This window comes from Kogia breviceps, chromosome 11, assembly GCF_026419965.1.
Source record: "Kogia breviceps isolate mKogBre1 chromosome 11, mKogBre1 haplotype 1, whole genome shotgun sequence".
Taxonomy (NCBI): Eukaryota; Metazoa; Chordata; class Mammalia; order Artiodactyla; family Physeteridae; genus Kogia; species Kogia breviceps.
Window position 1 is genome coordinate 89,399,868 of NC_081320.1, and position 143,547 is coordinate 89,543,414.

Below are 143,547 nucleotides of genomic sequence, written 5' to 3' on the forward strand. Positions count from 1 at the left end.
CTAGGTCTATCAGACTCAGGTCTGGGTTCTTCCCTACACTCCTTTGCTTCCCAGTAGGGATCTAAACACTTTACCTAGATAGTCCAACAACCATGAAATTATAGAAAAAATTTATACAAAAAATATGGTAGACAGAATGATGGCCCCCAAAGATATCCACATTCTAATTCCCAGAACCTGTGAATATGTTTCCTTACATGGCAAAAGGAACTTTGCAGGTGTAACTAAATTAAGGATCTTGATATGAGAAGATTATGCTGGATTATCTGGGTGGACCCAATGTAATCACCAGGGTCTTTATAACAGGGAAGCAAAAGCTTCAAAGTCAGGAATAGGAAATGTAAACACAAAACCAACGGCTGGAGTGATGGCTTTGAAGACAGAGGAAGGGGCCATGTGCCGAGGAATATAGGTGGCCTCTAGGATCTGAAAAAGGGAAAGAAGTGGGTTCTCTCCTGAAACCTTCAGCAGGAATGCAGTCCTATGGACACCTTGATCTTAGCCCAGTGAGACCCATGTTGAACTTTCTAATCTGTATATAGAATACAGGAATGAATGTGTGTGGCTGTAGACCTCTAAATTGATGGTAGTTACACCAGCAATAGGAAGCCAATACAGGAAACTTCACTGATGTTAAAAGGTCAAAGAGTTCCATAGAACAAAGTCCAGGCTAAGTTTATGCTAATGACATTTTAGTACTGATGCATTGAGAAGAATACTCTTGGACTTCATATCCTCTAAGAAGCAGGTCAGATAGTATACAATCAAAGATCATAGCTTACCATCACCACATGTGCCTTCCTCTGGGTTGTAGAGATTGATGTGACCAGGATAAATAAATGACTACTGAGCCAGTCCTGTGCCCTAACCTGGAACTCTAGTTCAATCAACTCTTTCCCCACATGGACTCAGTGATGATAATTACCAACTCATGAAGTAATGGCGATAGTGTAGGTATAGGATAGATCTCAGCACACTGTGTTCTGAGATGCTTTGTTATCTAAAGAATTCAGTAAATTTCACATGTATAAATAATAACCAGCTACAAGATATAATGAAGGAGAAAACCCATCTATAATAACAGCAAAAAATATGAAATACTTAGAAATAGATTTGGGAAGAAGTGTTCAAATCATGTATTTTAAAATCTGTAATAGCTCCTGAAAGATACAAAAGTAGTCAAGTAAATGGAAAGATATTGCTTGTTTTTGCTTGGAACATCTTGACGCCATCAAGATTTTAGTTCTTTCTAAATTAATTTATAAAATGGATGTAATCCCAATCAGCCTTGTCTAGAACTAGGCAAGTTGATACCAAAATTTGTGTGAAAAAACACACATGCAAAATAACTAGGAAAGCAGTGAAAAGGAAGAGTTATGAGAGGGGACTAGCCCTACAGATAGCTAAACATATTACAAAACCTTGATAATTAAAACAGTATGGTAATTGTACATGAATAGACATAAAAATCAATGGCAAGAATAGAAAGTCCAGAAATAAATGGAACTACGTATTGTAATCTAGAATATGATAATGGTGGTTCCTGGGATCACTGGGGCAAAGATTAACTTTTTATATCATGTTGTTTGGGAAATTGGAGAGTCATTTATAAAACATAAAACCAGATCCATTTTCACCATATACACGAGTAGTTTCAAATGAATCAGAAACCTAAATGTAAAAAAATGAAACTATACAAATGTAGTCAAAAACATGGGAGAATTCCTTTATAATTTGGGTGTAGTGTTTCTATACTGTGCTTTTGTTTATCCTTTTACTTTTAATATTTCTGTAATCTGTTTTAGAGGCTTCTTTTGTATGCAGTATATGTTTGGATTTAATTTTTGTGACCCAATCTATAAAACTTGAATAGATTGTTTTATTTACATGTATTAGTATAATATAAATATAATATACATACACACATATATTTGTTTTAATTCTGTTATCTTATGTTTCTAGTTTTTAATGCTTCCGTGAAATCCATTACCTCAGTTGGCTATGGCATAGATTCAGTTGTTCTGTATTTGTTTTTCTTCACAGATAATGTGACTTCCAGTCCATAGACTCAATATTTCCTCAATCCTTTGAATTTTTTATGTATTAGGACTTCAGTATATTGCTTTATTTATGGGATTCTTCACTTCAGAGACTCCAGTCATCTTTAGGTCAGACCATACCACTCCACTACTAATTGCTTTAGTATCTTAATCCTTTTTCCCCTCCATATTCATTAAGATTATTTCAATCCTTTCCTATGTGCCAGCAATTCAGTTTTAAGTAGTCAACTCTGTTACAATCTGTTTCTAATTAATTATATTTTCTGTGATATAGAATATATAATTAATTAGTGTTAAGTGATGTTTTGGTCCTTGGTTTGTTTTAGCTCTAAAAACTCCCTTTTCATCTCATTCTGTTGTTTGAACATCTCATCTCTGAGATCATCTTGACTGTATCTTTTGTCTTTCTTTTGCGTGTGGTGTCCCTTTTTTCTCTCATCTATTATCATCAACTTATCCTCATCTATTTCTACAGTGTATTTGCAAGCTTCTTCCAACCTTTCTCAGGCTTAAAGTAGGCATCTCCTTCTAGCCCTTTTTTTTCCTTTGTATTGATGCAATGTGGGTAAACTCCCTTCAAGTCCCTTTCCATCTTGGCTGAGAATTCTCTTTGCCCTTGAAGGTACAGTCCAGATGGGGTTTTCTGTATCCCAAAGACCAGAGGAGGGAGAAAGGGGGTCAGCCGTTTGAGAAAAGCCTCCGCCAGGACTATCTGTAGCCTTGGTTTGCAGTTGATGCTATTCTTTCATCTTGGATTTTGTTAAACTATCCACCAAATTCCACAGATAATTTTATATAGGAATATCCTCCCAGTGTTGTTTTAGCCATTAAGCATTTCAATGCTCCTTGTAAAAGGTTAAAGCATGAAATTATTATTTGTATCCAAAGGACAAATCAAAAACTGAAAGATCAAAGGTAATGGTTTGTTAATGGACGTCTGGAAAATGTCACACGATGCCAAATGTTTTCATCGTTAAATTTGATATTAGTAAAAATAATCCTTGAAAGGAATTGTATGTTCAATTTTCTTATTTTGTAAGAATTCCTGAGCTTGTGTGATGCTTGTGAATTAATCATTATAATTTTTAAATGTAATAAACTACCTGAAACAAAAATAGTTTTAAAAGGAAAATTATGAAGGAATTTCCAAAAAATGTATGGGCAACATTTATATTTAATAGGGCGTGTGGGTGAATTTTAATACATTTGTTATACTGAAGTGGAGATTCCAAAAATAAGAGTGTCTAGGAACTGTAGGCATCATAAATGACCCAGTATTCTTGGGCCGCAGATGTTTTCTCACTTCCAAGGGCCCTGGCTCCCCTGCTTCAGAGAGTTGCCTGGCATCATTCTCTTACCCAACTTCACCTTTCTGGTGCCAGCAGTCATTTCAACATCTTCCCAAGCAAAGCAGGGAAAAGAGGTGGTCAATGTGGTTGTGGTGGATCCATGTCATATTTATGGTGGCCCTGAATCTTTAGAAAGTCTCTCTCGTAGTTTGGTATTTTTCCCACATTATGGGTCCTGCCTCCCCAAGGTAGGAGCTAGAATCGAATTTTTCTAGTCTTTGTGCAGCCAGGGCACAGGAATGGGACCCCAGTTGCTGTCGATTGTACTCACCACCCAGGCTGCAAGAATTAGAGATGGACTTGTTCTTGAAATCTGTTTTTGCCCCATCGTTTGCATGCTGATGAAGAGGAAGTCCAGTGTGGAATCTTCTCCTGGACTGGGAGGCTAGTAGAGCCCAGTGGAGACACAAGGCTTTCAGATGCAGTGATGGCAGAGGTCCTAGCAACAGCATCCCTGGTGCAGGGTCTGTGGGGTGCCCCACAGCACCTGGACACAGAGGTGATGAGATTCCCGTTGCAAGCTGTTCTGTGATGTGCTTGGGTGTCATTCTATGCTACAAAGCAGCTGGTCTGATTCTCTGGCTCTCCTAGAGTTGCTGTGAGTTTCCTTTAGGAAAGAGTGTTTGTCCTTAAACTAGCCAGAGTGACTGGATGCACTTGGCTTTGGTGCCTATGATAAGAGACCCAATGTGGTGAGGAGAAGCACCTCCAGGTTCTCCATGTGCTGCTTTCCCTATCTGCTGCCGCGAATCTACTTTCCCTTTGTATTCTCTTTGGTTAAAATTACTCTTCATTGCTCTAGGCAATTGGATCTGGACAAGGGCTGTCAGATGTAGAAAATAAAAATACAGGATGCACCGTGGATTATATGATTCAGTTATATGAAATGTCCAGAGACAAAACATAGATCAATGGTACAAAATGTAGATGAGTGTTTGCCTCGGGCTGGGTGCACGGATGTCACGAACTGCTAATAGGTACTCGTTTCCTTTGGGAGCGATGACAGTGGTCTAAACAGGGGCTATGGTAACAATCGTATAACTCTGTGAATATACTAAAACCCCTTAAATTTTATACTTTAATTGGGTGAATTTCATGTCATATGAATTATGACTCAATAAAAAATAAAAACATTTAAGGCACCTAGTTAAATTTGAATTTCAGGTCAACAAAAGATATTTTTAGTATGTTCTATATAAGATTTCGGGGCTTCCCTGGTGGCGCAGTGGTTGATAATCTGCCTGCCAATGCAGGGGACACGGGTTCGAGCCCTGATCTGGGAAGATCCCACATGCCGCGGAGCAACTAGGCCCGTGAGCCACAACTACTGAGCCTGCGCGTCTGGAGCCTGTGCTCCGCAGCGAGAGAGGCCGCCGTAGTGAGAGGCCCGCGCACAATGATGAAGAGTGGCCCCCGCTTGCTGCAACTAGAGAAAGCGCTCGCACGGAAACGAAGACCCAACACGGCCAATAATAAATAAATAAATAAATATTTTTTTAAAATTTGGAATACACTAAAAACATTTCTTGTTTATCTGAAATTCCCGTTTAACTGGTGTCCTGTATTTTCTGCAGCAAACCTATTGTAGATGTTGATGATATCCTTGCTTTCCTCTCCACTTCAGGTAAGGATCACCAGAATGGCAAACCCCAGAAAATGTTTTATTTAGTTTTTATGTTTTTTTTTTTTTTAATGTCAGGCTCTTAGCTGCATCAAACAAAACCATGTAGACGCTTGGAAACTTAACGCCGTAATCTTTCAGTGGCCTCTAGTCTTCCTTTCTATGATTGTTGTAATTCTCTGAAAATATCTGGTTTAAGCATACTCATCTTTTTTTTTGCATCTCCATCTTCCTCAGTGTTACTGTATGTAGGGCTAAAAAAAATTATGTTAGAGAAGATGTGCAGTTAACTTACAAAAAAGTGACTAGTTACTATCAATCAGAATATTTTCTTAAGAAAACTTCCTTTCTATAAAATTAGCAATCATTTTTTTTAAATTTATTTATTTATTTATTTATGGCTGCGTTGGGTTTTCATTGCTGTGCACGGGCTTTCTCTAGTTGTGGAGAGTGGGGGCTACTCTTTGTTGCGGTGTGCTGGCTTCAGTAGTTGTGGCACGTGGGCTCAGTAGTTGTGGCCCACAGGCTCTAGGGCGCAGGCTCAGTAATTGTGGCTCACGGGCCTAGTTGCTCCGCGGCATGTGGGATCCTTTCAAACCAGGGATAGAACCCATGTCCCTTGCATTGGCAGGCAGATTCTTAACCACTGTGCCACCAGGGAAGTCCCCAAGTTAGCAATCTTTATGTATGAAGTAGGGAACAATTGCAGTGATACTTCAATTACAGAATGAAAATCCTTCAGTGGAGGTCCATGAGTCAGTTGCAAAGGTCCATCCAAGTTCAAGGTGAGGGGACACAGGCTCCACTTCTTGATGGAGAAGTGACAAGGTCCTATTGTACAAAAGAGCATGTGGGATGGGAGATATTTTTGTGGCCATCTTTGGAAAACACAAGCTGACACAATATATTTAGTCATCAGTCTTTTAACAGAAGGCCAAATCTTTTTAGTTAAAATATGGGTTCACTAATTGGAATTCCTGTTGTTTCACTTAGATAAACTATGCCAACGCATGGCCTAACATTTCAACTTAGACAAAAGAGTTAACTGTGTTAGGTGATGGATGTGTCAATTAGCTTGACTGTGGAAATCATTTCACAATGTATGTGTATATCACATCATCTTGTTATACACTTTATACAATTTTATTTGTCAATTATTCCTCAAGAAACCTGGAAAAATGAGAGTCACTAAACTTTTTTTCTAGAACTAGATGAGTTGATAATAAAATTCATTTGGGGGAATAAATAAGGAAGAATGTAAGGAAACCCCTAAAAAAAAGAAGCAATGTAGGAAGTTAGCCTACTAAATATTTGAAACATATTATGCAGTATAACACTGGTGCATGAATAGGCAGACCAGTGGAAAGACATTATAACTCCAGAAATTTTTTTTTTAATTAGTATATGATAGAGGTGGCTTCTCAAATTGGGGAGGGGAAGGATGGACTCTTTAATAAGTGGTGGTGAGATAACTGGATAGCGACATGGTTAGAGATAAAATTGGATATATTCCTAACCCCATATGCTAGGATAAATTATCAGGATAATATTTAAAATGACCAGGTATTTAAAATGTAAAAATTTTAAAAATGAAACCATGATAAGCACTAAAAGGAGAGAGGGTAAATTCCTCATACTATGTCCATGGGGAAAACTTTGCTAGTGATAACTCAAAATCCAACAGCAATAAGGAAAAAGATTAGTTCGATTACTTAACATTTAAAAAAATAATTTGCTTGACAATAATAAGAAAAGTAAAAAAGACAGTAAACAAATATTGGCCACATATTACACAAGGATAATATACCTAATGCTTGGGTTCAACAATGCAAAACTCTTCACTTGTCAATGTTCAAAAATGGCAATTTTATATTGATTAACAATCTAGAAAGAACAGCTGAAAGAGAAAATAAAAATTTTAACAACCCTATAGGAAAATCGTCTAGAAGTATGAGCACACAGTTCACAGAAAAGAAATACAAACGGTTCGTAACCCATACGGAAAAATGTTTAACCTCACTCACTGTAAGAAAATGCATACTCAAGCTACAGAGAGATACGCCACTTCTCACCTATTACATTGGCAAAAATCCCAATTACTGACAACATACGCAGTTGTTGAAGTGGGGAGATTGGCAGTCTCATGTTGTTGTTGATGGGGATGTAAATTAGCCCCACGGAGACGAGGAATTGGTGATGTCCAGCATGATTACATGTGCATGAAACCTTTGATTCAGCAATCCTACTTCTAGGGACACTTGGGAGTTCATTATACTTTTCAGCTTGCTTTTGAATGCGTTTAACATTTTCCGTAATTAAAGGTTGGTGACAATTACAAATGAAAACAGGAAATGAAGGGTGTTCATTAAACTGGTCTATTGGTGAAAAGGACGTCAGTTAAGAGACCTTCCACTCCATTGTACTTCAGAGCCATCTGGATTTGCAGCTTCATGACAAATATGCTTTGCCAGGGTTCTTAACAAGCTAAGAGTAAAGAGGGAGGCCAATATGTACTTTTGATTACTGGAATAGAAACTAGGGTGGTGGATATCAGTGTCTGCAGTTGAAGGAGGGGCAGGCCAGTTTGGTGGGTAGAAGAGATCCTGCAGGCTCTGTCACCAAAACCATCTAGGCAATGTCCAAATGCAAGCCTTTTGCATCCACACTGGCTTTAAAAATTTTTTTATTTATTTTTGGCTGCGTTGGGTCTTCGTTACTGCTCACGGGCTTTTCTCTAGTTGCGGCGAGCGGGGGCTACTCTTCGTTGCAGTGCGCGGACTTATCGCAGTGGCTTCTCTTGTTGCGAAGCACAGGCTCTAGGCACGCGGGCTTCAGTAGTTGTGGCTCGCGGGCTCTAGAGCTCTCAGGCTCAGTAGTTGTGGTGCACAGGCTTAGTTGCTCCGCAGCACGTGGGATCTTCCCGGACCAGGATGTGAACCTGTGTCCCCTGCATTGGCAGGCGGATTCTTAACCACTGCGCCACCAGGAAAGTCCCCGCATTTGCTTTTTTAATGCAAATTCAGTTATAAGGAAAACAAAAGAGAATTCACCAAAACAGAGAAAATGGGTAAGAGCATATTTATGTGCCTCTGCTACAAGTAGACAAGCAGACCTCTGTGATTGAGAACAAATGACAGCTGTGGATCTCCATTTTATCTCCTATAAAGCAAGGGGTTTGGTTAACATGGCGTCTAAGGGTCCTTTCAACTGTAACATCTGCAAATTCCATGCAGCTGCATCTCTAGAGGCTTGGCCTCCAGTGCATTAGCACTTGGCAGCTACAGCAAAGAGGGACTCGGGATACCTACTGTTGAGACAATATTGGGTGACATGCTGTCCCTACCTAGACCCTCAGTCATTTCTCTGACCAGCTTTGATAGTCTGCCCCAACTTAGAAGTTGCCCCACTCTTGAGCTCTGCTCAGCATTTCTTTTTATGAAGACCATTTGAATGTTTCTGTTATACATCTTGGTTGCCATGCAAACTTGGCTCGCAGAAGGCTGAAACAAACCCCAAACACCTCCTTACATACTTGCTTTATGACATTTTATTTGAATGCCAATATAACAAGTTTATAGTAAATGGAGGATATGGCAGGAGACTAAAATAACACTGTAGTCTTTGAACACTCTAATCTGAGCTTAATAATTTTAAGATTTTTAGACATTTGTAACTCAACCTATGGGCATAATCTAGTAGTAATGGTACTTGGGTAAAGATGTTATGCTCAAAAAGATTGTACTGGATCAAGTAACACAGTGGTTCCAAAGGAAACTAAATCTTTTTAAAACCCTCAAACATCAGTTTAAACTGTTAACTTTAATTTTATTTTAAATTCATGTTAAAGTAATTGCATCAAGCTGGGATTAGGTACCGTCTCTAACTCTCCTTCTACAGAGTTAACTGTTTCATGTATTAGAAATACAAATATAGTTATTTAAAAGGAGGACGAGGTGAAAAATAAGCTAGAGCTTTCTGCCTACTGTGGTTTTGCATAAGCAATACTTGCAGATGCTTCGCCCCCAGCCTGGACATCAGTCATCCATCTCTCCATCTGTTGCAAGGCAGAGCATTCCTCTGAGCAAATTACCTAGTGGAGAGACCACAGAACAGTTCTCAAGTCCTTGAGCAAAGGGACATTTTGGCCAGTACCTTGCTCATTAAGAATGTGAATGTTCAAAGTTGGTTTGATGATGCTTTTAAGGCAACAACTCTTTGAAGGTGCAGCCTTTGGAGTGGAGGGAACTTCCACTGGGCAGGGAGTCACCCAAACCAGGATTCCAGGGCCAGCTCAGCCAGTCGCTAGCTTTCCAACTTTAGAAAATTTCTCTCTCTTGGTTTCAGTATTCTAAATTATAAACTTAGAGAGTTAATAAAATCTCAAGAGTCCCATCAAAGCCTAATGTTCTGGGATTTTTCATTTAGCAAAGCTCTTTGGATGTGAGCAGCAAGAGGGAACCAACCACAGGGAGTGCTGTAGAGTGTTATTTCATTGCTTTTTGTTTTCCTGTGACCACAAACTCAGCCACATCAAGAAGGGGCTGGCCGGGAAATGCCCAAGTGCACTGATGTGGGCAATCTCAGGCTGCTGTGGGGCAGTATCCTTGTCATTATGTGGGGAAAATAGGGAAGCAAGGAAGGCCTTCAATTCAGCTTTTTTCTTGACAAAACAGTACTCCAAATTCCCATCCATAGTGGGGCACTGCACTGTCCTGGAGGGCTAGGACCCTCCAGCAGAGGACCGCTGCTGAGGTCATCAGAGCCTCCTAAGAGCAGACCGTCAGCAAGAAGAGTGTATGCAGGCCAGCTTCAGGATGGACTCACTGAGGTCAGCTCTGCGTGGACAGAGGGCGGCCAATAGAGAGTGAGGTCGGGACTGTAGGAGACCAGTCAGGGCTGATGGTCAAGGGACAGCCTGAGTCAGAATAGAGGGACACTTTCTAACATCGGCCAATTGGGATCAGAGTCCCATTCTTCCCCATGCATGTCGTCCAATTGCCCAGTGATACAGTGTAGACATGCTCCTGCTCCCAGAAGGGGGTCAGAACGTGATGTTTATACCCCATCGTTCCAAGTTCTTAGTAGTGTCTACCTGCGCTGGACAAAGATCACTCCTCAGAAACCAAGTGTCTATGACTCCATTCAGAAGAATTCCCACATGACTTCCTTTTAAGCTCTTAAAATTTAAGTGCCCAGATGTGATTTTGGCGGCACTGAGTTACTCTGAGACTTACGCTTCACACAGAACCCAAAGTCTTTGATTTTCTTTTTTGAACATGAACATAAAGATTTCAATTGGTAACTTCCCGAGCTGAGGGCCCTCAACTTCATTTTTCCAAATAATTTGTCTTCTGCTAAATACAGAGCAGAGTCACCTGTAGAGTAGCTTCAATACTTAATTTTTTGAATGTATAATATCTAAAAGGCATGGAATAGAAGTCTCATCTCAATGTCCTTGTTTTGATTTGGGATTTAAAAATACAGCCCTGTCAAAAATAAGATGAAAATATTAAAGGTATATGGTCATTGATAATTTTTAAATGGCATACATGCCATGCATCTACACATTTTTCCTTACTTCAGCAGGAAAAATGTAAAATTAGGGTTTGTTTAGATTCATATTCAATATAATCAAATGCAATCATGTATTTTGGTTAAACTCTTCTTCCTTTGCTAAAATAGGTAATACTTATCTCACAGATTATGTATTTGAATTGCTTATGAGCTTGTTTGAATTTCTGCCCCTGGTGTAGCGATCCAGGTTTAGACACTATTCTGTATGAATCACTGTGATGAGATGTGAGGCCTCATTTAAGGAAGGATTGCTTTTGCGATGCGTTTGTGGATTTGTTTAATTTTATTCCTTATTGTAGAAATTAGCTGTTTTAGGGTCTTTAAATATTTTATACACCTCTATAGAATAGAGTTCTAGACTATTCTAAAAGAAGGAAACTATTCTTCCTTAAAGAGCACAACAGATGTTTCAGGTAACAATGCTCCTGAGACCTAGGGGCATCATTGTCTGTGAATTATTCAGCGTTTAGTCAGCTCAGCCTTGGGTGGATGGGGTGTGTGTGTTGTGGGGAGTTGGGGGGGGAGGTATGGTTGGGGGGGCCGTTCTTGCCCTAAGAGAACTTTAAGTCCAATTGAGAAAATAAGAATCAATCAAGAAATAGTAAAAATTAGAAGAATTACTTGTGTTTGGGATACAAAACATCCCCAGAAGTAACCCCTGCTCCTACCCAGTCTTCACTATACCTACACTGATGGATATCATTCTTGTTAAAGGGTGAGACAGCGTATTCTCTGTTTCTCCAGGCCCTAAAAGACCAGTTTTACATTTTCCCTCATTTTCTTCTATCTGTTAACACTTTCCAGGAGATAAAACAAACAGGGGATGGAGTTGTGATAGTTAATTTTATGTGTGAACGTGACTGGGCTACAGGATGCCCAGACATTCGATCAAACAATATTCTGGTGTATCTGTGAGGCTGTTTCTGGATGAGATTAACGTTTGAATCCTTAGGCTGAGTAAAGCAGAGTGCCCTCCCCAATGTGGGTAGGCCTCATCCGGTTATGTGAATACTTGACTAGGAGAGAAGGGCTGAGTAAGAGGGAACTCCTCCTGCTTTGACTATTTGAGTTGGGACATCGGTCTTTTCCTGCCTTCAAACTTGAACTGAAACGTTGACTCTTCTTGGGTCTCCAGCCTACCAGCTTTCAGACTGGCACTTATGCCATGTGTGCTCTGGTTCTCAGACCTTTGGACTGAAACTATGCATCAGGTGTCTTGAGTCTTCAGCTTGCCAACTGCAGTTCTTGGGACTTCTCAGCCTCCATAATCCTGTGAGTCAATTTCTTATAATAAACCTCTTTTCAGATAAATAGATGATAAAGATGATGATGAAGATGATAGGTAGCTAGGTAGATAGATACATACATACATAGATACATAGAGATAGATACATAGGTACATTGAGATAGATAGAGAGTCTGGAGAACCCTAAACACAGGGGTCTTACCCTTTAGTTTATTAATGTCCAAAGCTCATTTTAGGTATTTGCCCAAAAAGAACAAAATTCGAGCGACAGAAGAGTATCTTTCTTTGCAAACAGCCAGCCAATCCCAGTGTGAACTGAGCTTTACCGGCTCTGTCTCCCTCATTCTTTCCTGAGCTATTGCTACCCTGGGTCTCCAACTCTAATCTCCTAGAGAATGTGACTTTTCCTCCCTCTGTGAGCCCACAGGCTGGTGTCAGGTGTTGTCCTCAGCCTCTCCAAGTGCTGCTCAGACCCCATTTCTCTGCCATCTGGGAGTGGTCTGAAGTTCTTCAAAGGCATCCTCTGCCTGATTTTGACAAGCATTTGCTCTTCTCCCACCCTTTGAGGTCCCATACTGTCCCCATTCTATCCTAGTTCCCTCTATGTTCTCCACTTCACTTGAGACACTTTGCCCAAACGGTTCTCCTGGCCACACCAGCTGGCACCCCAACCAGCCTTTTGGTATCTTCACCAACAAACCCCTCCCAGTACATAACATCCTTCCTGGGGACCCTCGGCTCCTCAGGCCTTTGAGGATTTCCCTCAGAGCTCAGTTCATGGGTTCAGGAAGCCAGGGGCTCTCAGCCAATGGGGTACAGCCTCCAGAAGAGATGAGAGCCTCGGGCACTGGTTTTGCACAATGATCAAGAAGTAAAACCACTTATGGAGAAACTGTCAGCTACAGCAGAGATGAGTCCCATCAGTTCCAAGAATATACCTGGTCGACCAGGGTGGATCTAGGTTTGGAAAAGCCTGAAGCTTATGGGATTTGGGTTGCCCTCCTTAAAAGGAAGAATTCAAAATTACCAAAACTAAATTAGGTATGAAAGTGAATATCTATTTAGAAAGAGAAAAGAAATCACAAAAAAATCATATATTTTAAAGAACTGACAAATATCATGTACATCACCAAATCCTAAATCATAACTTAATATTTTTAATAATTAACTGCCTAATATACCTCTGTAATCGATTGTCCCTACATTTTTGGCTATACTCTCTCTGATGACCATTTCATGTAAAAATAAAATTTGGTATAGAGAGAATTAGAAGATAACTTAGTCTTTCCTCCAGTATGATTGATCAAAATTTATTTTTTACCATTTTTAGTTTTGGAAACTTTATTTCAGTTTTATAATTTGTTAGTGGTAATGTAAATTTTTTAAGATTTAGGAAAACCTCTATCAGGTGTCTCATATAAGAGTGAGTAAAGTTGAAAGAATTTCCCATAGACTAAATGCTAGCTCCATCCATGTTTTTTTTTCCCCCCTCTACTCACATACTTCTGGTGGGGGCACCTCGGAACGCACGCATATCCCTACATCACCTCCGATCTTCACCTTCAAGGTCATTTTGCAAGGTGAGTGTAGGAGTCTTCCTGGAAGCCATGCTTACATGAAGGAAAGGATGACTGAAGGAAAGTCAGAGTAGAAAGAAATGGCAGTCTTAAGTAATCTAAGTTAATATCTTACTTTTTCAAAATGTACAAAAATCACATAACAGTATTGTGCATTGTTAGAGGCCAGGATCTTGGAAAGGACCCGGACAAGTGAGGGGACCTGAAGCTTAGCTTTGTCAGTTTCACAGCAAACCCCTCCCTGGACAGTCCAGTGAAGTAAGGCCTCAGGTCCTTGCTCTCAGGCTTCTTATTATTTATTCCTTATTTGCCATCTGCATCCCTGAGTCTGATGTCACCTCCTTGAACTCCCAAGACCAAGCCTGGTGCACCCACTGTGTCCTCCAATAGCACCCTGTACTCCCCCTTTTTATAATACCTACCACTCTGCATTTCCATGCCTGTCCACTAGTCTGTCTTCCCCAGTAGATTGGAGACTCCAGTGAGGACAAGGACTGTGCCTTCTCCACCACTGCCTCTCTGGTGCCTTTCACAGTATATGGTACTCAGTGATGCTTGTTAAGTCAACTGTATTGGAATCAGCAGTTGCTGTGCTTGTTCCTAGGGTTTGGCCACCGTATGGATGATCCGTCCTTTGGTTTCAGGCCCCCTTAATGAATGCTTTGCCGGTGACTACTCATTCAATTCAAAGTTGGCCTCCATCTCTGGAATTCATTCGTCCCGAATTTGTTTGGCCGTTTGCAACCGGACTTTGCCTCCTGCTGCCACCTTCCTCCCGAAGGCAGCCAGGGTCTATGAAATAAAAGCATCTACATCCCTTCCTTTCCAATCACCCCCCTTAGCTCTTATACACTCTGCAGTCTCCACCATGTTTTCACATACATGTCAAGAGATCCTCCCCATAAAACTGGAGACACGACATGACAGGGGTTATTTTGTCCCATCTCCTAGGAGAGGAGGAAGCAGGAGGAGGAAAAGAATAAAGGGGGGAAGGAAAAGGATGAGGGAAAGAAAATATAGAAGGGGGAGAAAGAAGAAGGAGAAGGAGGGGGAGGAGGTTAGGGGAGAAAAACTCAGAAATGTGAAGTGATTTAGCCAACACCACAGAGGGACCTGGAACCAGTATGTGAGCTTTATAAACCCCAGTCCAGGGCTCTTTACACTAAACTCTTTTTTAAGACAATGCCATGAAGCACTACACTGGAAGCCATTCATCTTTGGAGCTTTGAGAGAGAGTCCTAGAAGCCAAAATGGTTGATGAAGCTTTTTAGAGGAGGTGGGAATTAAATTGAGCCTTAAAGTTTGGAGAGGGTCTGCAAAGGACACATTCCTGGGGAAGCAGGGACAGCGAACACTTGGGAACCGTGTCGCCTGCACCCAGGGCTCACAATCATATCAGCAGAGCAAACTAGCCAGTGTGCAAAGTGCACTTTGGAGTAACAGGTTGTCTGAACTGTGTGTGACTTGTCTTTGCACAGAAACAGTGAGTAATAGTGCAGGGCGTGCTAGTCGGGAAGTGGGGCTATGACGAGCAATGAATATTCAGGTTGCTCGTTGCCCTTGACCCTTGCTTTCCTTTCCATGTCAGTCCACAGCAGTCGCCTGCCTGCATATTTTAAAGGAAGATGGAGAAACACAATCTGCAAGGACAGTTGAGGCCCCCACGGGAGCGTAGAATTGCCTCGAAGTACAAGGGCTCATGAACATTTTACATCCCCTTTGGAAATCCTCCTAAACTCTCTGCCTCACTGGTTTCCTGGTACAAGATCTAATAAATCTGTACACTCAGCTTAAACTTAGTGCCAGGCCTCATAATGGAATGATTACATGTGTTTTGTGTGTCAGAGACCTGACAGAAAGATTATACAGCACAGTGAAGCAATCGTTGGGGTTTTGGCAGGGGAAGAAGGAGATAAACATGTGTCCAGGGGAGAAAAATGGCAGCTCACGGATTTGCCGCATCGATGTCATTCAATCATTCAGCAAAAATGTATTAAGTGTAGGTCAACACACATTTATCAAGTCCCTCCTATGTGACAGGCATTATGTTACGTCCTGTGAGTACAGAGCTGCACAAGACACATCATTTATCCTTGGAGCTTATAGAGAAGTCCATCCGAAGAGACAGGCATCTAAGAAGTGATTTCAGTATAATGTGGTAAGTGCAGCGGTAGGGGCTGTGACAGAGTACGATGGTAGTAGAGAAGGAGGGGACTTAGCTCAGCCTGCAGTATTAGAGGAAGCTTCTGCAGGGGGAGTCTGGAGGGATAAGTTGGGTGAAGGGGGCAAGATCTCCAAGCAGAGGAAAACGTGAACAGAAATATCCGGTGACATGTCTGAGTTTGGAAGATGCGAGGGATGGATGTAAAGGGACTAGGTAGAAGAAGTTTCATGTTACCAGAGTGGAAACAAAAAGACTGATCTGTGCTGGGAGGGATTCAAAGATGAAGTATAGGCAGTTCTACCAAGGAACTTAGCATTTGATCAAATTGACATGTTAAGGATGCATTTAAAGTTATAGCAATATAAGATCCCATTGTAAGAGATACCAAGCCCAATACGAAGTGATAAAGTGCCAAAAGTGAGTCAGAGAATTACATGGAATGGGTTTGTAAGAGAGCAAAGACACTCACTGTGGGGGAAGGGTTCAAGGAGGTGGTGATACTTGAGCAGAAGAGAGGATAATCCATGAGGAGTTTGAAAAGAAGGAGAATGTTATTCCAAGCAAAGAGAATACCTTCATCAAAGACTCAGAAACAGCGCTGATTCCAGTCATTTTAGGATTGCATAGGAAATGAGACCACGGTGTGAAAAAAATTTCAAAATAAAGTCTTTGTGTATAAAGCCTTTTAAGTGGGACAGGTCACTTCCCTAGATTGGGCTGGGAAGGGATCATAGAGTTAGCCACTCATGCGCCAATTTGTAGAATTACAAGATAGTGGTAGCATGAGCTATGCTTTTGTAGCTCCAATACTAAGCTGTGTTCCAGAAGCCCCCCTTTTTAAACAGTCAATGGGAATGCTCTGTTCCAAAGCAGAGATGACACATATGGCTCTAGATCAAAGAGAAACAATAGAAATCTGCAACAAGAAGCCTAATATATGCATGTGCTTTAAGCCCTTGCCATGTGGCCTGTTAAAGGGGACGACTGTATCTCCAGTGATCTCATGGAAACCAAGACAGTTGTGTTTGAGACAAATGCTAAACAAGACAAGATGGCAGGAAAACTAGTATAAATCAGGATAGTCTAGGCAAACTGGGACATGAGGTCCCTGTATCGATCAGTCTTTCAGGGAAAACAGAAATCACGTGAGGCTTTTCAACAGAGAGAATTTAATAGAGAAAATGGGTTCAGTGGGCAGGGGTGTCTAAGAAAGCACAGTGGGAGCAGCGCAGGAACGCCAAGGGAATAGGGGGGAGGAAACCAAGGCAAGGGTTTGGGGTTCTCAGGACCTACAGTCGGAGGATGGACCCTGTAGAGCTGGGGCTCAGCCCTCTGGGGAAGGAGCACTTCCCTTCTGCTTCTGGAAGGCTCAGGAGCTCAGAAGAGGAAGTCCATGGGGCAGGGGCTCAGCTATCTGAGGGGAGGGCACTTCCCGGGGCCTGATGAGGCCGGTGCTGGGAGCGCTGGACGAAGCTGGAAACTGGAACCACCCGTGATGCTGAGTGAGGTGCGGCACTAGAGCAACACTGAAAGCAATGAGCGAACTGCCTTCCAGTCCCGCCCTCGCCCCGCCCCTACCTATTCACAGCATCTAACATCTGGGAGAGGGAAGGTGTAGTTCACAGGGTCCCAGCCCCAGCTTCACAGAGCAGAGGGTGGGAAGGTGGGCTGGAACTGAGCGCAGGTGGCGTAATAACTGGCACAGGCTTGGAAACAGTCCCGATTTTTGAGGTGGGAGTTCTCCTGAAAGACATCTCCGCTCAAGAAGTGATGAAATCAGAATCTGGTCCCAGCAGAAGAAGGAGATAACATTTGTTATTCCCTGTGTGCCAGGAGCTTGACAAATATTGGTGCATTAATCACAACAGTCCCATAGAACAGGTGTTCATCCTGTTTTTACAGATGAAGTGTCAAGCGATTAAGCAGCTTTGCCCAGAGCGGATAACTAGTAAGAGGCAAGGTCAGGACTAGAAATCAGTTCTATGTGATCCCAAAGCCCAGTTCTTTCTCTGGTGGGAGCTGTTCCTTCACAGGGCTGAGGCCCAGGATCCTGGCTGGGGGGCCAGTGGCTGGACCACTCCTGGAGACTGTGGACCAAATGAGCTCTGCCACCACCGACCTCCTGAAAGCTCAGGCCCAGGAGGTCGTCCATCCTTTGAGTTCACATCTCGCCGGATTCTAGCAACACCAACACGATTTCCTCTTGCCCAGAGCTGGCCTCACTCCCATCTGGAGGAGCCAGAACTTTGAATGAGCTCGCCACCTCTTGGAGGAAGCCTCACGCTGCAGCCACCCGTAGCTCCCTTGTGCGATGCCCAGAGAGTGTCTGTGAGCCTGTCCACGTATGTGCCTGTCATATAAATTCAACTCTACCCAACAGGATGACATTCTTGGATAATAGGCTATTCAGCTCGAGAGCCAAAAATTGCAAAGGCAAGCGTTATTTTTTTGGCTGAGTGAAGTCCCCAGTCTTTGCTCAAGATGGAAGCAAATTGGGCCTGTATTTTCTGGAAACGCTGATGCTGAGATGGGACCTTGTTGAGGAATTCACCAAGGCCCAAGGGAACTGAGAAGATAAATGCTACCAGGCGGCTGCAACTTGAGCGAAATTCAAAAACAATAGCACGTCAACTTCAGATCATAGAAGGCTATGGCGAGGGTGACAGAGAGCAGGGGAAACGACTTGGTCCTGAGACAAACGAGGACGTGGATAATGGGTGATGGCACTACAAACGCTGCTTTGAAAGGAAGCCGGAAGGGAAGGAGGCAGAGTCAGCTCTCCCCACCCAGGGATTCCAGCTCATCCCCGAGGAGGAGGGAAGTGCGGCGGCGGTCTGGCATCCTGCCTGCCCAAACGCTCCGGTGCCAGCCTCCACGGTGCTTTCCTGAGCGGCTCAGGAGGGCCAGGTATGGGTTTCTCCTGTCACGCCAGTGTTTTTGCAGAGAGGGCTTTGGGGTCTTTTGGAAAGTGACTTAGCTGGAGCCACACGTCTGCCAGCGTGGCAGCTGTTACCACTTATACCAGGAACATCTGGCCTGAAGATTGCAGTAAAAGTGACACTTGTCTACAGAGAGAAAATGTTGAAGTATACATTTTGGACATGAAGAAATAAGTAATGACATTTAATGTTTTCATAAAGCTGCTGCGTCGTGAGGAGCAATCATCCAAACCCCAGGCCCAGGCATCCGTGGGGGCATCTTTATACCGCAGTGTGCCCGTGGGGTTTGTAGAGAGCCTCTTACCCAGAACATCATTCCCTCGTGCGGGCTTTGTCCTCTGAAGACACAGGACAAAGGGAGACCCTCGTAAGACCCCCTCCTTTCAAGACTGAACTCACAGGAAGGGGGGAACAGGGAGCAAAGTGTAAGGAGCCCCTCGCCAGATGTCAGGAAATCTAGCTCCGGGTTGCAGTTGTGTCACTGGGTAAATCGTATTTGGAGGTTCAAATTTCTCGCCTGTGAAATGGAGGTGTCAAAGATGATATGTTTAAGGTTCCTCCAAGAGTTTATACTCTGTGCTTTTTGGAATAGAGGCAATTCTACCATTTCTATGCCAATCGCGTAGGTTAAACTTGATTCTTTCCAGACCCTGCTCTTAAAATGCACAGTTCCCTTGATGTGGTGATTCTTGCAACCCCTCCAATCTCAGAAGAAGAGAGAAAGTCAAACAGGGCCAGCGTGAAAGCCCTGGGCTCCTGGAGAAGAAGACAACACGTGGAGTGGGAGACCGGACCGCCAGCACGGCCCGACGTCCGTCCGCATGTGGCCCTGCGGATGCTCCCAGCACAGCTGGCCCCCGGGCCACTGTGCCTCGACTCCGGCATCCTCTGTGTTGGATTTCAAAGAGGGGAGTTGAAGAGAAGATGAAGCCCACTTGCTGAGACCGGGTTCCTTTTTGTTGGCAGAGGGTTGTTGATGAGGATGGTACCGTAACTCCACCGAGTTTGGCAGAGCTTGGGATGATCAAACAAGAAGGCATATTTAAGAACTTGGTGGATTTGTGAGCGGTCAGCCCTTTGCGTGATTTTAACACGCAGTCACTTATGACGGATGCCTCTTGAATTCAAAAATGTTACCTGTGCCAAACTGACCCAACAGCAACGCACTATCAATGTACAAATATCCTGATTAATATGTACGTCACTGTGTAAGCTTGTGCCCCACCAGAGAAGATCCCAGGAGCCCCTTCTTATTTTCTCTCCTACTAGGAGGAGGGAGGCAGGTACTACGGCTCCCCAAACACGGTTAGGCTCTTCTACATCCCTCATGCCCCATCTCCTAAAGCAGACTCTGACGCCTCCCCTCTCTTAGGGAGAGGCTGTGCCCTGCTTACTATTCTCAGTGGATTCTCTGCTCAGTCAGTCCAACCTCTGGAGCCAGGAGAGGAGAAGAAAGGAAAGGCCAGGGTCAGGTCGCTGGCCAGTCCGCACTGCTCACTCCTGGGCCAAAGCAGAGTTTGTGGGTCCCTGGGGGCACATTACAGTTGGGTGATGCAGTTTTTCTACGCTTTCGTCTGCGGGCCTTTGATTTTGTACACGTAGCAGCTTCCAGGTGTCTATTCTAGAAGCTGAGATTAAATCCTGTGTTTAGAGCTAAGACCCTGAGCAGGGCTAAAGCCTGGGCCTGAGGATCAGAGTGGGGTCTGCAGCTTCCAAGTCGGTAGGTCTGAGGCCGGGCCTGAGCTCCTGCATTTCTAACAAGTTCCAGGTGAGGCCGAAGCCACCAGCAGACACACTTTGAGTACTGCCGAGGGAGGCTGCCTTCATCGTGAACTTGGGCTTTGGAATCAAATGCATGTGGGGTTAAGTCGTGGCTCCAGACTTACCTAGCTACGTGACTTTGGGACAAGTAATGGGATATTTCGAAGCCAAATCTGCTCAGACAGAAAGTGAGAATAATCATCTTGCTGACCTCTTGGGTCTGGTGTGAGGATTCAGGCCGATCACACAGGAGCGCAGGGCCCGCGCGCTCAGGAGAGGAGAGGACCCTGGGAAGAACCGTGTGTGGCTCTGCCCTCGGAGGTTCCAGCCCATTTCCACTTCCAGGACTGCACTCGTGAGCCTCGGCCCAGCCACCGGGAGGCCCCTGACCTCACGTCTCTGTTAGTAAAACAGGGGGGACGGGAGTAATGCGGCTCTGCTGGAGGCGTCACGCAACAGCTCCTTAAATCACTCCGAGGGTGTTAGTGATAGAAATCACTGTCCTTTCCATCAAGCCAGGGGCCCTGGGTGCACCTGACACAAGGAAATCAGTATAGACACTTTCAAAGAGATGTTTACGTTACCTCATCTACACACCATCGGTGACTAAAATTGATCGTACTCATCTGGAACCCTTTACACCGCTTTTAAAATTAATAAGAGATGTAAAGTGGCATGTTTGTTAAGAGGCGTGTAAATAGACATGTTTTTACCAAAACAAAATTGGAAAGTGCTGTCAGAATAAAAACATAAAAAACTCCCCATTGGCCGGCACCAAATGTCATGACCCCAGTAACACAGGAGAATAATCAGCCATCCTAGGGTTTCCGTTCAGCTGTCTACACTGCTTCTGTGTGAATAACCACCCGTCAAACCTGTTACAAGATACGGAATGTGCAGGGTGTGTGGGCAAACCCAATCTCACCATGTAGCCCATTTAGCACCTTCCTCCTTCTCGAAGCTTCCAGTAACACTCATATAATGAACTATGGATTGAAAAATGAGAGAGGCCCACCAGGTGATGTTAGAGGCCTCTATTCCCTCCCTTTACCTCAAATGTGATCAGCTTCCCAACACAGAAGCTAATTCCCATGTGCCTGAACCTACACATCCCTGTGGCCTCTGTTTGACCTAACTTCCGAGGGCAGCTTTGCCGGCTGGTTCCCTCCGGGGCCTCTGTATTCCCAAAGGAGTTCTGCAGAAATGACTTTTTTCCTCTGCCGGCTGAGGGGGGGTATTTTTCTCAAGAACCAGGATGACTCTCTCAGTTGGATAAACTCTACATGTTGGGAGCCTCCTCCATGATGTGGGTGGAGGGAAACCCAAGCCCCGCCCCCATTTCACTCATCATCCCAAAGGCACAAAGTGGATCCTACAGTTTTGGAGCTGAGAGGCTTTTGATGATTATCCAGTCCAGACCTCTTCTCTTACAGAAAAAGAAAAGATAAAGAAGAAACACCTACTCAAAGTGTATAAACTGCTTTAATGAAGAGCCTCTTCTCTGACTCCGGATAACTTTTCAATCCTCAGAATCCTCCTTAGCAAAACCCAGATACCACGGGGCAGAATCATTCTTTACCACCAGTTCTCACTGTGCATGGGCTCCAAAGACCACCGGCATCTGAATCATCTGTGGAGCTTTTGAAACAAGCAGACTCTCGGGGGCCCCTGCCAGCTTCCTAAATCAGAAACTCTGAGGACAGGGCCTGGGAGTCTGCATTGTGAAAAAACCTCTCGGGGTGTTGCTGTGGCCGTGAACTTGGAAAGCACTTTCTTAAACCATTAACCTGCTGTCAGTTACCACTCCAGCAAGATCTAGCTGAGGACCAGCTCTTAAGCTGAGCTGAGGGGTGTTTGTGGGTCCTCCCTTTCCTCAGTGGGTGGCTTTTGCACCCAGTGGCTTGAGATGGAAATGCCCTGAGGTTCTCCATGCTCCCCTGCACTTTGCTGCTCATGCAGCAAAGCCTGGGCGTTGAGAACCCGGCTTTTTCCATTCATATGGGCCCCGTGGCCTTCTGCAGCACCCCCTGGCTGTCTTCTCAGAATATTAAGAAAGCACAAGCCCCTCTACCCTACATGGCTTATCCTTTTTAAGATAAATCTCCTGAAATGTTTGTGACAGACAGAATTTTTGGCAAACCAAGCCATGATTCCAGAAATTCTTTATCTGGAAGACATTGATAATTATGCTCTGGTTTTAAGTTTTCTCTCCATTCCCTCATCATTGACATGTGATAGGCAAACGAATACCCAAATATACCGAAAGGAACCCAACCATTAGTCATTTTGAAGTGCAAACTCACGTGCTAATATATGCCCCTTTTTTGTATTTTGGATTTGCTCAGAGTGTTTCAGCAAATGCTTTTCTCTTCAGAGGAAAGGTTCTCATGTAGGGGGATTGGAGACGTGACCAGCAAATGTTTGCCTGGAGTCACCTGGGAATAAGGGAGCTATGGTGAGAGCTGGCATTTTAAGTGCCCGCTGAGAGCAGGGAGGAAGGGCACCTGGCCCTTGATGGTGGCTGACATAGGGAGTGTGGTTTCCTGCTCTGTGCAGATGTTCAGCTATACTATGACACGGCTCAGATCCACGAATACCACTCCTCCTCCCGAGCCGAACTTCGCAGACATCAGAGGAACGAAGGTTCTTCTAGCAGAGGGGTTGGTCCTCTCCTAGCTTGCTGGTCACTCTGGATTTTCCCAAGGGGCAAAGATTATGGAGCGTCCTCAATTCCAATCTCTCAGCCCGCCTCACACCTCCTCAATGCCAGTGCTTGGGTCGCAGTCACACCTGCTGGATGGACACCACCCTTGGAGCTGTATCTGGATGCCTTCCAAGTTCCACGGGTGGTTGCTTCTCTCCCAGTTGGGCCACCACTTTGGGGACCCAGGACTTCTTCAGTGTGACAGTCTGAATGCAGGAAGACCCCAGTCATAAACACTAAAGAGGCAGAAGCCCCTATCCCCTTCCATCCAGTCGGTATCGTTATTCATGCATGCGGGAGGCACCCCAGGGCTTCACATCACATAGGGAGCTTTGGTGGCCCTAGTAGTTCTTTGGAACGTCTAAGTCAGGTCCCTTCCCTTTCCACTCCTCATTGCAAGCGCAGGATAAGGAACTGGGAAACCCTACCTCTTACTGGAGCAGACAGTGACGGGTGGCAGGAAACAGAGCCCTCCTCCGACAGCCTGGAGCACGGGCAGGGAGCCTGTCTTTCCCTGGGCCCTAGCTTGTTTTCTCTGCACATGATCTCAAGCCTTTGCTGCAAAGAGTGCTGTAAGAGTCTTGGAATAATTGGTCTTGGAAAGCAATTTCAGCCTCTGTTTTCTTCCTTATTAGAAATTGTGCAATTTCAGCTCTAAACTTCCCAGGGTGCCTGCAAGGAGTTTTGTAAGGAAGTTGGATAGGGGCCTGTGAGAGCAGCACAGCCAAAGCCCCCAAGGATCTCCTACACCCTGTTTTCTTCTGCATGCAAAAGACAGACCAAAGAGCACGTTAACAGGTATATTTTTAGGACGTCTCCCTTCCGGTCTCTATCCCGAAAGCCAGAGCTTTGATAACAAGGAACAGAGAGCATCAAAGACTCAGCTTTGCTGAACTTGTAAAACGGAAAGTAGAATGGTGTTTTCCAGGGGCTGGGCGCTGGGGACTGGGGGAATGGGGGAGATGGTGAGGGTACAAACTTGCACCTAGTAGGTAAGTTCTGGATGTACAACATAGTGATTATAGCCAACGATACTGTAGTGTAAACTTCAGAGTTGCTAAGAAACTAGGTGATAATTGTTCTCACCACAAAAAAAGAAATTATAATCATGTGAAGTGATAGAGGTGTGAGCTAGCTAGCGCTATGGCGGTAGTACTCATATTGCAATATATAAATGTAGCAAACCCACTGGTTGTACACCTTAAACTTACACAATGTTATATGTCAGTTACATCCCAATAAAATTTAAAACAACTTTTTTTTTTCTTTTTTAAGTTGCAGCTTTGATGCCAAGGAGTAGAGAGGGTCCAGCTAAAATACCCTGTAGGGAATTCCGGGAAGGAAAGGGAGCAGCAAAGGACCTGGAATCCAGTGGCCTGCCAGGGAGGAAGGTGAGGGTAGGAGGAGGCATGGCGTGTTTCAGGGAATCCGATTCGAAGAAGCAGGCTCTCCCTCTCCATTCCTTTGGTTCTTCAGAAAGCCCGACTGGGAATCCTGGGAGGGGCCCGGGTCCAGATGCTCCTCCAAGCTGGGGAGGGAGGGAGGAAGTGGACGCAAGAGCCAGAGCGTCCTCATCTCCAAGGAGCTACCTAGGAGGTAGCGCTAACCCAGCTCGGAGGGTGCAGAAAACTTTCACAGTAGATCCTGGTTCACCGTTTTTCCCAGGACCAGAAACTGATGGTGGTAGAAAGTCGCCAAGGATTTCGGATTCTTCAAAACAAAACAAAACCAAAACCACCCTCACAAATCTGGAGCAGGGAAAACAGAATCCGTGTTTGTTCTTTGGAAGGGCAGTGTGTAGTTTTACATGAGTAAAGGCGAATTTCGTGACTCAGAAAAGAACATTTAAAGGAAAAAAACAAAAACAAACTAAAAAAAAACCCTCCCCGGAGACAACTGGATGTGAGACTTTTCGGGGAAGGGGCACCGGGAGATGTCACTTACTCACCAGCAGGTGGCGCGTTTTCTTTAGGATTGCGTCCCCAAGTCTGTAGATAAAACATCGCAGCCAGACTTGCTCCGAGTTCCCTCGCCGGAAATCGCTATGCAGATAATAACCCTCCAGTGTCTGGAAATTAATTACCTCCAACGCTCATTCCTCCAGCGCCGACCGCCGCCTGTGTAGCCCGTCAACGACGTAGCGCCGCGGGTGTAGTAAGGTAATTCAGTCCGCAGGGCTTCCCCCTGACTATACGCGATTCAGTTAAAATAACTTCTTTTTTCATCATCCACAGTTTGATTAGACACTGCGTCGTTTCTAATACATTTATTTCCACCTTTGAATAAAAGGAAAATTCAGTAATCTTAGAACGTAGATCCGTCGAAAATAATTTTGACAACTCACAGTTGTACAAAAAGTAAAAACTCCCCACAATTTCTGCGCACATTTTACATTTTATCTTCACAATTTAAGACTTGATTTTCGTTCCGTTTTACCGGTGCTAGTATGCCCAGAGTTTATGTAATTCCACATGATATTCGTGCTTCATACATCTCAAAAACCAAGGATAGATATATGCATGCATGAATTGTTTTATTTATTAAAGTGACAAATAGTTACAAGATACTTATGTGCTCATAAAGCACTTAGGAAACGGGAACTGCCTGGAAAAACAGTTCAGTTTCCCTTTCAGTTTTGATACTGTAACTTGCCTGTCGCTGTCACAATAAACACCGGCTCTTGGGTTCACCTGTGGTCTCTTCTCCTAAGACCCTGGCGTTGCTTGTACCTTATCAGAGCCTGTTATCTCCGCAAGTGTGTGTGGATGTCATGTTGCCTACCTCCCGTGCTTAAAAACTTTTCCTCAAAGCTGGATTTTGACCTGATTGATCGTAATGGTTCCAGAGGAACTATTGAGCCATTACAATCCATCATCTAAATGATTACAGAGGGATACCTAAATCTCCCGGTTATTTGAAAGCTCTGTACATGCTTAAAGGGGGGTCAAATGAGCAGACCCCCTAATTGTCCACAAAGTAGTTACAGGAAAGCTTGCGTTGGAAGCAAAAGCTCACCTAGCACTAAGTAAATTTCATTTTCTGAAAAAATGAGGTCACTTTTGTGTGGTTGGGAGGTGAGGAGAGGTGGGGTTCATTTTTCATCCAAAACCCCCCAAAGCAAAGTAAGCCACGTTCTAGTTAATTTTCTGGAAGCTGCTCAATTTTCACTCCGAAGGCAGGCTGGGGCACTGTTCCTTCCGAGTGAGCAGGGGTCCGGAGAGGGTCTGGGGATGGGATGGGGACACCAGCAGAGGCTGTCACCACCCCATCGAGCCCAGGAGAGGCGGCGGCGGGCGGGGGCTCTCTGCGGGACTGGGCTCAGGGCGGCCCACGACCCGGCGCCACGGGCTAGCTTGGGTATCTCTTCCTGCTGGACCCCATCGGCACTGGCGGGGAGTAACCCGGACCTGGAGGCCTGGTCGCTACTGTGGGACCATTTCCCCGAGACTGCTCCGTCCCAGACTCGGGCGCCCGGGGTTGCGCCGGGCGGGCGGACGGTGGATGGGCGAACCTGAAGGAGCAGCGGCGTAGTTTGCGCGGGGTCTGGTCCCTGGCTGGTGCCCGCGGGCTCTACGCGAGGAGCAAAGCTTGCAGACACGGGGGCGGAGTGTGCGGGACGCCCAGGAATGGCATGGGCGTCCAGACAGGAGTTTCTCCACCTTCACTGAGCTCTGGGGCCATAGGGTGGTTGGGTCCCCTATAGCGAGGCCGTTGACCATATTTGAACCATGATGTCCTTGCAAGTTTTAAACGAATTTGCCTTCGCTGTAAAGTAACTTGGTAGCCCTTACGTGTCCTGAATCCTGCTCTGCTCAATCTATCCAAGCTGCAGTCCAGGCGCAGCGTGGTGACCTAGACCTAGTTTGGTCCGATCAATTTCTCTTAAATGGGGGGGAGGAGCCCCCCTTTGTTCCCGTTGCATAGAGAAGCCGAGGCGTTCTTAGCTTCCCGGGTTTCTTCCTGCGGTGGGTCCAGAGGGAACTAGGATCTGGTTGGTCTCCACTGGAGATCGAGGCCAGGGTTTGGGGGTCATCCCCTTGGGTGCTCAGATTGAGTTGGAGGACTCTCTAGGGCAGCTAGCAAATCTTGAATTTCATTATCCCAGCTTTCTGGGGGGTGTTTATTGTCCAAGACCTAGAAAGAATGGCATTGAAGCCAGGTGTCTGAAACAGATCCGACGCTGGGCAATGCCAGTGTCCTGCACCTCTCTCTTGCCTTGTCCTGTCCTACCTTGCAGACCAGCTCCAGAGCAAGCAGCTGGAGAAGCAAAGCCTGAGATGCTGGGCCAGGAGGGACCAGCTCCAGCCTTGCAGCCCCATCTTGCCCCACACCAGCTAAGTTACAGGATTTGACCTGAGTGGGGGTCAGTTTTCCAGATAACCTGGCAAAAGCAGCATTAAACAACCGGGTTGCATGGCCCTTTCTTTAGGATCCCTAAAAACTTTCTCCAGGAGCTCTTTAGGGATCCTACTACCTGGAGATTTTCTAGAAGTCTTTGAGGCAGGTTGGCCAGGCGCCCTGATTCAGGAGAAAAAGGCAAGGGAAAGATGGAGGAAGCACAGTTGCGCTGGGTGGCGTTCTGAGCAAGAGATGTACACCCCCGAAGGCTCCATCCTTCCTGAATGTCCTCTTCCTAGGGGACGTTTCCTAAGTGGTCTGGCCAGCCAGATGGCCTACTGTGGAGGCCTCTATGGATTCTTTCACTGCTGGTAATAAAAGGTGCCAAGCTTGGTCTCCTAGGAGAGCCCGAGCCTTGTGCACACAGATTCCCTGGCCCAAGGTGGAAGCCGGTACAAGTCCAGGAATGCCCTGCTGGACTTGCCCTCCCAGCCTTCCTTGCTCTTGGGACTTGCTGCCTTGGAATCTCAGCGGAGGGAGTGATCTCAGCTCCTTCTGTTCCCAAGGGGCCTCCCAGGGGGCCTCCCAAGGGCCAGAATGTAGCTCTATGCTGGAAGTTGCTAGGATTCCAGCTGCGTGGACAAACTTACACGGGTCCCTTACTCTAGCACTAACCTGCAGGGGGTGAATGCAGTCCCCTGGGGCAAGGACTGCACCCTTTTTCCTCCTCCCTGCCCAAGACAAAGTTACCTAGGGGCTGGAGGCCAGGTTCTGTTCTAAAGGCCTGGGGGTAAGACCGGGGTGTCCTCCAATTATTACTTTTAGGGGGGCATTTCCACTACCGTTTTCCTAGGTCAGGGAACCAAGAGTCTTAAAAAAAAAAAAAAAAAAAAAAAAAAAACCAGTCAGCTCAGACTTGCAGACTGAATCTGGACAAAGTGGCAGCTTCTTCCAGAGACACAATACCAATATACTAGAGACCCACTGAGGCTAGGATCCAGTCTCCAGACCTCAGAGGGGTCATTCAGCAGCAGTCTTGGGGCAAACCCCAGGAGTGCAGTGGTGTGAATCTGGACTCAGGCAAGCCCCAGAAACCAGCCCCTCCTCCGGACCCAGGGCTGGCTGTTCCAGAGAGATGGCGGGGAGGGATCTGGGCTGGGGTCAGCTGGAGGTCAGCTTTTAGAGCCAGGCAGTGAAGATGGTACAAGTACTCTCCTTTTTAAAGCATAAGCAGTGAAGACAGAATTTCTTGCAGCCAAAACCCTGACCCTCACTTAGATCACAAACTCCACCTGAACCAATCCCTTGGACTCAAAGGTCCTGGAGCTGAAGAACTTTTCAGCTTGAATCGCCTGTGCAGCTCATCCTCCAAACTCTCATCCATCCTCCTAAAATAAATAAATGAATACATGATTAGAGGGCTTGAATCCCAGAAGGTTTTGGGTCCTAGGGAAATAACTTTCTTGACTTCTTGCCCCATCCTCCGCCTCTAATCTTTCTAGCGAACTCCTAACGCAGGGTTTGGGGTCACCCACAGGCATTAGGGTCTGGGTTAGCGCCCTGGCAACTGAGCACTCTCGGACGTCCAGGAGATGCTCCACGCCAGAAGGGATTCCGGGAGAAGAGGCTAGTCAGCAGGGGCCAAGGTGCGCTGGAGCCCAAACTAAGGCGCCAGGATCCCGACGCACCCTCCCCGCCTGCCCCGACCTTGCACAGGCTGTGTCCTAGGCTCCAAGGCAGGGGACTGCGAAATGCGCGGTTTCAGCCCGGTTTCATCTGCTAGACGTTGTTTTTCCTCTAGCGCGCCTTGGGGGGACCTCGTGGGCCTAACAACGCAGAAAGGGTCGCACAGGACTGAAGAACGGGGGACGCAGCTCGCGGGAGGCCGGGGCCAAGCGAGCGCCGCTGCCACAGTCGGCTGGCCGGGTCAGCAAAACTTTCTCTCTCAGTGCGCATGCGCAGGGCAGGATGGTTGGGGGGGCAGGGGAGGGAGGGAGGAATCCTGAGGCGAGGGGAGGGGGGAGGGGGGAGGGGGAGAGGGGAGGAGGAGGGGGGAGGGAGGGAGGGAGGAGGGAGGGTGGTGGATTAAAATAAGTAGGCGGCTCGGTGCTAAGGGGTGAGTGAGTCGGAGCTCGGTCTCTTCCCCAGTACGTTCTCAGCCGCACCGGGTTCAGACCCAACGTAGGAGCCCCGAGAGAAGTTCACCATCCCCGGGCGGACAGGACTCCGGGGCCGCTGAGCGCTCCCGCGTGTCGGGCGCTCGGAGTGGCCAGGACGCTGTGGAATCTAGCGCCTCTGGCTTCCCGGGTCCCCCGCAGCGGGAGCCCCAGAGACGCGCGCAGCGCCGGGACCGCAGCGGAATAAGGTAACTGCAGCCCTGGGCGCCCGGGCTCGGCGAGGGGAATGCGGGCAGGACTCCCGGGTCCCCTGTCACCGATCGGCGGGTGTCTCCTCTCTCTCTCTCTATGTCCCAGAAAGAAGCTCCTCTCGCGAAACGAAGGCTGCAGGACCATTGTGAAAGCGAGAGCAGCTGCAGTCCTGGGCGGTTGTGGGTGCTGGCTCAGGGGCTTCGCGTGAGGGGTCCTCGGCCTCTGACCCCGGGGGAATGAGGGGGCGGGTCCCCACTACTGCCCCCAGCGCGGCCGGCTTCGCGGAATCCCAGGCGAGGTGCCCGCGGACTTCAGAAGTCAGCCTGTGGCCCCCCCTTCTAAGAAACCGAAGCAACTTCAGCGGGCACAGACTTTCCCGAGACGCGCGCCTAGCCCAACCTGACCTGCCTTAGCTGACGAAGAAGGAAGAGGGAGTGGATGGATGGCTACAGCCGCAGGCGCCCGCGCCAGGGACAGGTGCATGCCCCCGCCGGGTCGCGCTTTCGTGAGCGTTTGTCTTTGGCCGAGTTGCGCTCAGGTACGAGGCCGGCCCGACCCGGGAGCGCAGGGCCGCGTGCCTGACGCCGCCTCGCACTTGCGCTCTGCCTTCGGGGTGTTCTCTATCCGATGGTTGCTCTGTGTGGTGAAGGCCTGGAGCGTAACCCGCGACTGTCCCGGTGCAGGGGAGCACGCAGGGGGCGCGAACACGACTTCCCAATCAGAGACCCGCACGCCGCAGTAGCGGAAACACTGTGGAGCCGCGGGTGTCCTCAGTTTCGGGCTTGGAAGGGAAGGATTCGTTTGCTCGCGTGCCTGTCTCCCTTCAGGAGGGAAGGTGGGAGCCGGAGAAGAGAGGGAAAGATGTGACGGACTGCCTGCTGAACTAATTTCTCCCCACCAAATTTCTCTGATGAGAAGAATGAAAACCCACATCCAGTCGTTTTTCAGCAGCTCGGCCAGTAGCGGGGTAGGCTCGTGGAGTATAGTGTAGCTGCGAGGGTTTCTTTGTTGCCACAATTTGGTAAATTTCACCCGGGTTAAGAGCTGCGCGCTGGCTCTTGGGAACAGAAACCACGTGCAAGGCTAGTTAATCTCTCAGGTTCATGGCCTCCTAGAGAAGAGAGGGGCTGGCAAGGACGCGGGGGGCGGGGGGAACGGATGGAGGGCGACCCGTGGGTAGATGTTCTATCCGAGGCTCCAAGAAGGAATTGCGATTTCAATAAGACTGGGGGGCAGATCGCTGAGGACGCAGCAGGCGTTTAAATGCAGGGGTGATGGCCGCGTAGCCGAAGGGTTCCTTCGAGCTCGTTCGTTGGGAGAATTAAACAGAAGTGTCCCGTGCTGGTCAGTCCTTTCGCCAGGGGTCCGGAGGCCGGTCACCACACGTGATGGGGATTCTGTGTCAAGGATGATTTTCTGGGGCTGATGCTAGACTCCTCCAGGCGCAAGCTCATGGAGCTCGCTCTGTCCTCATTAATGCAAACAGTTAACTCGCTCACGCTCAATTAGCCCCGAATAAACTACTTTAATAGACTCTGCACACTTCATTAATGCCCAGCATAGGGTTGGCTGCAGACCCCGGACTGGCGCTCTACCGCACGAGGGAAACAGTGTCTGCACAGCGCGGGGAGCCGGGCGGGGAAGCGCGAATGGCGTTTGCTGCGCGTGGTCAGCACCGTTACCCGCACCTCCCAGGTCCCGAGGTCCTAGCTCCTTGCCGAGTGGATGCCGGGCCTGGGGCCTGGGGAGAGGTGTTTCCTCTCGCTTTTAAAGATCTAAAGCCTTCACGCTGGGGTTCCGGTGTCAGGGCAACGGGAGCCAGCGGGGCCGGGCGTTTGCTCATCCTCTCTGGCGGGACAGGCGGGTGTGAGGCTGTGTTTTTCTCTTAGCTGACTGCCTGGAACCGGATAGTGAATTCGGCCCATTCTTGGGACTGCTAGTGTAGAGAGCCACGTTTCGAACGAATTTCGTCCCCGGGAAAATCGTTGACGAGGGCCTGGGGAACCCTGCCCTCGGAATGTGGCAGAAAATAAACTGGCTGCGCCACTGAGAAAAAGAAATTGAGTGTTGGGGGAAACAAGATTTTGGGCAGATAGCCCGTTACGGTTGGCTCCCAAGAGCAGTGTCGGCTGCAGGCGCCCCCTCCCCTTACCGAGCCCAAGGTCTCTGCTCCTGGGGGGCGGGCGAGGAGAGGCCAGGTTAGTACCCGAGGCATTGGTGGGATCCCCGACCCCGCACGGAGCCGGTCCGGGCTCGGGTGCTGCCCAGCGCTCCGTCGCCATCGCCGGGGATAGGCCGAGCACTAGGGGGGCGAGTGGAGGCCCGGGCGGCGCCCTGCGGGCCCCGGGGAGCCAGAGATAAGGATCTGATTTCCAGAGCAGGGAGGGGAAGGAGAGGTGACAGCAAATCAAAGAGCGCTCACCTCGCCTAACTCTGGGCAGACCTTTGAAGTCGGCGAGTCGTCTCCTCTTTCTCCCCCCTCCCCCTTCCCAACCCAAACAGGCTCTAGCTTTCTCTCTGGCCCAATTCGTATTTTGCTTCGCCGTGTCTCAACGCTGTAGGAGGGTCTCGGGTTGTCCCTGGCCCGACCCGTGATCGACGCAACGGAGAACACTGCTGCAGAGGCCACGGCTCCGCCACCGGCGTCCTTGCTCCGCGCTCCCACCCAGATCTGTACCTCCCTGAGCCCCAGGCCGAATTAACTGCTGCGGTCCGACTCGGTTTTCATTCGATTTAACCTGCACGAGGACATCTCTGCCGGCTCTCGGTGTTTTGCTCCCTCCACCCCCAGCAGAGCCTCTTTCCTTAGGGCCCACCCCACTGAGAGTGACCTTCCCCAACAGCTTCCAGGGGGAAGGGCTTCTAGGTCAGCCTTGTCCTCAATCCTCCGGGGAACAGCAGGGCACTGCCCACACATTAAGAGCTTCCCTGTAGTGAAAGGCAGCCGGAGCCTGAGGGGCCTGGGCTGGGGGTAAGCTAGGCTTCAGCAGCTGCCTGGGTGGTGTCAGCGTGTGCTGTGAAGGAGGGAACAGAGCAGGGGCCTGGGAAGCCCAGGGATGGGGACCTGCTGCAGGTTGGAAGAAAGATCTGAGGAAGAGGAGAGGGGAAATAAGGAGTAAAGGGAGAAGTGGGAGGCAGGGGGTTGAGACAGGCAAGGAGAAGTGAGTCCCAAGCACCCTGCTCCCCGGTGACTTATTGAGACGGAGTTCGGCACTTGAGTCTCCCAGGGTCTTCTGTGTGATTTCACCTTTCTTTCTCCCTGTTTTTGCCTCCACTGGACAGACCCGAGTTAGGAATGTCTGGGAGGCACAGACATAAAAGGTCTGTCTGCCGAGTTCTAGACCTGTCCACGGAGGCTAGGGACCCTGACCTAGAGTCAAGAAGGCCAGGAGACTGCTTGTCACATCAGCCTGACTCCCCTCTGGCTTTGCTCAAGCTCCCTGGCCTTGCGTTTGGAGGGTGCATAGCCCACAGCAGCTGAGGCCCAGCCTCAACGCTCTTACTCATAGGCAAACCCACCTGCCGGGGGAGGGGGTGTTCAACACACGCACAAACATCCTGAGAGCCCCAAGACCCTGCCCCCCTTTCCGATGGGATAGGGAGGGCACTGACACCCCCTTGTACATGACGGCAGACTTTTGAGTGAGTAAATAAATGTGGCTGTTAGCGTCCTTGCTGAAACAAAGGTGATCCCCCAAGGGCTATGGAAGGGAGTCAGTCCGCAAGGAGCTGCAGAGAGGGTGGTGTCAAAAGGACTCGTTAATAGTGATACAGAAAAGCAAATTTGAGGTCAGTGTTGAGAGTTGTAAGGAGAAAGGTGACATGGCTTCTAGAAGCCAAATTGATGATCCGCTAGTAGAGGTTAATGCACAGGACCTCGGAGATGTGCAGATTTGTGGGCGTTTGACGTGTGCTGTCTGTCTGTGGAGCTCTTTGCAGGTGCGGTGTGATCCCATGTATGTGCGCCAGCGCTCCCCCCTGCATTTTGTTTAGTAGCACAATACCGCTTGTCTTGTCGCAGTTTATCTTTGCACCTTGTTGTCAACTCGGCTTCAGAATGTGTGAGTCTGTGTTTATCTGTCAGCGTGCACTTCTGTATTTGTTTATCTGCACATGAATGTGTGAGTGTGCTTCCAAGTTTCTGTTATCTTTACAGGAGAGTGTAATTCTCTGTTGACTCAGGCTTGCCTGGATGTAAGTCTTTACACGACAGTGTCCCTGTGCTTATGCCCTTCTCAGTGTCATGTACACTGTAGACTCATTTTAAGTCGGTCGCCTGGCATAGGATTTAGTTTGGTTTCTGTATCAAGTTGTGTCTCTCTGCTGGAGGCCAGTGGGAAGGAGTCCTGCAATTCTGAGGGTTCCTGTCTTCTCGGTGAGGGCAGTGAGCTCCATGGGTGGGGTCTTAGGTTCCCCAGCTCTGGCTCTGGGGGACAGAGAAGGTGTGGCTGGGCTGGAACTCAGAAGGAGGGCACTTACCCTGAACTTGTCTGTTCCTCTCCCCTCCCCTCTTCTTTTCCTTGCAGATCGAGATTGAGAACATACTGCAACTACGGCCATGGGCAGCAAAACCTTGCCAGCGCCGGTGCCCATCCATCCATCTCTGCAGCTCACCAACTACTCCTTTCTTCAGGCAGTGAACGGCCTGCCCACGGTGCCCTCGGACCACCTGCCCAATCTGTATGGTTTCAGCGCGCTGCATGCCGTGCACCTGCACCAGTGGACGCTGGGCTACCCCGCGATGCACTTGCCGCGGTCCTCTTTCTCCAAAGTGCCCGGCGCCGTGTCCAGCCTGGTGGACGCACGCTTCCAGCTGCCTGCCTTCCCCTGGTTCCCTCACGTCATCCAGCCCAAGCCCGAGATCACCGCTGGAGGCAGCGGCCCCGCGGCGCTCAAGACCAAGCCGCGCTTTGATTTTGCCAACCTGGCCTTGGCGGCCACGCAAGAAGATCCGTCCAAGCTGGGCCGGGGAGAGGGTCCCGGGTCCCCCGCCGGTGGGCTGGGCGCCCTTCTGGATGTGACCAAGCTGTCCCCAGAAAAGAAGCCCACGAGGGGACGCCTGCCTTCCAAAACCAAGAAGGAGTTCGTCTGCAAATTCTGTGGCCGCCACTTCACTAAGTCCTACAACCTCCTCATCCACGAGCGGACACACACAGACGAGCGGCCCTACACCTGCGACATCTGCCACAAAGCCTTCCGGAGGCAAGACCACCTACGAGACCACAGGTGCAGTACTGCGGGTGGCCCAGAAGAGAGCGGGCTGTCTGCTTCTGTCCTCACCAGCCTCCTCCCTAACGCCGAGTTTCAGGAGACCCACCCCCTACCAAGTCCCAAGCCTTCTAAGTTTCTGGGATTCCCCCAAGTCGGGAAGGAAACCAACAAAGCTCAGGGGTGGGTTCCTGGAGCATGGGTGGAGAGAACATGTGAGGAATATAGGCCCCAAGCTCCAGACAGGCGCGCACAGACAGCTTCCCCCGTCTGCACGGCTGTGCAATAGAAGCTTCTGGGATGATGAAAAGTGATACGTGGCACAAATGACAGTCAAGCACTTGAAATGGGCAACTAGTGTAGCTGAGAAACTAACTTTGCGGCTTTACCTAATTTGAATATTAATAACCACACGTGGCTGGGGATTACCGTTTGGGACCACACAGCTCCAGCCAATGGTCCCACCCAGGTCCCCTCACTCACCTTCGGTGTCGACTCAGGCCTTAGAAGGAGGCCATTCTGGCCCCTGGTCAGGAAGGCAGGGGTCGGCCCAGCTGGACCTGTGCACGGCTCAGACCGAGGTGTCTCCTTCACCTCCCTGCTCCATCCCCAAACTTGGCACTGCCCTGCTCCACACGAGGTACCCCCAAACCTCCTTTCTTCTGAGGACAAGCTCCTCGTTGCAGTGGGAGGGGATCTTGGATAACTACCTCTAACATTTATAACATTGCGTCATTTTGCAAGGATTAATTCTCGGTCTGTTTTTGCCCTCAGATATATTCACTCCAAAGAGAAGCCTTTCAAGTGTCAAGAGTGCGGAAAAGGCTTCTGCCAATCCAGGACTCTCGCTGTCCACAAGACGCTACACTCACAGGTGAAGGAGCTCAAAACCTCCAAGATCAAATGCTAAATAGAGCCTCCGGGGCACCCGGACCCTGGGTCACGCCGCCCCCCTCTTCCAGAGGGACCAGAAGCCGAAGGCGACTCTGGCGGACAGCGGGAGGGCCTCCCGGGACCTTCCCCCATCCCAACGCGTCCCCCGGGGCCCGGGCGCACGCGGAACTCCAGAGCCCCGCCCCGGGCCGTGACCCCGGCCGCCCGGGCGGCTCCCCCAGGACGCGGCTAAACTCTTGGCCAAAAGGAGGTACTCACGTGGCGGAAGGGAAACTGCATTAAAAAAAAAAAAGAACGAAAGCTTCGCGGAGCCGCAGCGGCGCCTCTCCCAGAAGTATTACTTTTTCTATTGTTATTTTATACGTTTTCTTTATTCTTTTTTTTTTTTTTTCCTTTGACCATATAAGCTTGTAACTCTGACTGCGGAGAGAGAGGGGAGAGGAAAAGAAGTTCTGTGCTCTCTCGCAGCCTCCAACCCCTCCTCCCGCCTCCAACCCCACCCCTGGGAGCCTGCAAAAGTGTAATCCCTGTATCTGCTTCAGCCGCCGGGCCCCAGGATCGCGGGGCCGGGGAGCGCCCCCTCCCAGCTCCTGCCGCGCAGCGGGCGGTGGGCCCCCGGACTCCGACGGCGGGGCGAGGGCCTCGGGCCCCGGGGCTGGAGGGCGCCCGGCCCCCGGCTCCCCTGCTCCGCGGCCGCATCACCGCGAGCGAGCAGAAGCCTAGGAGCAGGACGGTGTACTGCGATTGGCACTTTATGCTGACGATCGGTAACGGACATTTATCACTGGAGTTTTTAAAAATATTAAATAAACGGTTATTTTACAGGCATTGCAGGATGGGTAATTTCCCTCCCAAATGCAGGACGGCTCCTTTCTTTGAGAGGAGCGGGGTTTCGCTGCCCAAGCCGACCTGTCCCACTAAAGCAACTTTCCCCTAATGAGCGTCAGCGGTTTGGGATGGGTGGAGCAGCCCTCCTCTCTCCCGGTGTTGGTCAACCTCGGACCCCGCCCATATTTATTTTCTTACTTTTCTCCTGCACTTTGGTCTTAGGGTCTCAGTCTCCCCAGTCCTCATCTCCGAAGGGCTCCGAGTTTACAAAGAAGCCGAGCCCGCGGCCAATACATCGGCCGTGAGAAATCCCAACATCTCCGGGTGTCGGGATCGCTTAGGGTCCACCAAGGGAAGAGCACGTAACCCACCTCCCCAACGAAAAGCCTCCCTCCTGGTCTCTTGCTGCTGCTGCACTGGGGGGGGGGGGGGAAGGAAGCGCCCCCACGGACTGCCTCAGACCAGTACCGTCCCCCGGGCCCCAATACGCGGCTACAAGTACATAATCACTGCTGCCTCCCCAAGCCCCAAAACGACATCCCTCCCTCCGTTAGGAGCCCCTTGACACAATTCTCTGGCTGGGGCCTGTCCCCTGCCCGGATCCCGGCTCCAAGTCCGCAAAGATTCCTGCCGTTTTAAAGCCTTGTCAGGAATGGCGGGGGCGGGCGCCCTGGGAGGCCCGGGGAGTTTCGGAGGAGAAATCTGAGTCCGCCCTCCACAAGTTGAACCTTCCCTGGGGCGCCTAGTTTTCCCACAATTAGAGGCCAGGCTGCAGGGGGCTCTCCAGCTTGGGGCGGGGCGGGGCTCCCCGGGCTCCCCCAGCTCCAGCACCGTGACCGCGCGGCGGCTCAGGCGGTGGCGCCCGCGGCCCTTCCCGAGCCGAGCGCAGCCTCTCGGGCTTCTGTGCCCGGCGCTCAGCGACCGCGGAGACAGCTGCGCCGAGCTTACCTGCAACAGGGACCACCAATCCTCGGTCTGAAAACGTGTGCCGGGGCTGCAGGAGTTAAAACGCTCTAGCCTTTCGCTGCGCCATCCTCACCTCCTCTGGGAATGCCTCCCCGCCCTCGGCGGGCTTGAACTCGGCGGTGCGGGAACCCAACTTCTCTCTGTGACCTTGGCCGGGACGGCGTGGACGAGTCCTGCCCTCAGCATTCGGAGCCACGCTGCCCCCTGCTGGACAGGCCTGGAGGGGCGGCCCAGGAATCGGGGCACCTCGCTGTGTCCTGCCCGCAACCCCGAGTAACTTCCGCCGTAGGTCCTGTCTGCATTTGGTCTTGCCCTCCAAACCTCCTTGACTGGTCCCAGGACCCACTGAGAACGAGGGGCGGGGCGCTGCCGGTTCTGGACCGGCCTATGGGATCTCCGCTAGTCAAGCAAGAGCCCAAGCCTTCTTACCCCTCGGGTCCAAAAGGACTCGTTCCAGGAGAGAGCGGAGCCCGTATCCCAGAGAACTGTGACCTCTGGGCATCTGGAGGGAGGGTTAGTCAGTGGGTTTTGGGCTTCGACAGCTTGGGCCCAGGCAGCGCAGGCTGTGGTATGGGTCACACTTGGCCGCGACTTGTGTTAGCGCCCCGGGGGAAAATCCACATCTGTTCCTTTACTCGCCCGTTTAAGTGATTGTTCCAAGATGAGGACAGGGCGTGGGTACACACACACACACACACACACACACACACACACACACACACACACACACACACACACACACACACACACACACACACACACACACACACACACACACTCTACTACCCAGAGGTTTGATCAACTCTGAGGACCTGAGAGAGTGCCTCACTTGGTTCCTTTACTCTTTTGGGGAGTCCATTTTTCTCAGGGATTGACTGCTGCTGCCCCGTGTCCCTCACATTGCACCACCTCCCACCTCCCCAGGACACAAAGAACCTCTGCCCCAACTCAAGGACTTAGTAAGGACTGTGACACAGGGAGGTTTGCCAGGAGGCTTTCCTTTCTGGCCCACCCACCTCTGATACCATGAATCCCCGCCCCTCCATCCCCAGGCCCTGTCACGGAGAGACTTTCAGTACCGAGTGTACGTCCTTGGAAGAATGAATTCCCAAGCGCAGAGGTTTGGGGGACGGGGTGGGAGTGGGACAGGGTGCTGCCCAGAGACCTCCAGCCTGTTCTCAATGCCTCTGCCATCTTGGTGGACGCAGGAGCCACTTATAGGCGTCGTAGCTGGCTGCAGTCTATCCTCATGGCAGTGATTTCAGAGACTGCAGTAACAGCGACTGCAAATGGAAGGGCACAGGCTACAACTGCCTGATCCTACTCTGTGGGTCGCATGAAAAGGCAACGAGACGGTCAGAAATGCTGGGTGGGTTTTATTGCCTGTCCACTCTATAGGTGGCCAATTTTTTCCTGCTACACCTCTGGAAGATTCTGAACCACCCCCCCACCCCCCGTTTTCAGACATGAAGTTTCCTTTGGCCTCACATGCCCAGCGTGGCTCAGGCCGGTTTTCGAGAGGAAAGGAGAGTTCGGCTGGGGCCCTTCCCAAAGTTGCTAGGCCTGCGATTCATCTCTAGCGCAGGAGGTGGGGCAGCTACCCGGCTGGACTTCTCTGCTGGGCGGGTAGAAGGCGCGAGAGATCCTCGGCGCAGCCTGGAGCTTCCTAGCGCTCGCTCTGGGAAAACAGGAGAGCCCTGGGGGAAAGAACAGCCCGCGGGGGCTTCTTCCTAGAGGAAGAGTTCAGGTTCTCCCCCCTCCTTCCGGAATGTAGCTAGGGGTTTGGGGCGCACGAAGGGGATTTTTCCCGCTTACCTCCTTGTCTCGGGATTCAGGGCTAGTATAGGGTCCTGGGGGGAGGGAGAAACGCAGTTAGATGGTCTAGGGCTCCTGGATGGCACCTCATCTGCAAGAACGTGGGACCTGTGATATCATCCCCACCCCCTCCCCTGGAACCTTGGCGTCCGTAGAACCGGCTCAAAGGCGTCCCATCCCACCTCCCAGCACATTATGGCACTGTGACGTCAGGGCATCCTCCCGGTGACACAGTGATGTCACACAGGCCCTGGCAAGAGCGCAAGGGATCCGCGACGTCTACATCGGTATCTCATTTACGTACTCCATGACGTCACAGATGGGCCACACCTGGAGCAGTGACATTATTGCTACCACATTTCCCGGTCCCGCCCCTCAAGTCCTGCCCACAGGTGCGCCAAGAATTGGTTCGTCCCCACCGACAGAATCCGCAGAACCGAAGCTTTGGCATGTGCCCTCAGTGAAGGAGGGTGCCCAGCAGCTTCCGCCTCCGGGATCTGGTGGTTTCGAACAGTCTCTCTGCCCTAGGGTTTCAAAGCACCAGCTGCCTTGGGGTACTCGCCCCGCCCACCTGGCCCCACCCGTCCGCCTCCCCGCCCATTGCGCAGGCCCGGCGCGCAGGCGCAGCCGGAGCTCACCATCCCGAGCAGTTGGCGCGGGGGCGCGGTGTCTCCAGGCGGTCGCGGGCCCTCGCTTCCGACTTCTGTGTCCCGCCTTCAGGGATCACAAACTCGGGGTAACACCGGCCTGGCGGGCACATCCAGCTGTTGGCGTATGTGAGCGCCAGAGATGCCGACGAGAAGAGAGCAGCTCCGGGTTTAATGCGGGCTGGAGACCCTTGGAGTTCCTTTGGCGTCTCTAATCCAGCGCAGCTGTGGTCCGACGGAGATCCCTGGGATTCGAACCAGCAGGGATGGTGCGGCCGGACCCTGCCCTAGATCAGAAAGTCCCGTGCGTCCCCAGCCTTTTCGGGCAGGGTTTCTGAGGCAGAGGTCTCGAGCCTCCGGCGGGGCGGAGCTCTTAGAGGCGCAGGCTTGGTCACCCACCCTACGCGTCCAGCCCGGCTTTGGGGGCCACCTCTAGGGCCACACTGATGGTGGGGCCCAGTTTGCGTGTTTCAGATGAAAAATTCACAAGGGACATGAGGTTAATATCTCATGGGGATCAAACCTCATGTCAGTGGCACAGGAGGAATTAGAAGCTGTGTTTCCTTTGAGGCCTGAACATCCAGTTCTAGGTTTTCCTGCGCTCACAAGCTTTGGGCGAAGTACCTACACTTCTCTGAGCCTCATAATGGTGATAATACTCTTCCCACTTACCTCATTCAGTTAATGTAGAGGTCAAAGTCATACATGTTTTCTCAGTCATTTATTAACTGCTTGAACCAAAAACTGGACCCTAATGTGTTGCAGAACAACTTGGACATTTTTGAAGCACCGTGTAAAAGTATTATTAGAAAAGCTTCGCTCAGCCTCCTGAAGTAGCCTGCCTCCCAAGCTGCCTTATTCCTAGGAGAATCTTCATCTTCCCTTTATCATAGCCCAGGGATCCAGAAGTGGGATGGAAGAAGGGTATCTGACCTGGACTGGTGGTCTTGAAACCTTCTGGAAAACTGGAAAGAAGACTTTTTTTTTTTTTAACTCCATGGAGACAAATGGATTAATCAGTTCACAGATTATCATTATGTTTGGTTGAGAGAGGAAGTCTGGTGACAAAATGTAAGTGCCCCATTCACACCACTCCTTTGAGGCATATGCTTAGGGAGAAAAAACATCACCCCGGGGGCACACTGAGGTGTGGGGCAGGGCAGGGGCCTATGTATGTGGCAGGTGTCACTGAATAAGTAGCAGGGGGTCTTTCACTCTGCACACACCTCCCTCTGTCGTCTCCTTTGGAAATGTGCTTCCTCTGACTTGTGCTAGAGTGTCCTAGCCCACAGAAAAGCTGGTCACACAATACTGTCACATGGACATATTTGCAGGAATGTTTCTGTCACCCTCCAGCCGCCTAAGCCCTGGCGTCTGCTGCCATTTTTTTTTTTTTTACATTTAAAAAAATTGAACTATAGTTGATTTACAATGTTGTGTTAATTTCTGCTGTACAGCAAAGTGATTCAGTTATACATATGTATACATTTTAAAAAAGATTCTTTTCCACTATGGTTTGTCATAGGCTATTGAATATAGTTAGTTCCCTGTGCTATACAGTAGGACCCTGTTGTTTATCCATCCTGTATATAATAGCTTACATCTGCTACCCGCAACCTCCCACTCCATCCCTCCCCCAACCCCCTCCCCCTTGGCAACCACAAGTCTGTTCTCTATATACGTGAGTCTGTTTCTGTTTCGTAGATAGGTTCGTTTTGTGTCATATTTTAGATTCCACGTATGCTTGATAGCATATGGTATTTGCCTTTCTCTTTCTGACTTACATAGTATGATAATCTCTAGTTACATCCATGTTGCTGCAAAATGGCATTTTTTCTTTCTTTTTTTTTAATGGCTGAGTAGTAATTCCGTCGTATATATGTGCCACATCTTCATCCATTCATCTGTTCTTCCATTCTTGGCCATTTTTCCTGGCCAGCGCTGGTTCCAGCTCCAGCAATAAGAATATAGAAGGACTAACCCAGAAAAGTGGGATGGTTTGAGATGGATGTAAGATGGGATGAATCGGCTGAGAGTTTTGTTTTTCCTTTCCAAACACTTAGCTGGCTCATTTAGCTCAGCAATCTCTGGGGAGGTATAAAGCATAATTAATTTGTTTTTAATGATTGGTTTGATTGAACTCTTTTGCTGGGGAGATAAGATAAGGAGTTTTGTCATGACAGGTGCAGGGATGGATTGCTTTTTGTCATTCACAGCAGTGGGTACCACTTGGAGCCTGTAGGCAGGTGGTGGCAGGAGATGAGAAATTTTACAGGGGACATGGAAGAAAACTAGAGGAAATGGGGCAGGAATGGCTAGATTCTTTGCCACTCCAAGGACCAGAGAGGGAGAATGAGCTTCAAGAGAATACGGGCCTTGCCTTAAATAATGAGATTTACTTGGAAGATTGGTTCATTTTCTATTGACCTGGGTCAGAAGCTGAGTGTCTTTGTGCAGTCAGAGTTCAGAACATCTTCAGTATCTCACAGCATACGTAGCTCCTCCTGTAGGTCTGCAGTAGGCCAAGAACCAGAGCAGGTGTGATGCTGTTGCTATCAGGAACGGTCTCCATGGTCTTGTCATTGGAGAGATCAGCTGACACTGAAATTTTTTTTAATACATTTTTATTGGGGTATTTACAATGTTGTGTTAGTTTCAGCTGACACTGAAATACTTGAGCAGTTACTCTAAGGCAGGTGGGACGGCTTGAAGAGTTCTTGTCAACTGTTATAGCGATCTGTGTATCATAAAATCCATCTTTTTTAATGATAAGGTTTATATCTTCTATATTCTTTTTAATTTTTCCATTTCTTTGTCTATTAACTCTTAACTCTGGTACTTAATGTGTTATAAACTCCCACCATGATGGGAGTTGTTTTCTTATTGTAGTTCTAATATATATATTTCGCCTAAAAGTAAATATAATCCCAATATAAGTATATTTTCAACGTACATATATAATCCAAAATTCGTTTGGCTCTTCACCACCGCCAACATGCTTCTGACTACTCCTAGGCCTCAGCTGCTCACATAAGGGGCATTAACTCCGTTAAAATTTGGGTACCTTCTGGGAAACCGGAGTATCTATAAGCCCAGCCTGGTCTTGTCCAGGCTTGTCTCTCCTTGACAATCAGCAGTACTCAGAGGATACTTCTCAGTTTGATGGTGTGGACAATGGCACTGCCTGGGACTTTCCCACTATGGGAAAAGAGTAAGGCACTGGTAGGGTTTCTCCAGCCAGGAAGCCAGGCAAGCTTTTTCCCATGACAAATGATAAGTTTTATTTTAATTATGATAAGTATGTATTTAACTGGGCCAGGGAGGATCGGGCGTGCTGGGGGCGGGCATTGGGTTTTGATATGTTCCCTCAGCTTCCCCCTCCCAGTATTTTAATTTAAACATTTCCAGGCATACAGAAAAATTGAAATAAATTTATAATGAACACCCAGTTATTCATCACCTAAATTTCACGATTAACATTTTACTATACTTGCTCTTTCACATATCTATCCATCAGTCCACCCCTCCAACTTTAAAAAAATGAAAATCTACAAACATACCAAATAACTGAAAGAATAGTACAAGGAGAACGCTCAAACCTTCCTCATACAGTCAACGATTGACAATGTTTTATTTGTTTCTCACTGTCTTTCTCCTTGAACCATTTGAAAGTTAGTTTGATTATATTTCATCCCTAAATACTTCAGCACACATCTTTTAGGAATAAAGGCATTATTCTGTATAACCACAACATTACTATCACACTGAAGAAAACTAACAATAATTTTATCTAAAATCATCAAATATCCCATCTGTATTAAAATTTCCCCAAACTTTCCAACCTTTTGAATTTAAAAAAATCATAATCCAATCAAAGTAGATTTTTGTTGCATATATGTCTGTAGCACCTTTTAATCTAGAACCATTTCCTTTTAGGAACACCTCCTTTTAGGCTCCCTGTTTAGGTCATAATAGTCTTAAATATTTACTCTATATACATTGAGATGCAGGTCAAACAATGCTATGCTTTTTGCTTCGACCATCAAGCATAATTTAGACAACTCGAGAGGAGAGGGAAGGTCTATTCTATGTAGCCACGTTTTTGCTTTTGCCATTGTTCTTTCTTTCTTCCTGATGTTCCAAGTTTCCTTTTTTAAAAATCATTTCCATTCTGTTTTGAGAACGTTTTAAAGCCGTTATTTTAGAGTAGGTCTGGTGGTGGAAAGTCCTCTTTCTTTTCCTGTGTCTGGGAATTTTTTTATTTCTCCTTCATTCCTGAAAAATAATTTTGCAAGGTACAGAATTCTGGGTTAACAGTTCTTTCTTTTCAGCACTTGAAAAAGGTTGTGCTAGAACCATGCAGCTTCCACGGTTCTGATGAAAATCTGCTGTCAATTGAATTATTTCTGCCTTGTATATAATGTTTCATTTCTCTCTTGCTGATTTCAAGATATTTTCTTGGTCTTTAATTCTTTAATTGTCTGAAGTTTGATTATGATGGTTCATGGTATGGATTTCTTTGGGTTTATCCATTCAGAGTTTTGCCCAGATTTTTAAATCTGTAGGTTTACATCTTTTTCCATATTTGAAAGAATTTCAGTTATTCTTTCTTTTCCCTATTTGAAAAATATTCAGCCATTTCTCCAAATACTTTTTTCAACATCGTTCTCTTTCTCCTCTATTTCTTAGACTCCAATGACACAAATATGACATCTTTTGTTATCATCTCACAGCTTTTTGTGGTTCTGTTCACTTTTTTTCAGCCATTTTCTCTCTGTTGTTCAGTTCCGGTAGTTCCTATTTGTCTCTTCCACTTCACTGATTCTTTCCTGTGTCCCCTCTGTTCTGCTGGTTTTTAAAAGTTCAATGATTATATTTTTTTAAATTATAAAATTTCCATGTGGGTTTTCTTCATATATTCTGTTACTTTACTGAGACTTTCAGTTGTTTCAGGGGTTCATAATTGCCCACTGAAGTATTTTTATGATGGCTGCTTTAAAATTCTTGCCTAATTCCAACATCTGTGTCACCTTGAGGTTGATGTCTGTCGATTATCTTTTCTCTTTCAAGTGAAGATTTTCCTGGTTCTTGGTCTGACATGTAATTTCCAATTGTACCCTTGAAATTTCTGGTTATTATGTCATGAGACTGGATCTTATCAAAATCTATTTCAGCAAGTCTCCTCTGACTTGCTGCGCTGGTTCAGGGAGAGGGAGGTTATGCTTTGCTACCATCACGTGGGGGTGAAGGTCCAGGCTCCCCATTTGGGCTCCCTTGGCACCCTGGGAGGACAGGGATGATTCCTTACTACTTGGTGGAGGTGGGATTTCAGGCTCCCTGCTAGGCCTCCACTGACGCCTCCTAGGCTGGGAGGAGGGAGGTCCAAGTCCCTTCTTGCTGCTTCTGCTGGGGATGGGTAGAAGGCCTTGTTACCTCTGGGTAGTGGTGTACGTTTGGCTTCCCTCTCAGCCTTCTCTGATACACCCGGGTTGGGCAGGGAGGAGCACCTTTTTACAGCCAGGCAAAGACGGAAGTCCAGGCTCCCCACTCAGTCTTTGCTGCCTGGTAATTGGTGGCTTTTTGGATATCTTGTTGCTTAAGTGAACCAATATTGGCCTTACAGAAGTATACACTAAGTGACAGATTTCTCCACAAATTTCCACTTCCTGGTGTTGCTTCTCCATTTATTGTTCTAAGATGATCCTGGGTTGCCACTCTAATATATCGTGGTGTTTTACACTTCTTAATGCAAAATTATCACCCTATGTTTTGACATAAAATGCTTTGGAGTGGTACTTTATTATAAAATTACAAAACTTTTGCTTGATCTCAAATGTTGGTATGTAGGGTCTCTGTGGATAAAAAGAACAATTGATATTTTTAGATTAGCTGTAACCTCTTGAGTTTTGATCCAGTAAGACTGAGTGTTTTATTACATTGTTTATGAAAAGAAAAAAATCTAACGTATATGGTGGCTGAGAGCATGGATTTATTTTTTGCGCTACTCCCTTGTCTGGATTTCAGATCATAATTTTAAATATACATCTGTCCATAGAATTTTAAGCCTCATTTAATTTTTGCCAATAGAATTTCAGGAATCTATCCAAATTTTTCTAAAATATTGGGTTAGTTTTCTTCACTGTCAAAGTATTTCCTAAAGGGATAGGATTTTTTTTTTCTCTTCCAAAATTGTGCCTTATAGATTTCTTATTGTTGCCTTGGTGGGGAAGAGAAATATAAAGCAAAAACTTCTCTTCAGTTAATATTATTTACTGATTAAAGTCTATGACTTGCACTAGAGAATAGGCTAAGTGTGGACATTATACAAAATGAGATCAACAGTCTGTGCTTTTTCCAGATATATGTGTTACAGCCTGATGTTCACTTCAGTAAGTCTGGCAGATAACCCACATAAAAGGAACTGGGAAGCAGGAGACCTTAGTCTCAGCACAAGTTTATTGCTCAACTTTGCTGCGTCACCTTAGTCAAATCACATAGCATCCCATGGTCTCAATTTCCTTACCTGTCAATGAGAATAAAAATACTTATCGCTTTTAACTGCTACAGTTTTTGTCAGAGAAAATTTAAATTTGTGCCATAAATATAGATAATATTGCTAAAGATTATCTACCTCTTTTTATTTTTTCCTAAAAAAAAGCATCTGCAAATGCACCTAGCTTTTCAGCTACTTCTGGCCTCGAAAACGTCTTAGAGCAAAGGGAATCAGAAAACTGCTATAGGATAGATTAAAAAAAATTCAGACTTCATCTACAGGGTTGACTATGTCCATTTTTGCTAGGAGTGAGAACCAAATTTATTTCTCTCTCCTGGATACTCTGATTCTTTAGCTGTTGGGCATCTAGTTATGTCACCCACGCGGATTAAGGCAGAAGCCTCGCACATGGTTTGTAGAACTGTGTAGCAGACGTACGTGGGTTGAAATAGTTTTAATTAGAAAATCAATCTCACCTTTAGGAAATATGCTGAAGCATGTGGATATTCTGACTTGTCCCAGAAGCACAATAAAAGTAAACCAAATGCTCTCCAAGTAAGAACAATTACAAAAATACAAAATTTGAAATAATGAACACGAGGGTTTGAATCATAAATATTTATTTCTAGAGAAACAGTAAAGGCAAACTCATTTTCTGTTTCAGAGGAAGAGGGCTCAGCGGTAGTTGGACCATACCAACAGTACTGCTGTGTCGAAATGGGATTTTCCGCATGAGGCCATTTGTAGGGGGCAGGAAGCCCTGTGGCCACCCTCATGGTGGCTAGGATCTCCCTCCCTGCATCTCTGGACTGGTTCTTAGATGGGACAAGGAACTCAGGAAACGACCTTGCAGGTTTCATCTTCTGTTCATAACTTGAGAGTCTGCAATTAGGGAGTGAGCCAAAGCTAGGTATTACATGGACTTTAGCTGTGGATGTTAAGGTCATTTCACAATTGGCTGCAAAGCACATTTTTGACTGGTAGAAAAAATGCAAAGCAATGTTTAGAGTTTTCTTTACGTGTCTAATAGTGGTTTACTCCCCTGCCATGTATGTCACTCTGAGGAGTGCAGTAGGCACGGGCCGGGAGGCCATGGGGAGGGAGGATCGGTGAGGCTCTGCTGGTGTAGCCGCTGAGGAAGCCAGGTGAGACCGTTCTGCTCTTCCCAGCTTGTAGGTTTCATTGTTTTACACAATGGGGTGGCCAGTCAGCCTGCTTGGCCAACACCAGGCTCTTTGAGGTGCCCAGAAAACCCCCATGTAAATGCACGGCTAGACGGCTGGGTGTACAGCTGACTTTGTGCCTCGTGCAGCCCTTGGGGGGGCACGCTCCCCTCTGGCCCAGGCGGCTTGCCTCTAGAGGTTGTGCAAAGACACTGCCTTACTTGAAAGCATTCCCGTGGGCAGGGTGATTTCAGAGACACCTGTGAGAGGCTCCCTCCCTGTGAAGACAAACAGACCCCCTCACCTGCTTCCCTTCCCTTCTCCCCAGGGACCTAGAATCCCTCACTTTCTCATGAAAAGCCTTCATTCCTTAGAGCTCATGTTTAGAATGCAGGCCCAGGGGGAGGAACTGCGATTGCTTGAGGCCTTACCATATGGAAAACCCTGTGCCGGGAGATTGGCATCCAGACATGTTATTCTTATTTTTTTTAGATGAAGAAACACAGGCGCAGAAGTATACCTCTGCGCAAGGTGACAACGTATGTCATAGAACCAGCCTTCAAACCCAGATTCTTCAGACCCCAAAGTCCCTGCACTCTCTGGGCCCTCTCCTGTCTCCCTGGAACTGAGATTTACTGAAGTTCCCAGATTCCGATTCACCTTGCCTACAAGGACACAGAGTGCTGGGCCTTAACCCTTCCTGGAGAGGGAGAGAGCAGCTAAGATTTGTGGGCTGAGAAAGCTTTGGGCCCCCCAAGGTGTGCTGAATCCAGGCCCAGAAATGTTGAAGGCTGGGGTCCTAGCTTTGACCTCCAGGCACAAGGCAGAGACCCTCCTCCTGCTTCACTCAGGCTGTCTCATTCAGGCTGGAGCCCCTTGTGGGAGAAGGGGGAGAGGGTACGAGCAGCTGACTCCTGCCTGCACCAGGGCTCTCATGTCCCTATTCCATCAGGAGGGCTGCAGCTTTCTTGAGAGGGCATAAAAGGTTCCTGTGTGTTTCTGTTCATTTCACCAGGTTCCTGTGTGTTTCTGTTCATTTCACCAGGTTCCTGTGTGTTTCTGTTCATTTCACTAGGTTCCTGTGTGTTTCTGTTCATTTCACCAGGTTCCTGTGCGTTTCTGTTCATTTCACTAGGTTCCTGTGCGTTTCTGTCCATTTCACTAGGTTCCTGTGCGTTTCTGTTCATTTCACTAGCTAGGATATAAGCTGTGAGCCTGAGTCATGGTGGAGCACCGAAGCTGGGCTTGGCAAGGGCTGATGGCAGAGTGGAGTATGAGGCCCCAGAGACATGCCTGCAGCTTTCCACTGCCCTTCAGGGGTTCGTCTTGTACTTGAGGCACTAATGATCAGTGTGGCTGACACACACACAGTTGGAGAAGGCAGTCAAGTAACTTAGGTCACTCAGACTAGACCCCTTACCTTCACTGTCTGGTCCGGGGATCTCTCCCATGTGCTGCTGTAGAAACCTCAACCTTCTAAGACTGTATTATGATTATCTGTTTACTTATTGATGGCAGGTTCCTTGAAGACAGAGGCCAGTTGTGCTGGTCTCAGCGCGCCCCGTGTCTTTTGTGACACCCGAACAACGTGAGGAGACGTTCCCAGCTCAGCAGGAACCGGACGACAGCTCTGGCCCAATCACAGGAATGATGATTTCATGGGGAAGAGAAGGTAAGTGGTTAGCTGTGTTTCTGGAAGTCTCCTGCTCAGTGGGGCTGCGAATGAGAGCCGTGAGTGTGACCTGGAGTAGGAGGCACTGACTGCGGCTGCCTGGACCCTGGCTCCAGCCAGGGAGATGGGGCTAGCTGGAGGGACTTTCCAGAAAGGGAACAGCAGCCTCGCTCTGGGACAAATCCTATGGTGCTTTTTCAGGTAAGTGTAATCTGCTAGCATGAAGGCTATACCTATTATTTCCATTTTACCTGGTATTTAAAAAGAAACCCTTGAAAATTCAGAAGGCAAATAAAGCCATCCTGCCAGTATAATGAAGATGAAGCTGTAAGAGTGCCAACCACTCGCTAAGGAACCCGGCAGCCAGAGGGAAGGAGGGGCGGGGGTGTGCTGGGACTCATCGCACGAGGCCAGGACTTTTTCTAGTTTTCTTTTAGCATGTAGGGTCTCTGTAGGGCGTGTGGGGAGCTCTGCTGTGAAGGAAGCATCCAGAAACCTCAGCCCTGTGAATTTTCCCTTCCACATGCCTTGTTTTCTCTCTCCACCATGAGATGGGAGGAGTGACATGGCTGTGAGAAAGCCCTCACCCCTCTGGGTCGGGGAATGTCTCCGACCCTCTGGTACCTCTGAGCCAAGGGGTCCGTACTGAAGACAAGCCTCTGTCCGGTGCCCTCTGAGGCATGCAGCCAGTCTACAGAGCCAGTCAGAATGCAGGGGAAGGAGGCCTGTCTGTCCTCTCAGTAATCCCCTTGTCACCGCACCTCCAGAGGCTGCTCAGCCTGACAGAGGGGATGTGATGGTCAGCAGGACTAGCGGTGAAGGCGGATATTTCAGCCTTTCCAAAGTTCATTCACAGCCTCCGAGACTGGCCTGCTCGGCGTTTCTGTATTTTCACTCCACAACAGAGTTTAATTTATAATATTAGTACAGAATGCTATCTGAGATTTCTTTTCCTTCTTACCGATAAGCCAGCTGAAATACTTTAGCAGCCCCGCAAAACCAGATGCTTTGTTCTTGGCAGGGACTGAAGTACGACTGATTTTATTTTTGCTTGTTAAAGTAATATACCCTCATCGTGGAAAAACTGGATCAGAAAAGTATAAGGGAGAAATTTAAAATATTCAGTCCATTCACCAGATATTACCTCTGATGCCATCTTGTGTCTTCATGCAGTTTTTCATCTATGCATAGATATTAAACAAAATTGCAATTATATTGTATATTGGATTTGGTTTCCGTTTTTATTTTATTTTTTAAATTTTTTATATTTTTGCGGTACGCGGGCCTCTCACTGTTGTGGCCTCTGCCGTTGACGGAGCACAGGCTCTGGACGCTCAGGCTCAGTGGCCATGGCTCACGGGCCCAGCCGCTCCGCGGCACGTGGGATCTTCCCGGACCGGGGCGCGAACCCATGTCCCCTGCATCAGCAGGCGAACTCTCAACCACTGCGCCACCAGGGAAGCCCTGGTTTCCTTTTTTAAAAAAACAAATATTATATCATCAACTTTTGCCAGTTTTCTTGCACTTTTAATGAAAACACCTTTGAAATATGTTATGTGAATATATTTGCAGTTCTCTATTCATGTGTAACAAATTACCACAAACTCAGCAACTTAAAGTCATACCCGTTTATTAGCACACGGTTCTGTAGATCAGAAGTTGGGGTCTCTGCACAGGTCTCAGAAGGTCAAAATCAAAGTGTCAGCTGGGCTAAGTTCTCCTCGGGAGGCTCTGGGGAGAATCACTTACAAGCTCATTCTTGTCACCAGGTTTCAGTTCCTCGAGATGGTACGGCTGAAGTCCTCATGTCCTTGCTGGTTGTTAGCTGGGGACTGCTCTTAGCTGGAGGCCACCTGCCTTCCTTTGACATGTGGCTCCCTTGATCTGCAAGCCAGCAGTGGTGCATTGACTCCTTATGGTGTTTTGAATCTCTGGCTTCTTCTCTGATCAACTGAGAAAACGCTTTGCTTTTAAAGGACCCATCTGATTAGGTCAGGCCCACCGGAATACTCTGTCTCAAGGTTGACTGTGTCTTATCACAAGACCTAATCAGGGGAGTCAACTTCATCATATTGATAATCGCCAGGATTATGCAGGGCATGTATCTCTACTTACCACAATAGTATAATTTACTTAATAGTCTCCCTGTTTTAAAAAACGGAGTCATATGGCCACAATTTCATAGTTAAGTCTGCCAAAGCACTGCTTCCTGGATAAATGAGATACATTGCCTCTTTGGAGCTTTGTTTGGGAATCCTGCTTTTGGTGAATCAGGTGTGAGAGAGGGGCTGTTGCAGTCTTTTGCTGCATTGTAGTATAGTAGTTGGTGTATTAGTTTTCTAGGATCGTCGTAACAAAATATCATGAACTGAGTGGCTTAAAACAATAGGAGTTTATTGTTTCACAGTTCTGGAGGCTAGAAGCCTGAAGTCAAGGTGTCGGTAGAGCTATAGTCTCTCTGAAATCTGCAGAAGAATTCCTTCTTGCCTCTTCTTGGTCCCTGGTAGTTAGCCGGCAGTCCTTGGGTTTCCTTGCTTTGTAGCTGCGTAACTGCAGTGTCTGCCTTCCCCATCAGTGCCATTGCTTCTGTGTGTCTGGGTCTCCACGTGGACATCCTCATATAGGGACACCAGTCACATTGGATTAGGGACCCACCCTACCCCAGTATAATCTCATTTTAACTTAACTAATTACATCTGTAACAATCCTATTTTAAGATAAGCTCACATTCTGAGGCTTTGGGTATTAGGACTTTAGTATATTTTTTGGGGGGGGGGTGGATACAATTCAACATTTAACAAGTGGTATAGAATGTTAGGTGGCTAGCTTAGTGGAAACTGAATGGACACCTAGAATGGTAGGTCTTGAATCAGAAGCAGATGCCACAGGTGTAGTTATTTCAGCAAAGGTTGGATAAGCTGGCTGGGCTGTGGGGTAGCATGCTAGCAGGTGGTGCTGGGCCAGGTTTGACTGCGAATTCCTGTAGATGGGAATATAGTGATATCAATATCCTGGGGTTAAGGCTATGCCTGAAATTTCCTGTTGTAAAAATCCTTTGCCCAAGCTTTGATTAGTGGCCCTGAGGTTCAGTGAGCTGAGTGCTGTAGACAAAGGGCAGATACAGCTAAGGCTTCTCTGAGAAGTGGTCCTGGAAGCAGTGACTGTGTATAATGTTGGAAAATGTATTTCCACCTCTCTCTTGCTTTTGCTGTTGTCTTCAGTTTGCACAGATCTTTTTAGTTTGGAAAGTGATTTCAGAGTTTATTATCTTTTGTAATTTTCACATCCACCCTGTGAAGTTGAAATGGCTATTTCCTTTTAGGTATAGTGAAATTAAGTAGAATTATACAATAACTGCCAACACAATGAAAAGTAGATATTACTGTATAATTTTACAGATGAGAAGCTAAGAAACCTTAAGGGACTTGTCTCACGGCACTTGTAAGCTGTGGGACCGGGACCGGGACTCATGTCTGTGTCCTTCCTCGTCTTGTGCATTGTCCCCACACTGTGCTAGCAAGCTGACCGCTAACTTGGACCTGCCTAGAGAATGTCAGCACCAGCACAGCACAGGGATGCCAGAAGTCCCACTTTCAAAAGTATTCTCTAGACTCAACACTATGTGGCCTTGGAAACTTAGGTTAATTTTCCTTGGCTTCATTCATTCACTCAACAATTTTTTCTTACAGTTTTTTTTCCAGATTTATTGAGATAAAATTGACATATAACATTTTGTAAGTTTAAGGTATGCAGTGTGATTATTAAGCACATGTATATGTTGTGAAAATGATTACTACGGAAAGATTGGTTAGCACCTCCATCAACTGACATAATTAGCTTTTGTGTGTGTGTGGTGAGAAGATTTAACTTACTCTTTTTTTTTTTTTTTTTAAATTTGCGTTACACGGGCCTCTCACTGCTGTGGCCTCTCCCATCGCGGAGCACAGGCTCCAGACGCGCAGGCTCAGCGGCCATGGCTCACGGGCCCAGCCGCTCCGCGGCATGTGGGATCTTCCCGGACCAGGGCACGAACCCGTGTCCCCTGCATCAGCAGGCGGACTCTCAACCACTGCGCCACCAGGGAAGCCCTAACTTGCTCTTTTAGCACCTTTCAAATATACAATACAGTATTGTTAACTATAGCCACCATGCTGTGCATTAGATCCCCAGAACTTATTTATCATAGAACTAAAGTTTGTACCTTTGACCAACATCTCCCCACTTCCCCCACCCCCAGCTCCTGGCAACAACCAGTCTACTCTGCTTCTACGAGTTCAGCTTCTTTAGATTCCACAAATAAGTGAGATCATACAGTATTCTTTTCGTTGTATAATTTCTTTGCTTATTTCACTTAGCGTAATGCTCTCAAGTTCCATCTATGTTTTTACAAATGGCAAGATTTCCTTTTTTATTTTTAATTTATAAATTTGATTATTTATTTATTTTTGGCTGCGTTGGGTCTTGGTTGCTGCACGTGGGCTTTCTCCAGTTACGGCGACTGGAGGCTACACTTCGTAGCAGTGTGCAGGCTTCTCATTTTGGTGGCCTCTCTTGCTGTGGAGCACGGGCTCTAGGTGCACGGGCCTCAGCAGCCATGGCACGTGGGCTCAGTAGTTGTGGCTCACAGGCTACAGAGCGCAGGCTCAGCAGTTGTGGCACACAGGCTTAGTTGCTCCGCGGCATGCGGGATCTTCCCAGACCAGGGCTTGAATCTGTGTCCCCTGCATTGGTAGGCGGATTCCCAACCACTGCGCCACCAGGGAAGTCCCAAGATTTCCTTTTTATAATGGCTAAATAATAGTCATATATTTACATTTTTATCTATCTATCGAATGTTTGTATATATAAAATGGCATTTTATTTATCCATTCATCCATTGATGATGACTTTGGTTGTTTCCATATTTGATTATTGTGCATAATGTTGCAGTGAACATGGAAGTGTAGGTATCTCTTCCAGATAGTAATTTCATTTCTTTCAGATACATATCCAGAAGTGGGATTGCTGGATCATGTGGTAGTTCTATTTTTAATTTTTCAAGGAAACTCCTACTGTTTTCTGTAGAGGTTGTACCAATTTACATTTACACTAACAGTGCACAAGGGTTCCCTTTTCTCCACATCCTAACCTACAATTGTTATCTCTTGTCTTTTTGATAATAGCTGTTGTAACAGGTGTGAGGTGATATCTCATTGTGGTTTTGATTTGCATTTTCCTCATGATTAGTGATGTTGAGTGCCTTTTCATGAACTTGTTGGCAATTTGTATGTCTTCTTTGGAAAAATGTCTATTCAGGTCCTCTGCCCATATTTTAAATCAGACTGTTTGTTTTGCTGCTATTGAGTTGTATGAGTTACTCCCCTTCATCCCTGACATTTTTTGTTTTTGATGTCACAGTTTATGTCTTTTTATACTGTGTGTCCATTAACAAATTATTTTAGCAGTTGTCTTACTGTCTCCTGATGTGCAAAGTTTCTGCTGAGAAATCTTCTGATTAGCCTTATGGGGGTTCCCTTGTATGTGAAGAATTTTTTCTCTTGCTTCTTTTAAAATTCTTTCTTTGTCTTTGATTTTAGACAGCTTCATTATAATGTGTCTTAGAGAAGGTCTTCGGGCTTGAAATTATTTGGAGATGTGCAAACTTCATGAACTTGGATGTCCAAATCTCTCCCCAGTGTTGGGAAGTTTCAGCCATTATTTCTTTTTTTTTTTTTCCGGTAAGCGGGCCTCTCACTGTTGTGGCCTCTCTCATTGCGGAGCACAGGCTCCGGAAGCGCAGGCTCAGTGGCCAATGCTCACGGGCCCAGCCGCTCTGCGGCAAGTGGGATCTTCCCGGACCAGGGCATGAACCCGTGTCTCCTGCATCGGCAGGCGGATTCTCAACCACTGCGCCACCAGGGAAGCCCCAGCCATTATTTCTTTAAATAAGCTTTTGCCCCTTTCTCCCTCTCTTCTACTTCTGGGACTCCAATAATACATGATTTTTTATTTTATAGTTCATATAGGCTTTCTTCAATCTTTTCATTCTGTTTTCTTTGTTTTCCACTTACTGGATAATGTAAAAAGATCTGTCTTCTACCTCACAGATTCTTTCTTCTACTTGATCCAGTCTGATGTTGATGCTGTCTATTACATTTTTTCATTTCATTCATTGTATTCTTCAACTCCAGAATTTCTGTGTTGTTGTTTTTGATAATGATTTCTGTCTCTCTGATAAACTTCTCATTTTTTAATTGTTTTCCTGATTTCATTGAATTGTCTGTGTTTTTTTGTAGTCACTGAGCTCTCTTAAAATGACTATTTCATATTTTTTATTGGGCAGATCTCAGATCTTCATTTCTTTGAGGTTGGTTACTGGAAAATTATTGTGTTTCTTTGGTGGTGTCATGTTTCCTTAATTTTAAATTTTCCTTGAGGTTTTATATTGCTATATTTGAAGAAGCAGTCACCTCCTCCAGTCTTTACTAACTGACTTTCAGAGAGAAATACCTTCCGTTTCTCTAAATATCATCCATGTTAGGAATTCTGAGCTTTTCTCAGATCTTTTCTGTTGATACTCTTGTTCCATAGTTCTTGTTCCCTCTTGGTGGGGGAATTCTGGAGATTGTACACCTCCTGTCAATCCTGAAAAGCCACACTTGATGTTAGCATCTTCCATTTTGCTTTCCGTAGGACCCTACTGAATGCTCACGTTTGTGTGTTTTCTCACAGTTCTGCAGATTTGGGCTGGCTTTCTGCATGTGTTCACTAGCTTTCTGCAAGGGCTTGCTCTTGCTGCCATAGCAGGCATGCTCAGGGAGCTGACCACAGGGTGGGGCGAGGCTGTGGAGCATTGGGGGCGTCGGTACCAGTTGGGGGGGATCTGTGGGTGAACGACACAGTTAGTAGGATCCATGTTCTTCTGATGCTGCCCAAGACCCCTAGCTGCTGCTCTCCAAGCCCACTCCCCAGTCATGCAGCACACCTCAGTATTCTGGGTGGGGTGGGAAAGACCTGGGTGTCTTTGGTGGTGCCCCACGTAGCTGGGGAAGCTGGATGCTCACTCACATGCTCACATTTTCCCTCATCAGAAAAATCACAGGCTGAGGAGGTCTCTCTCGGCACTGAGCTCTGCTGTCTTGGGGAGGGGTGGTGTAGGTAAAATGAAACGGATCCTCTTACCCTCTTGACGGCATCCAATCTTGGAATATTTTTTCCTCCAGCCATGTGGTGGAACTTCTCTACTAGACTTCTGGACTTCCACAAAGGCACCCTCATCTGTAGGTGATTATTTAAATAGTATTCTTTGAGAGGAAGATGGTAGGAAACTCTTAGTCCACTGTGCTGATGCTGTCACTCTTCTGAACATTTATTTCTTGAGCACTTATATGCCAGGCTCTAGTCTAGGCCCTGGAATTATAGCAACATAAGGTAAAACGCTTGAGTTTGTCTTCTAGAATTGCATCAGTTTCATTATTTGGAAAGTGGGGGTAAAAACAATTATATGCCTAATAAAGTTGTGAAGAAAATCATTCATGTAATGAGTTTAGCCCAGTGCCAGGCACATCATAATTCTCAACAAGTGTCAGCTATTTATATAGAGATCACACACAGTGGGAGGTGGGTCTAAGTCTTGACTCTTTGGGAACTTCAGTGCACATGGGGTGGGCACACTGAATAATCTGGGGGAAGGTGGAAGTTTGGATCCTTGGAAAGCACACCTTTTCCAGATCTAGGATTGAAACACAAAGCTGGAATACAATGTTGTCTTGAGGGCAGTGGCAGGGCCTCCCAAAGAGCAAGGTTTGGAGGACATGCACCAAGTTCATCTACTCATTCAACATATGCTTCTCCACCCCAGTTGCCCAGAGCTGTGGCCAGAGGTGAAGGATTCCACACCGCAGAGGAAGAATCAGTGAGGACCAGAAGCGATGCAACACCAGTCACATTGTGTGGAGTGCATTGCTGGGTTTACATTTCGTTTTGCCTAAGTGGCCCACTGTATTAGATGCCTGTCTTAAGTTCCTACACCTCAGTATGTGGTATTAACTCCAGTAGAAAACATGCAACCCGCCCAAAGCTAACATAGTTTACGAAATGTAATATCTTATATGCATCACGTTTTAAAAAGCTGTTTTTTGTTGAGGGATGGGGTAACCACTACTGGACATTTTACTTTGCCTTGGGGATACAACTCTGAGAGTTGGAGTTTATACTATAATTTAGCTAATCTGCTCAGATTCAGCATCTGTATTCCTTTAAGTAGCATTTAATATTACAGCAGGAAATCTTTACTGTATTTCTATGATAAAGAAACATTACTAGACTATACTGTATTACGTGCCCAAACCGGCTTGCCATCTCTAGTGAACTGTAGCCGAAGTGGAAGCAGATAGTGAGTGGAGAGGAGATGCTTGCATGATCATCCCACAGGGGTTGCATCCCACAAGGGTTATAGGTTTGCAGCATGCATGTTGGGCCCACAGAGCAGGGCTCAGGTCTTTCTAGGGCCCCCTGAGAGGGAGAAAGGGCTGTCTGTCTCTCAGGTTGGTTGTGATGCTTATATGAGATAGTATGTACAATAAACCCCATCCACTGTGGGCATTCAGCAAAAACAGTTTACTCTCCTTTTTTTTAAAATCTTCTGCTTTATGAATTCAGTTTTCTTCTGTATTTTTTCAAAGCAGTTATAAATTAAACCACATTAATTTCTTATTCCTAGCTGAAGGATCTGGCACACAGAAGGGATCAGTGGGAGTTTGTGGGGTGAGTTGTTTGTGGTATTTGGTATAAAGGTGTTTCCTGTCCAGGTCCCTTGTTGGCAGCAGTAGGGGGGAGGGTTTGGAGATTTGGTACTGTCTCCCAGCTCTTGGGCAGCCCACACAGACAGGTTAGACTTAGCTGGTTAGGCTCTTTCCAGGTAAAGCTCGTGGGAGAGTTATTCCTGTCTCCATATTTGCGCTATGTAATACATATGCCCTGCCTTTAAATCTGCCTTCCAAATACCTGGTCACCTTCTACGTGCCTGGAACAGTACCAGAGTTTGAAAATTCAGGGAAGAACTAGATATCCCCTACCCTTAGGAAGTCAATGATTAAGTAGCAGAGGAAGTACTGTACAGACAGACAGATACACACATAGGCACACATTCATGCATACATATACATATGTGCTTGTGTGTTTGTGTGTGTGTGAGTATTTTGGGAGGTAGTGTTCTAAAGTAAGGGGGAACACTCACTGTGAGAGATTCAAAGTTGTGAGTGTGGGACCATGTTTTCTATGTCACAATTAGGATCCATCATCTGATAAGAACATAGGTCCATAGAAAGTCAAAGGAATAAGGCTTAAAAGTTGAAGTAGTCCCAGAATAAGGCTGCCTCCTTAAGAGGTAGTTCTTGTTCTCAATAAACACACAGTCTAGTTAGAGAGACAGCCACGTGCACACCCATGGATAAAAGGGAGTGCAGCTCGGTGAGATGTGTCATAGAGGCGAGAGGAGGACCTAGAGGGACCCATGGCTCCTCAGAGCTATGGGAGATGAGGAAGGAGAGGGAGAGAGTTGCGTGTCAGTGAGCGTCAAAGGGCTCTGGGAGAAGAGGGAGTGCTAGGTCTGGAGGGATCCTGTAAAAAGGCTTGGCTGAAGTCTTGTCTCAGCAGGGAGATCAAAGAGCCTTTACTAGATTTAAGACAATGAGGCACACATCCTTGAGGAGCCGGGGGCTTCTGTGGCCAAGGACTTCGCAGCTTGTCTGGCTGGCTCTCAGTAACATGGCTGAGAAGAGACATGCAGGACTGATTAGAAAACTGCTATGCTCGGGGAAGAAAATGTAGACATCAGAGACATGAAAATGAAAACATACAAGCAGTTGTAAATGGAATGTGCCTATCTTTGTGGTTTACATGCCCAAAGACCTTGTGAGCAACCTGTAGATACGGCTGGGGAAAACATGTCTTTGGAGGCCCCTTCTTTCTCCCTTGTACACTGATGGCTCTCCTTGGATGGCACCTGAATGTCTATCATAGTTTCTTTTCTGAGGTAGGACCTTCCTCTCACTGATTGCTGCCAGGAAGTGAACTGATAACCCACTAAACTCAGGCTTCATCAGACTCTCAGGAGGAAGTGTGTGTGTGCGTGTGTGTGTGTGTGTGTGTGTGTGTGTAAAACAAAGGGACGAAGGACCCACTCTGGAGACCTATTGTTGACATCTGGAAAGTTACCTAAGCTTTCTGAATCTTAGATTCTTCCTCAGTAAATGGAAATAATAATACCTATCTTGCCGAGTTCTTGAGAGGACTAAATATAGTAACACATCAAATAGGTTAGTACCATGAGTGGCACATATTAGGTACTCAGTAAATCTCATCCGTTGCTGTTGCTATTTTGGGGGTACAAGGTGCTATAATATGGGTATATTCTGGGTATCCTTAGAGCAGACTTAACAGTCGTTTTGGTGGGGGTGTGGGCACAGGCAAACACATTGCTGTCCATAGTGCTGAACCATCCTTGCCTAGGGCATGGCTGTGGCTCCCAACCCCAGGCCACAGTGGATGCTGCTTAGTCTGTCCCAGGAATCCTGAGCCAGGAACGCTGAATGAAGAGACCCAGATGGGAGAGAAGCAGACTAGCGGTGGCTTTTGGACAAGTCACTGAGAAATTTCTATGGAGAGAAAAAGAGACATTGTAATCCCTTTTAGATACTTACATGACCAAAAGAGAAGAAAAACCCATCACCCTAAACTGTGATATAGCTGAAAATGCTGATACTAGTAAGACATGCGTACTATGTGATGGAAAGCTGTGCACGTGTTAATGTGAATATGGTGAGTTTGGGTAGTTAGCAGAATCCGAGAGGGTTGGAGACTGTTTAAGTGAGGCACTGTTAACAACTGGGTTAAAACAACATTTTAATAGATGTTTAAAAATTTTGGCTCAATAAAATATTTTTAGTTTTCACAATGTCACAGAACAAATAAAACCAATATTTTATAAGGTACCTTGTCAATTTCATGTAATGTTGAAAATTTAAGCACACTTCTGGGTGTAGTACATTTTTTTGGAGAGTGGGAAGTTCTGAAGGGCAGGTGTCTCCCTCCCATTCCTTTCCTGGGGTACTCTGGTGATGATTCTGGGTGTATTGTTTTCTCTGGGGCCTCTTTCTCCATTTCCCTCTGCTTCTCACAACAGTCCAAGCTGCTGGAGCAGCTTGGTTAACCTGCCTCCTAATGTCTACCCGCTGGTCAATTCATCCTCTCATTCATCCATCCGCTGCCAGATAGTCAAACATGCAACTATTGAACATCTACCGCATATCACATATGCTGGTGCTTTGTTGCGTATTCTGCACTGAGAAAGTAGCTCAACTAATCCGTTTGTTATCATGACAAACCCTGACCTTGGACCCAGCCCCTCCAGAATCCACTGGTACTGTATTTATTCTTTCATTCAACAACACTCACTAAGCACTTATTATTAGCTAGCTACTGTTCTAGGTAGTGGGGATACAGCAAAACATAGTGCGATCCAGGAACTGGATTACTGAAATAGGCTTTTGATTGATTCCGTTTTTGCCATCGACCTCCTGCATTCAGTACAGCCAGAGGTCCTTTTTTTTTTTTTTTTTTTTCCACAGTACGTGGGCCTCTCACTGTTGTGGCCTCTCCCGTTGCGGAGCACAGACTCCTGATGCGCAGGCTCAGCGGCCATGGCTCACGGGCCCAACCGCTCCGCGGCATGTGGGATCTTCCCGGACCGGGGCATGAACCCATGTCCCCTGCATCGGCAGGCGGACTCTCACCCACTGCGCCACCAGGGAAGCCCCAGAGGTCCTTTTAAACCTAACTTTTGTCATCATTTCTCTGCTCAGAGTCTCCCAATAGCTTCTCATCTCGTTTAGTTGGGCGGTAGTGGTAGAGGTGATGAGAAGAATTTGTATTCTCTTTCTCTGTTTTGAAGGCAGAGCCTGTAGGATTCACTGACAGATCAGAAATTGGGTATGAGCCGAAGAGTGAAGTTAAGAACATCTCCATCCTTAGCAAATGGGAAGATAGAGCTACCCATTACCGAGCTAGAGAAGACTGACAGGGCAGATTTGGAAGTGAAAATTCCAAATCATGTTTTGGACACGGGAAGTTTGATGTACCTATTAGACGTTTAAATGGAGAATGATGCAGTGGGATATAGAAGTCTGGATGGAGTTCAAGCTGGAGATACATATTCTGGAGTCATTGGCATGCAAAGGGCATTTAAAGGCCCAAGTCTACATGAGACTCACAGTATAGAGAAAAGTTCACAGGACTGAGTTCTGGAGCACTCATCATTTAGAAGGTGGGCAAATGAGGAGAGACAGGATGGAGACTGAGTAGGGAAAGGTGAAGAATTTGGAAGGAAACTCAATTTGGAAGTGAGTTGTATCAAGGGAAAATATACTTCAATAAGGAGGGTGGGGTGAGGGCTAAAAATTGACTTCTGGAAATCACAGGAGGTCTTGATAAGAGCTGTTTTGCTGGAATAGTGCAGTAAAAAGCCTGACTAAATTGTGTTCACAAGAGAATAAGAAGAGAGGACATGAGAAAAAGTAATGACAGCTCTTTTAAAATAACTTGAAATATGTCACGGTATCTCATGATTTTCAAAGGGCTAAACATGAATAAACCTTGAGTGGCTTTGTCGTTTCCAGATACTGCATTGGACTAAAGTGAGGAGGCATCAAGGTGTGAGTAGCTCTGAAAAATAGCTGGGAAAGTGCTGAGTCAGCAAAAGGCCGCACCACCTATAGCTTCTCTACAAGTCACTCAAGGCTTGTCATACAGTCACTTAAAACAATAACAACAGCACCAGCAGTAATAGCACCAACTTGTAATAGTACATTAGAGTTCGTACTCTGTGCTAAGCATTATACTAAGTATGTGTCATGGATTCTCTTGTTTAATGCTCAACAACCCAATGAGGTCGGTCGGTATTGCTGTTATTTCTCTCTCACAGACTGAGTGGCTTATAGGCAGAGCTGTAGTCCTTTGGAACATTTAGTAAGACCCTGATTTTTATTACTTTCCAAAATATAGGCATTATTTCAAGACTTTGCCAAAGAGCAGTGATGTGAAGTGGTTTTTTTCAGAAGCGATGTAGGGAATAAGTAAAGACTGTATTCCTCAAACTACTATGTGGGCTCCTACTTCATTTATTACTCACATCTTTTGGAAATAAAGGTGCCTTTTTTAATGGATGCTGCCCGGCCATTAATAGACAAAGCGTGCCGTCTTCAGGGGCCTTGTGTGACTGTGAAGGCGGCCTGTCCTTCTTGCTCTGGTCCATCTCCTCTCTGATCCCCCCTCTCTGATGCTTGTGCCTCTCCTCGCCCCATGAAGAGTGAGGGATTTGCTTAGCTCAGAAGGAAGCAGAGTGCAAAGTGAGGTCGCTGGTGCCTACTAACTCCTAAGACCTTAACTTTCAGAAACATTTCAGAAATGTTTCCTAAACATTTACAAGAAACAAGAGGTATTTTGATAGGCTTATAAACTTTATTTAGTTTTCACAAACACTGAAGTTACTGGTTTACTATACCGATAGGAATTAAATGTTGTGCTATAAAATTAAAGGCCCAAATAGTTCAGATAGCTACGGCTCTAATTAAGATTTCAGGGCATGGTGGAGCATGGGGAAAGAAACTGCACAATCTATGGTCTATTTTTTAAAAAAACAGTGTAGCTACTCAAGTTCCATTTATTTAAAAGAGCCTTTTATGAAAAACTTAGAGAACATTAGATTCATTAACAGCACTTGTAGGTTTCCATGTACAAATATGAATTGACCATGACCTCCTGAAATTAGGAGTCTGTTTGGAACCTATTAGTGTAACAGAGTTTTGTACAGTAGCTTAAATATTTTTCTCCTTGGATAGAATTAAGTACTCAGTTTTTCCTTTTCCTTTTTTACTACCTCTTTCTCCTTAGTTTATTTGCACACACAATTACATAATTTCATATTGTATTCCCAAAGTATAATTTTCTCTTTACTCATATTTCAATGTATGTTTTTGTTTGCATGCTTTTGTCCTGCAATAATAATAATATATTTATATTATATTTATGTATTATAATTATATATAGATATATTATTCATATATAATGTTACATATTTATATTATATTATTATTAATGGAAATGCATTTGTAGATATTGTGCATTTTTCCCCAGCTTTACTGAGGTATAACTGACAAAATGTATATATTTAAAGTGTACAGTGTGATGATTTGATATACATATACATTGTGAAGTGATTATCACATTCCAGCTAATTAACACATCTATTACCTCACTTAGTTACGTTTTTGTTTTTTTCCTGTAAGAACACTTAAGATCTATTCTTTTAGTAGATTTCAAGTATGCAATAACTATAGTCATGCTGTACATTAGATCTCCAGGATTTATTCATCTTATAACTGAAAATTTGTACCCTTTGACTAACATCTCCCCATTTACCTACCCCCCAGCCTCTGGTAACCACCATTCTACCCTCTGCTTCTATGAGTTGGACTTTTTTCGATTCCACATATAAGTGAGATCGGACAGTGTTTGTCTTTCTGTGTCTGGCTTATTTCAGTATAATGTATTACAGTTTCATCCATGTTTGTTGCAAATGGTAGGATTTCCTTCTTTTTATGGCTGAATAATATTCCATTGTATGTGTGCGTAGTGTGTATATATATATGTGTATTGTGTGTATATATGTGTATGTTGTCACACATATCACATTTCACACACACCACATTCTTTATCCATTCATCTGTTTATGGAAACTTTGACTGTTTGCATATCTTGGCTATTGTGAATAATGAATGCTATTGTGTGTTAATACTCCTCCAAATCATCTTCTCAGACTTCACAACCCTTACTAACCCCATAGGAACAAATTGGAAGTTAAGTAAGATATTTAAGGAGGATTTTCTTTACTTTCTTTCACTTTGACGTTTTTGGAGATTAAAACAATGAAAAGCATCAAGGAAATAAACAAGCTCTGTGTGATTCTGGTTCCCCATTATGTAATCCTTAAGGGATTTTCAGGGGTTGTTAGGTGTTTGTTATGAAAATTATGAAACACATTTTATTTTAGCACCATTATTTTCTACTCCTCATTCGTTTCTCCTCTTCTTTTCCTTTTCCTCTTCTTTCTCCTCCTCTTCATCATCAGCATCATCATTATTATTTAATTAACTTATTTTAGATACAGCTATCCCACTTTTTAGGATTTATTTAGCAGGCCCCTGACTTCAAAGGGTCTTGGGTGAAAGTCTCTCCAGAGTTGTGAATGTCTTTGCTCTTTCAGCATGTTAGTGTCAGAAGTCTTTTTTGGCCCTTGATATTGATCAAACACATTTTCCACTGCATTTCACAAATATCTGAAGCCCCTTCAAGTAAGGCTTACTATTCTGTGTGTGTGTGTGTGTGTGTGTGTGTGTGTGTGTATGTATGTGTGTGTGTCTCCCTGCCCAATTCCCATTAGGAACGTGGATTTGAATCTCTTCTCTGCTACTTATTAGGTATTTGAACTTGGGTAAATCATTTAATCTTTCTGAGCATCTATTTCCTTATCTATAAAATGGGGATAATAATATCTACCTCACATATTGGTGCTGATTAAATGGAATAAATTTGACAGGAGAAAAGCTCATTGTAAACTGTGAAGTTCTATTTAATATTAATATATAAATTAGTAATAGTAATAATTTAATTGGAAAAAATTAGGGATTAGAGTTGAAGACTAGAGTTTCCTTTTTACCATGACACAGACTATTTTAAGTGGTATGGTATCGTTAGACCACAATTTACATAACCATCGTCTAAATTGGGCAATTAAATTGTTTCATACTATTTGGGCCTATAAAGAACTAGTGTTCTTTATAGGCCCAAATAGTATGAAACAGTTTAATTTGCCATGCTTATGCACAAATTATTTATCTCCACTTTTGAATATTGCTTTGGAGTTTGGCTCCAGAAGGCTAGTCACTTTCTCGCAGGGCCGCCATTGCTCTGGTCTTCTGTCTTGTCAACATTGCTGTTCTGCTCTTTGGAGAGTTCCCTTTCCCTTGTGTTCTCTCTGGATCCTAGGAGTGACTCCAGAAAGTCCTGGACAAGAGTGGGGTTGCAAAAGGATGGGCTTTGTGGTTGTTTTTTGGATGCCGAGGCTGGACTAATGATGCCCCTTTATGCTGGGGGATCTTGGTGCTGGGAAAGAGGAGGCTGTGCCTGGAGACACGGTGGGCACAGCAGAGAACAAGGAGAGTGAGGGCATATCAGGTCAGGCCCTGGGTGCATGTTCCTGCCTAGAGCCCCTATTGGGTCCCCAAAGCTCTCCCAGCTGGGCTTTATAGGATTACAACGGAATTCACAGCTCAGTCTCCGCCAGAGAGAGCAGTTCTGTCTGCAGCAGCCCCTCACCCTCACAATGTGATATCCAAAGTGAGGGGCGTGGGGAAAAGCCTCCAGGCTGCTAGCAGCTCTGCCTTTGAGTGAATGGCTTGTGAAATGTTAGAGAAGACCTGAAACCCTCCTCCCTGGGTGGATATCACCTTCTTCCTTCGGATTTTGTGAAGAACCTGATCCTCTTTGCCTGGATGGAGCCAAATAAACGGGAGTCTCCGAGGAGATTGATGGCTCAGCCAAAGAAGTCCCCCAGCGACGTCTGGTTTTGATGTGTTGCTGATGGATACGATCATGCTCAGAAAAGGAGATCGCTTGTGCCAGTTTGAGAGAAAGGTCATGTTTTTAATTTAACTTAATTTCCTACACCAAAGAGAATTTTCAATAGGATATTCGACTTTTGCACCTTTAATGAGACCAGATGCTCTGGGGCCTGCAGCCATGAAGAGAAAACACACTTTCTAGTTTACACTTCCACTCTGAGCCTTTTCTAAATTGGGCATGTGCAGTTCCCTTAAGGGTGCCCCTTCTCACTGGGCTTTCTTTTTTCTTTTCTTTTTCTTTTTCTTTCTTTTCTTTTCTTTTCTTTTCTTTTCTCTTTTCCTTTTCCTTTTCTTTCCTTTCCTTTCCTTTCCTTTCCTTTCCTTTCCTTTCCTTTCCTTTCCTTTCCTTTCCTTTCCTTTTCTTTTTTCTTTTCTCTTTTCTTTTCTTTTCTTTTCTTTTCTTTTCTTTTCTTTTCTTTTCTTTTCTTCTTTTCTTTTCTTTTGTTTTCTCCCTTCTGCTCTGTCTCCTCCTTCTTAGACTTATCTTTGATTGAACACTTAGCGCGGGCTAAGCAATATGCTTAGAGCTTTACAAATATATATTCAATTTCTATTTTACAGATGAAGAATCTGAGACTCAGCAACGTTAAGTAAGGAGTCTGGAATATATGGTGTAGGAGGATGATAGGCTGAATAACATAGTCATTACAAGCTCGGATTCTGAAATTAGATCCTCTGGGTTCAAGTCCAGGCTTGGCTGTTTATTTGTAGTTACTTGGGAAAATTACTTAACCTTTTAACTACCAGTTTATGTTGGTTGTCTTAAAGTTACAGGTTTAATTTTATTTTTAATGATGACAGTTAAACATACAAAAGGGCATATGTATAGTTGATAGGCTAATAAAACAAATACCTGGATACCTTTCACCTAGATTAAGAAATAGAGCATCATCCACGCTTTTGAAGTCTTACATGTGTTCCTCCCCTATGCAACCCGCATCCTCACTTAACCTCCATAGCTAACTATGATCTTGGATTTTACTTGTGTTTTTCTCTACAGGTACTATACACACACACACACACATGCCCCAATCAATAAACAATATATTGATTAGTGTTGCTTGTTTTTGTACTTCATTAAACTGAGAAATACTGTAATATATTTTTCTTTGACTGGCTTTTTACACTTTTAACTGTATTTATGAGATTTAATCATGTAGTTATAGTTCATTTATTTTCAGTCCTAAGTGGAAAGCTGTTATACAACTTCATCTCTATTTAGTCATTCTCTTCTCAGTGGGTATTTGGGTTGTTGCAGCTTTTCGGTATTACAGACAATTCTGTTATGCACATTATTAGACTTTTTTTCTGGGGCACATCTGCTGAAGTCTCTTTAGGGTGTAAACCTAAGAACGGGATGACCAAGGTTATGTATGTTCAACGTTATGCTCAACTGCTTTCTACATTTGTTCTAAAGCCATTTACTGACTCACTGAGTAGAGATTTTCCATCTCTCTACTTCTTCACCAGCTCTTGGTATTGTCAGATTTTAAATCTTTTGCCAATATATATGGTGAGTGCAAAATATATCTTAATGTTGTTTTAACTAGCAACTTTCATTTCCAATGAAATGGAGCAACTTTACATATATATTTGCATTTTCTCTTAGGTGAAGTGCCTGTTTATGTTTGCTTGTTTATTTGTTTGTGTTTTTTGCCCATTTCTCCTTTTAGTCTCATCTTCCCCTTTTATTTAATGGGAGGACTATTCTGGAAGCTCTTTAAGAGCCCTAACAGTTCTCTGCTGTGATTCAAAGACTGATATTTTGTTGCTGCTAACTCTCTGTTTTCACATGTTGCACTCTCCTCTTTGAAACATGCTTGCATTGTATGTCTTAGGGATTGATGCCAGCCTGTGCCCCGCAACGGGAGAGGCCACAACAGTGAGAGGCCCCCGTACCGCAAAAAAAAAAGAAGGAAAAAGTAAAAAAGTTTCCATTTAAAAATGCCAACTTCTCTGCTTTTCTGTCTTTCTAGGTGATATCAAGAAAACAATTTGGAGCAAACTTTATTCTTTTCAGAAAAAACAACACAATAAAAAATAACATTTGAGTGACGACTTTACATAAATGTAAGGCCAACCTTGTGGTTTCACCAAGTCAGTCTCTCCCAGAAGTGGTGGATAAGGCTAGGAGCTCCTTCCCTTAACCAGCCCCTTCTGTCCAGGGAACAATAGCTGAGCATGTGTGGGGAAAGCAAAGACCTTGGGAAGTCAAGCTGGGGACATCCTTGGCCAAACCCAACTCTTGCGTACGTTATGTGGGGTTGTTTCTCTGGAAGAAAACGCAACTGTTAGCATAGGGATCTGGACCAGGAAGTGTGTTATCACTGCGGTGTACCCAAATATATCTATTTCTGACAGAAATCGATGTGGCAAAGACCTGGGGTTTTAGTTTTGGATAAACCTGATTCTCTACTTCTCACTTTACTTGGAGTTTGAAAGTTAGACTTAGCCCCTTTGGTTGAATAAACTTTGGACTCATAGGCAATTCTAGGCCAAGGAAGAGACACTGGATATCCTGATAATTTGGATAGAGATTTAAATGGTTAATTTGAATGTTAGGAAGAAAGGTGACAGTGTTTTGGTGAAGTGGGTAAAACCAGTTACACAACCAGATTCTAGTACTTCAGTAAACCATTTAGAATACCCATTATGCGCCAGGCTTTATCCTAGAAAATGAGATGGATTCACCGTGACTCACACATGACTTTCCTTGAGATCATAATGAAATGACTTTTTTTTTTTTTCATACAGCAGGCAGTCAAGCTCCTTGGGGTTCATTGTGATGTTATTTGCCAAGTAAGGATAAGGAGTGTATTTGCCTGTGGTTTATTGACCCTCAAGAAGGGTTAGCATGACCATACGTTGCTCTGTGGCTATCCTATAGGCAAATCAAGTACACTTTAGAAATAGTACAACCATTATACCCCAGCCTCTCATTTAATTGTCTGTTGTGGAGCTCTGTGCTTGACGTTCTGAGATGCCTAGGGAAGGTCATGTGAACTGGCACTGCTTAGGTCTGCTGTAGCACCGGGTCAGGGCAGTTGTTGGAAGAGCATCTCTTGACAATTATCTTAACCTTCTGGGGAAAAAAGGCTTCATTCACCTCGCAGAGACCTCTGTGGTTCTTTTTCTCTCTGGTCTGTTTGTTCTCTCCTTGCCTGTCATAACCATGTTTACGTACCACCCAACCCTTCCCATTAAAGATGCCAGAGATGACGGGGCCCTAATGAATCACTCTCGAAGCATCTAAGTCACAATAATCAATTACAGCTCCCTGTCACCAGGACAATGATCTCTGTGAATCCGTGATCTTTATGTAAGCTTGTTAAGAGATCCATTAGGAGGGGGTGTGGACTCTCTCTCCCCTTTGATATATTGTTCCCACAAGAAGCCACATGCCTGTGAGGCCCTTCACTCACAGGACTTGAACCTTTGAGTTCAAAATGGCAGTGTGGGAATGAAGAGGACCTTTGGGATTCAACAAATTCTGCCTAAGAGAAGGTATCAGCCTATGTTTAAGGGTGTTGCTTTCTTGCACATTGTGGGGAAGGCTGCAGTGTTTGGGGCTTTACTTTCTTCCTCTTCCTGAAGAATCTACCCCCTTATCTCATCTTGGCCCATATCTAATCAGGCATTAGATAGACTGACAGAGCTGTAGGGTGACTAAGGCAGTTGGCTAGCTATGGTGGTGGTAAATCACCCAGGGCAAGGGAAACATTAGGATTCTGTTTAAAGAGACCCCAGTGGGGTTGCATATAGGAAGAAAGTTCTCTAGAAATTATATTTGTGAATGGGGGCAGGCAGCTATTTGGGGAAGGGATCAAAGAACTCAGGACTGTGATGCCCAGAGCTTCCGTTAATCAAGTGGTGAGCTCACGGTATACGTGTATTCAGGGCACAGGGTTGGCGTTGGCATCTCCAAGTAGCATTGCCCCGGTGTGCCCCCTTTCTGCTTGATCTGCCGTGGAGTCTGGCATGGGTGCTGCCATCTCTCCTCTACAGACTTTTGGGAGGAAAGTGAGTAGGGGATATCTGTTTGCAGAAATCTGCAGGCAGAGGCACCAAGGTCCTCCTTGCATTTGCCGTGTTTATAGCTAGCATCTCCTGGTCTTTGTGGCCCTCAGCCTCTATCTACCTTCTACAGCTCTTCATTTGGACTCTATTCTGTCCCCTGTAACAATCCCCATGGAGGCGGGAGGAACCAAGTGAGCCCCCCCACCTCCCTCCCCTCTCCACCTGATGAAGGCCTGCTCCTGAGACCCTCCCAGGTCTGGGTCAGGTTCCCCAGACAGCCACCAGGCTTCTGTGTCCCCCTCCCTCAGGTCACTCTTGCTCCATCCTCGTCCTAGTTACTGAGTGACTAAACGGCCAGGCTTGTACCCACGGCATCTCCTTTAATATTTGTAACAATCCAGTGAAAGAAAATTAGTATCCTAGTTCTATAGATAAGAACATTTAGGCTCAGAAATTTTAAATAATTTCCCCAAAGTCACACAGCTAATAAATGATACATCTGGGGTTTTGTCTTGAGCCTTCTAAACTCTACTTTTTTGTTGTTTTTTCCTGCTTCTAAGCTATTTGATGCTATGGACTAGGTAGTTTCCTTCTTCTTGCATTCTTGGGTTGTTCACCAGGTCCCCACTGGGGTCCTCTTTGGCTTCTATGTCCACTCCACACAGAAAGAAACTTTTAAAACAGGCCAATGGGCCATGTTTCCAGTCCATGCCAATCCATGAAATCAAGGGGCCAATGTTAGTAGATGTTCTTGGCTGGGGATTTTTTTTTTTTTTTTTTTGTGGTACGCGGGCCTCTCACTGTTGTGGCCTCTCCCGTTGCGGAGCACAGGCTCCAGACGCGCAGGCCCAGCGGCCATGGCTCACGGGCTCAGCCGCTCCGCGGCATGTGGGATCCTCCCGGACCAGGGCACGAACCTGTGTCCCCTGCATCGGCAGGCGGATTCTCAACCACTGCGCCACCAGGGAAGTTGGCTGGGGATTTTTAAACCAACGGAATCTCACCTTTAGTGATTAGGCAAATTTGAGTTGTTCTTCAAGATGTTTGGGCATTTTTTTGCAAATTCCAGAATAAAGCTTTTCCTTTTTCTGCCTAATTGAAGAGTATCCTGTTGCAATGCAGTTGGTTAAAAAGAACTATTTATCATTTCCAACAGCTTGTCTCTGTGACAGGGATTTATATTTTCCTTGGAAACTGTAGAACCAAGACAAAATACTGAAATAAATTAGATGCTGCAGGTGAAATAAAACTGCCACTGTCATCCTCTGTTTCAAATTTTCATTCTAATAAAGTTAGAACAATAAATAAAGAATAAATAATAATAATAAATAAATAATAAATAATAATAAATAATAAATAAAGAACAATTCCATTGTTCTTATCAGTTGTTCTTATAATTAGTAAATGTATTAATTTACTAAGTGGTTTTTAAAAAATTGTTTATGTGTTAGGGTTGCATAGCTTTCGTTTTAAAAAGAGAGTTCCTCTGTTAAAAATGTTTGAAAACCACTGCATAGACAGTTGCTCCGCTAGCCCTCATTTGTACTTCACTTTCGCTAAGCCCATCTTGGTAGGCACCCCCTACCTGCTTGCGTGTGCTCCAGTCTTCACAGTTTAGCTCTGAGCCCTGGGTTTGGGGATTTCTTCGATTCCCTTCTTGCTATTTTGAAACTTGCATGAGGTTTTCAACTTTGCAAGTCTCAGCATCTGCCCTTTCCTCACGTCAGGACTCTGCTTTTCAGTCCAGCCCTGCAGAAGCAGCTCCTTCCGAGGCTGGTTCCTACACGTGAATCCTGAGCTGGACCCCCATTTGGAGGTGTAGACTAGTCTAGTCCTCTGCTCATTACTATCAGAGGGGCCATCTGGCAGTTGCAGAGATGAGAGCCTGAAGTTTACATTGTCCCTGCCCACGCGGCAAGTCTGCCCATGGGCTGAGAAGCAGGATTCTTGGCAATGGGACCTGCCACTCACTGCCCAGTCATTTGGGGGGCCATTTAAAATGCGAAAGCTTGCACTCTTCCAATTAAGCAGTACTGGAGGAAACACAGAGTTCCTGAGTCCATGCCACGCGATATGCTAGGCGGTTCATTGTGCATTTTCTCTTGTTTGCTTCTGGCTTGAGCTAAGTGGAATAAACAAAACAAAAGAACCCATTAGAGAGCACTCGTGAGATTGGGTTGGAGAAGTTTGGTTTTATGGGGGAAGAAGTAAAGGGAAGGATTTGCTACCAGGGCAGGGATTTATTTATTTTGCTGGTGGTTCTCAGATTACACCTAAGGGCTCCAATGCCTTTGGAGAGCACTGAAGGATCCTGCTGTGTACATGGGTGGGAGATTGACACTTTGAACAGAGCCAGAGGGATAAATTTCTGAAAATGTTCAGGACACTCTCATTTGCCGAAGGACAAACAGCCTGGGAAGGCATGCTCTTTGTTTTCAAGGAGCGCATAAGCTGGCTGGGAAGAAAAGGCATGATAGGTACAAAGTCATTAACGATATTAACAGCATGTAGTCATGCATGACGCAAACCTTCAGGGCCCAGGAGAATGTGTGATTCCGACAACCCAGGGGTCTAGGCAGCCACTTGGGACTAGGCTGATCTGGGCCACGTTTGATGGGATGCTTCTTCATGTCCTCTCTCCTTTTCCACGTCTCACGTGCAGTCTTTGTCTCCACAGTGTTTTCCGCTCCTGTACTTACACAGAGAGGAGATCTGCCTGTGTTACTTCAAGTCATGGGCGGTGGGCATAGGCGTTAGAGTGAGGGTTTCTTATACGGAATTGAGGGTCCAAGAGGCAGTGGGGCTTATAGCATTTAACTGTCCTGTGACTCAGTTTCTTCTAATGGGACTAATAATAGTGACCACTCGTTGGTTTTTTGTAAAAAATAAATTAGATAATCCATGTATTGCTTAGCTCAGTGGGTGGCACTTAGTAGATCTTCAATATATGTAATTTTTATGATCACTAATAATTTCTGGCTTCTCAGAACTTTTACTTGCTGTGGGCTCCCGTGCTCCAATTCTATATTCCCCTCAATCACTCTGTCTTGATTTCAGGACTTTCAAACTCCTTTCAATTTCGCCTCCTGTTGGCCTTGCTGGATTTTCTTGTTTCCAACCATGTTCTTAACAGAGACTCCGACTGTCTTAGCTCCTGTTTTTGGTGGGGCCATGCCATGTGTGCGTGGCCATTTTATTAGCAGGCTTCCATTAAGTCTGTGTCCTCTTCTGGTCCAATCATCAGGGACTATGGACATGGCATGTTGGGTGGGTGGGTCTTGGCGTTGTGCTGTTTACCCTGCAGAGCCTAACTCTGTACAGATATCTGTCCCGTTCAGATCCATCCACAATCTCATATGCTCTCAGTGCTGAGAGGACACACAGATGAGGAAATATATAGTCCCTGTGAGATCTCTCCACTGGGGTGTGGTTTGGGGTGAAGAAAACTGAAGTGCCCAGAAGACTGTAATGTATGTCAGCTTCTGAGAGCACAGTGAGGGGCCAGGCTGTCGAGCTCAGTGGTGAGAAAAGTGATCCTGGGTGAGGACTTCGGGAGTCGTGCCGGCAGATGGTAGCAAATATGCCCGATCTGGTGCTAAATGCTTTAGTTAGTCTCTATGGTGTTCCTACAAGTACTCTCACTATTTAAATTGCACGTACTAAGAACAGATGTGCAGACAGTTGAAGTGATCTGCTGTAGGTCACACAGTGCTCGTAAAAGCATTGGAAAAGGAGTGATTCAGACCCAGGCATGGAGGTTCCCACAACAAGAACAAGGGCACAAGGGGAAGAAATAGTTGAAGCTCATTCTGTCAGGAAAGGCCCTTCAGTCTGTTTGGCTGGAGTTCAGCGTGCCTGCTGGGGAGTGTTGGGGAAAGACTGTGGCGGGTCCCGAATACTGAGTAGATGGGGGTTGGGCCAGAGTCTCAGCTGCAGCCGTTGGCCTGGGGCTTGCGTGTTGTGGAAGTTCAGCAGATGCTCTTTGAAGTGGAAAAGGGACTTAGCTGCCAGGCAGAAGGGTTATTGGCACATTTTCTTGTCTTCCACCTTGGATACCCAAGCCTTGTTCCTCGGTCCTGCTTTCCTTTTCTCTTCAGTTCCTGCTTCACATGGACACCAGAGTGATCTTCCTAAATTCTAGGCCTCTTCATGTCACCTTTTTGCTCTACATCCTCCAGTGGCTCCATGGAGCTCTCAGAACAGAGTTCAACTCCTTAGTCCATCATTCAATAAGCTCCCAGTCTGGACTCATCCCACATCCTTGTCTTCTTCTTGATGTTCCTGAAGCTGCTACATTGAACTGCTCACCCTTCTCTAAACAGCCCATCTGTTTTGAAGACTCCATGTGATTGACGGGCTCTCACCCCTGTGCTGCCTGGAATGCCTCGTGTGTTAGCCTCCACGGAAACCCTGTCAAGTAGACTCTTAATTCCATTCTACAGTTGAGTAAACTGAGATTCAGAGAGGTTAAAAATGCTTGTCCAGGGTCATAGAACTAGTAGGATCAGAGGTAGGATTTCAATCTGGCAGCTTGTACTCTTTCCACCATCTTATATGGTCTCCCTCCTCTATTTTTTCACTGGGTGGATTCTTTCTTATTCTACCTGGATCAGATCAGATGCCTCTTCTATGGCATTTTCCTTTATTACTCCCTCACCCCCAACCCCCTCTGTCAGATGAGTCACTCCACAGTTCTATCACAGCACTTATCACCTCTTATTAGAGTTATTTTTCAGAGCTCTGTGATGGACTGAATGTTTGTGTCCCTCCCAAAATTCATACATTGAAGCCCCAACCCTCAATGTGACTGTATTTGGAGATAGGGCCTTTATGGAGGTAATTAAGCTTAAATGAGATCATAAGGGTGGGGCCCTCCCCGATCCAATAGGATTAGTGTCCTCATATGAAGAGACACCAGAGAGCTCACTCTCTTTCTCTCTGCCATGTGAGGATACAACGAGAAGTCAGCCATCAGCAAGCCAGGATGAGAATCGCTATGACTTTGTTAAATTAACTTTTGTTAAGTGGAGCACAGAGTCCTGGATGGTGAGCCACAGTCCAACAGTCATCCACAAGGGGAGGTGAAATGGAGAAATTCATTCCTTATCGGTCCTGGAGGAATTACGCAGCACACCTCGAGGGGCCACATGGGGAGGTCAAGGCAGAGTGCAGACAGGCAGAGAAGCAGGACCTGGGCCATGTACCTTTATTAGGGTCTGTGGGTGGAGTGCTTTGGGATTCCCAGGCTAGGGCTGGATTGGCTGATTCAAATGGAAAGAGCAAGGTTTGGGTGAGCCCCACGGGGGTGCAATAAGGCAAGCAAGGCCAGGCACTGGGAGGCCGGGGGACCATAGATCACAAGGGTTGCTGGGGACGTCCTCCTGGGAACTTACATTGGCTTGTGATCCTGCGGCTGCTGTCTAGGGCGTGTGCTTGCATGAGGGGGCTAGTGGCAGTTTAAGGTTCCTGCAGCGCACTTGGCCAAGCAGAACGGATGCCAAGGCAGCAATTCCATGGAGTAGCTTAGCTCAGTTTTCCACAAGAGCCCTTATAAGGAAGTGCCCCTGTGGGATCTTGATCTGAGCCTTCCAGCCTCCAGAACTGTGGGGAAATTCATTTCTGTTGTTTAAGCCTCCAGTGTATGGTAGGTATTTTGTTATGGTACCTCGAGCAAACGAATAGAAGCTTTCTTCCCTGATTGGGTCTCCCTTCTGGAAAGCAAGCTACTGATTGGCAGGGGTCCCCTCTGTCAGTGTCCCTGTATTCCCAGCATCCGCTCTGGTGCTTATTGAGGGAAAGCACAGCCCGCTGGAGGCTCTGGGAAGTTGGTGGAATCCTGCTTCACTGCACCTCGTTACCTAGGTCCTCAGGATCCCACAGCTACAGGCGACTCAGAGCCCTCCTTCCTCTCCCGCCCGGTTCACCTGAGCTCCCTGAGACTCTGGGGGCGGGGCAGTCCCTTGTGCGCGGAGCCTCCCCTGGCTGCTGATTTACTAGCTTCTTGCAGAGGGCTTGGCGGCCTGCTGTCTCCTCTGGCCCTCGTAAAGCAGGCCCCTCCCCTTCGCCCCGTGCCAGCGGCCGCCCTGCCGACGGCCTGGGCAGAATTTATGACGAGTATTCATCAGATTAGGAAGGACGGGGACACACGGGACTTCTCCCACCGCGTGCAGAATGCGGTTGGACGGCATTGCAGGCCCCTCTGCCTGCCGAGCAAACCCACGCGGTAATGCTTGGCATTTTCCGGCCTGAGGAGTCATTTGGAAACATTTTGATTTGACAAGAAATAACTTTAAAAATGTTCTGGAGCTGAAGAGAAAGTTAACTCTTTGGGGCCCCGCTGGTTGCAACCTCCTGCCAGGCTCTGGGACCTCTCAGGGGTCCGCTCACCACCGTTTGCTCTTTACCAGGACCCTGCGGCAGCCCCCAGCTTGAGCCCAAACTCCACTTTCTCTTCCAAGAATGGAACATTCTCCCCAAGTCCTGAAAGCCGCTCATCTGCCCTCTTGCTGGTAGAGCATCTGTGAGGCAGGGGGCCCCACGGCTGCCTCCTGTCACCCCCATCATAGTTTGACCACTTTGCCTCACAGAAAGGTCTTCAAAACTTAAAAAACATGTCACCTAACCTCTGATTTTTTTGCATCCATTGATCTTCTGCCATTTGGGGCAACAACTAAATTAGTAAAAAGATCTGCTTCGTCTTCTAGACAGCAGTTTTTCACCAAAAAAAAATGCTACATCTGTAGATAGCAATGGGTCTCATTCACCAAACATTTATCAAGAGGCTGCTCTTCTGGGCACCACGGAGGAGAGATGACACGGGGCTTCCACGCGCGATTGTGCAGCCGTGGCCCGCGCAGCTCCAGGAAGCTCCATGCTTGCAGTCTGCCATCACCTGCACGGTCACGGGGGGCTGTCCTGCATGGACACCATGCATCTTGCCCTTGAGACCCTCACAGGGATCTGCCAAGTCCTCTTTGCCCGGATGACCCTCCTTGGCCTTCTTTCAACGATTCCCTCTTAATCACGACTTTGAGTTTATCTGCCACCTTGTTCTTCGTCTCCTGAATACGTCCTCATCTGTCAGGGTCCTTCTGGCAGTGTGGGGCCTCCAAGTATAGCCTGATCGTATCAGAGTGATTTAGAACTGTCACCTGCAGTTTGGACTTTGAACTCGGGAAGAGCTATTTGCTTAAGGCTTTGTTTTAGCGAGTGATTGCTGTAAGTCAGTAAGACTTGGAGATCATTTGCCGTGGATTAAAGAAAGATATCTATTTTTCCGCCACATCTAGCGTTAACACGTGCCATTTAGGATTTTAATTATCTATTCATATATTTGTCTCCCTTATTAGTTTCTTCATAGGAGGGGCTAAATTTTATTTTTCTGCATCTTCAGAGACAGCAGAGTGCTGGGCCCAGGCAGCTGCTTGGTAGAGCGGAACAGATGACAGCTGCTGTGTTCAGGCCTCATGCTAGGTGTCCCGACGGAGGAAACATGGCTTCTGCTCTCACAGAGCCTTCGACATAATCGGTGGCCGACTAAGTGGTGCCTTTTGAGGAGTTGCCTTCGCGGGGGACCGTGCTCTGAGTAGGCTCGCCGTCTCGTGGGGTTTGCTGTGCCCCGGTGGAAGGCTTTGGCTTCTCGGCAGCATGAGTGCCCTCTTTGATCTCAACAGTGACACACAAGCAGGGGAGGCAAACTTGAAGCTGTTTCCGGAAAGTCTGGATTTTTAGGGATCATTTGAGGCTGTAAGAGGAAGAGACTTTGCAGGACTCGGCTTTCGATTGAGCCCCAGTATTCCTAGGGACACCATTATCAGTTTTTTGAGGCTGTAAAGGTCTGTGGGGGGCAAGAGGAAAGTGTGATTGGTCTTTCTTGGAGGCCACGAAGCCTGGTCCAGGTCACCTGCTCAAAGATATTTGTGTGGGCGCCTACGTGAAAAAAATTGAAAGCACGTGAAAAATTAAAACACGTCAAAAATATCAGAAATAAATAATGAGACAGGAAAAGCCTAGAAGGTGAGACTGTGCAGAGAAGGGAGGGAGGAGGGAGGAAGGATCAGCCCTTGAGTGAAGGAGGTGTCAGTGCCGCCTGTCGGCCCTCCTTGGGGAAGGCTGACCAGGTCACTGGATCCCTCAAGCGCTTTCATGATTTCTCAGTGTCAGCTACAAGCCGTAATAGCTCTCTCTCCTCCATTCCAACGAATTCCTCCCCGGTGCTCCAGAGACCAGCAGAGCCAGGCCTTGACTTCAGCTCTCCTGACCCTCAGTCCTGTAGCTTCCCACAGCAACACGTGTGGCCACAGTTTTTACTCATTCATTGGTGTCTGTGCCATGATTTTATACAGCTCTAATCAGGCCTTCCTAATCATTGGGCCAAAGGAAGGCCACTAGACTCAACTCTAGTTTAAGACAACAAACTAAAGCAACCTCAGTTTGGGGTCGACCTCCACACCTCCCGTCTCTCTGTTTTGTTCCAGAATGCCTGTAACTCATCGCTGTGACATTTTATAAATTTAGCTTGAGATTGAATTCATAACAATATTTGGAAACTACCTTTAATTAAAGATTAAGTGGCTCATTCAGCCTTCTCTTTCTCTCCCCACAAATAGTCTAGCTGTAAAGCAAGTCTCTTCTGTTAAGTGGTATTTATTTAATTGCGATTTGCTGTAGAGCCGTTTAAGAGTGGGTCATTAGGTTAAAATCATTGTGCTTGTCCTCTGAGCAGAGGATGTCCTGCGCTGACTTACGTTTGGGTGTGCTTTCCCTGGAGCTGAGCGAACACAGCCGTGTTTACATTACACACATTCTCTAGTTGCTGACATTTTTTGTTCCTCCAGAAGGAAAAAGATGCAACATAAACAAATGACCTTATTTGATGTAATGCGTCAGGTCAAGCTGGACCAACGGTTGACACTTTCTGCTTGCATTTAACTACATTTTCTTCCATCCTTTCTAATCTTCCTCATCCCCAAATCAATATTGAAGGAGAACCCAGTAATTTCGGATGGTCTGAATCCTTCACGGCTTTGTACCGAGAGTCCCTGAAGCTGAAGAGAGTCTCGGGGGCTAATGTCCCAGGGGCCGTCTTATGCCCAGACATAAGAAAAGCACTTGAGCCCCTGGTTTTCTCCAAACGAATAGGAGTTTGGAAACCCACAGAGAACCTTTCCTTCTTCTTCTTTTTTTTTTTTTTTAAATGTGGAAATAAGGCAGAATTTACATACAATGAAAAAGGATGAACAGGGAGGGCAAAGCTCCCCACACCCACCCCTGTCCCCGACCCCGGGAGCCTTTCCTCTAATAGTTTTTCCAAAGTCCCTCATCTTCTTCGCATTCAGAGCCCTCTTGGCTTTGCATTTTCTAGGCAGATGTGAGAAATGTCACCACATTTCCTAAGAGGAAAGGAACAAGAAAGATGGGCTCTACCCCAGCAGGACACCTGGATGGCAGCCTTATCTAGAGCCAAAATGGGACCCCGTGTGCCTGCTGTTTATTTATCCTCCTCCTGTTTGGAGACTTTCCCTGATTAATTACTTTCTAGTAATCGAGGCTGCTAACTAATGTCTCATCTGATTAAGCTGCAGTTTGGCCCGGGGTCCCAGAGGGTGGGCTGGTCGTCCCGCCTGGGGAATGAAGGAGGTCATTGGCCAGGGGCCCCTGGGATGCCAGTTTGGGGCTCGTTTATTTGCTCTAAGTCTTGTTTGCTATTCCTGCTGCAGTGACTGGCGACAGCTCCCCCCCAAGTCCCATCCAATCTAATGGGCCTGCTGAAACAGCAGTGAACACAAGATTTAAGAAATGTTTTCTTTGAAAACTTCTGGTCGGACAGACACTTTGAGATCATATTTCACCCTGTTTCAATTGCACACCATTCCCTGGGACTTTGCAGGAGAAATCCTGTAAGTGAGTCTTACAGGAGAACTGCTGCTTTGTGGTCTGGGAGGGGGGCTGATGAGCTGGAGGCTGGAGCGGAGGCTGTGCTGAGGCAGCCCGGCATCTTCCGAATCTAGAGACCGTGCCAACGTTAACACATCCGAGGAGGTATTCAGTATCAAAGTCTCTAATATTTGGCTCCATAAACACGATACCGGTTGCAAAAACAAAGCTAAGGAGCTCATGCTGATTACGTCAATAAAAGCTGTTTAATTATGAACGTTTGGGAAATGAAGTTACCAACAGGACCAGGAGAGCTTTGGTGTCCGGTGTCCCTGCTCCCAGCATCCCACTGTTACACCAGATTGTCCACTCGGCTGAAAAGCCTGACCTTGAGCCGGGCCCACCCTCCGCCCTGTGGGGTGCTACTTGCCGGTAACACTCCGTCTTTCTGCAGTGGCAAATTTAGGGGATCGATGAGTGAAAGAATTATCAGATGTTATCAGTACCATTTGCAGGCCATCCAAGGGTTCCTTGGGGTGGTAGTCAAAGCTCCCAGCAGACCTGCATTTGTTTCTAGGTAGCAGGGTTCCAGGACCAGGCAAAGTAGAAGAGAATTCTGAGCAGGGAGCCAGTGGGTCATTGTGACAATACATTCTGGAGTCCTTAAATTAGTTTTCTTAATAACTGTTTAGGAAACATGATCGTCTTAATGCTCCTGGATACTTCTTCTCTCTCTTTATGTGGTTATAGCCAGTTATTTTATATCAAGTGGAATAGGTAGAAGTATCCATGTACAAGTTGAATGAACAAAAATGAGAGTTGAATCTGTGCATGGGAGGAAGGAAATATGGGGAGATACACATTGTCAAGGAGTGAACTCTTCCTCAAAAGTGACTTTTTATATTAAAAAAATCATCATATATTGATGATTATTTCTCAAAGAAAAAAACTTTTTATATTTTAAACGTTTTTCGTAGAAATCTTTAAAACTTGTTCTTATTCACCCGCAGATATTGAATACAAATTGACTATGCCTGTTCAGTCCTGATGATTCCATGCTGTAATATACCGAAACATGCTGAAATTACTGAAAGACTCCTGGCTCTTGTGCCCATGCTCTGAAACATGATGACCGTAGCTTCATTTCTTAAATGCAAAGCTGGGGTAGTTATAACTGCTTCATGGTGTCATGATGATTAACAGACACGATATATGTGAAAATAAATTAAAGAATATAATATGCAACACTAGCTATATATATATATATTTTTTTTTTTTTTCTGTCTTGTGTATTTTCTGTCTTGTGTATTTTAGTTGTTTCTATGCAGATGCTTTGGCTGCTACCCGTAGCTGCTTGCTTATTTTATGCTACACAATTTAGGGGAATTGTGGACTTGAGGACTCCAATCAGAGTGATTTATACAGATTTTAGACCGCTACCTATCACTGGAGACATTGCATGAAACAGAGAAAAGAGCATGGAATTTTTATCCAGAGAAGCCTGAGTTCAAATCCTAGGTCCATCTTTTATAAGTTATGTGTCCCCCGGCAGTCTTACTTAACATTCCTGAGCTTATGTTTCTATGCTGTAAAGTAGGAATAACAATGAGTATAATGGAAGTTTTGTGAGGTCTATATTTTGCAGGTTAGGCAGGTCTATATTTTGCAGGTTAGGCAGGTCTATATTTTGCAGGTTAGGCACCCAGAAAAATGCCTAGTGCAACTGGGCATTTGATATTTTAAGTCCTTTTTCAGGAGAATTTTCCTCTGTTAGATTAATAGCTGTGCCCTGGATGGTTTGGGATTCCTGACATTCTGAATAACTAATCCAGTAATTCATGTTTATGGCCACTTGTGTGTGTGTGTGTGTGTGTGTGTGTGTGTGTGTGTGTGTGTTGAGTCTTTGTATCATAATGATGTTCTGTGCTCTTGTAATGACTGAATACGTTCTTGATTTTTATTTCTCCTTAAATAATAATAGTAATAATTCTCTTCTTTCAGTGAACGAGACAAAGACAGTAAGTCATGAGAGATTCTGAGTGTCGGGGCCAAGTTCTTGCTTAAAATTCAGAGTGCCTGAAGAAAGTCTGGAACCTCACAGGTGGCTGGTGAGATACAGAGAAAGGGAGGGGAGTTTGTGGGAGAGGGGGAGGGAGTAGGGAATGGGGGGGTGCGGGTTCCCCTGGGGGGGGTTCCCCTGGTGTTTTGTTGGCTGTCCTGGAGTTAAACTTCAAGCCCTGGGGCATTCACCTGGAGAACATGTGCCCAAACTTTTTTTTTTCCCAACTTATATTCAAAAATTCAAGTGAAAGGGTAACTTTTTATGCATGGTATACAAAGTTAAAATAACACCTTAAATTCCTCTGTGTATGGGTTTGTTTTCTCTCCAAATGGTCAGAGTTACTGAAAGAAACTTAGAAAGAAGGTTATTTAAGGTTCACAAGACCCTCTGGGAAGAGCCCACTTAATCAGACCAGCCTTTGGGACTTTGAGAAAGACCAGTGTAATGTTGTTACCTGACATTAGTGAGAAAGGACCCTCACTAGTTCCCAGGAGCTGCCTGTGTTGTTATTAACTGCAAACACCAGAGTTTGTAGGGCAAAGGAAGGAGACCGGACTAGGGATCAGGATGCCTAGCTCCTGGTCCTGCTACTTGTGTGACTTGGGGTAATTCTCTCAGTCTGGTTCCTCATTTGTTTTGCAAGGCTAATAACACCAATTCCTTAGAATCAAAGGTAAGGAAGATATAAACCATCTGGGTAATGAATTGTACAAGAATTTTGCGAAGATTACAATAGGCTATACAAATTCAAGGGCTAATTCATTCTGCATAATTTAGCCACTTTCAAATCCTTCCAGACTCCATATGTGGTATAATGTGTTAGAGCAATGATGGTCTTAGAGGTCATCTCCTTGAGTGCTCTGATTTTACATATAGGAAACTGAAGGAGAGAGGCAGATAGAAAGGCACTTGCCCCCAATGTAATATGGTATGTCAGTGCCAGGGCTGAAGCTGGAACTAGGAGATCTGTTTCCCTTTAGATGCTTCTTTAAAAACAGCATCTCTCCTAGAGAAGGCACATAATCAATAATGGTTAAGTTCAAATGAAACAACTTCGGGTGTTATGAAGCAATGAAATTCAAGGAGAATCAGGTGGGGTGTCAAGAGAAGCAGTGGTGAGGCCATCCCGCCTTTCATGGCTTTGTCTCCGGGTCATTATAAGCTCTGTCTGTCCCCTTAGGGAATAACACTCTTCACGTTCCCTTTTTCCATCTTCTAAACTCACACGTGACTGTAAGGTTTGGGGACTCAGCACACAGCTGGTCACCTGGTCACTCGTGGACAGATCCATGTCTTACCTCTTTGTTTGGGAGAAGGGAGTGTGACTAAGACGAGGTCAGCACGTGAGGAAGGACGGGCTTTCTAGGTGAGGGTCCCGGCCCAGCAGGGCTAGTGTACGTATTATGTCTTTTTCCACAATAGCGAGGTCTCTGAAGAGCACAAGCGGGACAGTGTTCTGTTGATTTTGCCCTTCCGTTCCCCCCAGATTTTGCTCTTCATAATGGATTGTGGGGTAGGCCAGCCCCAGCCCAGGAGTCCCAGATTCAGACATCCCACGAAATGTAATCAACAGTTACCGGGCCGTCAAGCTTTTACGGGGTAGCCATTAGATATTTTGAATTTTGGGTGCTTTAAATTTCACTTTACGCTGAAGCTTCTCCCCTTCCTCAACTCACTAATACCTCAGGCAGGGAAGCCCTTCCACTGGAGGTGGGAAACGTCTCTGTTTCCCATCTTGTGCCACTCCTCCTCCCCTAATACCTGTCCCTAGTCAGCTCTGGCCCTTGAGGGCTGCAGAGGGTTTGGTTTGTGGGAGAGAGTTAGGGAGCAAGAAAGGTGCGGCTTGATGGGGCCTATCGTGATCAGTTATTGTTGCCCTGTGGGTTTGGTAGGTAGCTCAGCATACTGGGGGTCGACGGCTGTTCCTTTAACACAGTCAGTGCCCCTTCAGACTGGCCACTTCTGACTCTAGATATCAATAATCTAGCCTTGCTTGGGGTTATCTAGCTGCCCAGCTCCCAGGAGGATTCCTGGGCAGAATTTTTCATAGCTTGATACATTCTGCTATCTTTATACAGGATCCTTATGGAACCCAAGGGAAACTCCAAATCCAGGCCGTTTCCAGTGCAGCCTGTCTCCTCCCTGTGCTTTTAGGGTGGCCCGTCACTGCCCCCTCTTGTGGCTTTCTCCAAGCTTGGAGCCAGCACTAGTCTCTGTGCCTTTAGACCCCAGGTCGAGCTCTCCAAACTGCAATCCTGAAGCCTCCCACAGGTAAAAGGGATGCTTTCCCTTTCTTTTTCTCATGGAATGTGTGTAGGGGTGGTGTAATTCTTAACATTCTTGCCAGAGAAATCCTTTCGTCTTGGTCTCTTCAACCTCAAAGTTTTTCAGGGTGGATTTTGGGCTAAGGATTGCAAATGTGATCTCTGAAACATTTCCTTTGCAAGTCCTGCATTGGTGGGTTAGCATCTCATTTTGTAATGTGTTGTTAGGAAGAATCTCATTTTAACTCCTGTTACCCTTCCATTTGAGGTGCAGGCAAATCACATTGGAGCCTGCCTTGTCTGCCTTGCGGGCAGGTTTGAGGGATTTCAAAAGTGGTCATGGAAAGAAAGAAGCTTTGCAAACTCTAATGTCCTGTAGAAATGTTGGGCGTTACTCTTAACATTATCCTTTTTAATGTAAATCAGAAAATCCAGATGAGTAGATAAATCATGTTTCTATCCTTTAAAATAAATTTGCCGGGCTTCCCTGGTGGCGCAGTGGTTGAGAATCCGCCTGCCGATGCAGGAGACACGGGTTCGTGCCCTGGTCCGGGAAGATCCCACATGCCGCGGAGCAACTAAGCCCGTGAGCCATGGCCGCTGAGCCTGTGCGTCCGGAGCCTGTGCTCCGCAACGGGAGAGGCCACAACAGTGAGAGGCCCGCATAACGAAAAAAAAAAAAAAAAAAAAAAAAAAAAAAATAAAATAAAATAAATTTGCCGAATCTTTAGTAATATTGACTGGCATTTTTGGTCATTGAGGTGATTCATTAGCAAACAGTGCTATCCAAGATCAGCCAGGTTCAAACGACATGTCTCTCTCTTTAAAGGATAAACTAGTTTTATTAATGCCTGATTGTCCTCATGTCAGTGGAGCAGTGGCCTTTGGTTACTCAGAGGCACAGACCCAGAATATGTCACTGTAGCCTTTGGTATGAACTCTTGGTACCCCACAAAGAGGAAATATGTTTTTGCTGTTTGCAAAGGAATTCAAGACCTTTATGGTTACCAAGAACTCATAAAACCAATGAGCCATATATTCGAAAATGATCCCTGGGTCTAGTCTTCAAGGAGCCAGTGTCTGCTAATCGGTTTGGGAAATAAGTTTGAGCAACCAGGGCTTCCGAGTGAAGAGGGTGTGGTGCCGGGGAGGAGTGGAATTTCTCCTGAAGGCATCTTGTCTTTCTGTATATGCTTTCTCGGTGGAAGAACATGAGTGTTTAAACAGGTTTATTTTATGTTTTCCTATGCTAAACAACAACTACAGCAAGTAAACAAGCAAACAAAACATAGGTAGAGCAAAAGCAGAGAATCGAATGTATGTTTCCAATCCCCAATTTTTCAAGTTTATTTGAAGTTTTAAGTTGTAACCACAGGATGCGTCATAGCACTATGTACTTTCACTTGTACCTATCCCACAGGTATAATCTCTCAGGAGGGGTGAAAAACAGGATCAGAAACTTGGGTCTTTCCTGACCTTCCTAAATTATAATTTCCATATATAATCCCGTAACTTTTATTTCTTTATCTTTGCGAAGATTAGCCTAGATGAGCTGATCACGAGTGTGTCTAGGTGTATGTGTGTGTGTTTGTGTGTGTTTGGATATTGAGAGAGGGAGAGAGAGCGTGGGGTATGGGGTTTAATTCTATTCGAAAGTTGGCACACAGGATTTATTATGTAGCCCCCAGCGTGGCTAAGTCTGCCATCTAGTCTTTCAACAAATATTTATTATCTCCCATGTTCCAGGAACTCTGATAGTTTCTGGGGGTACACAGTTAATTAAACTCTGTTCCCTCAAGGTGCCAACATTGGAGTTGGAAGTCTTTCACTGCGGTATGTGGAGCACAGAGCTTGAAAATTATTCACTGTGATACCCCTTTATTCTTTATGTGGTACCCAAACAATGAGACAATCCTTGTTTAAATACGTTGTAGAACTTTAATTTGAAAGTGCTTTTTCCATAAAACATTCTTGTGTGCAGAGATCGTAGTTTTATGAGGAGTGGGGATTTTTCTTAGGCAGATTTTCTTTATAAATTTGTAGTCGCTGATGAAGTGGCAAGAGTGGGAGATTTAGTGGGTGGCTGAGAGATCCACATAACAGCTTTGGAAGTTGCTAAAATCAACACGAACAAGACGTTCACTATCATAGCTTTCAGAATCTGGACCCATAAAGGTATTGGGGTTGTGTCTAGGACCAAGAGGCATTGATTTTTATTTTACTGTAGTATTGCACGTTCCACCACTGGTGACAGAACTTATCATAGCATTCTTTTGGCAAGATAAAACAAAGTGGTTACACTTCATTCTGTAGTAGGGTTGCCCATGGATCTGGAGAAATTAACTCAGTTGATGGGAGTTATAGGGTCAATGGGACTGGATTGCTGGATTGCTGGATTGCTGTTCTGATTCCCAGTTAGACATCAATCACCTTCACAGGAAAGAAAAGGGGATTCTTCTTTGCCTATGGCTGCCACATAATGCCAGCTGCCAAAGCTAATCATATGACTATTAGAAGATACGGGGAGGGTGTGAAGACTTAGTTTCTCCAGTCACATCTCCCAAAGGAATAATTCAACATACGTGACTGTATCAGTCCAGTTGCTAAGGTTTTGGCAAGCACTGAAGATTAATACCTGCCAAAATGGAGCCCAGGTCCGCTGGCAACTTCTGTCAGTGAAGTGAGCAAGTCTGCTTCCAGGACCTAACTTTGCCTTGGTTTTTCCTGAGATAAGAGGCCTTAGTTCTCATACTGCCAGAACTAGTTCACTCTTCAGCAGGATATGGTGCTAGTTAGTGTTTCGTTCTCCTGGGTATCCTGTGTGAATGAGACCTCTTTCTGTGGAGGACAGAACGGAAGTCTGCCTAAGAAGCAGGCCTCTGGCTTCTGCTTTTCCAAACGTTCCTCGGCATTGTGGACATGCTCTCAGGCGTTGTCTTGGGTTGAGAAAGTGACATCACCCAACCACAACCAGCTTCTTGCCAAAATCTTTCACAAAATGCACAACAAAGCAGCATTTTAAAGATGAAACATCTCTTGTTGATGGAGCAGTCACTGAAGGTCCGATTTTTCCAGGAGACGAGAGGGTAGTGGTCTAATGGCCACGCTGAATTGAGGTCGGTGGGAAGAACTAATAGATAGTAGAGGTGTGCCAACAGGATGCAGTTGGCTGTTGGCACTGAAGAAGGAAGAGGGGACAGATGAGACGTTGGCGTGGCATGTGTCCCTCGTCAAGGCAGTTCTGCGGTCCAAAGCTGGGTGCCCTGGAGAAGAGGTTGAAGGGTGGCTCATGATCATGGAACATGCGTTGACTTGGCACGGGCCAGGCCTTCTGGGGCAACAGTGGGTGACGGAATAGTGTCAGCCGTGCCTCACTACAATGGCTTGATACAGATGTATAATAAACTTTCCTCATTTTTCCAAACTAAATCACGTGCTGTGCACTGAAGAGTAAATGTCCTTAGCTCAGACCTTTTCAGCATGAATTACTTTGCAGCCGTCCTTCTGTAGCTGATTATAGATTTTTATCGTCTTCTAAAAGAGAGCAATCATGCCCACATCCTTTTGAGACCACGGGGCCTCCATGGGTATCCTTCATACTGTTCTCCAGCCTGGGTTTGATCCAAGAGCGCAAGCCACGTGGACAGTGGTATTACTCAAGCGTTAACACTTGTCACGTGGAAGCCTCTCATTAATTGGTCTGCCCATTGCACAGGGGAATCCCCTGAAGGCTTCGGGCCCCTTCGTTCTGATATGACCTCATGGGTCCTGCAGTGAATCCATTGCCGTCTCCTCTCCATCTGTCTCACCGACAGGCCTGTAAATCACACACGTCCAGGATGAAGGCTCTCAGGATTTCCTTGTACTAGATGTATGCTTGCTCGCACTCTTGCTTTCTCTGTCTGTGTGTGTGTTTAAGTAGTTTACCATCTGGCTTAGCTGAGGCCACAGGAGAAGGGAGGAACATGATGAGGAAGCAGAGGTAAGGCATTGTCTAGAAGAGCTGTGGCCTCACAGGCAACCCCAGTTTGTCTCCTGGGCATCTGTGCACGTACACATGCACGGATGTCATCGGTTTGTACTCTTGGGGCGTCCATCACTAGGTAGCCCCAAAAGAAGGTCTGAAAGTTTCTTGTCACCCTGAGGGCACATTTTGCCTTGAACTGTTCAGACCCCATTAATCTGCCTCATTAGTACAATTGTGTTCACATGGGGTCCAGTAGGTCACTTAGCTCCTCAGCTGAGACTCAGCGGGCAGGGCTGGCTGGGCAGGAAGTCCCCGAGAAAGCGTGGTGAACCAGTGTGCTGAACCCCGGCCCTGAAGACATAGCTCTCAGTGCTCACTCTAAAGGCAACGGGAAGGGTAGTGTTATCTTAGTATTAGGAGGCCTGGGCTTCTCGACTTCTTTGTCCACGGTCCTTTGTAATCCCACTGGGGAGAATGAGAAGGGACCAGTGGACACTAGGCCACTTTGGATGACACAGGTGTGTGAGCTAACTCTTTTCCCCCTTCTTTCCTGACCTACCTGTGATCTTCTTGGGCATATTATGTAGGAAGACTCAGAGGGTAGAGAGTGGAAAGTCCACTTTTGTAGTTTAATTGCACTTCTGGAACCTCTCCATTCTGCATTTGCTGTCACAGTTGGCATGATTAAGACCCACTAGAGACTGCCAGTGGCCCAGCGTATAGTTTATAGTTTTTCTTGAAAGAATCTTTTTGCATATATCATGGGCAGGCTCTTCTAGCATGGTTGCCTCGTTCACTGTTCAAGTGTTCTTTCCCTTTTGAACAGATACTGCCTGAAATACAGGCCAAGCTTCAGGAGGTCAACCTCCAAATTATAGGTCAACTTCTTATTGGAACAAAATTGTGCTTAGGAAAAGCACCATCCTTGCCCGTCTTCTGCCCGGGCACCCGTGGGGGAGAAATGGGGCCCAGTTCTCATGGGGCCCAGCCCCGCCCTACCCATTCCACCAGAGCTGAGTCTGCCGTGTGCACTGGTTGAAAAGGGGGGCCGGAGTGAAGGCTGTGGCCGTGCCAGTGTTAACACACCCCCCCCACACATGTGCACGGGGGATGCCTTGTGGGCTCACGTTCCAAGTAACTGGGCCCTTCCTCCCTCCTGACCCCAGCAGGAGTTTTGGGAAAGTACGTCTTCTCTTCCCCTGGAATATGACGTTAGGAAGCAGAGAACGCTGCGTCTGCACAGTTGATCCTCTTGGGATCAGAGCAGTGTGTGCTGTGCGGGAAGCACTCAGAGCTCTGGACTTGCAGGCGTGGAGGATGACCTCAGCGACCTCACTCATTCATCACCTACTGTACGCAGAGCGGCGTGTGAAACACTGCGGGGAGGGCGTCGGTGTGAGGCCCGGGTCCGCCGTCCAGTGGATCGGTCTGGAGAGGACACAGGTGGAGCAGTGATGTGGCGAATGACAGGATGGATCAGTGGAGACAGCAGTTGCCAGAGGAGGTTTCACGTGGCAGCTGGGTCTGCGGGTGGTAAAGATACGAAATAAAGGGTGGTGGTTCCCGCCTTCCCGTGTGGACAGGTGACGAAGGGACATGGAGGGGGACTGGGGTTCTCACCTGAAATCCCCACAGGCACCCAGCTTTTCCAGGGAGAGCGTTCGGCTCAAGGCTACCTCCCTGCATTGGCAGAAGGATAGCGTTTAAAGTAAACGTCCGCTGCTTCCGCTGGGCGCTCTGCCTCTGGGCCCAGAGGGTTCTCGGAGATCTAAGACACAGGGGCCACTCTGGGCTGCTCGCCCTGAATGGCCACTTTTGGATCTCCTCGGGGTTCTCTTTGACCATTTAAGTGACAAAAGGGAATGTCTTGGAGGGGGAGTGGGGAGATATTTTTAGAATGAGGGGCATTTAAAAAAAGACAGCTACTGCAAGATTTTGAAATTTGACAGAAGCAGACGACGTTTTCCATCCCCACCGTGAAACTTTGCCCAATTTCTTGGACCTTTAAATACCACAGATAAGCTTCAGTTTCTGTCTAGGAGGAAAGGGGCTCATGCAGAGATCTGTGGAGGCTCAAAATGACACCTGTGCAGGGGCTGCCAGTGACTCTGGTATTTCAGGCCCAGATTTCCTTCTTTTCCACTAATTATCTGGATGCTAACCCTCTATGTATGGGATTTGGCTTCAGGATGCCAAGTGTTAAACTCCAGCTTCAGCCATTTACTGGCTGTGTGACCTTGGGTAAGCGAGTTCACCACTCTGAGCCTTATTTGTAAAATCAGGACAATTCCATTCTAAAATCACATACGTTTGGGGAGGCTTGTTTGCTTTATGGGAGAGTATGGCGGGCCGAGTGCAGTGAGAGACGCTGGGCGTATAATGTAGGGCTTGCAGCTTAATACGATGACAGATGATCAAAGCAATAATTCTAATATGACATGAAAAGTGTGACGGCGTGTTAAAAGTGATGTAATAGGTGTATGTGTGTACAGAGGTCAGTGAAGGCTGAGAGAAAAAGGCGGTGGGGACGGAGGTCATGGGTCAGGAAGAGCTGTGGGATTGGATATTTGACCTGAGACTGGAGGGTGGGAGCCAGGGAAGCATGAGTGGCTGGGGGGGGGCAAGGGCAGCCTAAAATAGATGATTCTGTCTGAGCGAGGGCACGGAAATGTGGGAGCGGCCCGCGGGCTGGGAGTCACGACTGGGTGGGACTGAAGCCTGTGGCCTGCGTCGGGGGCCGGCTGGCTGAGCGGAGAGAGCGTGCTGACGAGATCCACGCCGTGGAGTCAGGTGTGACCCTTCGGGTGGAACGAGTGTCTTCTTAGCGGCGTCTCTCACAGCTGGCTTTTCTGAAATGGTGCTGTGCTCCTGCCCTCGGCCACTGTCTAGCCCACTCCTCTGCTTGCTTTTCTTCAGAGCAGCTCTCGCTATCTGTAATTCTCTGTCCACTCTAAAATTTAACTTTTAATTTAAATTCTTAACTACTCTGTCTTCAGTGTTGATACATACAGTTGGCATAAACTATACACAATAAATAATTTTTCAAAGGATGAGTAAGCAGCAAATGATTAACTGCCTCTGAAGACAGAATTAGCAGCAGCCTGCATCACAGAACCTGAGAGATGCCCTAAGAGACGTGGCCGATTTTGTGGATGAGGGAGGAAGGGGTCACCTTCTGTACGGCAAAGTCCTCTGAGGCTGGGAGACTGGACATGCTTCCCATTATTTGGGAAGGACGGAATGAGTGTCTGTGCCTCTTCTGGTTTCTGCAGAGAAGAAAGGCAGAAAGAGGCAGTGGCCGACTCAGAGAAGCTCAAGAACAGCAAGAAGGGATATGTCGCCTCCACGTTTCTGCCACAGATGCAGAAGTCTTTATGACCTTGGTCATAGGATAGATAGATGTCTGCTTTGGGCTCCTGGTATGTTCTGAGGTTTGACACCCCCTCGGATACTCTGCCACACTGTAAAATACAAGACGTATTGGGTTAATGTGGCTTCATAAAATGCATCCCAATTAAGCTCATTTCCATAATCATTCACAGTAGCTGCTACTGTCACTTTTATGTTTCCCTTGAGAAAAGATTTTCTGAAGAACTCATGAGGCCATTTATGATCTCTGACTCCTCCTAAATTGTCAAGTAAGGATGAGATAAGAAGGGGGGAAGCGTTTGACATCTTTGCTGCTCTGAGAAAGTTGGTTGCACATACTCTTGTTGAGAGCACCAGCTTCAGACTATACTATACACGCCTGTTACGACAGCCATATTCCTGCAACACCTGTTAACGGAATCCTCGTTTTTCCACTGACGTTTTTATTCAGAAATGGCAGGGATGCATTTTCTCTGGCCCTAATGACTCTTAAAGTCAGCTAGTAGGGCCCAATATTGACTCCGCTTCCGTCTGGCCAGATAGCTGATGGCTTGTGCATCAGTCCCAGGAGGAGTTTAGTGAGGAGATGACGTTCGGAGCAGGGGCAGGGAGAAGTGAGCAACGGGGACTGTGCGCCCAGGGTCTAGCCACCGTGGGAAGCCGTTAGGCCTGCGGGGCAAGACAAGGCAAGGGGCCGAGAGTGTTACTGGACCCTGGTGAGACCTGGGTCCCTGAGAGTCAGGCTGTAGCACAGCAGCTGGGACTGACTGGAAAGCAGCTAAAGCCAGAACTGAGATGCGATGCAGCCGGGGATACGACGGGGGAGTAAGTACACACCCCGGCCTCTCTTTCTTCCTGCCCTTTGCTTTCCTGCTGGTGCCTCCCATTGACCAGAATAAAATGGAAGCTCCAAGGCATAGAGCAGAGAGGGCAGCAGACTCCTGGAAGATCGTGGCAAACGGGCCAGTCAGCGTAGAACTTAAACAGACATAAACGTACCCAGAAGGTTCTTCTTCCCAGAACCTGGCAGTGAGTTCCTTTCTAAAGTGGAGAGTCCCAAGTATCTAAATAGATAAATGTCTTCTTTCAAGAAACATGCATCAAATGCCTTCTGCGGTTAAGCTCTCTATGTTTGGTGCTGGTGATTTTACTTTGAGTTCTCTTCAAGTGAGGTACTTCTCTACAGAGCCACCCTGGATAATTTACAAAAACAACAGTCAGTGAGTCTTCTGGGATTTCTTTTAAAAAGTCTGGCCCCAGGTTTGAGGACCGTCTTTTAGCTTCTTCCTACACCTCAGCTTGGGCCAGATCTGAGTGTTGTTTTGGTGAGTGACTGAGGTCTTGCTATATCCAGCTGAGTCTTGAGTACTGGGCTGTATTTGCACTCAGTTGGGCCAGTCTTTGGTTATCTGTAGAGACCTCTATCCTCTAACTGGGGAATCGTGTAATTTCTGTGACACAAAATTGGGTGGGTGGGGAGCTAGGGAATGGTCTGGCTAGAATGTTTCTAAGCCCACCCGTGGCCTGGGTGGAGCTGCTTGACCAGCTCCAAGGAACTGACTGAGAATTTTGAAGTTTCCATGTCCCATATTGTGTGAGTCTGCTTTGGGTGTTTGTCATTTTAGTTTAAATAATTTAGAGGCAGTTACTGGGTATTTCACACAAACTGCGTAACATTTCTCCGTTGCTGTGCATAAGTTTCTGTAGTAATTGGTGAAGACTTCTTCACATTGGAGAGAGATTAGCCAAGGAGGATATTCGAAAAGAAGGTTAGGCTGGAAGAGACAAAGGGATTATTTCAACCGCTCTCCCTTTTTATAGGTGGAGAAACCGCGGACCCCAGCGGGCTGGGAATGTACTCAGGGTCATACCTTGAAGACAGGGACAGAGCCAGGGATACACGGGGGCGGGTCAGGCCCAGCTGAGAAGCAGGCTGGCCATGGCCAGAGGCTCAGCCGCATCCTCTTGGTGCTCCTGCCTCTCTTCCTGGGACATTCTTACTGGCAGGCGAGGCTTCCCTAAGGCAGGCAACCAAAGCAGTTGCTTGTGCTATTCTCACAGGTTCTTGAGGCTTTTTCCTTTGCCTGTATCCTTCTCTGTGAAGACTCAGAAAGAACAGAAAGTTTCTCTCGTATAGTTTAGAAATTGGTGTTGGAAAATTATACAGTTGTTAAACCCTTAAAATGTGCAGAGCTTGGGACACGAGGGCCTGAGATTCATGCCTAGTCAGTCATGCTGCTGCGAGATTTACGAACTCTGCCACCAAACTAGGATTCTTTACTTGCAGCACTGAAGTAAGAGCTAACATTTAGTGGGTACTTAACCGCGCATGGGTCATTGTTTTAAGCAGTTTACGTGGTTAACTAATTTAGCTTTTATGAACAGCCGATGAGGTAGATACTCTTTTTATCCCCATTTTTAGATAAGGAGGCTGAGCTCAGAGGTCACGCGACTCTCTCAAGGTCACAGTCAGTCAGTGGCCACAACAGAATTTAAATCTCAGTGTTTTGACCGCTCAGCCCGTATTCTTGACCAGGGAGCTATAGAGACTTTCTTTTTTAGTATCACCACTGCTACATCCATGAGATGTGGTTTGTTTTCTGAGCACCTTCCATCGCAGAGCCTCAGGTACTTCTGCCTGCTTCAAAAAGCAACCGGAATAAGTTTTCGCATTACTTATGACTGAGTATTCACGATGCCACAGCAGTCTCCACCTCAAAGGCTTCCAAGCCAATATACCGGCTTTCTCTGGCCCCCGAACTGGACAGCCTTATGCGGGAGCAAACTGTGTGTCTGAACAACAGCCCAGTTCAAAGTATTCTGGTTCAGTGGCACAGGTAAAGATTACTCAGTGTTCTTAGATTTCCAAGAATCTTCCCGTGAGTTTTTAGGAAGAACATTATTTTGTTATTATTAAAGTTTTGAGAAACCACAGATAATAATTATAGCAAAGTTTTTTCTTACACAGCATTAACGTACAATGTTGCAAGACCACAGTGTTATTATTTACATTTTATAGATGGAGAAACAGAGACCCAGGCTCATATTCTACAATGATATGGACAGCAATGCACTGCAAGCACCCAGGTCCCTTCTTGACTCTGCCTCCACCTTGATGTGTGACTTTGGGCGTGTCCTTTTCTTCTCTCTCTGGGTCTCCTCCTACCACTTACTATCTCTGAGGCTAAATATGATTTCTGAGTTCTTTTCCATTTCTGAAATTCTATGACTTAACTAAGATCACAGCAAGTTGCTTGTTAATTGATGTGTTTTATAGATGACATACATGGTTCAAAACAGGAGTTGAGGTGGCTTATAGGATTAAAATGCACTTAAACCAGGATGGTTAAAATTAACAAGAGAATTGAAAATAATAAAAAGCGATGCAAAAGAGATGCTTCAGGCACCAAGACTGAGTGAGTCACTGGGGGTCAGTGTTATGTCTGGAGTCCCATAATCCAAGGATGTTGCTGCTGAAATTAACTCAAGAGACCGTGGCTTATCCGCATACATTCCGGCTTCTTAAGTTTCTCCTGCAGAGCATTCTGCTAGTAAACGTATGTTATTTTCAAATGAAGCAGACTTGGAAATCTATCTTTCTGACCCACAGAACTGGTGAGTCCAGAGCCTCTTGGCTGTTATGACATGAAGAGGTTTGGCAGCTCAACCAGGAGTGGACCCCAGGTCTCCTGACTTTTTCCCAGTGCTCTGTCCATGGCGGCTGCCACCTCCTCTAGTGACAGTGACTCTTCACCATATGGTAATATAGTACAGGCAGGGATTTGTGGTATATACAGTTTTTCCATAAACGGGATCTCTCTGATTCTCTTAATCTCCTGAAGGGTAGGCAGGAAAGGTTCTGTAATTCCCATAGTACATCTGAGAGAACAGGCTTAGAAATGTTGAGTATTTTTCCCAAGTTAATGGAGAACTGTACCTACCTGTTGACTCTTTGAGTGTCCATTTCTGGCTTTGTGCCATCACTGTGGCTGGGCTCCTGGGGACTCCCAAGTGTTCTATATTGATGTGCCAACAGTACATGTCTCAGGAGGTAAAGTCAAAGCCGCTTGTCTAAGCCCAGCCCACACATGGCCAAGCGACCATCAGGGAGAACCTTGGGAAGCAGAGGATGGGGGTCCGCAGCATTGAACCCTGGCGCCAGATGCCAGGGCTTAAGCTTGAACTCTGTCATCTCAGATGTTACTTTTAAGCTCTGTTAAGTACATAAAACATTGTGCTACGTATTGCACAGGTCTTGGGACTGAGACTGATGATATTGTGGGAAAGCCAGAGTTTGAAGCAGGTTAAACCTCTCTGAGCACAGCAGGGGCTTTTCATCAAATTCAGCTGCAGGAAACCCTTGAACTGGACCACATTGCTACTGAATTGTGTCATCAATCAATCAACAAGTATTTCTTGAGACAGCAATGTGAGAATTCAATGAGATCACCTAAGAGACAAGTTAGGAGGGTAGCATGGTACAGAGCAAAGACATGGGCTTTAGAGAAATTCACAAGTAGGTCTGAAGACTGGCCCTGTATTTTATGAGCTGTATAAGCCTGACCGAATCACCCGACCTCACTAAGCCTCAGTTTATCCATCTATAAAATGGGGAAAATACCTACCTCATTAGGCTTTTGGAAAAGCACTCATTTCCTATGAATTTCCTCTCCTTTGTCTAACATTTAAAAACTACAAAGTGACAAATCATTGATAGTTGCCAGTTAATTACTCCTAGGTACTTGACATTGTACAAGACAATAGGAGGGGTAGGAAACAGGGCGACATGGTCCCCTTTCTCCTTAGAGAGACAAGACTGTCCAACGGATAAGGCAGGGTGTGGGGCGGGGAGGTGATTGAGGGTTTCTGGGCTTAGCAAGAACTTCACGGACAAGGTGGAGATGGATCTTGTTGGGTGGATGAGAGCATGAAATAATGAGGGAGACATGGATTCCAGGTGAGAGGGACAGCAGAAGCAAAGGCTGGGATGTCTGCAGGACAGCATAAGGACTCCCCTGACCAGGGTAGGTAAGAAATAAGGAAAATAATGATAAACAGTGCTCAGTGGGTGAGGCGGCAAGAGAAGTTAACACATTTAGATCTGTTACACTACCTGGCACAGAATGCTGTAAGCTGTTTCAGTAGAAGAGTGATTAGGACTGGAGGCTGGAACTGTCTTCTTTTTTGTATTAAATTTCCATAAAATTTTTAGCAAAGGGCTTGATGTTTAAGGATGCTCAGTAGTTATCTGTGAAGTAATAAACAGGTGTCTATGGAAAGTCAGTCTGGCAAAGATGGTGTGTGATGTTGACAACCCTTTCAAATGTAGACCTTCACACCAGACCCCAAATGACCGAACTCAGCCAATGGAAGGAACTAAGGCCCAGTTGGATTTGCGTTTCCACATTGATTCAGGCTCACTGAAAATGACTCCGTTTATTTCATTTAGATTTTTATCTTGTGCTTTATAGAATACAAGAAGTGTACATGCTGGTTGAAAAAATACTGACGCTATAGAAAGTTCCCACTCATTCTCTCTTCTTCTAGGCTTATGCCACTTTCAGAGATTTCTTGTGTTCCTTATGGACCATTTCACTGGCCTGAAAGTACATAACATCCACTATCATATACACATATAGTCCTTTGAATAAATTTTATTGAGGTATAATTCCCATAAAATAAAATGTACCAAATTTAAGTTTAGTGTTTCTTATGAGTTTTAACAAATATATATACCTCTGTTCTCTATGAATGAGATCATATTGTACATACTATCCTGCAACTTGTTTAGGCATTCAACCGTGTCATGAACATTTTTTTTTCATGACACTGACTTCTTTTTAAATTATTGCACAGTCCTCTGGTATGGATACCTTTAATTTATTGAACTATTTCCTTATAGATATTTCCTTATGATATTTATATTCCCTTCATATTTCACAATTCAAATGGAGTAATGAGATCCTTTTACACTTGTCTTTGATACATTAACAGGTATTTCTATAGACCAGATTCCTAGAAGTGCAAATTTTGGGGCAAAATCTTTAAAACTGAAAAGAGAGAGAGAGAGAGAGAGAGAGAGAGAGAGAGAGAGAGAGAGAGAGAGAGAGAGAGATTGCAAGCATCCTTGGAGATATTGAGGGTTCAGTTCCAGACCACTGCACTATAGCAAATATTGCAATAAAGTGAGTCACACAAAGTTTTTGGCTTCCTACTGCATGTATATGTTTAAAATATAGTCTATTAAGTAGACTATAGCATTATGTTTGAAAAAGTACATATCTTAGTTAAAAAATACTTTATTGCTAAAATATACTAACCATCATCTTAACCTTCAGTGAATTGTAATCTTTTTGCAATAATAACGTCAAAGATCAGTGATCACAAGTGACCATAACAATTGTAATAATGAAAAGGTTTGAAATATTGTGAGAATTTCCAAAATGTGGCCCAGAGACATGAAGCAAGCAAATGCTGTTTGGAAAAACGGCACCTATAGACTTGTTCGATGCAGGGTTGCCACAAACCTTCAATTTGTAAAAAAAATATAGTATTTGTGAAATGCGGTAAAGCAAAATGCAATAAAACGAGGTGTGCCTGTATTACAATTTAAGCTCCCATGGGGTAAGAAAATGCCCCTTTTCCAAAGTGTTTTCGATTTGAAGATTATCACACGTTACAAATTTCAACAATTGGATAGATGAAAGATAATAATATGTTACTGTTTTAATTTGCATTTCCTAAATTGCTGGAGAAGATGAGCATTTTATGTTTATGTTTATTTGCATTTCATCTCTGAATTCACTGTTCTTATATTTTGTCTTTTTTTAAACCTGTTTTTCTTTTTCATATTGATTTGTAGGAACTCTTTATATTAGGTCTTTTTTTTCCCCTACTAAGCACTCAAGTTAACATGTTAAAGTGTATTCTTAGAGCAATGTTGCTCAAAGTTTAGTGTGCTGAAGCATCACTTGGGGATCTTGCTTAAATAGAGTGATTCAGAGGGTCAGTGAATTGGCCTGAGAATGTGCATTCCTAACAAACTTCCAGGGGCTTCCAATGGTCCATATACCATACTTTGAGTAACAAAGCCTTCGGGTTTATGAGGTTTCTTTGGTGGGGGTAAGAGTCCATCATACTCAAGGAACAATGTGTGGTAGATTTTTTTTTGTTGTTAAATAAAAACACTAGGAATGATCTAATGAAAATGATCAGTATGGAGAGAAGACAACTGTAATTGTGGAAATGATTGGCGTCATAGCCTTTCTAGGGAGCTGACGGGTGCTGATGTGGTGGGAGGTTGGCCTTTAAGGCCCACCTCTACTTACCTGTAGGCCAGTTGGCTTTCCGATTCTACATTGAGAATTTAAAAAGACAGTAATCCCTGCTCAGATTATTATACAGAGATTTTTTGAAGTTCAAAGGAGAAATATTCATATGCTTCGTGACCTGTCACAAGCTAGAACGTAGTAGGCATTGTACCTGTCCAGGCACAGCCTCTGGGAGCACATGAGCATCTAGTCTGGCCAGTGTCTACAGTGAGGGCAGAGTGCTTGGCAAAGTTTTTTTTTTTTTTAACATCTTTATTGGAGTACAGTTGTTTTACAATGTTGTGTTAGTCTCTGCTATATAACAAAGTGAATCAGCTATACACATAAGTATATCCCCATATCCCCTCCCTCTTGCGTCTCCCTCCCCCCTCCGTATCCCACCCATTTAGGTGGTCGCAAAGAACCGAGCTGATCTCCCTGTGCTATGCGGCTGCTTCCCACTAGCTATCCATTTTACATTTGGTAGTGTATATATGTCAGTGTTACTCTCTCACTTCCTCCCAGCTTCCCCTTCCCCTTCCCTGTGTTCTCAATTCCATTCTCTACGTCTGTGTCTTTATTCCTGTCCTGCCCCTAGGTTCATCAGAACCATTTTTCTTTTTTAAGATTCCATATATATGTGTTAGCATACAGTGTTTGTTTTTCTCTTTCTGACTTACTTCACTCTGTATGACAGACTCTAGGTCCATCCACCTCACTACAAATAATTTCATTTTTTTATGGCTGAGTAATATTCTATTGTATACATATGCCATAACTGCTTTACCTATTCATCTGTTGATGGACACTTAGGTTGCTTCCATGTCCTGGCTATTGTAACTAGTGCTGCAGTGAACATTGTGATACATGACTCTTTTTGAATTATGATTTTCTCAGGGTATATGCCCAGTAGGGGGATCGCTGGGTCATATGGTAGTTCTATTTTTAGTTTTTTAAGGAACCTCCATACTGTTCTCCATAGTGGCTGTATCAATTTACATTCCCACCAGCAGTGCAAGAGGGTTCCCTTTTCTCCACACCCTCTCCAGCATTTATTATTTGTAGGTTTTTTGATAATGGCCATTCTGACCAGTGTGAGGTGATACCTCATTGTACTTTTGATTTGCATTTCTCTAATGATTAGTGATGTTGAGCATCCTTTCATGTGTTTGTTGGCAATCTGTATTTCTTCTTTAGAGAAATGTCTTTTTAGGTCTTCTGCCCATTTTGGGGTTGGGTTGTTTGTTTTTTTGATACTGAGCTGCATGAGCTGCTTGTATATTTTGGAGATTAATCCTCTGTCAGTTGCTTCGTTTGAAAATATTTTCTCCCATTCTGTGGGCTGTCTTTTCGTCTTTTTTTTTTATGGTTTCCTTTGCTGTGCAAAAGCTTTTAAGTTTCATTAGGTACCATTTGTTTATTTTTCTTTCCCCTTCTCTAGGAGGTTGGTAAAAAAGGATCTTGCTGTGATTTATGTCATAGCATGTTCTGCCTATGTTTTCCTCTAAGAGTTTTATAGTGTCTGGCCTTATATTTAGGTCTTTAACCCATTTTGAGTTTATTTTTCTGTATGGTGTTAGGAAGTGTTCTAATTTCATTCTTTTACATGTAGCTGTCCAGTTTTCCCAGCACCACTTATGGAAGAGGCTGTCTTTTCTCTATTGTAAACTCTTGCCTCCTTTATCAAAGATAAGGTGACCCTATGTGCATGGGTTTAATCTCTGGGCTTTCTATCCTGTTCTGTTGATTTATATTTCTGTTTTGGGACCAGTACCATACTGTATTGCTTACTGTAGCTTTATAGTATAGTCTGAAGTCAGAGAGCCTGATTCCTCCAGCTCCATTTTTCTTTCTCAAGATTGCTTTGGCTACTTGGGGTCTTTTGTGTTTCCATACAAATTGTGAAATTTTTTGTTCTAGGTCTGTGAATAATGCCATTGGTAGTTTGATAGGGATTGCACTGAATATGTAGATTGCTTTGGATAGTATAGTCATTTTCACAATGTTGATTCTTCCAATTCAAGAACATGGTATATCTCTCCATCTGTTTATATCATCTTTAATTTCTTTCATCAGTGTCTTATAGTTTTCTGCATACAGGTCTTGTCTCCTTAGGTAGGTTTATTCCTAGGTATTTTATTCTTTTTGTTGCAGTGGTAAATGGGAGTGTTTCCTTGATTTCTCTTTCAGATTTTTCATCATTAGTGTATAGGAATGCAAGAGATTTCTGTGCATTAATTTTGTATCCTGCTACTCTACCAGATTCATTGATTAGCTCTAGTAGTTTTCTGGTAGCATCTTTAGGATTCTCTATGTATAGTATCATGTCTTCTGCAAACAGTGAAAGCTTTACTTCTTTTTTTCCAATTTGGATTCCTCTTATTTCTTTTTCTTCTCTGATTGCTGTGGCTAAAGCTTCCAAAACTACGTTGAATAATAGTGGTGAGAGTGGACAACCCTGTCTTGTTCCTGGCCTTAGAGGAAATGGTTTCAGTTTTTCACCATTGAGAATGATGTTGGCTGTGGGTTTGTTACATATGGCCTTTATTATGTTGAGGTAGGTTCGCTCTATGCCTACTTTCTGGAGAGTTTTTAGCATAAATGGGTGTTGAATTTTGTCAAAAGCTTTTTCTTCATCTATTGAGATGATCATATGGTTTTTATCCTTCAATTTGTTAATATGGTGTATCACATTGATTTGCGTATATTGAAGAAACCTTGCATTCGTGGGATAAACCCCACTTGATCATGGTGTATGATCCTTTTAATGTACTGTTGGATTCTGTTTGCTAGTATTTTGTTGAGGATTTTTGCATCTCTGTTCATCAGTGATATTGGCCTGTAGTTTTCTTTCTTTGTGACGTCTTTGTCTGGTTTTGGTATCCGGGTGATAGTGGCCTTGTAGAATTCGTTTGGGAGTGTTCCTCCCTCTGCTATCTTTTGGAAGAGTTTGAGAAGGATAGGTGTTAGCTCTTCTCTAAATGTTTGATCCTGTGAAGCCATCTGGTCCTGGGCTTTTGTTTGTTGGAAGATTTTTAATCACAGTTTCAATTTCAGTGCTTGTGAATGGTCTGTTTATATTTTGCATTTCTTCCTGGTTCAGCCTTGGAAGGTTGTGCTTTGGAAGAATTTGTCCACTTTTTCCAGGTTGTCCATTTTATTGGCATAGAGTTGCTTGTAGTAATCTCTCATGATCCTTTGTATTTCTGCAGTGTCAGTTGTTACTTCTTTTTCATTTCTAATACTGATGATTTGAGTCTTCTCCCTTTTTTTCTTGATGAGTCTGGCTAATGATTTATCAATTTTGTTATAGTCTCAAAGAACCAGCTTTTAGTTTTATTTTTTGTTTCCTTCATTTCTTTTTCCTTTATTCTGATCTGATCTTTATGATTTCTTTCCTTCTGCTAACTTCGGGGTTTTTAAATTCTTCTTTCTCTAATTGCTTTAGGTGTAAGGTTAGGTTGTTTATTTGAGATTTTTCTTGTTTCTTGAGGTAGGATTGTATTGCTATAAACTTCCTTGTTAGAAATGCTTTGCTGCGTACCATAGGTTTTGCATCATCATGTTTTCATTGTCCTTTATTTCTAGGTATTTTTTGATTTCCTCAGTGATCTCTTGGTTATTTAGTAGTGTACTGTTTAGGCTCTGTGTGTTTGTATTTTTTTACAGTTCCTGTAATTGATATCTAGTCTCATAGCATTGTGGTCAGAAAAGATACTTGTTACAATTTCAATTTTCTTAAATTTACCAAAGCTTGATTTGTGACCCAAGATATGGTCTATCCTGGAGAATGTTCCATGAACACTTGAGAAGAAAATGTATTCTGTTGTTTTTGGATGGAATGTCCTATAAATTTCAATTAAGTCCATCTTGTTTAATAAGTCATTTAAAGCTTGTGTTTCCTTATTTATTTTCATTTTGGATGATCTGTCCGTTGGTGAAAGTGGGGTGTTAAAGTCCTCTACTCTTATTGTGTTACTGTCAATTTCCCCTTTTATGGCTGTTAGCATTTGCCTTACATATTGAGGTGCTCCTGTGTTGGGTACATAAATGTTTACAATTGTTATATCTTCTTCTTGGATTGATTTCTTGATTGTTATGTAGTGTCCTTCTTTGTCTCTTGTAATAGTCTTTATTTTGAAGTCTATTTTGTCTGATGTGAGAATTGCTACTCCGGCTTTCTTTTCATTTCCATTTGCATGGAATCTCTTTTTCCATCCCCTCACTTTCAATCTGTATGTGTCCCTAGGTCTGAAGTGGGTCTCTTGTAGACAGCATATGTACAGGTCTTGTTTTTGTATCCATTCAGCCAGTCTGTGTCTTTTGGTTGGAGCATTTATTCCATTTACATTCAAGGTGATTATCGATATGTATGTTCCTATTACCATTTTCTTAATTGTTTTGCGTTTGTTATTGTAGGTCTTTCCTTCTCTCGTGTTTCCTGCCTAGAGAAGTTCCTTTAGCATTTGTTGTAAAGCTGGTTTGTTCCTGCTGAATTCTCTTATCTTTTGCTTATCTGTGAACGTTTTAATTTCTCCGTGGCATCTGAATGAGATCCTTGCTGGGTAGAGTAATCTTGGTTGTAGGTTTTTCCCTTTCATCCCTTTAATTATGTCCTGCCACTCCCTTCTGGCTTGCAGAGTTTCTGCTGAAAGATTAGCTGTCAACCTTATGGGGATTCCCTTTTATGTTATTTGTTTCTTTTCCCTTGCTGCTTTTAATATTTTTTCATTGCATTTAATTTTTGATAGTTTGATTAATATGTATCTTGGCCTGTTTCTCTTTGGGTTTATCCTGTATGGTACCCCCCCCCCCGTGCTTCCTGGACTTGATTGACTATTTCCTTTCCCATGTTAGGGAAGTTTTCGACAATAATTTCTTCAAATATTGTCTCAGACCCTTTCTTTTTCTCTTACTCTTCTGCGAAGCCTATAATTCGAACGTTGGTGCATTTAATGTTTTCCCAGAGGTCTCTGAGACTGTCCTCAATTCTTTTCATTCTTTTTTCTTTATTCTGCTCCCTGGCAGTTATTTCCACCATTTTATCTTCCAGTTCACTTATCCGTTCTTCTGCCTCAGTTATTCTGCTATTGTTTCCTTCTAGAGTATTTTTAATTTCAGTTATTGTGTTGTTCATCACTTTTTGTTTGCTCTTTACTTCTTCTAGATCCTTGTTAAATGTTTCTTGTTTTCTCCATTCCATTTCTGAGATTTTGGATCATCTTTACTATCATTACTCTGAATTATTTTTCAGGTAGGTTGCCTATTTCATCTTCATTTATTTGGTCTTATAGGTGTTTACCTTGCTCCTTCATCTGTAACACTTTTTTGTCATTTCAATTTTTTGTTTTTTTTTGATGCATGGTGCTGTATTCCTGTCCATTGGTTGTTTGGCCTGTGGCATCCAGCACTGGAATTTGCAGGCAGTTGGATAGGGCCGGATCTTGGTGCTGAGATGAGGACCTCCAGGATGCCTCACTCTGATTAATATTACCTGGGGTCTGAGGTTCTCTGTTAGTCCAGTGGTTTGGACTTGGAGCTCCCACCACAGGAGCTTAGGCCGGATTCTGGCCTGGGAACCAAATCCTGAAAGCTTCATGGCATGGTTAAAAAAGAAAAAGAAAAAGAGAAAAAAAAAGAATGAAAGGAAAAAAGAAAGAAAAAAAAGGAGCGGTACAATATTAAAGAATAAAAAACAGAATACATTCCAAAAGATAAAAAATGTGTTATGAAAAATAAATCTATAATTGAAACAACTGCAACAAGGTAAAATAAAACCACAACAGAAAAAAGAAGAAAAAAGGGGGGGGGAGGGGAACAAGCCAAAAGAAGAGAAGAATAACAAAGTATAAAGAATAAAATTAGAAAAAAAAAGATTTATTAGGAAAAGTAAAAATATAAAAGAATTAACAACGAATCAAGAAGGTAAAAGAGAATCCCAATCTGAAAGAGGAAAAAAAAAAAGCCTTGGCTATGGGGGTGGAGTTTAGGCACAGGTGGAACTTAGGCAGGTGTGGGCTTTAGGATGGGGTGGAGCCTAGGCGTTTGGGGGGTGACGTTTGAGCATGGGGTGGGGCCTAGGCTTCGAACCCATGTAGCCAGAAAAGGCCCTGCGGGGGGGGGGGGGGGGGGGGGCTAGGTGGGACATTCAAGCATAGGGCGGGGTCTCTGCTTAGGTCCTGTGCAGAAGGGGGGAGGCAGCACGTGGAAAGGAGGCCTTCTGGAGTGTGGAGTTCCAGAGTTGGGAAGTAGGGCCCTGCGTGAGGGCGTGTGGATGGGGTTTAGGCCCGGCACGTCGGAGGGGGTCTCCGAGTGTAGAGGTGGGGCCCTGGGTAGGGGTGTAGGGGTGGGGCTTGGCGTCTGCACCGCAGGAGGGAGGCTCTGAGGGCAGAGGATTAGACCGGGGAGCCCAACAGGCTTCCCGGTGCCTAAGTGAACAGGGAAAGGCTAGCCGCGTTCCCTTCCGTTCCTTCGCACCCCTCCCCCACCATCACCCCCAGGGCCTCCCCTGTCCCCACTGGCCCCCTAACCACGGGTGGGTCCCGCTGGGTGTAGGAACTCCTCCCCTCCCCCAGCCGCCCCTCAGGGGTGCCAGTCCCCTAGGTCCGGCCTTTACTTTTGCTCCCCCTCCCCTCCCAGTCCCTCAGGACCCACATGGCTGGAGGGGGCCTTGGTGGACAGAGGATCAGGCCCGGGATCTCAGCAGGTTGCTGGGGGCCCAAGTGGGCAGGGGAAACCTGGCCACGCTCCCTTTGGATCCTCTGCCCTCCCAGTGGTTCCCCAGTTTCCCCCTTCAGGTGTGGGATCCCTTCCCCTCCCCCAGCCGCCCCTCAGGGGTGCCAGTTCCGTCCCACCTCCCCTTCTCCTCCCCCTTCAGTCCCCCCACGCCCCACATCCTGCCGGGTCGCTGGAGGTTCCTCCCATCGCCTTAGGTGTCCGTGGTCCCCCACGGGTGCCTGGTAGGTGCCCTAGTTGTGCAGAGCCGCGAATTCCGCGTCCTCCTAGTCCACCATCTTGACTCTGCCCCCCTCGGCAAAGTTTTGTATCGCTCCTCAAATTCTTACTTAGACAAACCCTCTGCCTTCGAGTTTGGATCATCGTGTGTCTGAATCACTTTGGACTTCAATTTTTCAGCAGGGAACCACTTTAGGATTCCCTGAATGTTTATCTGTGGCAAGTGTCAGGTTTTGAATTTGGCTAGGTCATCATGGTCCAGTTATCTGGGTCACGCACGTACACACACACACACACACACACACACACACACACACACACACACACACACACACACACACACACACACACACACACACACACACACACCCTGAGCCAAACTAATTCCTAAATGACCATGATAATTAGAATACAGTATATGGATAACATAACACAAATACAGTACAATGAAGTGTGGATTATAAGAGTATGGATTGTCCCAGTTGGCTGTCTATGGCAGACAGTGGCTAGCTTTTGATTAGAAGTGCTTTCCCTCCTTCTGAAGTGCAGCTAGACGATACTCTGACTGCCTTCTTTGCAGTTAGGTGATTAGTGTATCATGAGTGGGAATCACGTGTGTCATTCTGGGTTGAGGTTTTTAAGGAGTGGATTTAGCTTTTCCACACTCCGATGCCCTGTGCGCTGGCTGAACACAGGGGATTCCGTGGTCCTAGCAGAGAGCTGAGCATATGACAGAGAGATCATGGGTCCCTGAACCTCATGTGGAAGGCCTGCCACCAATCTGTACCATCTGTTTCAGACTTTATGTGAGCAAGTTATTTATTTATGGTGTTTGACACATAATATGTTATGGGGCTTGTTCATAGTAGTAGCTAGGGTTACCTGTACTAATGCACTCTCATTGACTCTAATAATTCTCAATAGATCATTGAGATACTTTTCAATCAGTGTCTAGCATAAACATTAATGATTATATAGGACAAATAAGTAAAAGAGAAAAGGTAAGTGCCAGAACCTGATGTTTATGGTTGGAGAGTCTTTGCGAGGTGGAGCATTTGACGTATGGGGAAACTTCCGATTGTCCTTAATTTCGAAACTTCATTAGCTTTTCATTAATAATTGTCATGAAGCTTAGAAATGAGACAGTGGGAAACAGCAGTTAAATGCTCCATGTGACGATCCCCCGCCCCAGCTCCCTTTAATTCCTTTCTTGCTGCTCAGGCCTGGAACAAGATGGCTATTCTTTGGAGAGTGAAAACTGAGTGAAAGTCCTGTAATGTGTCTGTTTGATGTTTTTGGCAGTGATGCTGAAAATTCTAGACTGAAGCGATATTGTATGAAGTCTGGACCAATTGCCTTGCTAAAGTCGAATGGATTTCCTCTCTTTTTGCTGTCTGGATCAATTCTTGGAGGAGTTAGAGAATTTGGTCTCTCAGTTGAAGCAACATATTGTACTGATAACAGGCGAGAGCACAGTCTGATTGGGCCCCCCAGGTCTTTCCAACTCACTGCTCTTGTGAGCGTTAGAAGGGCTTTTGCAAAATAAATAGAGCTCGCTGAGGTCTGCTAAGAAGGGTTCCAGATTCTGTTGGCCGAAAGTGGAATGTTTCATACTCCACAGTAAAATTTTAAAAAAAGAAAAAAAAAAAAAAGGAATCATGGAATTCTGAGTTCCACCTGTTAAATTATTTGTCCTTCTAATAGAAGCGGGAATGAAAGGCGTATGTTCAACATCATTTTGGACCCGTTTTCTGTGGCGGGCGACCAAGGTAAACACATTTTTCCTGATGTAATTGTTGATGTTAGTTCAGCTCATATGATGCAGGCAGAGCTGTGTGAACCATTTTATTTGGACCCATCCTCGGCTGGAGTTGGACATGCTGGTGGGAAGCCTGGAGTCTGGAGAACCCACAGTCTGGGGGCCCCGGATTGTTTAGGGAGCACCCAAGCCCAGGAATTGCTGCCCTGAAGGTGCCATTTGGGTTCCTGGCCTCAGGCCTCATTTCTTTGCATGTGTGTTTGGGAACATTCGGCTCCTCACTTGGGTTAGACCTGGTTTCTTCTTAGGATTATTTTAAAGGATTATCATTCCCCTTTTCTAGTTTTACTTAGATACATATACGTGGTTCTATTATAAGTAATAAAGTTTTTTTCTTGTAATTCTCCCTTTTTACCTTTGGCTTTCTCTTTTTTTCTCTTCCCCTCACCCTTTGCCCCCCACCAATCTATGCTAACAACCTAGCGTGTTTTCTTTCCCATTTTCCTGCATCCTTGCGTACTTACATACAAACACATACATATTTTCATTTTTTGGTGTCATTTTTAACCCTCCTTTCTTTCTACTTCTGGTTTAACAGTAGTTCCCAGGGTAGCCTCCTCAAACACAGGTAGCCTATGATATGGTTTATTTCTTCATTTGTTTTTCCCACAATCGTGTTTATCTTTGTTTTCTTTTTTTTTTTTTTTTTTTGAGGGGGGGTGGGGTACTGCTATGCGAAGTCCTGTGCTGGGCATTGCAGATAGAAACGTGAACTGGATACAGACCCTGACCTCAGGGAGTTAGTGCTATTAGAGGAGAACAGAGAGGGGCATCTAGACCAGCCTGAGAGGGGAGCAGACCCTGTGAAGACCCCTGAGCTCACTGCATGTCTGGAGGAGCATGTTCTGCATCCCACTTTGGCATGATTCAAAACCCACATGTCTGCCCCCAGCTCGGGGTGGGAAGGAGCTCTGGCACGGGGGCAGGAGGAGTGGGGACAGAAATAGTGGGGCCCTCCTGCAGTGGGCGGCGCCACGGAGGAGGTCCTGCCCAAGGGATCTGGGACAGCTGTGAAGGTGAACGAGGTTGGTTGGATGCGCAGCGGCTGTTGCGTGTGAGTTGTTTACAAGTCTGTATCTGTAACTGAGGCACCGGTAATAAGGATGAGGCCTTGCTGTGTGGTTACTTAACACGTGTGACCTGGCCTTCCAGCCAGACTATAAATGCACAGAGAACACAACTGTGTCTCACATTGCTTATGCTTTACCTGTGCACGAAACACAAGGCTGGTCACGGAGGCATTCGTTTATTTCTATTTGATTTGATTTTATTTGTTTTTATAACAAGATAGAAAATGAATTACCACAAAATGTTTATTGATGAAATCCGAAATATAATCAGAAGAACTGAGTACTGTGATTTTGGTTTTGGTTTTGGGGTAATACAGGTCTACTGAGAAGAATGGAATTCTTTTAGGGGGATAACGTCAAAATTAGTGTTCCCTATCTTGGAAATGATTGCAAATGCTCTTCTGTAAAAACTATTCTCGGCTGAGAGGTGGTGAGCCAGATTTGGTCTGTACTCAAATGTCACCTCCTCAGAGAGGCTCTCCCGGGACATCCTCTCAGAAAGTATGCCCTCCTGCTCTGCCCTCTCGATCCCCCTTATCCTCTGATTTTCTCTGTAGCATTTCTCACAACCTGAAACACTATACATTTTACTCATATATCAGCTGTCTTCCCCTTCTATGTGTAAACTTTCTGTGGACAGGGTTTTTGTCTGTCTTGTCGCTGCTGGCTTCCCAGCACCTGGAACGTGTCTGGCACGCGGTAGGCACTCAGTGAACATCTGGTGGGTGGTCTGGGCGGGCCTGAGGAACTGGGGGTGGGGTGGAGGTGGGACCCTAGGTTTTGTCGAGGGTGCTGGTGGGAGGACCGCCACCCAGCACCTGTCTGCTGAGCCACCCAGGGCGGTGGGCTGGGACCTGGAAACCGCCTGGGGGCAGGCAGGACAGCCTTCGGGGCGGCTCACACCCAGCTCCAAACTTAGGCCTTGGAGGCATTAATGTAAATGCAGTGCTGCTGACCAGAGGGGTAAAAATAAAATTGTGAATGAACATTTTACACATGAAACTACATCTCCAGTGAGCTTTTAAATGTATTTTAACATCCTAGCTTCTAATAACAAAAATGCCTACATTTGTGCAGTATTTGTAGTTCACAAAACATTGTCCAGTACTTCACTGGATCTTCAGAATGAACTTGGAGGCAGACGTCTTTGTTAGTAACCCAGTTTTACATTAGTGCAGACACACCTGAAGTTTAAGCTTTTAATTCTTCGAGACAGCAAAGCTGTCCCTGGAAGGACCGAGGTACTCAAGCTTGTTCTGCCCACTGTGACTTGCTAACTTACGCAGAGGTGGCCCAGAGAATGAGGCATCTCTCACGGCCCTGATTCTGTACAGAGCCCCTTAAACTTGTAGGACTCAGCCTGTGATCTCAGGGGAGCTAGGCTTCACTGCAGTTTGAGGGGACCCGGCAGGGACGGATGGCCCTGACTCCGCACACCAGTCCGGGGTCACAGTGCCAGAAATCCCACTATCAGCAAAGCCGTCTGTTGGGTTAAACGTGGCTCATCTTAGTCTTCTGTTTAAACCAGAGGCGCCTGTCGCAGAGGAAGATACGAGGTTGACGCCATCCATGAATATCACTGCAGTGTCGGCTGGGTTACCGATTACTTGGGAAAGGACCCAACCCGAAAAGCGTTGTAAATTTGTTGTGTTTGCTTGCTTGTTTTAGGAGGACTTTGGAGCCTGCTGTGCGATTCGGGGAGTAGATCAGTGGGCCACGCTGCGGGGAGCAGGTGCTGGGGAGGGCCCAGAGGGAGCTTCTCCCTCTTATATCCTGCTGGGAGGTGTGAATTGCATCTGGTCCTGGGCAGCTGTTCCTCGGGGCCTCCCTCAGACATCACCTCCACATTTTCTGAGGCTGCCCTGGGAGGAAGCAAAGCAGGGAACTTCCTTCCTGTTAACCCTTCTGAGAAGGGTGAGGAGGGCGTCAGGCAGGCGAGAGCATCCAGCCTGGGCACGTTCTGGAGAGAAGGAAGCTGGGCTGCATGGTGCATGGTTACTTTGTGGCAAGCAGTCACGGGCTTTTGATTTGGGAAATAGGGCAGCCTCCCGTGCTGCAGTGACAGGCCCTCGGCATGGCAAGGTCAGCCCAGAGCCAGCGCAGTGGGTATGTCTGCGGTGTCCGCGGGGCAGGGCAGTGATCCTCGGCGCGCCGTGAGCCCTACAGATACTCACGGGCTGCTTTTCCATTATTGCATGAAAGACAGTCATTAGTGCTGAAGTTCAAAGCCATGGTTCCTGTGTGTCCTTAACATGATACAGGTGGGCCTTCATTGGAAACACCTTCTGCCCCTCCAGCTCAGTTCTCATAAAAACAAACAACGGTGCCCTTTGCCCAAGTCGGAAGAGGAGGCTGTGAAATCCCCGTGAGCTTCCCCTGCGCGGCACAGCTTCAATCAGATCCTTCTGCAGGGCTGAGGACCTGCCCGCCCGTCCCGAGCACAGCCTGGGCAGCGGGGCAGAGCCCCACGGGCACCGCACTCGCACAGGCCCCCTGCCGTGGCCCTGCTGATGTGGGGTGAGGGGTCAGGGCCCCAGCGCAGGTCAGAGTGCAGCTACAGCTGGGAGGTCTGCTCAGCTTTGCTGAGGAAAGGCTCTTTGCGATGATCCGGGCTTTGAAGGATTCCCTCCTTCCCTTTCATATGAGGACTGCGGTTCAGATGTGAGGGTTCAGCGTAGAGCCTTGGAGACAGTGGAAGAAACTGAAGTCTGGAGCCTGACTGCCTGCACGTTTGAAGCTCCAGGCACGCGGCTTTATGCCAGTCACTAAGCTGTTCTGCATCTTCACCTCTTCGGCGGTGAAGTGCAGGTCATACTAGTGCTTAGCTTATAGGGCTCTTTTGAGGGTTAAGTGAATCGATAGATATAAAGGACTTAGAGTAAGGTCTGGCACTGATTAAACACTCAGCGCATTGGCTGTTATTATTATTAATAAAGGTGTTCAAGGTCTTTTGACTAGGTTTTAGGTTTTTTTAAGAGAAGTCTTAGGTTCACAGGAAAATTGAGGGGGAGGTACAGAGATTTCTCACATACCCCTGACTTCACCCAAGCACAGCCTCCTCCAATCAACGTCCCACAACACAGTGATGCTTTTGTTACAACCGATGAAGCTGCACTGACACGCCGTTGTCACCCAAGGTCTATACTTTACGTTAGGGTTCACTCTTGCCATTTTATATTCTGTGGATTTGGACAAATCCATGCTGTGCTGCCCTGCATAGCATGCAAGGGCCTCTTAGTTCCCTGACCGGGGATCAAACCTGTGCCCCCTGAAGTAGAATTGCAGAGTCTTAACCACTGGACCTCCAGGGAAGCCCCTCTCCTTTCCCCTAACCCCTGGCAACTACCCATCCTTTTACTGTATCCATGTTACTTGCCTTTTCCAGGATGTCCTATAGTTAGAATCAAACAGTGTATAGCCTTTTCATATTGGCCTTTCACATTTAGTAATTGCATTTAAGTTTCCTCCATGTCCTTCCATGGCTTGATAGCTCATTTCTTTTTATTGCTAAATTATATTCCATTGTCTGTATGTACCACAGTTTATTTATCCATTCACTTACTGACGGACATCTTGGTTTCTTCCATATTTTGACAATTATGCATAAAGATGCTATAAACATCTGTGTGCTTGTTTTTGTATAGAGAAGCTTATTTTTTTATTACATTAAACATATACTGGAATTTACATATATGGAATTTACCTCTGCCATCCCTGGATTTACATAGATCAGGATTTATACTCAAATTTCAACTCCTGACTCTTCCACAAATGTCTGATGTAGGTATCTGTGCCCAGGCTGGCAGCAGTGCCATCTCTAAGGTACCCAGCTGTTGGCCTGTCCTTCACTCAGGGACAGGCCACAGGCCACACCTTGCATCACATCTCACCTCTGCATTTGTGCCCTTACTGCCAAAATCTAAAAGCTCAGGCATAGATTGTCCCTAAATCTTTACTGATGCTTTTCATACTTTTCGCCATAGCCTTGAGTTTCAGAAAAAAAACAAACCCCAAACACCAGTATATCATTAAATGATTGTGATATAATGTTGTAGAGGGGGTAACACAGAGTTTTTAAAGCATAAAAGCAATGTGCAATTGAAAGGGTGGTAAAATAGTTAAAGATAGAGAGTAAGCAGTACTGATAGAAATTAATTTAAATTTAGGAAGAAGGCAAAATTACTGAGGGAGTAAATAAAATTGCCAGATATTTATGACGGAATTGGAGCTCTACTCTTGATTTCACACAGGTTTAAAGAATGTGAAGTGATGATTGCAAACATTCATTTTTGACAAATTTGTTTTAGATGTTTCATTTGGAGAGGGAAGCTAAATTTTAAAAAAGAGTAGGAATAAATGTTTAAAAAATTTAGAAAATAAAAGGGAAAAAGTAGGACAACCTTATCACCTCAAACCAAATATATTACATGTAAAATATATAATACTGTGTTAAAAAGTTGAAATTTGGGGAAATTGCCTATAGGATGTACAAAAACTTCCAAGAAGGGAAGCACTAGCGATAAGGATTGTTATTTTCTACCAGTTTTCCTTTTGAACTGCTTATTTTCAATTAAATTATTAGTAATTTTCAGTGGAACTACTGAGTAACCACTCAAGGGAGTAACAGTGATGTTACACCTCGTACGCATTAGTCAGTTTTTGGGAAAATAGCTGTGATCCCTTCTGCTCACATGAGATGTGAGGCCAGCCTGACTCAGTGAACTCCTCCCAGCCCTCTCTTTCACTTACTTTGACCTTGGGCTTTCTGAACTCTAATGCCTCTATCTAACAATTAGGAATGAAGGATTTGCACCAGGCATTCTGCGGGACTCTTCTAATTCTTACCATTTCTGAGTTCAAATACAACTACGCACCACAGATTCCCCCAATAATCCCCCAAGACATAACCTTGTTTGACTGTGTTCCCTTCCCTCATTTGGATCAGTCAAGGATCATTTTAATCATGAAACCACTAATGCCCAAGCCACCAAGAGTGACAGTCAGGATTCTGGACAGGACACAGAGAGGCATCTGATTGTGAGCCAAAGAGGTGGCCCTGTAATTAAGGTACTAAAAATGACAAAAACTCTGTCCCTACAATAATCCTGCATCCTCTGATAACTCCCATGCAAAACCATAAAGACTGAGTTGTGCCATGCTCTTTGCATGCCCAGCCTTCAGCTTTGCCATTTTCTGATTGTTCTAGTTTCCAAGGGCCTTCACCACAGCCACGTTTTTTCTTAGTGATAACAATTTTCCATTGTGGGTGTTTGTGTCTTCCTATCTCTTTTTTTTCTAGGCAGTGTTGAATTGTGTTTGTTCAAGTATAATATCATTTCCCTCTCAATGGTATGATTTGGAAAGAGCAATATGCTTGCCATCCATGGGTTGACCCACTTTATCCCTCTCTTAAAAGATGCCAAGCATACTGGGTACATGGCTAACGATCCCTTTTAACTTTCTTTCCTTCTTTCTATGGCAGCGGCCTTCACCTAGCATTTTATGTTGCATGCTTGTGTCTGAGGAAGGGAGAAAGGGGAATTTGGGTCTGATGGGACCTACGACCAGTGTGGTGCTCATTTTTGCAAAGAAGTCATTGCGTTTGCTTCCCTTGTATCACATAGTGAGTTGCCATATGCCAATGATGTCCATTGATTTTACAACTGTCTTGTACAGTGAGTGGAGATCATTATCCGTCTTGAACAGATGAGAAAAGAGAGGCTTAGAGGGTTAAATGAACACATCAAGGTCTTGCCTATATATCAGTTGTAGGCATGATTCACTCACTGAATAATTTGTCCCGAAGCACCCCCTTCCCAAGAAGTACTTCCTAATGTGATACATCCTGAAGGGCAGCCTCGAGGCTGAAGTAACTGGAGAGCAGATGGCAGTCTTCCAAGGAGTTGCTGGTTTCCCTAGGTCTCAAGTTCCTTACTTGTGTGAATATTAAGGGAAATTGAGTGGATATTGCAACACTGGGTTATCACTCACTTGGTAACTTGCATGGGAAAATGTCTCCCCTGCACAGATTAATTAAGAACCAATCCTTTGGAATCCTGTGCCTTAGAGTGAATTATGGGTGGTTTCTGTGAAGTTAAAGGGACAGAGACTGTTATTCATGGTTGTTAACTGGAAATGTAGAGGAGTGTAAGGGGGCAGAACAGCTGCATTTGTAAAAGCGCAGGTTATTTTTTTTTTATTTTTTATTTTTTTCGGTACGCAGGCCTCTCACTGTTGTGGCCTCTCCCTTTGCGGAGCACAGGCTCTGGACGCACAGGCTTAGCGGCCATGGCTCACGGGGCCCAGCCGCTCCGCGGCATGTGGGATCCTCCCAGACCGGGGCACGAACCCGTGTCCCCCCTGCATTGGTAGGCGGACTCTCAACCGCTGCGCCACCAGGGAAGCCCCCGCAGGTTATTTTTAATTAATGCCACATCAAGCATCTGCCCACAGCATTCACCCCCAGTTCGATGATGTCTGTAGGCGTCGTAGCCTAGAATTCTCCAAATTTCTCCCATGTTGTACTAGATTGAGGACTGTTTCCTGGGGGCAGTTGGGGTAATAGGAACCTCATCAGTCAGCTGAGGGGTTGTGGACAGCAAATTGAGGTAAAAAGGTAAACTCTGATCGCAGGCTGGTTGCATAGCCTACCTGGCAATAACCAGGGAGTAAGAGTTTACTGTTTGCAACTCAGCTAATCAGTCCTCATGGCTTGGACAGACGAATGCTTCTGGGTTCATATGGCCGGACGGTGCAGGAGCCTAGAGCCAACAGCACCAATCATCACTTCTCTTCCAGAGACCAGGAAACCCACAAGGCACAGGGACATGATACCAGGTGTTTAAGCATTGGGGCCAAGATCCTGCAGCTGCTGCCCTTGCCTCTAGGAGGATATCTCAGTTGTGCAGTGGTAGTTTTACATGAATTTAAAGTAGAAAAGGGTAGTCGATTTCGATGTCAAGCAGAGGAGACTCACTTTGCATTTATCACTGAAAAGTAGACGGTCAAAGAAAGAGGAATCGTTAGATAACCATTATACACACAGTAAAGCTCATTCTTTTGAATCCATAGAGTGGAATCGGTCTGATTATAAATGTTTAACAAGAAGTGCATCTTGATTCACTTAAGATGCATTCGGGGTTGGATAGGTATAAGAGAAGTGTATATTAAAAAGTAAACTAATCGAGTGTAAAAAGTCCTTCTCATTGCTTTAAAATGTTTATTTTTAAGTAGACAAAACATATGTCCTGGTAGCTAACTTATACTATTCATTTACTTTACAGGTAGCTAATTTAAAGATAAAGTCCAGGCTGGCTTCTGCCCAAATTATCAGAAATTCCTGTTAGGGGAATCTGGATCAAGTACAATATGGTATATGAAGAAAGGAGGGTTTCATTTGAGTGGGTCCAGACACAGGGCTCTGGAATCAAGATAAGCATATGAGATTCAAATCAAATACTTACTGACAGCTCAGTGTCAGCCTATGAGGGGTGCAGAAATGAGGAAAACATAGATCATGCCTTCATAGAGAATACGTGTAGCTGTAATATAAGGCATCTGTGATTAGCATAGAAGCAATGGGAGATCAGGGTGACTTGACCAGCCTTGGATGCTAAACTGAGGGGCTAATGGGGAGCCATGGAAAGTTTTTGAGCAGGGGACTCACATGACCAGAGCTGTCTTTTTTTTTTTTTTTGCGGTACGCGGGCCTCTCACTGTTGTGGCCTCTCCCTTTGCGGAGCACAGGCTCTGGACGCACAGGCTCAGCGGCCATGGCTCACGGGCCCAGCCGCTCCGCGGCATGTGGGATCTTCCCGGACCAGGGCACGAACCCGTGTCTCCTGCATCCGCAGGCGGATTCTCAACCACTGCGCCACCAGGGAAGCCCCAGAGCTGTCTTTTAAGAGTAGCCATGCAAGTAGTAATTTGAAGAGATAGTTAGGGAACTGCTGCATAGTTTGAATGAAAAGTATGGTTCAGGAATTATAAACTATGACAGTTGACTGGATGTGAAGAAGAAAAAAAAAAAAAGTCTTGAGAGGGCCTCTGAGGCTTCCGGCCTGGGAGACATGGAGTAATCGTAATAAGGTCGGTCTGGTGTGGGGGAACTACTTTGAAGACTGAGTTTTGGACGTGGTTTTGGACATTTGATTGTGAGTCCTTGTGGATTATGCAGTTGGAGATGTTGAGTTGGTATATGGTCGTGAGCTTGATGAAGCTGTATTTAAATTACAAATTTGAGAGTCAACTGTATGGAGGTAAGAGCTGAACGTGAGGATTGGTAGAGAGTAGATACAGGCAAATGATTTAAGCTGAACCTTGGGTAACGAACCCTGTGGTTTAGAAATTGGCTCAGGGGCGTCCGTGTGGTGTTCTCTGTACCTCCAATGCCAGGGAGTATAGCTCTTGCTGAAGTAGCTGAGGATAAAGATGGGACAACTGAGTGTTCTTGTAAAGAATTACACCGTTACAGTGTGCAGCCAATAACTAGGTTTTTGCTGTGTTGACAGATTATCTTTAAATTATAATAAAAATGACCCTATTGGTCATTCCCCATCTTTTCTTTTCTTTGGCTCTGTCATAAATGTACTTTTGGCTCTTGATTCACTGTTAGAAATTTCCTGTGTAGTTCGGGGCTGAGAGCTAGGGGGTCAGGTTTTGGGACTTGAAGCCCAAACAAACCTTCTACTGCTTCCTACAGTAAACTTAAATTAATTCAGGGGTCAGAGGATATCCGGTGAAAGTATCAAGAGCAACCTAGCCTTTTATTTCTATGTGGATCCAAAAGGAAAGCACATTTGAACAGCAAGAAGTTCATTTCAGACTAGCCACATTCTGCTATGGATTGACAACATTAATGTATCAACCTCAGAATCAATTTCTGCAATAAAACTCTGAAATAAAAATCTCTGAAATAAAATGAAATGAAAATCTCTGAAGTAAAAATAAAGGATCAGCGTGTTTAACTTTGCAGAAGTAGTCACAGAATGTGAGATGCAGTACAGCACAGGTCAAGTATGAAAACATCAACAAAATGAGAAGGTCTTATCGACAACCAGTCCGATTCAACTGGTGTTTATCTGGTGCCTATTAGGGGAAAGAATAAAGCATGAGCAGGATGTGGGCGGGCATTCTAAAAAGTCAGATGTGGTTCCTGTTCTCAGGGAGAGTAGACACAAGTGGGGCAGCTTATTTATAACAACGGTAACAATTGCAGTGACAACGATACAATGACTAAAAATGCAAGTGAAGTCACTGATGCCAGGAGACAAAGAAGCACTGGGTATGGGTGGGCGGTACGGTTAATTCTGACCAGAAGATCAGGAAAGCCTTTGCAGAAGGTGGGGCATTTGAGGATAATGATTGTGAGCATCGTGGTGGGGTCGCGGTGGTGGTGATGAGGCTGAAGGGAGCAACTGCTAATCAGTTGGATGGTAATCATTTACCCAGCTCTATATTATTGACCGAACGGATTCTGCGTTAATGTTTCCAAAGGTAAAGTGGAAGAAGGGGATTTCAGAAGGCAACAGAGAATGAGGAGAAACATGTGGTGTGTTGGTGTGTGTGAAATAGACATCTGATGTGTTCAAGGTCCAACATGGAGGGTGTAAGACGAAATAAGGTTGGAAGAGGAACAGTGACCAGATCAGCAAAAAGCTCCTAATACTCTGTGAACTACACGAGTCATACCCAGCTTTCTCTGGATACTTGCGTGGGAAGCTGACCCCATTAGGCTAAGCAAGATGGTCTTGGGGTGTGTGCATCTGTCCTCCAGAACCCTGGAAAATGCTCTCTGGAATCGCATGGTCTGCAGCAGAACTTTCATTTGAGGTTTATGAAAGAAAGACCTTGAACCCAGCCTTTCTGATGGCTAACAAGAGAGATGGATTTGGTGAGGGTCCAGCAGACATCATTAACAGAGGATGGCCAATGCATCATGGACAAAGGAAAAGCTGGGTAGTGCTTCTCAGAAGATGTGGTATTCTTTTCCACTTTATTCCGTGCACTCTCTAAAGCCTCTGGGCTTCCTCTATTTCTAAATAGGAATTTTATATATGCCTGAAATAACCTCCAAGCACTTCAATGTTTTCCTAACAAATAAAACTTTTTATTGTTTTTAAAATTGGCTGATTCTATAGCCTATAACACAGTGAAAATAAAATAGCCCATTCATGCTGAAGGTGTCTGTATGGGAAAAAATTCAGAGAATTCTGATAGTTCTGAAAGAGACAGAAAAACAGAGAAATAATGGCCCCTGGAAAGACATTATATTTTTTTAAATAAGTTGAAATATCTTAGAGATATCAGTTGTGGTCTTTTTTCCTGTAAAGTATGTGGTCATTTGGGGAATGAGGAGGGGATGGATGTGTGTGGCAGGAAAGTTTAATCAACTTGATAAAGTTCATTACTTCATTCCAGTTGGGCTGAGTCCAGTTGAGATTAAGAAGGAACAGAAAGGTTTGTCTGTAGAACAATTAGTGGGTTATGAGGAATACTCAGTTCCTGCTTTTTAGTTTTGGTAAATCTCAAGCAAAATAATGAAATAATAATGACAAAATAAGCACAGCAAAACCTTAAAAGACCCATATCTGTGTTTTCACTAGATTTTAGAGGCAGTGACCTCAGATGGTTGGGACTCACTTCCCTGGATGGACAATGATGCAAAGAACACTCGCTCTGAAATACTGACTTCAGATTTCTTCCCAGTGTCCCTGGGCATCCTGAGAGCAGATACACGTTCAGATTCAGGGACCAGACCAGTTTCCTGAGTTTCTAGGCATCCATGAAGTTTGGTTTTTAATCAAAAAGTTTATCTTAAAAATTCCAGAGATTTCTAGGCAAGCTGTTAACATGAGAAGCCAATGTTTATTCCCTCTCAGACTCACCTTGGAACAATCAACAGAATGTGCCAAAAAGGGAAAAGAAATTTTTATCGACATGAGTGGACAGGGACTGGTGCCGTCCACGTGCTAGACACTTGGAGGAATTTGGTTAGAGGCGATGTCTGTGGAACCAAACGTAGCCAGTATATGGTGAAATGACCACTGATTGTGAAATGCTGAAATACTTTCGTACTGATCTGTAGACAGCCAGTTCCCGGAGCCTCTTGAGTGCTCTCGTGCTGTCCTTGTCATCTAGATGGTTCTCTCCTCTGGAAACCCTCTAGTCTCCCTGCAGTCCAGCAAATAACAGGATAATACGTGGTACAACATAGAGAGGTCTCCAGAATCTGGTGTCAGTGGCCACTGCGATTGGCCAAGCTGTATTCCTTGTTAAGTATTTTGAATGATAGTGCTGTTGATTTACCTGCTGAATTGGAGTATGAGGGAGGTATTGTTGTTTACTGTTTATCTTCTTAAAAGAACATCCCCTTCTCTGTGGGAACTGCTTCTTCCTTACACCAAACCTGTGGTTCTGAGGGGGCACGACAAACACAGCTCCCATTGCCTTGGCTATTGTGGTTGGTTCAAGGTCACTCAGCTCGTTTGTTTATTATTATTATATCTTTATTGTTATTTTTTAATTTATGGACACATAGTTGACTTACAATATTAGTTTCAGGTACACAGCATAGCGATTTGACATTTTTATAGATTATATAGCATATAAAGTTATTATGAAATACTGACTATATTCCCTGTGCTGTATATTACATTCCTGTTACTTATTTTATAACTGGTAGGTAGTACCTCTTATTTCCTCTGTTTGTTATTATTATTTTTTTAACAAATGCAGGAGGCGGAGGAGCCCAGGCATCAGGGTTCAGAGCAGAAGGGACTGGGGAGACCAGGACCCTGCTGTCACTGCAGGCTGACCCCGGGGCTCTGTCCAAGCACCCTGGGGGAATGGTGACAAGCCCTAGAGGGAGTGGGTGGGTGGGAAGACGGCTGTCCCAGCTTAGTAGCAGCACCAGCCACCCAGGTTGGGAGCGCTTGAGGCACCCATAGCGGGAGGCCTGGTCTCCGAGCATGGGCCCGCAGGAGGCGGGAAGGGCCAGCACGGAAGGCCCCTCTGTTTATTGTTATCATTTTTATTTTTTTTTAAACTTTTTATTTTATATTGGAAAATAGTTGATTAACGATGTTGCGATAGTTTCAGGCGTACAGCAGAGTGATTCAGTTATGCATATACATGTATCTATTCTTTTTCAAATTCTTTTTCCATTTAGCTTGTTACATAATATTGAGCAGAGTTGCCTGTGTTATTTAGTAGGTCCTTCTAAGTAAAAAAAAAAAAAAAAAAAAAAAAAGGTCTTCCCGGGCGGTCCAGTGGTTAAGACTCCGCCCTTCCACTGCAGGGGGCGCGGACTCGATCCCTGGTCGGGGAACTGAGATCCCACATGCCGCGTGGCATGGCCAAAAAGTAAAAAAGAAAAGTCTGTTTATTATTGTTTAATGGGAGCCGCCACTCTTAGGTTACAGAGTAGACGGTGTTGCCACAACAATGCCCCTGCCACCTGGGGGAGCTTGTCTAAGAGAAGAAAGGCACGCTCAAGAGGAGCAGAGAGAGAGATGCTTTGGGAGTCCTCAGGATACTGAGTCCCGGGGTCTCATTGCTTATGAAGCCCGCAGTCCATTCCAATCCTTTCTGCTCTTTACTTATCCCCTTCATAGAGTGTGATTTGGATTATCGTTACCTTCAGCCAAAGAGTCTCGATTAGGACAAGATGTAAAGGAGAGCTGATCCAGGTGGAGGGGGCACAGCAGCGCTCTTCCCCAGCAGCAGCAGCAGGAGGCCCAGAGCTTAGTTCCTGGTAGAAGTGGTCACGCCCACCTGGGTCCCAGCCGAGGGGTCCCGGGTCCCTGTGTGCGCTGAGGTGAAGCTCCCAGCTGTCTCTCGGGTGTGGCTCTTTCTGCTTCCTGACGCTGTCTGCTCAGGATGCTAGCTAGCTCTCCCAGTCGTCACTCCATTGTCAGGTTGAGTTGTTTTCCCTGTTTTGGTGTCTTTAACGTGCATGGGGCTTCTCTTGTTAAAGTTGCCACCAGGAGGATGCATACGGGCTTCTCCCAGATCCCACCTTCAATCCTACCTGAATGTGAGCCAATGTGAGGTGACAATATCACGCTTATTCTGTGCTAGATGCTGTGATAGGCTTACGTTGCCTCATTAAATCCATACAACAATTTTATGAGGTAGTTACTGTATGCCGACTATTCTATAGGTAGAGAAACCAAGGTAAGAAGCAAAGGTCACAGAGCTAACAAGTGGTGGAGAAATAATTTGAACCCAGGCAGTCTGACTCCTAACTGTGCGCCACCCTATGAGTAAAGGACTAGACTGTGTGGTCCCAAGAGAGCCCTGGTTCTGGAGCTTAGTGATCACAGAAGTCTCCGTTCTAACCTGCTGCATCCCCCATGACCCTCCTTAAACTGGTTTGAGCTGGATTTTGGGCCACTTTCCACTTTTCAACCAAGAAGTCTTGACTAAAGAGTGAGTAGGAGGAGACCCCAGACGACCTCTGCAAGCACTTACGTAGGAGACTGAGTGCCCGCTGCAGGTAGAGGGGAGATTCTGTGAGGCAACCAGACCGGGCAGCACTGCAGGCCCCCGAGAGCGTCCTCCATGTCGGGAAGCGTCTTGGCTGCCCAAGACCCTGACAATTCAGCACCACTTCTCTGGAATCACTTTACTGTCAGAACACAAGAACGTTTGAGAAAGTATTTGATGCATATTCATAAACTCCGTAGGGAGCAGGGCCTGTGGACCACATCATTGACAAGGAGAAAATTAAGGTGAGTCCATACCTTATCTGGAAGAAGTATTTTATTAAAAAATTTAAAATCATGTTTGGAACAGTGAATGGCTGGCTGGATATTGTAGAAGAAACGAGGAGACAAGAGCGTGACAAAGTCTTCCTGAACTCTAAGGAAAAATTAAAAGGAAAATGACAAGAGATTGACGCAGAGGTGTGGGAAATAGATCTTGGAGACCAAACAACAGGCAGTGAGAATTTCTACAAGAGGAAACAGTAAAGATGCAGCAAGATAAAAATAAAAGACCAACGGAAGAAACAACCGGGTTGAAAGAAATGGCAAGAAAACAGAAAAAAAAAGTACAAAATAAGTTACATGACAGAAGCAAGATCAAATATAACAGATTTATATTGCAAGGAAAAAAAAGCACTCAGGTTGGTTTAAATTCAATTGAATGGTAATAAGAGACCAGTCGAGGCAAAATAACACCGAAGGATTACAAATAAAATGATGAGCAATCGTGTATTAGGGGGAAGGAAAAAACAGGAATCAGGTGGCTGACACTGATAGCAGATAAAGCAGAAATTAATGCAATAAGGGGGCTCAAGGGGTCATTCTATATTGATCAAGGAATGGATTAATAATGAAAATAATGGGATAGACTTGTATGTTACGAATAATATAGCATCTACACAGGTAGTGCTAAAACTTAGGAGTCTGATTAAAAATCATCAACAGTATCGTTGTGCTAAATTTTAACATAGTTGAATTCTAATACTATATAATGTATTATGATAGTTTAAGTAGGCGATAATAAGGATGAAACAGGAAAACCATGAATAAGGACCTAGAGTTCTGGGGTAAACGAGGTCGACTTTTTACATTAGTGATCCACTATACGTCCTCACAGATGAGCTGCCTTCTTTTCAAGTGTCCTTGGGACACTTACAACATCGAATTATTCATAGTCTATGCCGCAAGGAGCATCTCAATAAACAACACCTCCCAGGTCCCGAAAAGAAAGTGCACCGACCACAGTGTCTGACCAAAAAGCCTTAACACAAAGTAACTACTAACACATTCAGTCATTAGTGAGGCCCTGCATGAATTCCTGGTCCCTCTGTTTCGGCCATCACAGTCCTGCCTTCAAGGACAGGTATTTTGTACTCTGTGCTGTTACAATGTTCACGACAAGGGGAACAGCATGAAATAATCTCCCCCCGGAGGGGAGCATAGAAATTTACTGCAGGCCACCTCATGTTCGTTTTTAAAAAGGAAGAAATAGATCAAATGATTTTAAAGAAGCAGAGTTATGGTGTCAGGAAGGTTCCTTAAGCTGTCATTCTGCCCGGCGCTCTCATCTTACAGAGGAAGGCTTGAAGGCCAATGGAAGAGAGAGGATTTGTCCCAGGTCGTGTCGCCGACAAAATCTGGCTGGTGCCCGCGTCCCCTGGTGGGGTCCCAGTTCCATGCCTCTCCGCTGCTCTAGGACTTTATCCTGAATCAAGAACCGGCGCCTGCATTGCCCTTTTGGATCATGAGCTGGTGTCCGGATTTGAAAGATCGCGGTGGGCTCATTTGCCTGGCAGAGCAGAGGCTGGCTGCCCTCCAGGGACTCCTTGGCAGCCAGGGTCTGCTCCTCTGCAAGGAGAGCCTGGGCAATGTGGTGGTTATTACCCAAATCACGGGCTCTCCACCTCTGCCAGGTAACCTGTGAAACAACCTCTGACGTCATTAAACGCTGAAAGCACTAAGCTGTAAACGGGTGCTGGGGGGTGTTTTCTGGAACGCCCTTCTGACCGCTTTTTGTCGAGGCCCATTTTGTTTTTATATTTCCCCGGGATGTGGCTGGTCTCCCCCCATCTCTCTCCTCCATCACTGGCGCCCGGGGTGGGGCGCGCCCTGTGCCTCCTTTCTTTGGATGGCGTCCTAAGTCCCAGCAGGTGGTCACCGCTTTCCCACATCGCCGGGCCGCGTTGTGTGTTCTCGACTGTTGTCCGGCTGGGCTGCAGTCGCACATCAGGTCTTATCCACAGGGCGGAGAAAGCAGAGATGTGAAAGTTGCACTGGCTTTTCAAGACTGCTGAACTTGCTGCTTCGGGGGGACCTTGTTTCCGGCCGTGAACTTATGAACCGAGGCTTTTATGAAATCCAATCCTCGTTGTTATTACAGCATAATCCGCTTTCAGTTCTCCACCCAGTTTTGCAGTAACCATTTTACTTCTTCCTTTCTTTCCCTGTCTGGGGCTCTGGGCATTGAGGTTTAGCATACCCCCCTCCTGACCCTCTCTTCCTGGGAGGATGCCAGGGGCCAAAGCTTGGTGGAAGCCGGCTCAGCCTCTGAACTCTCTGTCATGCCTGGTGGGATAAGGGCAGGGCCCCTTCTGCGGGGAGGTAGGAGGGTGTCTCTGGAAATAATGTCCTCTCAACTTATCACATCTTAGTTTTGCACTTTCAGAGGAGCACTTTGTGTTGAGAAACAATGAGAAGCCAAGAATTTTAGGACAAGGGCTTCCCTGGTGGCGCAGTGGTTAAGAATCCGCCTGCCAATGCGGGGGACACGGGTTCGAGCCCTGGTCTGGGAAGATCCCACACGCCGCGGAGCAACTAGGCCAGTGCATCACAACTACAGAGCCTGCGCTCTAGAGGCCACGTGCCACAACTGCTGAAGTTCGTGTACCTAGAGCCTGTGCTCTGCAACAAGAGAAGCCACCGCAATGAGAAGCCTGCGCGCCAAAACGAAGAGTAGCCCCCGCTCGCCGCAACTAGAGAAAGCCCATGCACAGCAGCAAAGAACCAACAGAGCCAAAAATAAATAAATTTTTTTTTAAAAAAAAGAATTTTAGGACAAGAAGTGGTCTTAGCAGTCACCCACTGCAGCCTCTCTGTTTCATTTTTCCGTTGTCACACGACAGATCTCCCCAAAATGTACTAGCTAAGCAGCCACCACCATTTCTTTGCTTCTGACTCTGCGATGGTGTCATGATGCGGGAGCCGGCAGAGCCGTCTCTTTCTGGTTCTCCTCTGTGCGGCCATTTAACCTCCATACAGCCACTCATCATTCAGTTGTCAGCCCCAGTGTCTTCACTCAGAAATTGGCTTCCGAGAGACAGAAAGCAGAAGCTCCCTGGCCTCCTAGGGCCTGGCCCAGAACTGGTTTTCACCACATTCCATTGGTCAAAGCAAGTCACAGGGCCGCCTGGCGTTTAGAGGAGAGGAAGTGGAAGGAAGAGTGACGTGAGCTCCCGGGACTGGGAGGGACTTTTGGCACCATCTTTGCAGACCACCCACCACACTCCGTGTTCTTCAGAGAGCTGCAGTTGGGCCCCCGCAACACTGAGCGACCCAGTGAGTTGGCGGCATGGTTGGGGTGCGCCTGAGTCCCAAGAGAAAAGAACTCACTTTTCCTACCTTTGAGAAAAGAATTGGATTTCCCTCTTAAGACTCCTCTGAAAATAGTAGGGAGTGAGAGGGGAGCGGTCAGGGTGAGAAGTTGGAGTGAGATAAGAAAGGGATGTGTATCTTGAGCTCTGCCAACCACAGCTCAGACCGATCAAGTAAGCCAAGTTCCTGTTTTTGTTTGGACTTTGCATAAACCCCCCAGGGCTGCTTTTTATGTTTGTTGAGTGACAGCTTTACATCACCTCACTAAATCTGTTTCTGATCTGGCAATGTGTTGGTTACCCAACACAGGAGAAGTGAATCATTGAGGCTTCGCTGTCTCATACTGAAAGGCGAGAATATGGACACGATACTTTAACTGGAAAGAGTGGTAGAAAGATAGGAGAGGAAACCCCGCGTTACAACACCCCCGCAGCAGCATGACAGTGAATTTTGTGAAATCTGAGATCAGTCAGGATGGCCTCGGAAGCTTCCCTGAGGAGGTGCTGAAGGTCTCTGGCCATTTCTCTTTCTGTTTTCTGTTTTCCGTTGGAAAGAGGTTCAGTAGAAAGTCGACAGAGTTGGCTTGGGAGTAATATTTTATAGTGTGTGTTGTGTTTTACATACTTCTTCAAGCCGCTTGCTTCTGATCCTGGAAAGAAAAGGCATCTGAAGCTGTGGGCTTAGCTTGGAGCAAGGAGGTGAGGTTGAGGCCCTGCCCCCTGGGTGGTGGCTCCAGACATGGGTTCTCCCTGTTAACTCAGTCTGGGGACGAGGCTCTATTTGCCGCCTGCTTGGTGGTCTTTGGGGGTAGTGACAATGCACAGTTTTGCAGGTGTAATGAGTAGTTCTCCCAGATTGGATAAAACTGAGTTTGGAGCCCCGGTTTATACCTATTACGCACATAATCGATGCTAAGACCTGAAGTCAGTATCTAGATGGACTCCTTTGATCTAAATACTACTCAGTGCTGTTACCTTGAGGGATTATTTCACTTGGGGCTTCATATAGTAAGGATAAGGATTTATTCAGTTTATGTTGAATATTTAACAAAGTCCTTTTTGATTGTATTTATCACTCTATTGTCTCAAGTCTTTGAGTACATGAGCATCTGCTATGAGACCATACTGGCAAAACCCTTAAGGTGGCGTGCCCACGGTGAAAAAGTTTTATAATGCTTCTTCAGTTGAAAACTGGGAGGTGGTGATGGTAAATAGGATAGATGAGGTCATAAAGACTGATGTTGACCTTACTGTGGTGGTTTGACTGTCTGTATTAGTTTCCTATTGCTTCGGTAACAAATTACCACTAAGTTCGTGGCTTAAAACAACACAGATTTACTCTCATACAATTCCGGAGGTCAGATGTCTAAAGTGGGCCAGAAGTCGCAGTCCAGCTTTCCATTGGAGGCCCTCGAGAAGAATCCGTTTCTTTGGCTTTTTCAGATTGTAGAGTCTGCCTGCATCCCTTGGTTTGTGGCCCCACGGGACTCCCACATCTGATGCTGTCACCGTGTCTCTCTCTATGACTCTGGCACTCTGTCTCCCTCTTACAAGGACCTTTGTGATTAGGTTGAACCCACCTAGATAATCCAAGATAGTCTTCCCATCTTAATATCCTTAGCTTAATCATCTCTTCAAGGTTAAGTCCCTTTTGCTCTTTCTTATTATGTCTACCGCACAACTGATATTTGAAACACTCACATAGTATTAGCTGCAAGTGCCTATACAGTCCTTTCCGTTACATGTTTCTTTTTTTTTTTTTTTTTTTTTTTTTTTTTTTTTTTTTTTTTTTTGTGGTATGCGGGCCTCTCACTGCTGTGGCCTTTCCCGCTGCGGAGCACAGGCTCCGGACGCGCAGGCGCAGCGGCCATGGCTCACGGACCCAGCCGCTCCGCGGCACGTGGGATCCTCCCGGACCAGGGCACGAACCCGTGACCCCTGCATCGGCAGGCGGATTCTCAACCACTGCGCCACCAGGGAAGCCCACATGTTTCTTTTAATAGGAAAAATGGTATCAGTATAATGGTGATTTTTCATAAAACATTTTAATGTTTTTAGAAAGGAGGGCACGTTTGTTCTCAAGTAAAGAGAAAGCCTTTGTGATATATAAAGACCTTAAGAAAAAAGCTGAAAATCCTGCACGTACTTTACTTTAGAGCGGGAAGTGTCTAACATGATGGGTTTAAGTACCAATACACGTTCTTCTGTTTTAAACTATTTGGGGAAGCTATAAACGCAAAGGAAGGTGCTGCAAATACATTTCCCTTAGTGTTCAAAAAAATTAACTGATGAAGAGGGTTTACACCTTGGATTATATGTTTCATCTTGATGAAACTGATCTCTATTAGATGAAATGCCTTACAGGACCTGTGTCTCAAAGGCAGAAATTAAAGGAATTAAATTAAAAATTAAAGAACTTAAAGATGTAAAGAATGGGGTGGCTTTGATGCCGGGAGTAGAGATCCGTGGTGATTTAACGACTTTGTTATTTGTATTACTAATTGTTACTATTTTTGTTAGTGGTCTGGTTAAAATTTTGAGGGGATCTGTTCTTAACTTTATTTTCCCCAAAGCCCCGCTGCTTTTAATGTGTGGTTTTACAAAATGTGAAGTTTATCAGGAACATATATATGACATTATAACAGAAGTTACTTCATTTGAATTTCAAAGTCACCATTAATTCCCCTCACAGTAATAGAGAGAAACCATCTGAGCAACAATTGCTAATTTTGTTTTTTCCTGAAAACCCCCATCAAAGGAGGATACTTACCCCAAGCAGAATGGGAGAGCATTTGGGAAATTTAGGAGCGTTTAGAAAAGTTTTTTTTTTTTTTGGAATTTCCCACTTAAACATTAATATTTATTTATTTATTTTTAACATCTTTATTGTATACTACCAGATGTAGAAAAGTTTTGTCGTAGATAACATTTCAGCTAATTGTGAAGAACGAATAGGCATTACTTGGGTAAGAAAGGATGAGAAGATTCAGAAAGAGGGTCAAACACTCAACAAGTATCTGCGGCATTAGTTCATAAATTTCTTAAGAAGCATAAGATGATTGTTTACACATAACCTAATGGCTCTGATGCCGGCCTTGTAGATTGTATTCTGTTTAGCATCTTGTTGAAAGCGGGCATTAGAGATCTTCAGGGTGACAGCAAGTCTGTTTCCTTGGGGAGAGTATGTACCAGGATTCTGACGGGGCCCGTGCCGCCCCAGCCCCGTCTGGCTGTCTGGCACTCACCTGCTGGGTGATCAGAATTGACTTAGAAGAAGCCACCTTCAGCGCAAATGAGGTAGATCACTGGAGCTCACTGGGGCTGTCTGCGTGAGACAAGCCCTGGCAAGGAACTTAGGCTCTTTCCATTTGTGCAAGAGCAGTTCCTTTTAAGTTCAGAATTGTTTATTCATAAACGGAGACACACACACACACACACACACACACACACACACACACACACACACACACACACACACACACAAAGGGGAGTGGGGTGGGGTAGAGAGAAAGGGGCTCTGACTCTGCCCACAACTTGGGGGGTTTATTTGGGGTGAGGTCAGCATGAAGGCCATTTTTTTTTTTTTTGCTATGGGGGCTCAGCAGACAGGGCAGAGGCAGTGATGTCGGGCACCCAGAGCCCCACACCTCAAGGTGGGAGCAGGCATCAACACAGTTCCTCCTGTCCCCCTTCATTTTGAAAAGAGGAGGTAAGGGGGCAAGAGGAGGTGAACTCTTGCTATGCCGAGAGACAAGTCAGACAATGTGAGTTTTAATTGAAATCATATCCCGAGCATTTTACTTTTCAAAAGCTGTTAGCATGATCCAGGTTGCATTTTCTTGTGACTCCTGTTATTACTGTCACGCCGACTGCTCTGGGCAGGGGCTGAGGGTTACATGTGGGCTGGGAACGCTGGGCTGCACGGGAGGGGCTGGCGGATCGAGCCCCCTCATCTCATCTCGGAAGCCAGCCTCCGGCCTCCTTGCCTCTGGCTGTGCACTCGTGCTCTCTGGACACCGAATGGTCCTCTCGGGCACACGATGGAGAGGCTGTTGTTTGCTGCTGCTTCTCTTCCAACTCAGACCTCTTGGATCCTCAGTGTCTTTCTCCACCTTGGGAGCCGCATCGCACAGAGGACTCTGCCAGAGATAGTGGATTCCCAGGGTTCAGCAGGGTCCCGTTCTGAGAGGGGATGATAGCTTCACTAGGCTCCCCAGCCTTTCACATGCATTTGAATCTCCTGAGAATCTTGCTGAAATGCAGGGGCTGATACAGTGGGTTTAGTGTGGGGCTTAACATTCTGCATTTTTTTTTTTTTTTTTTTTTGCGATACGCGGGCCTCTCACTGTCGTGGCCTCTCCCATCGCGGAGCACAGGCTCCGGACGCGCAGGCTCAGCGGCCATGGCTCACGGGCCCAGCCGCTCCGCGGCAGGTGGGATCCTCCCGGACCGGGGCACGAACCCGCGTCCTCTGCATCGGCAGGCGGACTCCCAACCGCTGCGCCACCAGGGAAGCCCAGATTCTGCATTTTTAACAAGCTTCCAGGTGGTTCCAATGCTGCTGGTCCATGGACCACACTTTGACTGGCAAAGACTTAGACTATAGCTGGAAACCAAGTTAGCTGAGGGTCTCAGCTGTGTATTTTTTTAGAAAGAAAATCCAAGGAGAGTAAACCGTGAGGGGCCCTCTCTTTGCTAAGTGCCTGGACTGTTGGAGCTAGGAGAGGCCAAACCAGAGAGGTGAGAAACATGTCCCTTCCTGCTCTTGGGGACTCATGCCCGCTTTGGGAAGACAAGACTCACACATGCAGCGACCAATCACATGTCATATTTCAGGGTTGCAGGAGTGCCGGATGAGGGGTACGGACTCTAAGTGCTCTGGGATGGGAAGTGGCAGGCTGCCTGAGGGAGTTTGCAAATCTTGGTTCAGAGTGAGGTTCGTTCAGAGGCGAGGGCGGACGGGTAACTCAGAGGCGGCCGTGTAAAGGATGCGCCCTTTTCTGCTCGCTTCCCCTGGATACTTACTAGTCTCTTATAGCCTGGTCGCTGATCTTTCCAGTGGTTTCTTTACGTAGACTAAGTGACCGAGGGAAGGCAAGGACGTCCTCATCTTCACTTGGATGCCTGCTCGGTGCAGGGTGGTGCATATCATGGGAAAGGACCCTTGACCCAAGAGTACATTCAGCGAACATTTCCCACTGTAATCCACGCCCGCTCTCTGCAGGTCCCGAGTCTGTGGAAATGAGCAGACACTGTCCCCAGCCTTAAGAGCTCAAGTCGGTGAGGATGAAATAACTTGGCATCTCCAGTCATAGAGAAACTTCTTGTGAAAAGCAGAGAAGTGAGGGATTTCTGTGAATGATTTATTTAACTCTTACCATAGGCAGTGGTAGAATTTCTCCAAAATTTTTCCAGCCTAGAAAAAAAAAAAAAGAACAATTCTCAATCAAGGCTTGTTTTAGACAGACTCGCCGAGGCCTTCTTTCATTTCTTTTAGAGGTGGCTGTGTTGGAAAAAGGTATCAATACAGAGGCCTCCACGCATCACTGGTCTTAGGCTCGAGTGCAGGATCTTTAGGAAACTCAAGTGTCTTTGGCTTCTGAATTTCGAAATTACTTAGATGCTCTGCGGTGAGGTAGAATGAGGCGATGGGGTGCCATGATTTTCTCCCTTCAGGCATCCTTGTGGCCATGGCGCATCCTGGAGATTATCCTGTAAGAAGCTCCCTCTGACATGTTCTGAAGCACAGGGGCTCAGCTTGAGTCATCACGTTCACTGAGTTGGTTTTGGTGGGGGGAGGATTTTGCCTTACCTGTCCCTGGAAGAAAAATCCTGTTTTGTCACACTTTTCTTGTAAATATTTTAGTGCTAAAGTGACTTTGGATACAATTACAGAGCAGTTCAGAATGTTTAATGGGCTCTGTGACAGTCAAGCTAAAGTGCCTGTCACTCTGTCTCTGTAACGTGCACGGAGCATTCCTGCCTGGAGTGAGAACCGGGAATGTTATTTTTTTGGCTTGGGTCTTGGCAGGTGTGTAACGTGACTCCTGATAGCAGGACAGCAGATTACATTCGGCTCTGAAACCATTTCTAAGGCTCTTGGCACCCAAACTGTTATTGCATGTCTGCAGGTGTTTAGTAATTGGATTAATGCAGAGCCGGAGGAATGTGTGCTCCCCGGCTCAGAGAAACACTGAGGAAAGACAAATTCATTTCAGAGAGTGACCTGGAATGCATGATGACAGGCCTGCGCTCACACATGAAGCCAGAGCTAAGCCAGCACGTTTAAGATGAACCGCTCTGAGCAGTCACCTTCCATAGGAAAGTTTATCCAAAGCTAAACACAATAACTATGGCCTTGTGAGTCAGGCGGGAAGGAGCTTCAGCTTGGGTTTTGATCCTCTTCCAGGACTCAGACGACTTGAGCTTAAGCCTTCCTATCATGCAGCTCGTGAACCCTACAATCCTAGGTGTTTAACAATAATAATTTTTAAAAGACCTTGGTAAACAGAAGAGGATGATAAGCCTCCCGGTGGAAGTGCAGAGACCGCAGCAGTATCCTGGATCCACCGTGCTCTTGCCAGTTAATTCCCACCTTGATTGTAAAGACTGTCTTCTCTGCATTACAGACCCCTCCTAAAATGTGCTTATAAGGTGAACAAGCAGTGGTCACAGCCCACTGCAGCTATGACCAGTGCATAGGAGAAGTGGCTACTTTGGGCATCATTTTGTCATTCTGGCTCATTGAAACTTAGGATCCTCTCCGAGAGCAAAAAGCCAAACTTCTCAGAGACTCCCATCTGAAAAGATAAAACCTAATGGTTTGGCCTTACAAACCTAACCTCTTTCTCAGCTTTACAACTCAGGAGGGAGGCGGACCATTTGGCGAGAGTCCAAATCCGAGGTAGATAGTGGTGAAAAGGCAAGTTTTGTGAAGAAAGGCAAAAGAATCGGTCCCGCTTAGTTTCAATCCTAGAGGGGTACCTTGCAGTTCACAAACGTAGGTACAGTAGGTCGTGAGAACAGAGCGCGGGGGAGGAGACACAGAGCCAGTCACGGGATGCAGAGCATGAGTGTGGAGGGCTCACCAGGATGAGAAATCTGCGTGTAGAGGAAGGAGCGTGTGGCCAAATGGCAACCCATTCGTCTCTTCATTCAACAAGACGTGCTGACCACAGCCGTGTGTCCGGCCTGAATGTGCGGGGGGTGCGTGAAGTGACTGAGATAACAGTTTTGATTTTCTGAGAGAGCTGTAGTCTAGGAAGCCCGGGCACGCAGTTGGTAACGCGCTGGGCTTGGTAACACAGAGGGCGTGGCCTGGGTAGGAGCGGGGCAGGTGTGTCTGGGCAGGTGCTACTCCCCTTTGGAGGACACCGGGCCTTCTTGGCTAGGTTGATGGGGCTCTAGCTGCCACGCCAGCTGACTTTCCAGCTCTCAGTCAGAAGGAAATTTGATTTAGGAGGGAGGATGCCGTTACAGTTGCACGCTTGTCTGTTTGGGTTTGTGGGTGAGTGGAAGCCTGGAACGCGGCTGTGGTTCCTTGTCTCTACACGAGGGTCTCCCAAGATCCGGAGGACCAGGGGGAGCCAGCGGGGCAGCTCAGGGAGAGCAGGGGATGGGTAGGCAGTGTATGGAGAGGAAGGGAATAGAAGCCCCCCAATAGAAGACCAGCAAACAAACAAAATCGAATAGCAAGGACCGTAAGGCTTTCAAATGAAAGGTCCCAGTCTTGAGGGGGTGGGACAGCGGGGTCTCTTTGGGAGGAAGGCACTCAGAGCCTTCATCCCACAGCTGTCAGCGCGGTAGGTGGGGGAGGCGGGGGGAGGGCGCCCCGGAGAAGGTCAGGTGAGACTAAGGGCAGAGGGCTTGGCTGGGGGTGACAGTCCTCCCAGGCCAGGGAGAGGGGAGCTCTGCGTGAATCATGGCAGAAAGAGCTGGGGCAGGATGGGGCTCAGGGAGCGGTTCCCAGTGGACCGCACTTAGGACAGTCGTCTACATTTTTCCAGGGGCAGAAATGAACGTGGGTAATCAAGAGGAAAACAAGAAGCCACAGAGACTGAGACCGAGAAAACTTAATTTTAAATCTTCCTTCAAAGGTTGAAAGTGAAATTATGAGACTGCTGCCTAAGGCACGAACGAATGCCCGTTTGAAAAGTCTAGTATCACCTCAGTCCATCAGATTAAACCAGAAAGGCGGCTACCGACTATAAGCCCAGCCCCTTCAGCTTAACAGGGCGGGGACTGACCCCTAATCGCACGACTGACCCAGCAGGCCTCGTGCCATCCAGGGGTCCTGAGGGGCTACAGGATGGGGGACAAACGTGGAGGTGAGAGGGAAGGAGGAGTAACTTCGGGGTGTTCATTTATTGAACTGAAGTTATTCACTTGACCAGAAAATCTTAGTAAGTGCCGACTAAGTACAAGCGTTGTCAAAGACAGTGAAATGTTTGATTGAGAGCTGCTAATTCTTTGGGGAGTGACGAGAAATCTCTGGCAGAGGAAATAATGAGTTCCTTGGTATTTTAGTTGATGGACGGACCGCTATGGTGGGCTTGGTCCGGGAAGGTTTTGAAGAACAGTTCGGACAATACAAACCTGCGCGCGCGTGTGCGTGCGTGTGTGTGTGTGTGTGTGTGCGCGTGCGTGCGTGTGTGTGTGTGCGCGCGTGCATGTGTGTGTGTGTGTGTGTGTGTAAGGAGGAGAGAGGAGATGAGAGGAGAGTCCCCCAGGCACTCAGAGGCTGGTGCTTTGCTACATCATGGTACAACTATTTGTGATGTGTAAAGATGCATGATAGATTGTGATGCTCTGTGTTGATGTTTCTTCCACAAACATGGAGGGCTGGCCAGGCCATGGAAGACAGAGCAGAGTTACACAGATTCCTTCAGCTGAAGTGGCAGAAAACCTGAGTTCTCGCCTTCCCAGCATCACTAACTTTCTGCTGGTCTCATCAGTGAACTGTCTTATTGGGCAGATATTTATATTTATGCCAGTGGTACTGGTGTTGCCCGGGTAACGTCTGGAGATCCTTTCAGCGCTGAGCCCAGGCTCGTTTCCCAGGCCAGGAAGGAAAAGGGCTCTTGTCAGGCCCCCTCCGCTCTTTGTCAACGTCTTCCTTCAGCACCACCTCGCCCTGGAAGCTCCTGAAAGCAGGGAGTCACTCTGCACTTAAAACCTCTCCTTATTTACCAGATATTTGGGCACAGATGGAATTACTGCCTCACAGGCCAATTTCTTCACCTCTTTTAACAGTTTTATCATGTAAAGGAGCACATGCTGAAAGGTCTCAACGCTACTGAATGTCGTAGCACCAGAGTAGAGATTCATCCGCTTTTGGAATTGCACCCAAAGACCTCTCTGTATACATTCCATTTCCTTGCACAGTTTTATCACCTTTCTCAGGCCAGGGTTGGTCTTGACAAACACTCCTCCAGCAGGCCCTTCTCCTGAGACATTTTCCCAGGTACAACCTCGTGGACACAGATCATCTCTGGCAAGAGGGAGGCTAAAATCTGTTGTCAACAGTAACAAAACCCAAGAAAAGCATTTATGTAACCAAACTAGACTAATAAATGTTTCCTGATTAGTAGAAGGCCTTATGGAGTATGTTTTAATAAGTAGATTGAATTGGATCACAATGACCGTTACTTATATATACAGTCAATAAAAATAGTTCATTAAATCAGACAGAAATTCTACTTTTTCTCATCCTGTTTGTTTTGCTGATATTATTGAATCAAAACCCTTTCTATTTAAAGGTATGGCACAGGTAGATTTTCATCCAGACACTCAATAATCTAAATCACTGACATTTTCCGATTCTGAGAAAAATGCTCTGGGAACACAGACTGCTTGTTCCTCTCCTACCTTGGCTGACAGCATGGCAGGATAAAACCCAGAAAACTGGCAAAACTCCATTTTCAATCCGTGTTAAAAACTGGGATGTCTTGCTTCTCTTTCTTGCTAAAATAGAAAGAAAGAATCCCTTCCTTATATAAAATCGCATCTTAACATTCTACAAAGTAAGTGGTGGCAGCTTCTGGATTGCATGTGAAAAGAGCCCAGTTTTCCTAGAGAATAATCTGGAACAGGGAAGTTGAGGCCTCCTCCCATAAGGGTAAGGACTCCCCTGCCACCTCCAAGACCACAGAGGGAGGTATCTGGGGGTCAGGGATCTGAGTCAGTGAGAAGCAGGAAGACACATCAGGCTTGTACTGCACGACCACCTTCCCTTATATCCTACCTAGCCTGGGGCTCAGCAAGGCTCCCTGCTTTTCCTTCCATCTTCTCTAAACCCTAAGAACAAGTCAAAAGGGGAAGCACTAGGTTAACAAGATACTGGAGAACTTCAAACTCAGAAGTATCTGTTGACTGGTTCACTCATTCTTTCATCGTTCCAGAAGTATTAAGTATCCACTGTGCATCAAGCCCAAGGCCAGGCTGGAGGTGCAGAGATAAACGATTCATAATTGCTGTCTCCCAGAGGCTTCCCAGTCAAAGGGCCCAAGAAGAAGCTTCATCTCGCCAAGAGTCTTAGAAATCTTGATTCATTTGTATTTAGTCTGCCTTACTCATCGTTAGCTTACCGCGTCAGTCTTTTCCGATAGATCAGGAACATCAGTATCTTACAAGCTGACAGAAACTGATCACAGGCATAACTAAGAGAATTGAGTTCAAGCTGAGGCTTGATCTCAGGACGGGACCTAGGGGGTTGCCTGGGGCACAGGATTTGAGGAGGCCTCCCTCAAAGGGAGGGGGGTCTACCTAACATTGACAGGTTAACAGATGTGTACCAATCATTTAAACTCTCTGAGCTTCAGTTACCTGTCTGTGAAACAGGGACATGCCCACCTCATAGAGTTGTTGAAAAATTAATCAAAATTAATATAATTGCAAAAGTGCCTTATAAGCTATAAATGACATATAAATACATGTTGGTTTTATCAATAGCAGTAATAACAGTTGTTTATGATCTCTCTCATGAACCACAATGGCATTACTAACTACCATAATCAAAACAGACTTCGTGGTAAATGCAATACATTGTATTGGAAATGGAATATAGAAATCAAAGGCTGTGGTCCTATGCTTTGTAAGAGGCAGTGATTAAATATAATACAGTAGTTATGTATAACAAGATTCTGTAGACTCAGACACACTTGGATTTTAATCCCAGCTGTCACCTACAAATGTCTAAGCTCACCTCTGAAGTCTCAGTTTCCTTATTTGTGAAAAGGGAATAGTAACGGATTCATAGGGTTGTTATTGAGGATTAAATGAGATAATGCGTATAACACACTCAGCATATTGCAGGCGCTTAGAGAACATGGCGTAGAGGTGAGCTGCTTTTGTTACATGGGGGCAGCAGCAAAACGGTTGATGCCACAGACCAGAGTGTCTCGTGAAATACTTCGCCTTTTCTGGTTTTCTTAGCTGAGATCCTAATACACAACTCAAAATCACAGGGAGGTCTTTTCCCACAGGATTACTTCTAGAAATAATGACACTAAACATTGTTTCCTTCTTTCCTAAGTTTCACCAGAATTATAGCTATGGTGTTAAGTGCCCAAAACTAAAGATTTGAACTTTTTCTCAAAATTAGGACCTAGAACATTAATGGGGTCAGGTTTTTATCTTCTTGTTTTAGTGATTTCACTGTCTACCTTAAATATTATTTTAAATTGGTAATTTCAGTGTTTATTTGAAAAAGCACTAAGAGTGTGGCGTCACCATGACCTGACTCCTGACTGCCACAGGCCAGCTTTCTGCTTTGTTCAGTGAGACCAGAGATGACTTTTGTGACGCTCTTGTGAAGCTACAAGTGAAAAAAAGAAAGGCAAACGTTGCGGCCTCTTTCTTGCTTCTAGCGCCAGAAGCTTGAGGCGTGAATGGGGCGGGTCTGGGAGGCTTTTATGCAGGACATGGATGGTGCACAAGGACAGGAAAGCCACACGGGGTCCTGAGAGTCAGGCTTGGAAAAGAAGTGTTGTCTTAGCCCCACTCGGAGGAACGGGTTTGGTACTAAGGAAAGGACAGCTTTCCAGACCCCAGAACGGGTCAGACAGATTATACGCAGGCTTAGGGAAAACCTAATGAGGCAGACATCCATAGGCTTAGGGAGAGTCCTAAGGGCTCAGGAGAGGATATGAGCCCGTCTCTCTGTGAGTGTTTACTGAACACCCAGTGGCACCATCAAAACTGCAGGTGACACAGATGCAATGTAGAGGCCCTGACCCTAAGGGATCTCCTAGCTGGTGTAAAAGACAGTATTGCATATAGGAGAGGGGAACTCACTTCTATAACTCAGAGTTGCTGCTAGGCATATGGAGATTCACAGGTGAAAATGATTACATCTCATTAAATTGCCTCTTTCTGGCCGTAGCTCATTCTCTCATCTGTTATCTATTAGTTCCTGTTGGCCAATGCCTAATCCAACTTCTGGCATAAAACAGGCCCTTAGAAAAAAATGTCTGTGAATGAATGAATGGGTAAGTATACTGGGCCTTGAGGCACGTCCTAGCCATGGTGTCCTAGGAAAGGGATTCTTAATGATGACAAGCAACAGGGTCCTTCTTATCCCGGGAGAAGGGGCTGCGGGCACCGTGGGTCCCTACTTATCCTTGAAAGGTAGTTAATTAGATTATTGGAAGGATGATCTCAGCTTCCTAGATCCTTGAAGGGGATCAAAGTTGAAGACTTTGGGTTGTGTGCTATCGAGATCCATGTGATAATTTTTCTCTTGGATTTAAGTTTAGAAACAAATGTGTCTCTAAAGATGGATTTAAATGCTTTGGCTTTGAAACTAATAACCATTATTAAACCAACGTACTTCCCCTTTACTCTTGGCAATCAGAGTGCTTAAAACTTACATAGAGTCCAACCTTTTTGCTACACCCACCTCAGTGCCTGAGAATTCCATTCTCGTGCTAACTTTCTATCTCTATCTTGGGATCATAGGACAGTTTTTCATGAACTTCTGTATATTTTCAACAATTTCTTTGTATTTCGATCTCTGAGGAGAGAGGGCATAGATTTTTTTTCTCCAAGGGAAATATGATTATTCACAAATTTCACAGAGTTAAGCCAGGTTTAACTAGTTTTAATTTATTTGGCGAGTCCCAGGACACACAAGCCTGTAGTGACCGGTAAAGTTGAAGCAGGAGATACCAAAGAGTTGCTGTCTAACTCATGCTCACCATTTATTACTGGAACCCCATCCCTGTCTTTGTTTGAAGGTAGCGTTCACAAAATGCCAGTTCTGGCCAGCGGCAGGACTTGGACTACGTCCCTCCTGTCCCAGGCGGAGGGTCCACATGCTCCCACCATTTCTGTAAGACCTTTGGCAGGTCAAATACCTCCAAGTCTTCCGTGCCACGAGTTCTGCAGGAAATGCGATTTACCTTCTCTGTTCCCCTCTGTTGCTTCAGAGACCTACGTGAAAGTGGAGAGGGAGGCAGGGAGAAAAGAGCTGGAGTACACACACAGACTCTACTGGAAACCCGCGAGCAGGGCCTATCCTCGCCTTTCCTCCCCGGCCTTTTCTAATTGGAAAGCGGCATGGGAGAGTGGGCTTAAGTGATTCCTAAGGTGCTTTCTGTAACTCCTCATGACTTTTCATTGCTTTCTGCTTTATTGACACCCCGCAAATTCTGATACAGTAAATTTTTCTCACATCTTTTAACTCAGTCAGAAGATAAGACCATCATCGTAAGCTAAATCCGGGGCAGGGTTTGGAATGGTTGTAGTGGGTAGGTGGCCATAGCAATAGCAACAAGTTTAAGAGGAAACTGAAAGAGATTAAGTAACTTGGCCAAGGTCACAAAATAATAAGAAGAGAAGCAGAGATCCAAACCCAGGCTTACCTGACCCCCAAATCCAATCTTGGAAACACTTTGCAATACTATTAAGTAGAGAAGAGCATTGATGAAGGTCAATTATGTGCTAAGGGGCTTCTCCAAGTGATGGCATCATCCATCATTGAATTCATGACAGAGACTGGAGAACAACCTGAAGTGCTGCCATCAGAACACAGGGGACAGAATCGCCTCCAGTCAGCACGAAGCCAAGGGCACCCACTGAACAATCCTGAATGGATTTTGCAGTCACTTAGAATACAAGATTAGAATACATAACAAAAATCTTAATAATAGGAAATACAAACCTTTCATTTCCATGGTCGTATTTTATTTTTTATTTACTTATTTTTTAACGTCTTTATTGGAGTATAATTGCTTTACAGTGGTGTGTTAGTTTCTGCTTTACAACAAAGTGAATCAGCTATACATATACATATGTTCCCATATCTCCTCCCTCTTGTGTCTCCCTCCCACCCTCCATATCCCACCCCTCTAGGTGGTCACAAAGCACCGAGCTGATCTCCCTGTGCTATGCGGATGCTTCCCACTAGCAATCTATTTTACGTTTGGTAGTGTATATATGTCCATGCCACTCTCTCACTTCGTCACTGCTTACCCTTCCCCCTCCCCATATCCTCAAGTCCATTTTCTAGTAGGTCTGTGTCTTTATTCCCATCTTACCCCTAGGTTCTTCATGACCTTTTTTTTTTTTTCCTTAGATTCCATATATATGTGTTAGCCTACAATATTTGTTTTTCTCTTTCTGACTTACTTCACTCTGTATGACAGACTCTAGGTCCATCCACCTCACTACAAATAACTCAATTTCATTTCTTTTTATGGCTGAGTAATATTCCATTGTATATACGTGCCACATCTTCTTTATCCATTCATCTGTCGATGGACACTTAGGTTGCTTCCATGTCCTGGCTATTGTAAATAGAGCTGCAGTGAGCATTGTGGTACTTGACTCTTTTTGAATTATGGTTTTCTCAGGGTATATGCCCAGAAGTGGGATTGCTGGCTCGTATGGTCATATTTTTAAAAATGTATCCTAGGAATACAATCAGAGGTGTACACAAAGTTGTACCTGCAAGATGTTCACTTTAGTGTTATATATTATATAAAAATGATGGAATTAAACTAATGGTCAACAAGAAGTTTGAGTAGATTACAGGACCTTAGCCACTAAATCTGTGTGGTGGAAGAATATATACTGATGGGAGAAAGGTTTCTTGCGGTATTACTAAGGGAAAAGGCGGCTTACAAAGCAGTATTTATTTTTATTTTTAAAAAGTATATTCACAGGATGCAAAAGACTTGAGTAAAGAAAATGTTCACAATGACCAGAATGGTGGGGTTACAGGTAACATTCGTTTTCCTCCTTGTGCTTCTCCATTTTTTCTAGTCATTCTGTAAGGAGCCTGTGTTACTTTTATCATCAGAAAAGTAAGTCTAATAAATGTTATTTATTAAAAATAAAAAGACAAATCCTGCCGTCCAGTACTCAGCCCAGGATGCCCATGAGTTATGCCGCCTTTGTGCCCTCAGTCTCATCCAGGAGCTCTGGCCATGTACCTGTTTAAGGGACTAACTCTCAGCCCCTCTCCCGAGGACACTAGTACTGGCCCAGAAGAAGCCGGGCTGGAAAACAGTGAGCGTCACCTCGCCAGGATACGTGTAGTTACTCTCCCCTGCAAGGCCAAGCGCCTGACCTGATCTCACACACCAGACCCCTTCCTCCCTCCTGAAGAAAGTTCTTCCCCCGCTCAGTGTACTGCCTTCTGGAGGGGTGTCCAGGCTGAGGGGCTCTCATGCAGTGGGGTGTGGTGAATGTCAGCACTGGCCTCTCCAGGGGCTTCTTCCTTGGGACCTCATGCAGGAGGCTCCCAGCAGGCTGTGACGTGCTGGCACTTGTCTGGGTTTGTGCTGGGTAACACCAGCACAAACTGTGCCATTTTCATGAATGAACAGCAGGTGATCCTTTTGGATTCAAATCACACGTTAATGACCTCATACCCTGAGTGAGCTGCTGGCCACCTCAGGGCTCTCTGCCCTGCTTTGCTCAGGATGTTAGAGGTATCCCTTAAGACGGGTTCAGCGTTGCCAGGCAGGCTAGGGGCTGAATAATTTTGAAGGGCAGCTGGGTTTCAGCCTTCAGAAGTGCCGTCATCCCACTGTGATATGGCAAGTGCTACTCCCCTAGTTGGGCCCTTTCTTGCCTGGAGTCATCACCTGGCCTCAGCCAGCACTCTGGTTGAAGCTCAGGCCCAGTTTGCAGCTAGTGTGGGAGCTGAGAAGACGGTGGACACCGAAGCTGGAGAAAGGCAGCTTTCACAGAGCTGTGACTGCAAGGACGGAGTCCAGGGTGGACCAAAGCCCAGCTGCTTTCACTCCTCTGAACGTGTGACCCCGAACTTAGAAAAGCGCCTCTGTGAGTGCTCGGGGGGCAGCGTTCAAAGCTCCACTGTGCATGTGTTCGCTTGGTTCCCTGGCTTTCTTTCTCCCTCTTTGAAATGAAAAATAAAGCCACCTGTCAAAGCTGGTGATGTGTTCAGACCTGTAACCCACACAGATTCAGGAAGACTTCAAAGTGGAAACTCTCCGGATCTGATTACATTTCGTCGCAGATGGTAAATTTATGCCCTGAGCTCCCACCTTTGGTTTGACTCCTGTTCTCTAAGCTGGTGAAGAGAACACACAGTGGTGTTATTTGCAGACTAATGAGTTAAATGCCACTTACTCTCTCAAACTTTACCAACTTCTGGATTTCAGCAGCGATGAGTGGAGACTTTGCTTTTTTATAGACTCTGGGCCCCGAAAAACATTTGCCCGTTAGAAGATTAGACACCATTTGAGATTCCAACTTCCCTACCACGGTGTCTGTCAACCTTCCACTTGTGCTTCAGTTTGTAACAGTGGGGATAAAGACAGCATATAACTCATAGGGTGGTTGTGAGCAGTAATTGAGTTACTATGTGCAAAGCACTAAGAATATTGTCTGAGACAAATTGGTATCGAGGTATGAGCTATTGTTTCTCTGAAGAAACAGATACGGAGGAGGCTGGAGAAGGGACAGTGAGTCTATATGCTGACTTTTCAGTCAATAACCACCTACCGTCTAGTGTAAACTCCTCTGGCAGCCGTTCAAGGCCTACCCTGATCCGGCTCCCACTTGGCAAAAGGAGATAATGTGCAGTGGTTCTCATTCTTGGCTCCTTTGGAAAAGGCACTTCCGAGAGAAGATCTACCCAATCATTACTCTCTCCGAAGTGCTCCGGTGCGTGTATTCTGGGCTATGGAACTTAGTCCTGACTGATGACAACGGTGGTGTGTTTTGGACTTATGCTATGAGGCTCTCTCTTTACTGCTACCCACGTGGCTTCTCTGTCGTTGTGCACATCTGTCAACCTCTGGTTTGTGTTCACGGTCTCAGCCGAGAAGCGTTAGTAACGGTTAAGAGTCACCATGGCTTGGAAGAGAGGTGGAGTTCATTCCAGGGCATCTCCCCCGGACTTTAGACAGTGCCTTCCAGGTGAGCAGAACACCGGCCAGGTGAGTAGAACAGTAGACCTGGGGAGAGCTTCCCCATACAGGCAAGGCGAGGTGTGTTATCTCATGTGGACACATCACTCGTTTGCTTTCCAGATTGGTGACAGCTGAGCTAGTAGGTCAGCCTATTTCTGCTTGGTCCAGGGACACTGCTTTGCTTCCTGCTGTGGGGCTGTGAGGTTCAGGCAGAGATCAGGCCTCCACTCACTCTCAGGGCATGGGGCTCCTGGGTGGGGCTCTCAAGACCC

At 45.8% G+C, this 143,547-nt stretch overlaps 1 protein-coding gene and 2 long non-coding RNA genes across 6 annotated transcripts; 2 read left to right on the top strand and 1 right to left on the bottom strand.

Annotated features, from left to right (window-relative positions):
- Positions 1–23,781: 23,781 nt before the first annotated feature.
- Positions 23,782–37,742, bottom strand: LOC136792179 (uncharacterized). Its single transcript, XR_010835628.1, has 4 exons — positions 37,581–37,742; positions 28,626–28,721; positions 24,944–25,271; positions 23,782–24,705 (listed from the first exon to the last, which is right to left on the bottom strand). It is a non-coding gene; the product is annotated as an uncharacterized lncRNA (long non-coding RNA).
- On the top strand, positions 24,992–36,632 carry OSR1 (odd-skipped related transcription factor 1). Of its 4 annotated transcripts, XM_067008058.1 has the most exons (6): positions 24,992–25,154; positions 29,135–29,259; positions 29,482–29,698; positions 29,808–30,179; positions 34,229–34,928; positions 35,685–36,084. In XM_067008058.1, the coding sequence occupies exons 5-6, from the start codon at positions 34,261–34,263 to the stop codon at positions 35,818–35,820; spliced, it is 804 nt and encodes a 267-aa protein (XP_066864159.1). In that variant the 5' UTR covers positions 24,992–25,154; positions 29,135–29,259; positions 29,482–29,698; positions 29,808–30,179; positions 34,229–34,260; the 3' UTR covers positions 35,821–36,084. The 4 variants fall into 4 exon arrangements, with proteins under 4 accessions (XP_066864159.1, XP_066864161.1, XP_058934233.1 ...); XM_067008059.1 differs by lacking the exons at positions 24,992–25,154; positions 29,135–29,259 and having other exon boundaries at positions 29,453–29,698; positions 30,046–30,179; XM_067008060.1 differs by lacking the exons at positions 29,135–29,259; positions 29,482–29,698; positions 29,808–30,179 and having other exon boundaries at positions 25,020–25,154; positions 35,685–36,632.
- Positions 37,743–40,043: 2,301 nt separating the features above from the next.
- Positions 40,044–84,332, top strand: LOC136792180 (uncharacterized). The gene is made up of 4 exons (XR_010835629.1): positions 40,044–41,131; positions 49,235–49,388; positions 82,001–82,107; positions 84,140–84,332. It is a non-coding gene; the product is annotated as an uncharacterized lncRNA (long non-coding RNA).
- The last annotated feature ends 59,215 nt before the right edge of the window (positions 84,333–143,547 follow it).

What these genes read in the sequence shown, in the direction of transcription:
- OSR1 (XM_067008058.1), top strand. Translation starts at nt 34,261, where the DNA reads ATGGGCAGCAAAACCTTGCCAGCGCCGGTGCCCATCCATCCATCTCTG. An exon ending in GACCACCTACGAGACCACAG is followed by an intron (nt 34,929 to 35,684) that starts GTGCAGTACTGC and finishes TTTTGCCCTCAG; the next exon opens with ATATATTCACTCCAAAGAGA.